This window comes from Haliotis rubra, unplaced genomic scaffold (genome assembly GCF_003918875.1).
Source record: "Haliotis rubra isolate DU_JTF1 unplaced genomic scaffold, ASM391887v1 Scf432, whole genome shotgun sequence".
Lineage (NCBI taxonomy): Eukaryota > Metazoa > Mollusca > Gastropoda > Lepetellida > Haliotidae > Haliotis > Haliotis rubra.
The window spans coordinates 193,890-338,068 of record NW_025767116.1 but is presented as its reverse complement, the minus strand read 5'-3'; positions in this window follow the sequence as shown (position 1 = coordinate 338,068).

The window sequence follows — 144,179 nt, the reverse complement described above, 5'->3', positions numbered from 1 at the left end:
GCCGTGAGGTAGGATACGCTCGTTAACAACTTCTTTGCAATTCATAAAGGCATTCATAGGAGTATGGCGATGGATTTGTCGCTGCTATGTATGACCCGTCATGCTGGTTCAACACATTTCTGTGTATATATATATTTCCGTGCTCATTACGTTTGTGACAGAAAATAGACCAAGCTGAGAATGACAAACGTTAAGATTGTAATTATCCATTGCTGTCATAGATGGGGTTTTTCTGCCGTGTCAGCAACATTCCACAACCTTTAACGCAGACTATAAATACTCAGATTTAGCCAAGTAATCCCGTGACTTGTATTATGATCAACGTTCCACGGTCGGTTACAATAACACACAATCAGTTATACACACTGACAGAGATCAAGGCTTTTCTCGGCCCTCTGGGATTTCAGTTAATTAATATGTTGTTTCTTAATAGCTTTTAAGCTCAAATGGAGAACATTCATCGGCATCTCAATATTTATCTTCAATTCCAAACATTTAAATAAACTGACGATCAAAAGAAACTATACCGATGGTTTTAGCGAAAATAGTCATATTAATTGCATTGCTATAATGCAAGATACATAACAACTATTAAACTAAACAAATTGCTTGACACAAGTAGCATAAAATGCAACTATTAGCTTAATGACGACGTGAAAATGACTTAAATGGAAAAACACTGATTTTGGGAGAAAATTGTGATGCACGTGCAGTTCATGGTATTAAGCATAGCACATGCGAAGTTCAGCATGCAGTCAACAGGAAAACACTTTGGGAGATGGCAAGATTGACAACTGTGCAAAGAGAAAGAGCCATTGGAATGGCCAGCTTGGTGCAAGTTACGCTCATGTTGCAAGAGTGATGGGTTGTACGAAAACCACAATCACCAGACTAATGCAACGTTACAGGCAAACTGGCAGTACAGCAGACTTACCGGGAGTGGAAGACCACGTGTGACCACGCCCAATGAAGAGGGATTCTCCACCTGAGAAACCGATTCCTCACAGTGACGGAATCGGCAGCAACAGCACTGGGACATCCCATCAGCCGTCACACAGTACGTCGTCGATTACATCAGGATGGTATCAGAGCATATCGTCCAATGAGAGGAATGTTCTTGAACCGGCAACATCGACGTCAACGCCTACAGTGGGCACGTCAAGTTCGACGCTGGCAGATTCGGAATTGGCAGCGTGTGATTTTCACAGATGAAAGTCGGTTTCAACCGTTCCGGCAGAATACGTGTGTATCGTCGTTTAGGTGAAAGAGCAGCACAGTGTTGTATCCAGGAGACTGTACCATTTGGTGGCGGGAGTGTGATGATATGGGGTGTCATTTGTGGAAATGAGAAATGACAGACCTGGTTATCATTGACGGAAATTTGAATGCTCAACGTTACATCAACCTAGTGTTACGTCCAGTTGTGATAAACCGCCTCCGTGGTGTAGTGGTTAGAGCGTCCGCCCGTCGAGCGGAAGGTCGCGCGTTCGATCCCCGACCGCGTCATACCAAAAGACGTTAAAATATGGTACTTGTTGGTCCCTGTCTGGCGCTCAGGTATTAATGGGTACAACAAGGACTGGTCGGCTCGGAGTCAGTATAATGTGTCTGAGTGGGGTATTCATGCTTCACTGCGGCATGGCATCTCAGTTGGCTAGCACTATAAAACCAGCTTCAGTCTGGGCTAGTACAAGCAGCCGCACATACACATACACACGCATGCACGTCGTCATATGAGCGAAATATTCTCAAGCACGACGTAAAACCCAATTTCACCTCACCTCACCTCCAGTTGTGATACCCTTCCTACAACGTCATCAGGGTACCTAGTTTCAGCATGACAACGAAAGACCTCATGTGGCTCGGGTTGTTCGTCAGTTTCTTGGTGCAAACAATGTTAACGTTTTGCCATGGCCACCCTGTTTACCAGATTTGTCACCTATCGAGCATTTGTAGGACCACATTGATAAATAAATCCGTCGTAGACCCAATCCTCCAAGAAATCGCAACCAGCTAGTACAGGCATTGAGAGAGGAATGGAGAGCAATTCCCAATGACGTCATTAGACGTCGGACGTCGTCAGTACGTCGTCGAGTGCATGCCTTCATAAACGCACATGGTGGACATACTCGATATTGAATTTGCTTACCTGGTGTGTGACATTTACTTCAGTTATTGTGTGTTGAATGATGTGAACTTTTACTTGACAATTAAGTTTTTACAACAACTCACTTGTGATGAGCGTAGTGGCCAAATCTTACCAGTAATTTTATTTTTCGTAACTGATAATATTGACAAATGTTTGTGCTCCAAGAATAAACTGATTCTATTAAGCTCGTGTTTGTACTTTTTCGAAAATTTGAAAATAATTATTGGTATAGTTTCTTTTCATCATCAGTTTATATGAAACAGATATTTGTTTCTGACGCGCTATGTTTAAAGATACAAATGGGCGCAAATATCACTTTGAAATCAGGCGCATAAAAAGCATATTTTGTATTTGACATACTTTACACAACCAGTGTCCAGTTAGACTCCTCTTACGACAAGCTCTAGGACACTGTCTTCCTTCCAATTCTACCTTGAACCAAATCGGTATCTGGAAGCGACCTATTTTCTCGTTTATCTCGGGTATACAACACCGGACAAAAACGAAACGTCGGAAATATATATGAGAAGAGATTTTGTCACTGAGAGTTAAAAAACCTTGGCTCCTTCACCACCATTAGGGGCAGTTGTGTTTGAGTCAATGAAACAATAAGTTATACACACAAGCGTTAAAGTTTGCTGTGTGAGGTCATTTATTTAGAGTCCATTGTCGGAACGGACCACGAGGGATCGGAAAAAGCAACAACGTCTTGTCTTGTAGTTACCAAGGGCCATTCTCTTGAAATAAAGGCGATCCTAAGATCGGGTATGCTATTACACGAACTCGCCCATTGTTCTCAGCTATTTTCAGAGAAAAGATTTGGTTGACAATTAAAGTAAATACAATTTAACATAGAACACAGACATCTGGAACCATTGGCCATTTTATCGCTCAGTTGTGAGCTAATAAAACAAAATGCTGTGTTCTGTTATGGTTTTAGGAGATAGTTTCGATATATTAGTGGACAGAAATTGGTGCACCGATATTAGAGTTACAATTTTCCCAATGTGTTACTTAGCCCGAATTGTGTCTTCATTCATTAATGTTTGTTTTCTGGTTTAACGCGACACATAGCAACGGTCCAACTGTATGACGGTTGTCTGTAAATAAATCGGGTTTGGATATGAATCAAGTGATTGACGTCATGAGCATCGTCCGACGCAATTGGGATGTCATGGCATGCATCAACAAAACATGTGAGTCTGATCATGTTTGTTGCCTCAACGACAGGCCTGGTTTCCTGAAGAACAATTCTAACCCGGATCCAACTTGAAAATATTAATTCAGAATGTCACAGACCATTGGTAATCAGATCCGTGTCTCTTGTGAAAAGAAAAACGTCATAACAGAATGATAATTATACATCAGAACACTCGACACATTCAACTGCAGAGATAGAAATACGTTTTCTTTGTGAGAGATGATTTATTCAGCGAACGAGTCAGTATCGTGTTTTGTCGTGATGAATGGCACCTCGACATTAACACCAAGGTGAGTCCGTACACGTGTAATGCTCGTAATGCCAACGAGGACGCTATTATGTCCCTTCCAAGCTCAGCTCAGAAACACAATACTCACATTATTCCCGAGTGTATACAATACACGAAGGCTTTGTCCCAAGCCGTATTACTTAAGCTAATATACGGACAGCATAGACAGGGCCCCATTTAGGGTGTGCATTTTACATAAGGCTTTACGATTCTTGGTCTAGTGGGGGTTTCATGTGTCTTCGTCACACATTAACTTTACTTCCTGAACGTCATGACCATTCCCAAGTCAATACATTTATGACCTTCAATATTTGATACCAACATGGGTATTGTTGAAAAGCAATTAATTATCGGTTATATTTCAGACAGTTGCACAGATACAACACTCATCATCAATAAACAGAATGATGTGAATAATATATAACCGGCATGTGACAGACTGCTATCAATATGCATCAGATTGCAAACAAGATAAGAAATGTTATTCGTCGCTGACGGAAGCGTGGCTTTGTGATTTGACAACAATGGACAGCTACGGATATTCAAGCTGAGGTGCACACCCAAAGTGGCTGGCCCTTGATAATGCTAAATTGATGACATTATCACATGGCATATTCGTAGTTCACAAATTGATCATGCGGTTTTCAATGTCACGGTAATTCTACAGTATACTTGTTGTGTTCATCGGGTCAACCAGGGCTGTGCTTTTATGTTGATTCTTTGTTTGCCTGTCTGTTTGTTTAACCTCGCTCTCAGCAACATTCCATCTTTATGACGGATGTCAGTAATTAATCATGTCTGGACCAGATGATCCAGTGATTGACAACATGAGGTAGTCGGGTTATCCAGCTCACTGACTTGATTGATGCGTGCCATCTTTTCCTTAATGAGCAGATCAGTTCCCATGTTGTCAAGGACTGGATCAACTGGTCCTGACTCCATTATGTACAGATAACCGTTACATAGCTGGAATATTGCTGAGTGCGGCGTTAAACAACCAACCAACCATTCGTTCGGATTCAATCCGCCTCAAGCAATCAAGTTTTATCACGCCAGTTAAGTTGACATGAACGCATGTAGTGATGCGGACGTTCACTACTTTGGTGAAGCTCATGAGTACGGTTACAGTGGTGAGAAACTTGCACATGCACCACGTACAGGGAGGTAAACCCACGTTCACAACTTCCTGGCCTGCCACAGGAACAAAACTATCTCAGCGAATTGCAGCTATTGTACATATTGATTATCATAAAATAAAATATCTGTTCATATTCACCAAAGAACGGTATTGCGAAACATATTAGTTCTCTGTTTCTTGTATATGAACCCTTGGAGTAAGTACCATATTTGATTTGAACAGATTTCAGTTGAGAACTAAAACGACATATCCTCAGATTCCGATTCTCTAAACAAACCTCAAATTGTTACTTTGATTTCCGAAGTCGTGAAACTATTCTCAAAGACATAGCTTAATGTATAAATACTGCATACCAGATGAAGCAGAAACAACGAAACAAAAACATTATGTCAGACTTGTAATTAAACTCAGTCAAGTGACGGAATAAATCAATATTTCGTAAAATATGTATTAGTTTTGAAAACAAACTTTCGCAGTTTCTAGTCTCAGTATAATTCCCATGGTAAGTTTCTTGATAGACTGTATTGTATCACGTCCATTTGCGTTACATCAACTCTGTGTTTTATAACTCTACAATTATATTCATATGGTTAATTCTTATACTCTGCTGTTCGTATTGGCCCGTTCTGGTACGATAACATTTGTTTCAACCTTATATATTTCATATAATATATAGCAGGGGACTGAAGTACAATTTCAAACAATAAAACTCAGTTTTGAATCCAGTATCACATAACAGGTTTATCAGCCACGAGTAAGTACTCTTTATGTGCACTGAAGTTCGTCGTGGTTTGTTCAATTATCTCGGTCTCAAAATACAATAACTTCAATCCATTTGTGCATGACGTTTGGTATTTTGCCCCCTGTAATACCGATGGGAATGGATAATGGTATAAACAGCACTGCCGCAGACTGTTCCGAAGGCACAGAGGTTCTCCAATCAATGCCTCCTGCTTAGGTCAATGTATCTACATTACAGGAAGCAGAGCCCATGCTTTGACCTCGATGGACAAAACAGCATGGGGTATATTCTGTAATCAGATAGGTAAGTTTAAGGAATCTCTGTGGATGCATTCCGTGTCTAGTCTGAAACATCAGAAACTATATACCTTTGTCCGTTTTGATCTTCACCTTGAGCCAGAGGACCTTTGTAATGGTATTGTTACAAGTCCAACTGGGAACATCAACAGAAATTGTCAACGTGGAGTAGAAATAAACATGAAGCTTCTGAGTGATCGAGTCTACCCACCATTCGTAATCGATCTTCGCGTTTATCATAGCAGATGGCCACAGTTCATTCCGCAGACCAAATCGTTGACGCAGTGATCGAAATCATTTGAACGTCAGCTATCCATACGTCTGGGTTTACTAACATAATAGCTTGGCCATTGTATCAGACTGAGAGCCTTGCTCAAACATAGCCCGGATCAAACACTACAACACACTCTTTGGACAGATTCGTGTGGAAGTCTTCTCAAATCAGCCGCCATCTTTGACGGATTGACGTCAACCGGAAGTTAGCCTTCTCGCCCTTGTCTCTTAAAAAAATGAAATGAGATCTGATGTCAATAAAATGTGATGGCAGATTAGAGTTGCCACCCAGTTATATCAAGCGACATGTATGTATTCAGCTGTGTGACGGCACTTGGTATAAATAAGTAAGACATTTTTTGACTGTTCCAATTTAGAATCTGCACCATATCCATTACGGTCCAATCCTTTTTTGATGAGATTTTCAAGTTGTAACATGACCATATGGTGCTTAAATCTTATATTTTGACACACTTACTGCGGGACATTAACCGATACAGTTGTCACTTGTCATGATAGAATTCATTTTTCATATCTTTAATGAGTACTTCGCGATATGTTAAACATTTTAGGTCGCCCAAATTGATAATTGTGTGAAGTTGAGTGAAAATATAGACATTGTAATGCGTACACACCTGTTACTTATCACATTTTACAATAACGATAAGTAAAGCACCAACGATCATAACTGTTAGTGAGTGAGAGGGGTGTGATTGTGCTTTTAACGGTATTGAAGTAATGACATGACGTGTTGGAGGAAAAAGCCGGAACTGATGCAGATCGTCGACCCTTACCACATTATGGAAATCCAGGTATGGTGCTGACAAAGCTGGATAAATAATCAAGGTGAACCAGGTTTCTGAACCCCTAACATAGGTTCCTGTCGCACACAAGGGACGCAACTCTAAACAGCGAATGGTGCCCGGTAAGTCCTGAAGATGTGAATCTGTATTTGTCAAGAGTCTTTTGCAATGGCTTTTTATACTTATGATGCTTGAAAAATGGAAACTAGCTATTAAGACAATGAAATGTGCAAAGTTGACGGGGTTCATGAGAAGTTTTTCTTACACGCCTGAGGGAAAGCAGTGGTCCATATAACCTTTAGTAGGTAAATGCAGAGGGTCATTTCAGATGCTACGTTACTCTTGGTAGATGAAATGCGACATTTTGTCTCTTATCATGACCTTTCGATAATGATTCTGAGAATATCAACTCTATCACTAAACATAACAGCGATTAATTCATCATTTTCCTTTTTATTAGCATTATTCCAGCAGTTCTGGTCTATTTTGTCTATGTTTCACATACCTTGATATGCAAAGCTCTTCCTTCGAACAGTTTAAAGAGCGTCATCTAACTGTTGATTAAAATATATTTTATACATTTTACAGCAAGCACGTGGAGAACATTCAAACGTTAACTCTTCAGTTTCAAAAATGATTTCAGTTGCAATTATCAGTTCTGACTTGCACCATACGAGTTTGTAGGTCAGAGGGGCAGGATACGCTCACCTTTCCGCCGACGTCTCTCATCATGACGAGTTGATGACCTGTTAACACATATTTTAATATACAGCCGATCTGTTTAAGAGTGCTTGAATATGATTTCTAAAACGTAAATATGACAGAAATCCGGAAGAGATTCCACGCATCGGTGAAAAGAAATGATGTTCAGTGTGATTCCATACTTTAACTTGTACCATATGTCCCCAAGGCTGTAATTAACTGTGTTTTTTAACACACATTTAAATATACAGCAGAGTTTGGTTAAGAGAGCTTCTATTACGGATTCTAAAACGTAAATATGGCAGAAACGCGTATGAAATTTCACGCATCGGTGAAAATAATTATGTTTAATGTAATTCCACATTTTCATTTGAACCATGTAGTGGTGTGAAGATTCATCGATACGCATCGATACATCGATCCATTGGCCGCCGATACAGTGAATCGATACAAAGTTTTACATTGTCGTATATCCCGATACGATACTTCAAATGGGCAACGATACATCGATGTTTAACTTGGAATATTGCCAAATCGCGATATCTGTCAAAAAATAAGACTCACTTTTGTTTGATGATTAAAATATTTGCTTACTTATTTTCCCTTCATAAGTAAATGTTGTCTCGGAACTTCTTGCGTCAAGAACTGTGTCAGACTTAGCGCTCACATGTTATTATCATTCACAAAGTCCGGGTATAAACTTAATTATCTCGTTTCCGAATGAACATTGAAAAGCGCTGGCGGAATTTGACGAAATACTTTAAAATGGTTTTGTTTTGATATTCGGATGTTTTATAGTTGGTGTTAGAATTAAATATTTTATTATCGTGATGCGTATCGTATCATCACCCTTATATCGGGATTCGTATCATATCGCAGCTTCAGTGCACGATACTTTGGCAATATATCGTCGTGACTAAAATTTTAACATCGTGGTGTATCGTATCGCGGGTTGTATGCAAATACCGGCACTAGTACTATGTTCCCAAGGCTGTTGCCACCACTTGGACAGGATGCGCTCAGTGTTTAATAATAATAACAATGATAAAACACTTTTATAGTGCCTAATGTCCAACCAGTGCTGCTCAGTGGGGCCTTGACATAAAGGCAGCTGAAAGAAACTACAAGGCAACAGAGATTAATTTAAAATAGTAAGCGTCTTGAAACAGATGTGTTTTTAAGAGTGTCTTGAACAGAGGGTTGCTGCAGATCTGAGGCTTACGGGAAGTGTGTTCCAAAGAGCAGAAGCAGCAGCAGAGGAAGCTCTGCATCCCATGATGTCTTGGTGACTGGATCAGATAACTGACATATGTGTTCTGATCACAATGATCTTGCGGGCTGGTATATGGTTATGATATCTTAAGGTATTGTTGTGAGCTGGTGTCATTCAAGGTTATGTAAGTGATGAAGAGGATGTTGACAATACTTGGTTGCTTTATTGGAAGCCAGTGGAGGGACATGATTGTGTTATGCGATCCTGACGTTTGGTTCTTGCGATGAGTCTAGCAGCTGTGTTGTGTATTTGTTGTAGATGGGTGTTTCTCTAACACTTGGTACTGTCACTGATTAATTGTGAGTTAGAAACATAACATTGTCAGACACAAACAACGCACTCAGTGGGTGGTTTCTAAAGCCAGTTTGTTAACTGGGCAAGACATCTGCCAAAGTCACGCATCAGTCTCTGTACTATCATTTCTGACTCAAAAAACTTAAGACGTTTTCTCTTGACTGAATTGTAAAGGCCCATACAAATCCCGGCAAAGACAGATATAGTTTGGTCCATCGAATGCACCACATTTTTCTCTCTCAGATATTAACTGCAATCCCTAACAGGATCACGAGAATTCTCTATATAATAAGCGAATAGTATTTCAGACAAAGGGAATTCATACTACGTGGATTATAAACACTTCAAAGGATTTACTGATGTTTTGCAGTCTCAGAAAAGAACCACGTTTTACCATGTCAGTTTGATTGTTCAGCTTTGCAACTATCACACAAAATAACTTAAGAACAAAACTACATTCCTTGATGAGACTCGTGGGGCATTTCAGTACACGTGGTAGACTTAATTTATTCTTTATCTTCAAAAGTTAGAAACAATTTATCAAAAAGGAAACTAAAATGTCATGCGTTTTTACTTAATAAAATATGTCAAATGGTCGACATTTAAATCCTGCTGCATTAACTCTCATATAACTCATCCACAAAAAAATCTCCCAAAACTTTTGTAATCATGTAAGAAAGAAAGAAATATAAAAACCTGACATTTATTATTCCTTCAATTCCAGTACAAGCATGAAAAGTGTCGTCAAAATAACACTTTAAAGTTTGCCAACTCAACATTTTGTAAAGTTTGTATAGGAATATTCAGAACTGGCAGTTGCAAAAAAATTTCCAATATGCAGCGACTGCACTTTCACTAAATTTGGAAATTTGGAGTATGACGTTTTGGGAAGAAGTTGACATCTCCCGTGCAGGATGTCGCACAATGCTTGGAAGTCATACCATAGTCTCGAAAAGACGACCTTAAAAGGTAACGATCGTGAAGAGTTCCTGATTCATTCACCTGAAGTGGATGAGTTTACTTTTACGCCGTACTCAGCAATATCCCAGCTATATGGCAGTGGCCTGTAAATGATCGAGTCTGGACCACACAATGCGTTAGTTGCCACTTACAACAAGCATGTGTTACTGAAGATCAATTCTAACCTGGACCTTCACTGGTACCTGAGATAGAAATGAAAGAGACCATTATCTACATGTATGTACATCATGACCTATCGTCATCATCATCTATGCACATCATTATCATTATAATCTACATACATTATCATATGTATCAACGTATAGTATTCCCAGACATTATTGCGAAAGTTGTTTCAGCAAATATCTAACACACTTATATAACCTGTAGAAGTTTTACTTAAATGAATATGTTGAGATATGATTCTTTTACAGTCTGAGTGTCTTTCCAGTACTTTGAGTGACCTCATTGTCCTGCAATACACGACTGAATGCGATTATGTACAGTACCGACCAAAGTTTGGAGGAAATGTGTGACAGCGTATCCGATTAATCGAGCACTTCTTTCTTCATATCTTCAATATTTCTAAGTCGTTCTTTAGTCCCCACACATTCTCAATGGGGTTCAGATCTTACCTGTAGCTGGGCCAGTCTGAAACTTGACCATTTTCGTCCGACAATCATTGTTTTGTGAAGCCCGCAGTGTGTTTTAGGGCGTTATCATGCTGGAAAATCTACTTATCTTCACACAGTGTTCGGGCCGTTAGAAGGAGGTGATCATCTAAGATGTCAGCATATCGTTCCTTCGTCAAATTTCCAGTGAAAATACACAACGGCGTCGCTCCACGTAATGATATCCCACCCCACATGTTAACTTTCGAGCTATGTTTTGGGCATTGGTAGATAGGTTTCATGGTATCGTTTGTCCACATTTTCACACAGTTTGGAAAAAGCCAGACTGAAGTTTCATCGGAAAGGAAAACATTGTCCCAATCTTGATTATCGTGAGTCCTTCACCAGTTTAAACTGGTGCTACACCGTCTGCTACACCAGGGGAGATAACTCTTGATGTAGTAAGGTTCATTCCTAAGCCTACAAGAGTTGCCTCCCATAGTGTGTACCCTACTACATAATGTAACACTTATTTTAAAAATCTGTTATCAGTATTAGGAAACAAAGATTCTCAATAAATTCTTTGAAAACTGTATCACCATCATCATCTATGTACATTCTCAACCAACACTATCTATCATCATCATCATCACCCATGCAGATTATTATTTGTCGTCATCATCATTTATGTTTCTCACCATCTATGTACGTCATTATATATCATCATTATCATCATCGTCATCATCACCATTATCGTTATCATCTCCATCGCCATGAACATCACCATCTATTGTCATCATCATCTGTCGTCATCACCATCTATGTGCATCATTATCTGTCATCACCACTACTGCCATATCCAAGACTGTGAAGCCAACAAATCCGTTCAACATCACCGCAAGGTTCCGTTTCCAGCCTGCCACAAGAGATCACATTGAGGAGTAAATACGTTACAATGTTCTACTTAGAGATGTCGTTTATTTTACAAATATCATTTGAACTGCTGACACGACCCTTATAACTCTGGAGCGCGCCATTCTTCCGCAGCAGGTGTCGGGCTCATCGGTATCCTCCCATTACCCCTACTTCCCATTACCCCTACAGCTAATAACAACAAAGTTCACGGTCCAATGCACTGCTAATCCCCTTCCTGTTACCTGTTACCTGGACAATGGACTAGCCCAAACACATGAACACCAGATTTAATGTTTTAATTTATGGATTTAATTACACAAATAAATGAATATAATAGACAGATATCTTCCTGGTCGTGACATGTATATGAGCAGCAGGTCATAAAAACCCTTTTTAATGTTAATTTTTGTCTTTTAAACAAGTCTCTATCCCAATTTGAGGAGATGGCCCACAGCGTCAAGGAACTGCATAGGTGTTTTCAGCCCAAGATTGTGCTGCTCCTTGAGGCAACACAAACGGTGCTCCATCTCTCTGTACACTCTCTTTCTGCTTCTCTGTGCTGCTCCAAAGTCTATCTGGGAAATTTTCGCTCTCCAAGCGTGTTCAACTTTCCTGATCACCTCCACAAATCGGTAGATGTTGGGGTGTCGATGTGGGAGTCCCCGGTTCAGGCGGTTGTGGAATCCCTCTAGGTTGTTGTTTGTCCTTCGACCTGTTTTTGAGTGATGGTTCCACAGTGGCAGACGGAACATTGCGTCGTCGTCGACCCAGGTAGTCACCATGTAATCGTTGAAGGTGTCCGCTCTTGGTACATCGGGAGCGTCGTCCATGGCGTCAACCCACGTGTCCTGGATATTTCCAGATCTCTGTAAGCAACAGCAAGTCCCAGACCATGGACCTTCCTCCAAATGGCCTGACAGTAGTGGAAGAAGCAACCCTTTACTTCAGCAGTCGGAAACTCTCTCTCTATAGCATGAATTGCGAAGACCAGCCATGTTGATGTCATGTTAGTTTGTTTCCAACATTTATATACTATGCTAAGTCATCTCAAATTACTTGTCTCATCTCAGTGTCAATTTCAACATTTACTTCATTTCATCTTAAGAAACTTTCTTTAACCAAGAACATCTTAATCCTTTCTAAGTTGTATACACAACACTTTAATCGCTTCCATGGGTAAGTTCATTATTCCAGACAGGTAAATGCCGTGTGTTGTTTTAACTAATTGTAGGGGTACTGGGATGTAGGGGTAATGGGATACAACCGGTTCATCACATATTATACAGCTTCATTCGGCTTCTACTTCAAAATCTCTTGCATTAATTCTTATGTAGCTCATCCACAAAAACTTCTGAAACCCTATTGTCATCATGAAATATATAAAGAAAGAAATTCAATAAAGCTGACATTTTTATTCCTTTAATTCCAGTGCCAGCAAGGGAATTGTCGTCTAAACGACACTTTTAAGTGAGCCGAATCAACATTGTATAAAGTTTATAAGCTGAGAGTTTTATCGGGATTCACAGCTGAATTTCTTTTTTTGGTCCATTGTGCTTTTGACTTAAGACACAGTTGCATCACTATCACAAATGTCTATGGAAGTTTACAGTGTGTGAAGTAATGGACATCTTCATAGACACGAGGGGCGGAGGGGTAGCCTAATGGTTAAAGTGATATGCCGAAACCCGGGTTCGATTCCCCACTCACTCAATCATAGACACGTGGAGGACATTTCAAAATATGGGAAAGGGATGTCCAATGCGGTTCCCTGTTTTGGGAAGAGCCATAATTTCATGCAATTTTTCAAATGAACATTTGGCTTGCCTTCGAATGCATTTGTGATGGTGACAGCCGCGAGGCATGATACCTCCACCGTTTCATGAACAACTTATGGTCCCTGTTTCATTGCAATTCATAATGCATGTATTTGATAAATCATTAGGCCTTTGCAAGAGATTTCATAGATTTTATGGAGATGATTTTGTCGCTGCTATTTATGACAAAGATCGCAGTGTTGTTCTGTAACACTATTAATGACCAGTCATGCAAGTTCAACACGTTTCTAAGACAGTTCTATGTATACGTATATCTGTGGTCGTTACGTAACGGTTTGTGTAATGGTAAATATTATGGCCACTTTGAGAATTACACAACTTAAGATCGTATTTATCCATTGTTGCTATAGGTGTTTATTTTGTGCCATGTCAGCAACATTCTTCTGCCTTTATCGCAGACTATAAATCAGATTTAGCCAAGTACTCCAGTGATTGACATCAGGATCAACGTACCCCACGGTCGGTTACGATAACACACAATCAGTTATACACACTCACCAAGAGATCGAGTCTTTTCTCTGCCCTCTGGGATTTCAGTAAATTAATATTCTATTTCTTAATAGCTTTTAAGCTCAAACGTTTTGTAGAACATTCATCTGCATCTCAATATTTATGTTCAATTTCGATCATTTAAATATATGAAACAGATATTTGTTTAAAGATACAAATGGGTGCAAATATCACTTTGAAATAATATAATCATGTTAATTCTGTATTAGAAATAATTTAGTATCGACCGACCCTTTTAGACAGCCAGTGTCCAGTTAGACGCCTCTTACTACAAGCTCTGAAACACTGTTTCTTCCTACAGTGAGCACGTCTTTAGATATGCCTCTCTGGCTAGGTCATTGGCACCAAACCTACCTTGAACAATATCGGTATCTGCGGGTGACCCATTTTCTCAAAACGTCTGAAAATATATATGAGAAGAGATTTTGTCACTGAGAGTTAAAAACCTTGGCTCCTTCACCACCGTTGGGGGCAATTGTGTTTGACTCAATGAAGCAATAAGTTATGCACACAAGCGTTAAAGTTTGCTGTGTGAGGCCATTTATTTACAGTCCGTTGTCGGAACGGACCACGAGGGATCGGAAAAGCAATAACGTCTTGTCCTATAGTTACCAAGGGCCATTGTTTGCAATAAAAGCGATCCCAAGATCGGGTATGCTATTACACGAACTCGCCCATTGTTAGCTATTTTCGGAGAAAAGATTTGGTTGACAATCAAAGTAAATACAATTAAACATAGAACACAGACATCAGGAACCATTGGCCATTTTATCACTCAGGCGTGGGCTCCTAAATACAAATGTTGTGTTGTGTTATGGTTTTGAGAAGATAGTTCCGATGCATTGGTGGACAGAATTTGGAGAACCGATGGTATTAGAGTTAAATGTTTACAAAATTGTGTCTTCGCTCATGATGAATGTTTGCACTCTTGTTTAACGCCACATACAGCAACGGTCCAGCTACATGACAGGGGTATATAAACAAATCCAGTCTGAACCTTACAATCCACTGATTGATGGCATGAGCATCATTCAAAGGAATTTGGACTTGACATGCATCAACGAAGCATGTGAGCCTGTGAGTCTGTTTGTTGGCAAGGTTTCCTGAAGACCAATTCTAACCCGGATCATATTAATTCAGAATGTCATCGTGTGACAGATATAGGTAATCAGATCCGTGTCTCTTGTGAAAGGAACAACGTCAAAACACAACACTCAACACATTGAACTGCAGAGATAGAAATACGTTTTCTATGTGCTAGATGATTTATTCAGCAAACGAGCCGGTATCGTGATATGTTGTGCCCGCTTTGTATCGTACCTAATATAGAAAATGAATATCACTTTTGCCTGGAATGCCCTTTTTATGGGAAATTAAGAAATGATATCCTCCCTAAATATTATCACATATATCCATCTGAAGTGAAATTAGCTCAGTTGTTTACATCAAAGAATACTTATATTATAAATTGTCTTGCAAAATATATATTCCTCTCTCTCTCTCTCTCTCTCTCTCTCTCTCTCTCTCTCTCTCTCTCTCTCTCTCTCTCTCTCTCTCTCTCTCTCTCTCTCTCTCTCTCTCTCTCTCTCTCTCTCTCTCTCTCTCTCTCTCTCTCCGTTTTCTTTGTGAGAGATGATTTATTCAGCGAACGAGTCAGTATCGTGTTTTGTCGTGATGAATGGCACCTCGACATTAACACACAGGTGAGTCCGTACACGTTTAGTGGTCGTAATCCCAACGAGGACGCTATTATGTTCCTCCCAAGCTCAGCTCAGAAACACAATACTCACATTATTCCCGAGTGTATACAATACACGAAGGCTTTGTCCCAAGCCGTATTACTTTAGCTAATATACGGACAGCATAGACACGGCCCCATTTAGGGTGTGCATTTTACATAAGGCTTTACGATTCTTGGTCTAGTGGGGGTATCATGTGTCTTCGTCACACATTAACTTTACTTCCTAAACGTCATTACCCTCCCAAGTCAATACATTTATGACCGTCAATATTTGATACCAACATGGGTATTGTTGAAAAGCAATTAATTATCGGTTATATTTCAGACAGTTGCACAGATACAACATTCATCATCAATAAACAGAATGATGTGAATAATAGATAACCGGCAAGTGACAGACAGCTATTAATATGCATCAGATTGCAAACAAGATAAGAAATGTCATTCGTCGCTGACGGAAGCGTGGCTTTGTGATTTGACAACAATGGACAGCTACGGATATTCAAGCTGAGATGCACACCAAAAGTGGCTGGTATTTGAAAGGTCTAGATTGATGACAATATCACATGCCATATCGAAGTTCTTCATTTGATCATGCAGTTTTCAGTGTCACGGTAATTCTACAGTGCACTTGTCGTTGTGTCCATTTGGTGACAAATGCACTTAGATCAAGGCTTTGCTTTGATGTGGAGTCTATGTTTGTTTGTCTCTCTGTTTGTTTGTCTAACTTCGCTCTCAGCAATATTCAACCTTTATGACGGCGGTTTGTAAATAAAAATGTCTGGATCAGATGATCCAGCGATTGACATCATGAGCACTGATCTGATCATTAAGAATACGAATCACTCCTGACCGCCCGACTACCACTTTCGACAGGCCTTGGGTGCTGTAGACCAGTCACAGTTCATGATGTGGTTGGTTGGTTGTTGTTTAGCGCTACACTCAGCAATACTCCAGCTATATGGTGGCAGTTTGTAAATAAACGAGTCTGGACCAGACAATCCAGTGATCAACAGCCTCAGCATCAATCTACGCAATTGGATACGATGACATGTGCGAGTCTGTCCACCCGATCCCGTTAGCCGCCTCTTACGACAAGCATGGGTTACTGAAGACCAATTCTAATCCGGATCTTCCCTGGTCTCTTGATGTGGAGTGAAGGAGTGGAATGTTATGTGTCGGGTGAGATGTATTGGGTATGAAGATTTTTGAAGTTGTGGTTGCAAACATGTGTCTGTTTCGTTGTTGGTTTTTAATGAGTGGAGAGGAATTGGTCTTGAGACGGGGTTTGGACTAATACAGAGTCTGGCGTGAAGATTATGGAATCTGAGATTTTCAATAATCATACTTAATTATAATTTTGCATATAATGAAAGGCATTGCCTGTTTTGTAAATTAAATGGTATCTTTGTTGTTGAAGATGAATGGCATGTGTTTTATATCTGTGATGCATATTCTCATATCAGAAATAAGTACATATCAAAATATTTTAGTAAATGTCCATCAATTATTAATTTTATATCAATATTACAGAGTAAAAATGTTAATATTATTAAGGATGTATGTCTATTTTTATACTTTGTTGACAAGAAACACAAATCTAAATGAAATATATATGTGCTCTACTTATCATCAATTTATGTACATGTATTTTGGGCCGGAGGCCTGTTACTGAAATAAAAGTTCTGTTCTGTTCTGTTCTATAATTATTTTATACGTTATGGCCTCGTAAAGATCGGATAACACTTCCATCGTGGTAAGAGTCAGGTGAACTTTCTAATCCGACTGCCAACGTCGAGGTTTAAAGTCTTCGCTGCGAATTGGCCATTCGAACAAATCATTCAAAAGCAATGTTGGCAAACAAGGTAAGCATATCCCACTCTACCGGTAGCACGATGAAGGTCCGGGTTAGAATTGGTCTTCAGTAACCCATGCTTGTCGTAAAAGGCGACTAACGGGATCGGGTGGTCAGGCTCGCTGACGTGTTTGACAAATGCTATCGGTTCCCAATTGCGCAGATCGATGCTCATGCTGTTGATCACTGGATTGTCTAGTCCAGACTCGATTATTTACAGACCGCCGCCATATAGCTGGAATATTGCTGGATGCGGCGTAAAACTAAACTCACCCACTCACTCTACCGGTAGCAATCACACAAAATTATGTGTTTGTTGCCCGACGCGGAGACAGCAATAGTCCTTCCATTCGATGGCTGCCTGTAACTGATGGAATCCAGACCATACAACTCCGTTACAAACATTATGAGCAATGTCCATCGCTGTCAACCAGCTCACAAACTTGCTGGTCACTGGATTGTCTGGTGCAGACTCGATTATTTACAGACAGCCGCCATATAGCTGGAATATTGCTGAGTGCGGCGTTAAACAACAAACCAGCTCAAACATACTGAATACGAGCTGAACACCACCAGAGACACAATGTAATGACCTTGTACCTACCAGTCCTTGTTTTGTCTCCTCAAAGGCGAGTGCGAGGCTACAAGTACAATCTTTCAGCGCCGCTGTGTGACGTGGCCGGAATTGAACCACGGACCTTGCGCTGTCCAGGCACTTGCACTATTCCTACGTCTGCGGAAGCGGTCTGATATTTAGAACAATTGTGATAATGCATTCTAGGCACGAACCCCGATCAACAGCAACTAAGAGTGTGCACTGTCGAATGTATTTACATGAACACAGAATGGCATTTGGCGCTTCTATTTTCCGTTCTGGAACGTCACGTCTTGTTCGTCACAAGATTACCTGTCTGTAGACAATAATCTCTGGAGAGAACCATTCGAATAATGCTCAAAGTGCATGAGGAGCTGCTGTTCGTGAAGGATAAGACATTCTCCAAGGTTTTGGTTGCGATTTCAGGGCTGTTTCTGTAAAACCGCGTTTAAAACTCTAGGTTATACTTGAAAGGTCCCTGCCTTCCTAAGAAGAGTTTTATCCGTCTTATCAACCGTTGGAACAAATGTATCCTTAATCCTCCTGTAAGGTAAACAGCACGTTATTTAGGAGTGAAATCAAGTAGGCCTAACAGCAGTACACAGTATAATATAAGGGTAACGCTATTTTTCAGGGCATTATCATTTGCAGAAGCCCGAGGTCTTTCATTAACTGCCCCACTAAGGAGGGCAGTTGAAAAGTCCTCGGGCTTCTGCAAATGATAATGCCCTGTAAAAGAGCGTTTCCCTTATTATAGGTAAAATGGGGAATTTTTAATAAAATAAAAACAAACAACAGTATCGGTTTTGAAGCATTTACTGCTAACAACAAACGGCGGAGGTCAATGGCCCACTTTTTAAAAATATGGAAACGTCACAGAACAAAACTGATGACGTCACTATTGAGCGTGACGACATTCAACCTTGGCCTTTGGCTATACTACCAGCCGCCATGTTTTTCAGTGCTCAACAGCGGTAGAGTTCCAGTCAATGTTTTCATTGTTGCATGTTGTAATTTATGGCAAGAAAGTGCATAGTGGTACCGGGGTGTGACGAATGTAAGTCGGAAATATCGTCAATATTGAACCAAAGTTCAAACGAGCCGTAGGACATGGCGACGTGTCGGTGAAGTGAGACATGGCATCATGGGTGATTGAACATCAGGAGCTGAGCTCCTTATGACGGTGATAATGGCCCGTCGTCAAGCAATATGGGCGCATAATCAAGTTACACTGGCCCCCTCATTTCTGAAAACATACGGGCGTTTTAATGCTAATCTATGCATTTTAGCTATTAAGGGAGATAATACAATGAATCGACGTCACTGTTCTGAATACATTGAGGTGCGAAAACCGGTACAATCACTTGTCGAGAACCACATGACGTTTTAAGCTTAGTTCCCACGGAGAGCAGTAATTGATAATACGAATGCAAGGGCATGTTTTGTATCCAAAATATTGTGTCAGCTGTCATGACAAGGAAAGTGAGTGTATATGGTTTTACTACGCTTTTAGCAATATTCCAGCAATATCACGGCGGGGAACGTCAGAAAAGGCCTTCACATATTGCACCAACTTGGGGAATCAACCCTGGTCTTCGGCGTGACGAGCGAACGCTTTAACCACCAGGCTACCCCACCGCCCGACAAGCTCTCCCCGTACTAAGCTGGTTCCCGGCTCCCTTTTTTGCGAAGGGGCCCTTTTTACTTCCGGTAAAAGTTTTCCGGTGACAAACGTATATTCAAGAACTAGTTCTGGTTCCAAATTGCGCGAACGCCAAATATGGCTTTACTAGACCGGACCAAGTGTACGTTGTTTGTCACTGGGAGTACTGAGGTCTCGCGAAGTGTCGTGACCTACTTCCGGTCCTATTGACATTTCCTGTCATAGTTCACTATTGGTTGTAAAGTGTTACCATCGATTATCCTGCAGGGGCGGTGGGGTAGTCTAGTGGTTAAAGCGTTCGCTCCGAAGACCCGCGTCGATTCCCCCACATGGGTAAAATGTCTGAAGACCATTTCTGGAGTCCCCCGTAGTTATATTGCTGGAATATTACTAAAAGCGGTGTAGAACTAAACTCACTGACTCGTCCTTTCAACATGCGTTGAGGTCTCACTGGGGTCACACAGTCACTTTTTGCCTTGATGACTCAACACAGGTCAGCTGATTTTTATGCCATCAAAACCTATCGTTCGCTGGTAATTCAACGTGCCCTGCAGTGTCTTCTGAACACGAGAAGGAGCTGATTAACCTGTTGTCTTGCTTTTTTACACCTGTGTTTATACACGTATACTAAAACGCACGATCAACTTGAACTCGAAATGAATGACAGGAAAACAACACATTATCCTGCTTGACAATCATATGCCTCAATACCCAAAACAAATGCATTTTCGGTTGTGTGGCCGTTTTGGCTTCCATTACTGATTGTTTATTTAAACGAGCAATATCTGTTCACGTGTGTGACCTCTTTGTAACGGAAGAATGGCCATGGCATTTTGCAAAAAGACGGTTTCTTCTGTACTCTTAGAAAAAGTACGGGAACCTGATCTTCCAATTTTGATAGGAAGTATCAACAAACTTTTCAAAGACAGATGTCTTATGAACGCACCGCCATTTCTTTTTATCACCAGGTCTTTTTTTTTCGTAAGCCCGATAGGTTGCAAAGCATTATAATTTACATAGTATTGAGGGCTTTCCCAACTATAATAGCAAAAATCATGTGTAAGCCCGGGCTTTTTTTAATGGTAGCTACGCCCCTGATCACCGCCCCTAAAACACAACGCATGGGATGCACGTGCACAACGCAGTAGCCCGTGCATGGGGTGTCATTCTGGATTTGACGGTTTTCAAGAAGGTTGATAAATCACTGTAGACCATTAATTTTGACACTCATCTTGCATCCAAGAGTTGTTAGTGTTTGTTTCCAGCCGTTTTGGTTTTTTGTTGTATTTTTGTTGGTGGAAATGAAAAATCGTACACATGCTAATTTCAAGAGCGATTACTGTACAAACAACTATTGTAATGAAGAAGTGCAAGTGGTGATGCACTCTCAAAACATCCAGTATTATCATTTCAACATTGGTTGACTCCAATATATCTCCCATAGTTTTCAATGGTAAATTTAAAATTAAGTTCCCCTACTTTTTAAGAGTATATATGCTCGTTAAGAAGCAGCTTGACAATGCAAATTCATTTCATTCATCTGAATCAGACTTTTCTAAATTCTGATGTTGCAAATTGTTGCAAGATTCTTAAACCTTCTCATACAAGTAGATGATACTCTATAAAAACGTATATATCATCCAAAATAACGAGAGATACTACTTTCTAGTCCAAGCTGAAGGATAATAGTGAGTGCGTATGGTTTTACGAGGACTTGCGGAATATTCAAGCAATATTACGGCGGAGGTCACACATTTTACCCATGTGGGGAACCGAACATGGGTCTTCCGCGTGACGAGCGAACGCTTTAACCACTAGGCTACAGCACCACCTCGAAGAACGGACGAAGGCATGGGAACGATATGTTTCAGAAACAAGTGTTTTAAATATCGTGACGGAACAGTTTCTCATCTTTATGAGAGCACGCTATTTGGTGCTGTGGTTTGCAAAACGACCAAATAATTGGGCAGTTGCATAGGCATGCTAGAAACTGGGTACTCACAATGCTGCAGGCCATCTTTGGTATCAGCCAAAGTGTGATCAGCAAAGGATTTAATAGACGCAAAACGTCTGGATCATCCACCCAGCTACATGCAGATGATCGACGGCGTTCCACCACAAGCACAGTATTGATATAGTCTTGATATGTCTGTAGCATAATCGGTCTGGACTTAATCCTCATGGACAATAATGCACAACCTACGTTGATGCCTACTTTGAACGAGCTGCAGATCGCCTTGCCATACGCCCTGTCCTTCCGTCATCTCCGAAGGAAGTCGGCACAGCTCTTTCTGAAGAGTGGAACAACTGGTAATCATCATAGAGAACATTTGAAAAGCCAACGTTGCCAGCCTCTGATCTCATCGTGATTCATTTGCGCGCTAATTAGAGTTTCGTGTTTGGTCTTGGCATTTTTATGGAGTTCCTTTGACGTTTCAACAACACACATAGCCAGGCAGAAAACACGTACCTTTAAGCAAATTGAAAATGTGGCGGATCCCACTGGTGGACCAGAACCGTTTTCGCGTATGTCTCTTCAGCGATATTTTCACATAAATTTCACTGGTCTTTTTGGAATGTTTCGGCAGATAACCTATACTGGTTCCCCTATTGAACTTCATAATTCTCTGAAAGGTAGACACGATACAAAACTTACAGTGCATAAAGGTGCAGCCGACGGTGATAAAAATGTACTGTTTCAGGGAAATGTCAAACAATAGTCAAACTATAACGAGAAGAAGACTTTAAATATATTTCTCATTGCCATTTATTTTTACTTAACGGAATTACAAAACAAGCAGTTAAACACAGCGCGGTTGTTATTTCACAACCGTTAATGTGGGCTCAATATGTTTGCGTGACAATATTTGTCACCTGAAGCTGGGTCGTTAACAAACATGCCTCGCTAGTCTTGACGCCTATAATAACAATCAGAAAGTACCGTGCGATTGTGGTGTTGAGAGAGTACACACGACTGCCTTCCGTCTTGTTAGAAGAGTCCGAGCATATGTTTTATATAGATACCACATTGAGATTACAATCCATATTTGCATTGCGATTTAAATGAATTTATATCAACACATGTAAGACTGGGATATTATTTGAAACAATCGCAACTCAAAAAGTTGTTTTAGAAACATTTTTCGCGGAATCATAGTTAGGAAAAAGGTTTACTCGTAAAAGAGGTACTGTGATCAAATACTACGTTATTGAAATTAGGGCAATTCTGTTTTATAACTGTTTTATAGATTTGTCAATGAACATAACCGTGCAATTTACTGGTGTAGATGTGTCCCCGGCACCCCTTGTTTGTTGTATAACACGATATTCAGCTTGTCGTAATCAGTCACGACCAGAGATCGATATTATGAACAATTTTACGCTGACATGCAATTATCCATGTTATCAAGCCTGGCCATCGAACACATTATTATTATCGCAGAATGAGAGATCCTTATTTTCAATGGCCTCGATTATCGTGGTGATATGTATCACGAATTAGACCGGGATTAACACAAACGAGGTTAAAAACACACACTATCACCTCACACAAACACACATGGGCGGGCGCACACACACACACACACAAACATATCACACATACGCATCACACAAACACACATGGGCGGGCGCACATACACACGAATCACACAAACATATCACACAAACACACATGGGCGGGCGCACATACACACGAATCACACAAACACATCACACAAACACAGCACAAGATAGAAATGCAGTTACTTGCGCTCCCTACACTCCGTGGTGTCATGTAGGGATAGCCACAGATCCACTGCTAGATTCCATCATAGTTATAGTCTGTTTGCAGTGAAAATGTACCGATGAATTTCAATTCAACCAAAAATGTAAATCAAATAAAGTGAAATTAAGATTGCGAATCCTCATAATTTTACCTTGCCATTTGAACGTTTAAATCTGAGAATTTAATTCAACTTAGGATAAAAGTTGTTTAACAAACGGTCATAGTTTCAAATCGTTATTATTGGTTTCTATTACACGGGAGTGTGCACATTAAATGAAACACCAAGAACAAGAGAGTTGGTCTAAGTTAACGCTCATCACGTACCGCACGTGCATTTGTTTCACTGTTCCAACTACTGCGCTTACCCCTTTGTAGTACAAACCAGTAATAGCGATTTGAAACTATGATCGTTTGTTAAACAACTTTTATCTTAAGTTGAAAAAATTCTGAATTTGAAATGTTCAAATGGCAAGGTAAAATTATGAGGATTAGCAAGCTTAATTTCACTTCTTTTGATTTACATTTTGTTGAAAGTGAAATTCATCGGTACGTTTTCACTGCAAACAGACTATAACAATGGCCAATGAACGGCGAAATCGGGTAATGGACATTCTTCTGTGCAGATTCATTTCGACATAGACTCAATGACAATTGCGCAACACAATCTTCTACAATTATCACACAAGCGTAATATCAATAACAATCTTCACTTGTTTGATGTCCTGTCACAAGGATAATGAAAGTGGATTGAAATGATGGGCAATATTAATTAATTGATGGAAGATGGCTTTGTGTTCCAACACATGAATGCTTCAACGAGGTTTGCTGCTAGCGTGTAATAATGCACCTACTCTGTCACAATATGACATGCTTGTAACGCAAGTTTGCTTTGATGTGCGTTACTATCTTTGATAGCAAATCTTACGATCCTTTAAAACCAGTCAGAACATGACGCACGAAAGCAAAAACGGCCCCAAAAATGTAGAGCTATATTGAAGTGGTCTTTGCTATGATGGGTGGTAATTCTATGATTAGGGAAATAGTCCTACAGCTAGAGAGATAGTGTTTGCAACAAACATTGATCTAATCCTTTGCCTTTCTTTCCCTTATCTATGGCAATTATTCATTCTATAGCAACGTTTCTTTGCTTGACCACTCATATCACTAGCTATGCTTTTAACAGGCATTGTAGAGCTCGGTAAATGTGCCCCATCCCTTTGAAGCCAAGTCGACAGGTTGGAGGGCCTCGTTAGCATCTTCAATTACAGCTATAGTCACCGTGTTATGCTCACAGGAAAACCTTTTAACGCCTCTTCTACACCCCAAGACAATTTCAATTGCAGATTCGCCAAATTCAGCTGACAACACTTCAAACGGAAAAGACATGGTGAATATCGAACTAGTAGTACTGTACAATGTGGAACTTGCTACGTTCCATTTCCTTCAAACAATCACCACGACACTTTGTCATTCTGTCAGAATTGAGCCATGCTTTCTGAACAGATCACTTTTTAATGATGACGCAGATTTTCTCATAAACTTGAAGGAAAACAACACTCCAAGGAACATAAAAATATCTCGTTTGTGCCAAAGCTATCTTTGAAACGAAAATCAAATATTTCCTCTGGAATCATCCAGAGAGTGACATTACGTCGAGAGTCTTTAATATAAATCATGCTTGTTTTCAAAGTCATCTTCGGGTTGTGGCAAGCATCATAAACTACGCCATCTTCTTTGTAGTGAAGATATTGTGGACGGATTCGGACGATGTCTGCATGTAGATGATGTTGATATGAGACACAAGATAAGCAGACGAAATAACTGCTGGAATCATCAGTAGACGGATTGGTGCTACATGAATACATTGAACCGCAGGTGCGTGTGGAGACCTTGATATCTCCCCATTAAGAACGTGATGGTAGAAAGATCTCTGTTCATTTTGACCTAAGTTTAGGTCGACGCAATGGCTTTTTGGCCAAGTTTCCAGCCTCAAAGCTCCCCTTTGAACAGGTTCCATTATATCGACACAGGCTCAACTTGTTGGTCTTGATGGGAATGTAGTCAGTGTCTACGAATGAGTGTATTGGGACACGGTCACTTGCATAAGACGTGCTGGGCATGCGTGACTTTGATGTTGACGCCGTGAACAATAAATAAAGATATACAGCGTTAACCAGTTGGTCCTGTCTGAACCATTTCAAGTGAAATTACAATACATTTCCTTTTACAATACTTATGGATCGAAATATTTTGGGTCGTTTCAAACTACATTACTTGACCCAATGGCTTTCAAAAGTTGTAAATATGTCATATTATCCCTTGAAAAATTGATCAGAATGCTGAATTATCATGTAAACTTGCCCTAATTGTAATGAGAGTAGATGTGAATTGTGAATGTGAGAATATTCACAATATACATTGTATATATACATTACAGCATCATGTAAAATAGCAGAGTACAACGAATCGTGACTCAAGCACATGCAGTGTTGCTCGTGATATCAAACACTGCTTTGCTGTGTCATGATCACCTATATGACTCCTTATATGTATGACCATCTATATGAATGAACTACCTACGTGACACCAACATGACGTACACCTGAGCCATATGAAAGTGCGAGATTATTTATTTTCGAAATAACAGTACTTCATTGTAAAGTTTTATAAAATAAGAAATCTATTCTGAAAATAGGAAATACACGCTTACATGTACTTGAAGCAATCTCTTCAGTTTTCCGTTGTAATTCAAAATGTGAGCATATTTATGCACGTCGCCGAATTAAGATGTATGCGTATTGGTCTGGAGCATGATACTCTTGGATTTGGATTTGTAAATGTGAACAGCACACGTTGATTGTTGACATAGCTTAACATAATATTACTTTTGTACGTAACGCTTACATAATGACACCATTTCCTGAACATTACTGTCAACGCGTTGTGTGTATGCTGCAGTGAGGAATTATTGGAAACGAAGTTCATTGTTACAAACTGAGACATTCAGACCTATTCCATGGCTGGCCCCAGTCAGACTAGGTTTTGAAGATAAGTGGGTTCCGGAATACAAGGAAACATGTATGTAACATTTGATTATGCAAAATTCTTCTAAAAGGTTTTGCAGGAAAAAGCTCTGCAGGAAAACGTTCTGCCAAAAACTTCTGCAGAAATGCATTTTCAGAGCCAATTTGCGAGCTTATAAACACGTAAACACACTTGCACATTTTCTTGATTCATCCCTTTCCAATAATAAATATATGTGTATGCAGCTTGCTTCCTTCTGCGCGTCAAGTACGGACGTGCTTGCCATCCCTAAGTTGACTTAGTGTATTTAGTGTAGTTTTTGCATTTGGAAAACGCTTTTAAAACGTATTTGAAAGGTAGTATTTGGCCCTACCTCCTTCAATATAGACAAGTTTGTTCGGGTTGCAAAATCCATGTGTCCAGAGCAATAGTCATGTATATAAGATTTTTAAACTAGTGCGTGACTTTGCCCATTTCATTGTTCACGTAAGGAGTGGTGGTGGACTAAGATATCAGAATCCATGCCTGGGAACTGGATTTTATTCCTCACATGGGGACAATGAGCGCAGTCCGCTCGCGTTTCTAAACCAAGGCGAACACACGAAATTCCACATTTCAGACAGTTGGACACAAACAAATTTCAGACCGATTATGTGACGGTGTTCTGAAGTTCTTGTTCCATTTCTGCTGTAATGTGCTAGTAGAGTTTATCAGTATGCATTGTGTAAAATGTTTTCAAAAGGTTCATGTCTATTGTGTAGTATTTAAGAGCAGATCTCCCCAATATAACCATATTCACATAGTCACATGTGGCAAAATTAATATCAATATCAGTTCATCAATACTCATTGTATACAATCCAAACGAAGAAAGAAGTCCTCAGCTGTATTTCTTTCCAATTAACTTCTCCATGTAATAGAATCGACGTAAGACAGCATGCTTGCTAAAGAAATTTCCTTTCCGTTCAACTATCTGCAATTCTTGTTGAAATGTCCAGCTTTTCTTACGTTTAAAGAAACTTCAATGACGTCATCAACGGTTGCTGTTCAATATGGAGCGAATGCTGAAACCAGTGTGTGAAAGATACACAATTTATCTGAAACTGTTCGTCTGCTTTCCAGTAGAAAAGGTAGTTCCCTTTTTTGCTCACTGGGTCATTAATGGCACAACAATTGAACGCTTCGTGCCCTTTTCTTCAAACCCAATCACTCTTTCTGCTTGTATCACTCCTCATATCAATCTACTTCTGAAAACGTGAACTTTTTTTCTGTTCCAGTTTGACTTCTTTGGAAGCAAATCGCCGTAGGCACGCCAGTTGAAGATAACCGCTGGCCCCCTGAAGCACCATCATTGACTTATTCGACACTACGTGCAGGAAATAAACGCTTCAGAGTCGAGATGTAGACGTTAGTGATCGTTTGTCTTTTCCAAGAAGCTTGTACACAGAAATGTATTTCTACTGGGTTGTTTGTGGAACAATAGTATTGTAAAGACACTAGATCAGGATCACGATTTGTTGGTGACCAGGAGCTTGAGCGTAAACCCACAATGACAATTGAAGCTTTGGTATACGTTTAATTACTGTACAAGCACACCAGTGTTAACGTCAAAACGCTGAACAGAATAGTCGTGCACTTCATTTTTACACAGTTAGATGAAATACGTACTGGCGGTTCAATGAATAATTATCCCCGGAACAATCTCAAATAGAATTCTAAAGAACTTCGTTCAAGATGGATCTTCCAAGCATTTAAAAAGTGTTGTTTTTACGTGATCATGAAATTGGGAGTTACAATCAAAGTATTTTATCCGTGGCAATAAATTCTGCAGGAGCGAAAAAATATTACAACTCGTTTTCTTCAATCGTCATTGCCATTCAAATAAGCACGTTCGGAAATGGCAATGGACGTGAAGAGGCTGAACGTAGAAACGGGATTAAAATCTGGAGGTTGTAATTTGTTTGCTTTTTCTAGTGGAGCTCATAAACATGAATTTGACATATTTTATACAAATATCCATCAAAAATGGGAAGACACTATGTTTTTTGATTGAAATGAAAGTTTCCTGTTTATTCTTATTTTGTCATGTTAGTTAGCAATATATATTTATAGCAGTTTCAATGAAAGTAAATGAGTGTTACGAGCAGTCACCATGAAGATGTGAAAATTGGAATAGATAAAGATAATTCAAATTCTCTTATTACAGTGAGTTCAGTTCTGCACCTTTTAAAATTCTAGTGGTTGGAGAGACACCAACACTTGACTTTGTACCAATGTAAGAATCTAACACGGCCCAAAGAAGCAACGCTTCAACCAACAGACCATCATTTAACATGATTCATAATATATTCATGGTGTTCCCCGAAGTGATATTGCTAAAAGCAGCGTAAAACCATATTCACTCACTCTTATGTTTCCTCTTTCCTCCATCCTCAATTTCTATTCCTTGTTATCTTTCCCAATTCCTTTCTTATTAAACTTTTATTTTTACTATTACCCTTCTTCCACTTCTTTACCCGCGGTTTCTCCTTTTCTTCCGTCTGCTTATTTTCCGTCTTTTCAATCTTCGTGTCCTTCTTCAGACATTCAGTGTGTGACCCCATTTCTGGTGGCCGCTCCTACCCCTCCCCCTGATATTGCTGAAATATTGCTAAAGCGGCGTAAAACCAAACTCACTCACTCACTCATCAGACATTCATGTGGTACATTATGACACTGACTTGTCATATTCACCTCTGACGTTGACAGCACTAAGGATTCAGCTTTGTGCATAACTTCTTCTTTTCCTTATTATCCGTTTCAGGTTTCCTTTCTTCTTTATCGCCCTCTTATATTTCAAGGGGATGGCGGGGCAGCCTGGTGGTACCATCCGTTCGTCACACGGAAGACCCGGGTTAGTTTCTCCTCATGGGTACAATGTGTCAAGCCCATTTCTGGTATCCCCCTCAGTGATATTGCTGGAATACTGCGAAAAGCAACGTAAAGCCAATATCACACTCACTATTATCCTTCAAGTATGACTAGAAAGTAATATCTCTCATTATTTTGGAAATTATAGGGTTTTTTGTTTCGAGTATCATCAACTTGTTTGGCAGGATATCAGAATCTTGCAACAATTTGGTCTGTTTTAGATCCGTAAAATGGGTCTGCATCGTCAAGCTGCTTCTTAATGAACATACCGTCACCTTGCAAAATTCTTTATTCCGTTACAAAAGTGTCACACACGTGAACATATATTGCTCTTTTAAACAATCAGTAGCTATTATAATTGGCGGGGGACACTAGAAATGAGCTTCACACATTCTACCCATGTGAGGAATTGTACCCGGGTCTTCGGAGTGACTAGGAAATGCTTTAATACACTACGATGTAACAGAACAGTTTCACATCTTTATTTGAGAGCACACCATGCTCTGCTGTGGCTTGCAACACGGGACAACCAAACATTTGGTAAATTGAATAGGCATGTTCGAAACTGGGTACTCACAATGTTGCAGACCATCTTAAGTATCAGTTAAAATGTGATCAGCAAGGGTTTTAATGGACACACGATATCTGGATCATCCACCCAGCTACATGCAGATGATCGACAACATTCCACCACAGGCATGCACCACCGCCTCAGAAATGATATTCTTGTTATGTCCATACCGTAATCGGACGGGACCTAATCCTCATGGACGATAAATCACAGCCTCATCACGCCATGGTTGTTGATGCCTACTTTCAACGAACTACAGATCGCAATTCTATGATGTCCTGTTCTTAAGTCATCTGTGAAGAGGTCAGCAAAGTTCTTACTGAAGAGTGGAACAACTGGTAATCATTCTCGAGCTTCTTTGAGAAGACAAAGGTGTCAGCATCTGGTCTCATCGTGATTCATAAGCGAAATTATAAAAGTTGCTTGTTTTAATGTTCCTTTGACGTTTCAACAAGAAACCTAGCCAGGCAGCAAACACTTACCTTTAAGCAAATTGACGGATCCCACTTGTAGAGCAGAACCATTTTCGCGAATACCTGGTGTCTTACGCGATATTTTTTCACACACATTTATTTCACTGCTTTTTGGAATGTTTCGGCAGATAACCCAAACTGATTCCCCTCTTGATTTGCGTTTCATCATTCTCTGAAAGGTAGACAAGGTTCAAAACGTGCAGTGCGTAAACGTGTAGCAATCAGTGATAAAAAGGCACCTTGTCAATCAAATGTGAAAACTAAGTCAAGCTATAACCAGAAGCAGACTTTAAATTCATTTCTCAACACCACTTATATTTACTAAACAGAATTACAAAATACGCAGTTAAAGACAGTGTGATCGTTATTTCACAACCGTTAATGTGGGCTCAATATGTTTGCGTGACAATATTTGTCACCTGAAGCTGGGTCGTTAACAAACATGCCTCGCTAGTCTTGACGCCTATAATAACAATCAGAAAGTACCGTGCGATTGTGGTGTTGAGAGAGTACACACGACTACCTTCCGTCTTGTTAGAAGAGACCGAGCATATATATCACATAGATACCACATTAAGAATACAATTTTGCACAATGCATATTTACATTCCGTTTTAAATGAATTTATACCAACACATGGAAGACTGGGATATTATTTACAAAAACAATGTGTCGTTTCAATGTTTTAAGGGCCAAGGCATTTTGCAACTCAAAAATGTGTTTGAGAAACATTTTTTTGCGATATGCTAATTAGGAAAAGGTTATACTCGCAAAAATGCATTGTGTTCAGATACCATGTAATTGAAATTAGGGCAATTCTGTTTTATGGCTTTCTCAATAAATATATCCGTGCATTGTATTGGTGTAGATATGTCTCCGGTACCCTTTGTTGTTTAACATGATATTAAACAGATTTGTAGTAAACAGTGACGACCAGTGATCGTTTTTATGAACAATGTTACGTTGACATGCAATTATCCATGTTATCGAGCCTGACCATCCAATCCTATATTACTGGTGTTGTCAATATTATTATTATCGCAGAATGGGAGATCTTCAAACTCAACTTGCCCAATTATTGGGGTGATGTGTATCGCGTATGAGATAGGAATTAACACGAAGTTGCAAAGACACCCACTCTGTCCACACACACACACGCATGGGCGGGCGCGCATACATACACATCACACAAACACATCACAAGGTAGAAGTTAATATAGTTACCTGCTGGCGTTTATTCTATCCCTACACTGAGTCTAGCTGGTGAGCTTTAGCGATCGGCACAGATCCACTGCTAGATTTCATCATAGTTAACAATGGCCAATGAACGGCGGAATCGGGTAATGGACATTCTTCTGTGCAGATTCATTTCGACATAGACTCAATGACAATTGCGCAACACAATCTTCTACAATTATCACACAAGCGTAATATCAACAACAATCTTCACTTGTTTGATGTCCTGTCACAAGGATAATGAAAGTGGATTGAAATGATGGGCAATATTAATGAATTGATGGAAGATGGCTTTGTGTTCCAACACATGAATGCTTCAACGAGGTTTGCTGCTAGCGTGTAATAATGCACCTACTCTGTCACAATATGACATGCTTGTAACACAAGTTTGCTTTGATGTGCGTTACTATCTTTGATAGCAAATCTTACGATCCTTTAAAACCAGTCAGAACATGACGCACGAAAGCAAAAACGGCCCCAAAAATGTAGAGCTATATTGAAGTGGTCTTTGCTATGATGGGTGGTAATTCTATGATTAGGGAAATAGTCCTACAGCTAGAGAGATAGTGTTTGCAACAAACATTGATCTAATCCTTTGCCATTTTTTCCTTATCTATGGCAATTATTCATTCTATAGCAACGTTACTTTGCTTGACCACTCATATCACTAGCTAAGCTTTTAACAGGCATTGTAGAGCTCGGTAAATGTGCCCCATCCCTTTGAAGCCAAGTCGACAGGTTGTAGGGCCTCGTTAGCATCTTCAATTACAGCTATAGTCACCGTGTTATGCTCACAGGGAAACCTTTTAACGCCTCTTCTACACCCCAAGACAATTTCAATTGCAGATTCGCCGAATTCAGCTGACAAACACTTCAAACGGAAAAGACATGGTGAATATCGAACTAGTAGTACTGTACAACGTGGAACTTGCTACGTTCAATTTCCTTCAAACAATCACCACGACACTTTGTCATTCTGTCAAAATTGAGCCATGCTTTCTGAACAGATCACTTTTTAATGATGACGCAGATTTTCTCATAAACTTGAAAGAATACAACACTCCAAGGAACATAAAAATATATCGTTTGTACCAAAGCCATCTTTGAAAAGAAAATCAAATATTTCCTCTGGAATCATCCAGAGAGTGACATTACGTCGAGAGTCTTTAATATAAATCATGCTTGCTTTCAAAGACATCTTCGGGTTGTGGCAAGCATCATAAACTACAGCATCTTCTTTGTAGTCAGGATATTGTGGACGGACTCGGACAATGTCTGCATGTAGATGATGTTGATATGAGACACAAGATAAGCAGATGAAATAACTGCTGGAATCACCAGTAGACGGATTGGTGCTAGATGAATACATTGAACCGCAGGGGCGTGTGGAGACCTTGATATCTCCCCATTAAAAATGTGATGGTAGAAAGATCTCGGTTCATTTTGACCTAAGTTTAGGTCGACGCACTGGCTTCTTGGCCAAGTTTCCAGCCTCAAAGCTCCCCTTTGAACAGGTTCCAATATATCGACACAGGCTCAACTTGTTGGTCTTGATGGGAATGTAGTCAGTGTCTACGAATGAGTGTACCGGGACACGGTCACTTGCATAAGACGTGCTGGGCATGCGTGACTTTGATGTTGACGCCGTGTACAATGAATAAAGATATACAGAGTTAACCAGTTGGTCCTGTCTGAACCATTTCCAGTGAAATTGCAATGCATTTCCTTTTACAATATTTATGGATCGAAATATTTTTAGTCAATTCAAACTACATTACTTGACCCAATGGCTTTCAAAAGTTGTAAAGATGTCATATTATCCCTTGAAAAATTGATCAGAATGCTGAATTATCATGTAGTCATGATTCAGCGTTGGCCTTAACTGGCCCTAATTTTAATGAGATTAGATGTGTATTGTGAATGTGAGACTGCATCATGTAACATAGCAGAGTACAACGAATCGTGACTCAAGCACATGCAGTGTTGCTCATGATATCAAACACTGCTTTGCCGTGTCATGATCACCTATATGACTCCTTATATGTATGACCATCTATATGAATGAACTACCTAGGTGACACCAACATGACGTACACCTGAACCATATGAAAGTGCGAGATTATTGATTTTCGTCTTTCAACGAAATAACAGTACTTCATTATACAGTTTTATAAAATAAGAAATCTATTCTGAAAATCGGAAATACACGCTTACATGTACTTGAAGCAATCTCTTCAGTTTTCCGTTGTAATTCACAATGTGAGCATATTTATGCACGTCGCCGAATTAAGATGTATGCGTATTGGTCTGGAGCATGATACTCTTGGATTTGGATTGTTAAATGTGAACAGCACACGTTGATTGTTGACATAACTTAACATAATATTACTTTTGTACGTAACGCTTAAATAATGACACCATTTCCTAAACATTACTGTCAACACGTTGTGTGTATGCTTCAGTGAGGAATTGTTGGAAACGAAGTTCATTGTTACAAACTGAGACATTCAGAACTATTCCATGGCTGGCCCCAGTCAGGCTAGGCTTTGAAGATAAGTGGGTTCCGGAATACAAGTAAACATATATGTAACATTTGATTATGCAAAATTCTGCTAAAAGGTTTTGCAGGAAAAAATTCTGCCAAAAACTTTCTGCAGAAATGCATTTTCAGAGCCAATTTGCGAGCTTATAAACACGTAAACACACTTCCACATTATTTGTTTGGATTCATCCCTTTCCAGTAATAAATAAATGTCTATGCAGCTTGCTTCCTTCTGCGCGTCAAGTACGGATGTACTTGCCATTCCTAAGTTGACTTATTTGAAAAACATATTTGAAAGGTAGTATTTGGCCCTACCAAAATTGTTTCAGGTTGCAAAATCCATGTGTCCAGAGCAATAGTCATGTATATAAGATTTTATAACTGGTGCGTGACTTTACCCATTTCATAGTTGACCAAAGGAATGGTGGTGGGTTAAGATATCAGAATCCATGCCTGCGAACCAGGTTTGATTATTCACATGGGGACAACGAGCGCAGTCCACTCGCGTTTCTAAACCAAGGCGAACACACGAAATTCCACATTCAGATGGACATACGTTCTCATGCACACCCCCACACAAACAAATTTCACACCGATTGTGTCACAGTGTTTTCAAGTTCTGGTTCCATTGCTGCTGTAATGTGCAAGTTGAGTTTGTCAGTATGCATGGTGTAAGATGTTTTCAAAAGGTCCTGTGTAGTATTTAAGAGCAGATCTCCCCCATTATAACCATATTCACATAGTCATATGTGGCAAAATTAATTTCCGTATCAGTTCATCAATACTCATTTTATACAATCCAAACGAAGAAAAAAGTCCTCAGCTGTATTTTTTTCCAATTAACTTCTCCATGTAATAGAATCGACGTAAGACAGCATGCTTGCTAAAGAAATTTCCTTTCCGTTCAACTATCTGCAATCCTTCCTGAAATTTCCAGCTTTTTCTTATGTTTAAAGAAACTTCAATGACGTCATCAACGGTTGCTGTTCAATATGGAGCGAATGCTGAAACCCGCCTGTAAAAGATACACAATTTATTTGAAACTGTTCGTCTGCTTTCCAGTAGAAAAGGTAGTTCTGTTTTTTTGCTCACTGGGTCATTAATCGCACAACTATTGAACGCGTTGTGCCCTTTTTGTCAAACCCAAACACTCTTTCTGCTTGTATCACTCCGCATATTAATCTACTTCTGAAAATGTGAACTTTTTTTCTGTCCCAGTTTGACTTCTTTGGAAGCAAATCGTGGTAGGCACGCCAGTTGAAGATAACCGCTGGCCCCCTGAAGCACCATCATTGACTTGTTCGACACTACGTGCAGGAAATAAACGCTTCAGAGTCGAGATCTAGACGTTAGTGATCGTTTGTCTTTTCCGAGGAGTTTGTACACACAAATGTATTTCTGCTGGGTTGTTTGTTGAACAATAGTATTGTAAAGACACTAGATCCTTATCACGATTTGTTGGAGACCAGGAGCTTGAGCGTAAACCCACAGGGACAATTGAAAAGCTGTGGTATACGTTTAATTGCTGTACAAGCGCAACAACGTTAATGTCAAAACGCTGAACAGAATAGTCGTGCACTTCATTTTTACACAGTTAGATGAAATACGTACAGGTGGTTCAATGAATAATTATCCCCGAACAATCTCAAATAGAATTCTAAAGAACTTCGTTCAAGATGGATCTTCCAACCATTTAAAAAGTGTTGTTTTTACGTGATCATGAAATTGGGAGTTACAATCAAAGTATTTTATCCGTGGCAATAAATTCTGCAGGAGCGAAAAAATATTACAACTCGTTTTCTTCAATCGTCATTGCCATTCACATAAGCACGTTGGGAAATGGCAATGAACGTGAAGAGGCTGAACGTAGAAAAGGGATTAAAATCTGGAGGTTGTAATTTGTTTGCTTTTTCTAATGGGACTCATAATTTTGACAAATTTTTACAAATATCCACCCATAAAGGGAAGATAGTATGCTATTTGTTTCAAATAAAGGTTTCGTGTTTATTCTTATTTTGTCATGTTTTAGTTAGCAATATACATTTATAGCAGTGCCAATGAAACCAAATACAATCGTGTTACAAGCGTTCACCATGAAGATGTGAAAATGGAATAGTTGGAGTATTGGAATCCTCTTATTACAGTGAGTACAGCTCTACGCCTTTTTATATTCTAGTGGTAATGTGACGAGGGGCGCCAGAACTGAACCGTGTAACAATATATGAATCGGACACTGCCCTAAGATACAACACTTTAACCAACATAACATCATTTAATGTGATTCATAGGATACAAACAATATGTATATCCTTCTGATTAGGCTTCTGTACTTTTCGTTTCTTCTTTTCCATATTTTCCTTTTCAGGTTTTCTTTCATCTTTATCATCCTCTTATAGTTTCCTTTTCCCTCCTTCCTCTTTTTCTTTCCTTGTTATCCTTCTCTATTCCCTTCTCATTAAACTTTTACTTCTGTTTACTATTTTCGTTCTTACTCTTCTTTTCCTGATTTTTTCTTCTCTTCCGTCTGCTTTTTTCCTTCTCCTTTACCATCTTCGTGTCCTTTTTCAGACATTCAATGCGTAAGCCCATTTCTGGTATCCCCCGCTGTGATGTGTGATATTGCTGGTATATTGCTAAAAGCGGCGTAAAACTAAACTCACTCACTCAGTCGTCAGACATTCATGTGGTACTTTATGATGCTGACCTGACAGAATCACCTGTGATGTTGACGACACTAAAGACATCAGATTTGTGCACAACTTCCTAAAGCACTCGTTGTACACCTATTATATTTTAGGAGCGTATTAGTACCTGACAGTTAGAGCTGTCTGTTCAAGATGCATTTACATATACTTGTTAATCAGTTTGAACACGTCCATCTCTAGTTAATCAAGGAAGCATTAATAGGGATGAAGAACACAATTTATCACAATCAGTTTGTCAGAAAACTCAGATATGTTGATAGAGAGAAATCATTATAGCCGGTTTAGGTTTAAGTTATGTCTTTTCTTGACAGCGTCATGGACAGCTTCGGCGTCAGCAACTGCATTATAAACGTCGTACTCATTCATCTCCATCATTCATGATGATGTTTTTGTAATTGCGAACAATTTGATTCAATTTGAAAATAGGTACCTGTCGGGGTTCAAATTCTGAAATGCCTGCGATGAGTGGCGCAGTTCATTAAAGCTACAGAGTGGAAAGAGAAGAAAACGTGCTTGGTGCTTCAATATGTGTACCCAGCATTCCGGGTTTACAGCGTGCTTTATTCATTGACTGATTCACAAGTAGTTGATGGTTATGTTATGCCGTCGAGTGAATCATCGTGTCTCGACCAGACAGATCAGTGACTAAAATTATGAGCAACGATCCACCATGGTTACACAATCAGCCTAGGCCTTCTTGTCTTTATATTCCACAGGTTTGTATACAAATGTGAAGGTTCCTCAGTCAACAGTGATTCCACAGAGCCGCTAATACCGCTAGTTTACATCAAAGGCGAGAGGGAAACCTGCGAGAGTTCAAACCAGTGAGAGTTCAAATTACATCTCAGAAACAATACTGCTTCTCCACTAAGATTGTGAAACAAGTGTCAACGCCAGGAATATGTATTCACGTGTTATGGATAAACGCAATGAATACAAAACCGTTGACTATTGAAAATACTCTGTACTCATGGCCTACCTCCTCAAAGTCTATGCACATGTTAATAAAACCTGAATATATCACAGTTGTACCGATCAGAACTGTATAACTACAATTGCTATGAATAATACAAGTACTATTCTTTATGAATTGTGTAAGTACTGTTTCTATGAATTGTATTACTACTTTTTCTCCTGGTGTATTTTGATGGTGCTCTTCCATTTTGCAGATTTTACCCATTAAATTTAAACGTTATCAGCGTGTGGACTAACTTGTCATAATTATTAATGTAGGATGTCACTGAAAAAGTCGGTTCCTTTCCGAACATTTGAGAATGCATTTACTGTCCCAACTTGCATTTACAAGAATATGTATGAAAGCGGCAGAAACTCGATTAACTAACTAACTGGTTTTAGTCGCTTCACGTGTAGATGCCTGCTCAAAAGGTAAGTTATATCAGCAACAGTGTCATGTTACAATGTCCCCTACGTAATCGTTTCTGTACCAGCAACAACAAGTGAGCCAAGAACATTGGACAGTACTGACATATGGGCAAAGTTGAGGCCGTCGTACCTTCTAAATGTTGTGTTGGATCGCCACTGACAACTCACTTACGGCATTTACATGTCACATTTCATCTGTACTACATTTATTAATTCTGGATATTATTTTAACCTTAAATCCAATTCCATTCTTTCTCTGAAACGGCAGTGATGAGTTTCAAGAACAAATAAGAAAACATGCAACTTTCTGGATAACAACAAACTTCTTGTTTATTGTCTTTATTTGAAGTAGTTATCCATAGGTCAAAGCCAATAAATAAGAAGTTGTTATCCATACACTAAAGCCAGTAAACAAGAACATGTTATCCATACGCTAAATCCAATAAACAAGAACCAATAAACAAGAACCTGTTATCCATACGCTAAATCCAATAAACAAGAACCTGTTATCCATACCCTAAGCCAATAAACAAAAACCTGTTATCCATACGCTAAAGCCAATAAACAAGACCCTGTTATCCATACGCTAACGCCAATAAACAAGAACTTGTCATCCATTCTTGTTTATTTCCTTGTTTACTACCCCCAGCTTCAAGAATGCCAGTCAACAAATAAATTTTAACTATAAACAAAACTCAATAAAACAAATGTGGAAAATTGTTGAACAATTAGTCTTGGCCACAGTCATGGCAAATATGTTCTGTCGCGTTCTGGACGTTCAGCGGTTGCTACGTATTGTTCAGCACGAGACGTCAGCTTCAGCATGTGGATATCTCCTTGCCATGTTCCCCTTTTACACTGTTGAACCCACTCTCTATTGAAATCAGACTCGCTCGCTCGGATACAGAAGCGTCATTCGATCTCATTTGCATATCACATCTTGATATTCTCCGATATTCTGTCCGAAAAAGACGTTTTATATTGACTATTTTTTCTGTAATTGTTATGTTAAGTACAATACCAACGCACAACCATTGACTACCTGATGTAAATTTAAGATTTACGATAAATCAAGCATGGGTGTACACACTTAAATCGTATGGTCGATCGAGTTTTAAATATTCGTTTATTCCAGTTAGCATGCCAACTCGGACAGGAGAAGATAACTCTCCGTGATCGATGAGTTTCCGCGTTCCAATTAATCCCCGGAAATGCCTCTTTACCGTGTTTAGAGTAGTGGTGTAGCATGTAAAGTCGTGATGGAATCAGTTACACGGAGCATATTTCACAATAAAGACAAATCTAATACCCCAAAAGGCATTTTCCCACAAAAATACAGGTTTGTTGAGCAGGTCTGTGTTTATTTTATCTCTTAGAAATTGGAAACTTTTCAAGTTAGCAATCCAGTGTTTCGTGAAATGTTAAGAGCACGCTGTAGGCATTATGTCTATGAAGAATGGAATATTCAGCAGTAAGTTTCTCTTTGATTCCCAGCGTATTGTTGATCACAAGAATCGAAAATGGAAGACAAAAATGTGGCAATTTCAAATATTTCTGAAGGCTAACAATGTGCACAACAGATAAAGAGAAAATTGTTCTTTGTTTTTATTGCCTATATGTATCAATTACTGAAGTTCAATATTCAATTTTTCAATGTAAGTAGCCAAAAACTTAAATTGAACAATAAAGTTTCAACATAACATTCACGAGTGTATTATCATTTAAATTCAAAGTTAGACTAGAAACATATATATAAACACTAGACACATGACATTTATAAGATATACCACTTGCTGTTAACCAACTCATCAATAATCACTTACTGTTTAAACATCTATCAGTCAATTCAGGTCGAAGATACGTGACCTTTCTGTACAGAGCAAAAGGTTGTCACGTCGATAACGTGATCTCGCGAGATCTCTGCCTGGTTCAACTAAGTCATCTCGTCATGCCATAAATCAAGACGATTCCCAAAGGACACTGAGAGAACTTCGCGTTTCCAATAGGTTGATAGGAATCTACGTCCGAGGGATGAATGGTTCGTGTTGGCCTGTTTATAAGAGTATCCCACCCGGAAGTCTTCGATCCACGATCCGAAAAGACAGGAACTAGTCACGGTAACCAAATATGATCAATTCTAAAATGGCTGGTGGCGAGATCAAAGACACAGACTACTCATTATGACAACAGTTTCTTGAAAAGTCGCTTTGATCCCAATGGACTGTAAACTGACCCACACTTTGTGGAAGTAAATGAAGTGTACTTAGCGGTTTAAACGATTGTGACAGTTAACGAATGTGGTTTCAATCAACACAGAAACACAGCAATTGGGGAGAAATAACCACTTTCCTCGACCTTTGTTGCAGCGACTGTATATTGTGAATTTGTTTCACTGTTAGAGATCGAACGTCCAACTGGTATATTCTTGTCGTACCACTTCACGAGATTTGTATATAAATATTGCCAGATTATATTTCCAACAACCTGAGCATAATTATTCATTTCTGATACTATCGGAATTGTAGAATAAACTATAGTCTACGTTTTTTTTAGAGTTCTACAATTATGGAAGTGAGGTTTTCATGAACAACAGTTAAACACCATTGTGCCCAAGCTGAAGGGACCGTAGATACTTCGAGTAATCCGAGGTTCGGCACAACCAAATGATAGCTAGTATTTCATTTGCAGGGACCAAGCTATAAGTTCGACAGCAGTGTAAGTTCGACTGAACCAAATGATAACTAGTATTATATACGCAGGGACCAATCTTTTAGTTCGACAGGACCGTAAGTTCGACACAACGGTGTTTGTAAAGAGTTTTCTTTCAACCTGGCTTTCGTAATAGAAGTATATTCAAGTGAACAGATGTTTCTGAATCCCGTGTGTTGTGTAAACATACCAACTGGAAGGAAAGCGATCTCTGAGATACGACTGTCCACGTTAGTGCACTTAAGCATGAGGTACGACAATGGGGGCGTACACATTATTTACACCGTTAGAACACGAAGACGTGGGAGCTAAGTAAACATCAAGGGGCACATGCACTCTCCGGACAGTGTTGTGTTCAGGATGACATTAGTTTATGGCCTGGTACGAGATAACCTTATCCTGGAGCAATAATTACCGCATTATCGACTTAGAGAAAGTCTTGCCTGTATCAGTGTTGGTCTGGTCACCGATCTGTCCACCCACGCAGTCCAGTCACTGAAGGTAGGGCTACTTGTAGCCTTGCTCGTTCAGTCTAGTGGAAGTCCAGACTATGACCAAGGCTGATGTGGCGTCAAACATGGTCTCTACATAATTGGGGTTAGCAGATATTGCCGGGTCGCCCTAGATATGACGGGGGATATCTGAGTGACCTCAATCGGTCAGTATAACTCATTAATCTTGCCCGCCCTATTTTGGAGTATTGGCCGAAGACGCGAGGAAAAACATATTCCAAAAATACATTATTAATTAATGAGATCACTTAATACTTGACACTAAGGTTGTTATAATTGTGTTTGTTAAGAAATTATCAATGCCACAATGGGTAAATGACATCTCAATGCCAGGAACAAAGTTAAAATCTGGTGTTTTGTGATAACCAATGGTCGAACGATTTTATCACTATAGTGAGTGAGTTTAGTTTTACGCCGCACTCAGCAATATTCCAGCTATATGGCGGTCGTCACTATAACGAAAGGAACTGATTCACACATCCCAAAGCTAAACGGTCTTCATTCTTACGATGTTAAAAGAGATGTAAGTTGAATTTATTTAAGGTTTTGTTTGTTTGACGCAATATTCTAGGCAGTATTTTCCCTGAAGGTTGGTGAATAGATAATGGTCGGAAGTGTCACATCTGTCACTCTGATACCGTGCCATTAATCACGCTTATAAGAGATTTGACGATGGGTTCAAGGTATTTGTCACTGAAGAAAAGTAACATAATGGGTTAGATGAGTCAGTAAGTTGGATTGTACGCCGCTTTCAGCAGTTTTCCAGCAGTATCACGGCGGGGAACATCAGATATGAACCCATGTGGGAAATCAAACTCGGACCTTTGGTGTCACAGGTGAACGCTTTAACCACTAGGCTACACACCGCCATTGATGGATGACATGTTCCAGATCTCCAAATTTCGCCATGACGTCAAACCGGAAGTTCAGCAATCAGCATAGAGTAAGACTCGCGGGTATTTCAAAACTGACATGCCGACAAGCTCTCGCCATAGTCTCGACAATTCATACGCAGGATGGTCCAGGACGCGTCGGAGGGACATTCATTGTTAGCCCATTCCAATGTAAAGGTCAGTGGTTTTCAGCAGTGGTTTTATTATAAATGGCAGTGTCATCAAACAGTCCGGTGTATTTCTTTCCCCCGTTATTATTCATTTTAGAGTACCAGAGCATAAAGATTCCTCAATTTTGCCATTAAAGTTATTGAGCTTCCTGTATCTGCAATTCAAACCCACAGATAGCTGACGATTTCTGATAATAATAAAACACAATGGCACGGTTTCATAGAGAGTTTATTGGCTCCCTTTTGATATTCTGTGATGATAATGATAAAATATTCATTCTTTATGTGCGGATGACTGGAGCAATCCTTACCGCGATTTCTAGCTGATTTCATCCAATATTTTACTGACGGGACAGGTTTCGTCACAACCGCCACGTACGCTAAATCAAACGGCTCGATTCGATTAAAACTCAAGAAGCAATTCCCAAATCACACTGTGTAGTATTAAGTTTAAGGTTTGGTGCTTTATTATCGTGAACCGGCTAACATTTAATCCACTTTTTAATAACTACATGGTGTGAGTGCGATTTGGAAAAGGGCATAAAAGCAAAATTGATTTACTCCTTTTGATGTAAATGCGGCATGATGTGTACGCGTCTTTTAACATATCGGTTTCGTATTTATTCAATACACTAGTTGGTTAATATCTATGCTTTGGTTAATTGTATTTCCCGAGACTTAAATGGTTTCAGTTGTTGAAGTAATCAGAATAATTAAAAGGAAACAGTAAAATATCTGATAAATATTAATTGTCTAAGATTAATCAGGATATTATCACTTTAGCGATTGCCTCTTCCGATGTTTTTGGCGTTTACTATCGATCATATTCACTGCCATATAAAACGTGCACAATCCTGGTTCGTTTTAAAGTTCCGGATCTAATTTCTCTTGACGACCGAAATGGCCCAACCAGGACGTTCGTTCAGAAACGTTGTTTGTTTTTAGACCTCTCAGAACCGAACCGAGTGCAGATGCAGCAAAAAGCCAATCATAATTATATTGACTTCTTTTCCAACGGACCGACCCTCTAACGAAGTTCAAAACACCGACATAACCATCTAATTTAATTTACACGCTCCCATTTCGTCAACGGTACGCATGTTTCTTGTGACCAGCTAACGGCCATTTCTTTGACTGAGCTATTTTGCATTGATCGTGGATTGCAGTTCTCTACGGTCATATCATTCCCCCCTGATTGGTTTGCTCACCATGTAGGCTAGGAACCGTATATTACCGATGCGAAAAAGTCTTTTGAAGTATCGCATGGTATTTTAATAACGAAACAATAAGTTAATCTGAAGTATAATCTCACTGTATGCTTTCATTTAAATATTGGCTGCGATGATTAAAGCCAAATGCTGCCTTAGATGCGGCAAGGGATTCTCGAAAATTATTTCATGCTAAATTCCATTTCCTATTGTCAGGAAAGAGTTATGAAATCATTGCTGGCACACGGGTTGTGTCTGAAATGGATTACTCTGTCACTGAAATTGATTACACTGTTGCTAAGATTTACAGCTCTGGTTTTTTTGTAAACTACAACACAGACCCTGTAATTTACAAGATAAACATTGTCATTGAGCATCTGCATCAGCATCATGCAAAATGGTAGAATGTCATTGTCAAGGTGTTGTCACAACGTGAAGGAATGAACAATGGCGATATGCGCGTCTTGGCTATTAAAACACATACACGGATACTCTGTCTTGAAGCCCGCCTTCTGGACGAGTAACGGAACATACGTTTTGTCCTCTGAATAATATCAAAGAAACAGACTGGATAAAAAATGGCTGCCAGTTATTGCATTGTGTGTTCATGGAATATGTGTGTGCATGGAATGTGTGTGTGTGTGTGTGTGTGTGTGTATGTATGGATAGTGTGTGGACATGGCGTGTGTACATGGGTTGTGTGTGTACAGTGGTTGTGTATACATGGATAGTGTATGTGCATGGAGTGTGTGCGTACATGGAGCGTGTGTGTGTGCATGGAATGTGTATGTACATGGAGTGTGTATGTGCATGGAGTGTGTATGTGCATGGAGTGTGTATGTGCATGCGTATGTGCATGAGTGTGTGCATGGAGTGTGTATGTGCATGGAGTGTGTGTGTGCATGGACATGGAGTGTGTGCATGGAGTGTGTATGTGCATGGAGCGTGTGTGTACATGGAGTGTGTATGTGTACATGGTACATAGAGTGTGTATGTGCATGGAGTGTGTGTGTACATGGAGAGTGTATGTGCATGGAGTGTGTATGTACATGGAGTGTGTATGTACATGGGGAGCGTATGTACATGGAGCGTGTATGTGCATGGAAAGTGTGTGTGTGCATGGAAAGTGTGTGTGTACATGGGGAGAGTGTGTGTACATGGAGTGTGTATGTGCATGGAGCGTGTGTGTACATGGAGTGTGTATGTACATTGAGTGTGTGTGTACATGGAGGAGTGTGTGTACATGGATGTGTGTGTGCATGGAGAGTGTATGTACATGGAGAGTGTATGTACATGGAGTGTGTGTGTACATGGAATGTGTGTGCACATGGATAGCGTATGTACATGGAGAGTGTATGTACATGGAGTGTGTATGTACATGGAGTGTGTATGTACATGGAGTGTATGTGCATGTACATGGAGTTTGTGTCTACATGGAGCGTGTGTGTATGTACATGGAAAGTGTATGTACATGGAGCGTACATGTGTATGTACATGGAGTGTGTGTGTACATGGAGTGTGTATGTACATGGATAGCGTATGTACATGAAGTGTGTATGTACATGGAGAGTGTATGTGCATGGAGTGTGTATGTACATGGAGTGTGTATGTACATGGAGGGTGTGTGCACATGGAGTGTATGTGTATCTACATGGAGTGTGTATGTACATGGAGTGTGTATGTACATGGAGTGTGTATGTACATGGGGAGCGTATGTACATGGAGCGTGTATGTGCATGGAAAGTGTGTGTGTGTGCATGGAAAGTGTGTGTGTACATGGGGAGAGTGTGTACATGGAATGTGCGTGTGCATGGAATGTGTATGTACATGGAGAGTGTGTGTGTACATGGAGTGTGTATGTGCATGGAGCGTGTGTGTACATGGAGTGTGTATGTACATTGAGTGTGTGTGTACATGGAGAGTGTGTGTACATGGATAGCGTATGTACATGGAGAGTGTATGTACATGGAGTGTGTATGTACATATAGAGAGTGTGTACATGGAGCGTGTGTGTACATGGAGCCTGGAAGTGTATGTACATGGAGTGTGTATGTACATGGAATGTGTGTGCACATGGATAGCGTATGTACATGGAGAGTGCATGTACATGGAGTATGTATGTACATTGAGTGTGTATGTACATGGAGAGTGTATGTGCATGGAGTGGGTGTGTACATGGAGCGTGTGTGTACATGGAAAGCGTATGTACATGGAGCGTGTATGTACGTGGAGTGTGTGTGTGTGTGTACATGGAGTGTGTATGTACATGGATAGTGTATGTACATGAAGTGTGTATGTACATGGAGAGCGTATGTGCATTGAGTGTGTGTGTACATGGAGTGTGTGTGTACATGGAGAGCGTATGTGCATTGAGTGTGTGTGTACATGGAATGTGTATGTACATGGAGGGTGTGTGCACATGGAGTGTATGTGTATCTACATGGAGTGTGTATGTACATGGAATGTGTGTACATGGAGGCGTGTATGTGCATAGAGTGTGTATATACATGGAGGTGTATGTACACACCAGGAGGTGTATGTACATGGAGTGTATATGTGCATGGAAAGTGTGTGTGTATATGGGGAGAGTGTGTACATGGAATGTGTGTGTGCATGGAATGTGTATGTATATGGAGAGAGTGTGTGTACATGGAGTGTGTATGTACATGGAGCGTGTGTGTACATGGAGTGTGTATGTACATGGAGCGTGTGTGTTCATGGAGAGTGTATGTACATTGAAGGTGTGTGTGTACATGGAATGTGTATGTGCATGGGGCGTGTGTGTGTATGGAGTGTGTGTACATGGAGTGTGTATGTACATGGGGTGTGTATGTACATTGAGTGTGTGTGTACATGGAGAGTGTGTGTACATGGATAGCGTATGTACATGGAGAGTGTATGTACATGGAGCGTGTATGTACATGGAGAGTGTATGTACATGGAGTGTGTATGTACAGGGAATGTGTGTGTACATGGATAGCGTATGTACATGGAGAGATGTGTGTACATGGAGTGTGCATGTACATGGAGAGTGTATGTACATGGAGTGTGTATGTGCATGGAAAGTGTGTGTGCATGGAAAGTGTGTGTGTACATGGGGAGAGTGTGTACATGGAATGTGTGTGTGCATAGAATGTGTATGTACATGGAGAGTGTGTGTGTACATGGAGTGTGTATGTGCATGGAGCGTGTGTGTACATGGAGTGTGTATGTACATTGAGTGTGTGTGTACATTGAGAGTGTGTGTACATGGATAGCGTATGTACATGGAGAGTGTATGTACATGGAGTGTGTATGTACATGGGGAGAGTGTATGTACATGGAGCGTGTATGTACAGGGAATATGTGTGTGTACATGGATAGCGTATGTACATGGAGAGTGTATGTACATGGAGTGTGTATGTACATGGAGTGTGTATGTACATGGAGATTGTATGTGCATGGAGTGTGTGTCTACATGGAGTGTGTGTGTACATGGAAAGTGTATGTGCATGGAGCGTGTATGTACATGGAGTGTGTGTGTGTACATGGAATGTGTATGTACATGGATAGTGTATGTACATTGAGTGTGTATGTACATGGAGAGTGTATGTACATGGAGTGTGTGTGTACATGGAGGTGTGTATGTACATGGAGTGTGTGTGCACATGGAGTGTGTGTATCTACCGTGCATGGAGTGTGTATGTACATGGAATGTGTGTACATGGAGAGCGTATGCACATGGAGTGTGTATGTGCATGGAGTGTATGTACATGGAGATCGTATATACATGGAGAGTGTATGTACCTGGAGTGTGTGTGTACATGGAGAGGGTATGTACATGGAGAGCGTATGTACATGGAGCGTGTATGTACATATGGAGAGTGTGTACATGGAGCGTGTGTGTACATGGAGAGTGTATGTACATGGAGCGTATATGTACATGGAGAGTGTATGTACATGGAAGGTATACATGGAAGATGTATATGTACATGGAGAGTGTATGTACATGGAGTGTGTATGTACATGGAGTGTATGTACATGGAGTGTGTATGTACATGGAGAGGGTATGTACATGGAGAGGGTATGTACATGGAAGTGTATGTACATGGAGTGTGTATGTACATGGAGTGTATGTACATGGATGTGTATGTACATGGAGAGAGTATGTACATGGAGTGTGTATGTACATGGAGAGTGTATGTACATGGAGTGTGTATGTACATGGAGAGTGTGTGTACATGGATAGTGTGTGTGCATGGAATGTGTGTACAAACTTTGGGTAATTAAGTGGATGTGTGTGTACATTGATAGTGTGTGTGCATGGAATGTGGGTACAAACTTTGGGTAACTAAGTGGATGTGTGTGTACATGTGATCCAAGGTATTGGATTGTGTATGTACTCTCACCTCCAGGTTTTTTAAATTTGTGTTTTAATACTCCTCTAAGTACTGGGGTGTGTACACATAAACCTCCAGGTCTTGGAATGTGTAGACCTGAACCTCCAGGTTTTTGGATGTGTGTACATTTACTTCAAGGTCTTGGATTGTGGGACAATGCACCTCCGGATCTTTGACTGTGAACATGTACCCCTGGGTTAGGATTTTCCTTAAACAAAGATTCAGTGAGTGCATGAAGCTCGGGGCTACGTTCAGAACGACCCCGGCTGTCCATTGAAGGTCATTAAGAAAGTGCGGTAATTACTTGCAATCTTTTCTGTCAGTGATGTATCTTTTAGTTCCGAAGACATTTAGAAATGTTACAATCAGACGGGATGGTCATCAGCACCTATCCTCGAAGGTAATATCAGACAATCAGACAGGATGTTTTTCTGGCAAGTGTCCACCGAGGTATCATCAGACTGAATGTTCTTCTTGTACCTATCCACGGGGTATCGAAAGAGAAAATGCTCTTTAGGCACCTGTACACCGAGGTATCACCAGACAGAATGCTCTTCTGGAACCTGTTCACCGAGGTATCAACACAGGATGTTCTTCTGGCACCTGTCCACAGAAGTACCGTAAGACAGCATCGGCATACCAGATACTTTACGTTGATGAAACATCTGTTACCAACATGAAATAGATTGTGTGCAAATACTTATGATTTAGTCAGGTATGCTTATGATTTAGTCCGGAAGAATATATACAACTGTAATAAAGATTTGGGGAGGTTTCCTCCCACGTTGTCGCTGCGCCCCCAACAACTTTTAATACATCTTCCTGCCTCCAATATTACATGACTCACATCAAAGCAATACGCGGGTCTGGCCGAACAATGACATGCCGAACTGCAAACAATGACATGAAAAGGTAATAAACCTGATGTATATATTTTCCTCGTGCTTGTATGAAATAAATGCTGCTTATTGATTGGTAGACGTGTCAAACATGCAAGTCCAGAAATCGAAACGTCGGGGTCGTTATGACCAATTCAATTCATCACAAAAACCCGACAGCAATTCAGAAAATATGTTTTCGTGGAAATGATACGCATCCACATAGACTATTGGTTCGTCCCATTTGTTTTTTTCCTACCCTTGTCAGGGTCCACTGATGGTAATAAAGTAATAAAGTATTACTCAAGTAATAAAGCTAATAAAAAATGTTGTTACGTTTTTAAAATATGTTTTAGGTAAGTTATTTTTTAATATTTCGATGGGGCTTAATACATTTCTTTCTAATTCCAAACTTTTGCCTTGATAGACGACAAATCAAGGTTTCTATGAAAGTATTTTAGAAAATCTACGTTACTGTGTCTCCGGGGCAGTGGGATAGCCTAAATGTTCAAACGTCCCCTAGTCACGCTGAAGACCTGGGTTCAATTCCCCAAATGTGAAGAATGTGTTCGATTAGCCAAATTGGTATATAGTCAGTTTCTGGTGTCCCCCGTCGTGATATTGCTGGGATATCGCTAAAAGCGAGGTAAACAATACTCACTCACACACTGTGTCCCCACCCTAAAATCAAGACGCATGCCACAAGCAAAGACCACATGTGTGAGAGCAGGTACCCATGGTGACTGGAGCATGTGTGAGAGTAGGTACCCATGGTGACTGGAGCATGTGTGAGAGTAGGTACCCATGGTGACTGGAGCATGTGTGAGAGTAGGTACCCATGGTGACTGGAGCATGTGTGAGAGTAGGTACCCATGGTGACTGGAGCATGTGTGAGAGGAGGTACCCATGGTGACTGGAGCATGTGTGAGGTAGGTGACTGGAGCATGTGGTACCCATGGTGACTGGAGCATGTGTGAGAGTAGGTACCCATGGTGACTGGAGCCCATGGTGACTGGATGTGTGGAGATGTGTGAGGTACCCATGGTGACTGTGTGAGCCCATGGTGACTGGAGCATGTGTGAGAGGAGGTACCCATGGTGACTGGAGCATGTGTGAGAGTAGGTACCCATGGTGACTGGAGCATGTGTGAGAGGAGGTACCCATGGTGCCTGGAGTATGGTATTCAAGTGGGCAAGCACTATAACTGAAAACGAAAAAACCTGTGCCCAGTCACAGGACATCTGTGCTGTAAACTAACGTTAGTGGCAGAAAGAACAAGCACCCTCGCTTAATAAGTAATGGGGGAATGGTTAGTGGAAGTCATGACGAATCATTACATCGTTCCAGGACTGGACGGGCGATCAATGTATCGTTAGTGCAATCTTTGACTGTAACTGTATAGAGGATATTATATGAGTGTCCATGTCATATTAAGTTTACGACACGAGTGCCTAAATGTCGTAAACATAGTATGATATGGGCACGAATATAATATTCTGTTTATTACCGAAGTCATCAAATTGAGGAAAATTAACCCCAATCTACTTTCAATTCTAATTGAACTTAGTATGTAACACGAGTTCTGATTGGTCAATGCTATAAATTTCCGACCATATAATCAGCATATACGGTCGCAATTTGAAAACCGATTCACCAAACCTTTGAATGTATCCCTACACTATTGGGGTGTTTCACTGAATGACTGACTGAGTTTGGTTTTACGCCGCTTTAAGCAATATTCCAGTAATATCACGGCGGGCGACACCAGAAATGGGCTTCACTCATTGTACCCATGTGGGGATTCGAACCCGGGTCTTCGGCGTGACGAGCCAACGCTTTAACCACTAGACTACCCCACCGCCCCAGGGGTGTTTCAGGGTATTGTCATTTGCAGAAGCCCTAGGTCAATTAACTCCCCTATCCAGCTAAAATGGGTGGAATATGTGTTAAAAAATGACAAAACAGTATCATAAATTAAATTTTAAGTTCAAACAACTTACTCGCAAGGGGCTGTTGACCCAACACTGTTAGATCATAGAACAATATTATGGCGTCATTATGGAGCGTGACGTCACCTGCCGTAGTTGAGGAATCAGCGGGCCGCTCATTTCTGATAACTAGAGGACGGTTTCATCATAATTCCGTCCATTTTACACTATGATCTGATTCATGATTGTCAGATTTAGTCAGTGTGCACATAATAAGCGTGATGAACTTTGAAGAGGGAACTACTTTTTCTGGCGATGGTCTAAGTTCAAGGAGTGATTATTATGATTAACCTTTGACCTATAGGAACTTTGACCTGGTTTAAATATAGTGAATGTTTTTCACGAAAAACAGCGTAAAACGAGTTGAATAAGAATGGGGATAACTGTACTGCGGCTATATAACCACCGGTATACGTCCCCAATTCATCAAACACAATACAGTTATCCCCTAAATATATGCTGGCTACTCGCCGTCGGCGCATGTAGAACGCAACGTCACAGAAGAAACGTGACGTCATAGCCTTGTTCGTGACGTCACGTCACCAAGACAAAGGGATATTTGGGCCTAGGGCATCGTATGAAAAATATGAACCCCGATATATTCAATTATTACATGACGGGTAGATTTCCGCCCTTCTGATTGGCTTCGCCTCGGTGAATATGACATGTCCAAGGTCGATAAATCATTGGATCAACCTCACTAGAAGTCACAAATTGTATATTATTGTGCTGGAAAAGACGTATTTATCACCAAATTGAACGGTGTATCATCACGCATCATGATGCAGAGGCAAACGCCGTGTCATCATGCATTTGTAGAAGGGCTTCCTCAAGAACTGCATTGCATATTCTGGCAATAATTATTCTTCCATCTTAAAATCTATATATAGTTAGAATGAGTGCATTTTATTTCAGCTTCATCTGGGCACATCTTGGTAATCATCAAGCCCGACCATTTTTCATAAAATACAACGTCAGTACAATACAACGATGATACCTAAGCGATGTCATTCGAAGGGGAACCTTATCTTGAGACCCTTTTCATAGATACAGGTTGAATAAAAGGTCGCAATCGTTATACATGTTTACGACATCTTAATATCTACAGTATATTTTACATATTTGTAAAATATGATTTGTAAGATGAATGAATTTAAACCTGTCTGGCGTGTAAACGACGTGGAGCTAATTACTGGAGCAGACCCATATATCGCGTTTCTTTGCAGTTGGATCGAAAAGGGTGTCTTTATCTACAGCCGCATGGCGGAAATATATTATCGGAGTTCAATACTGAATCATGTGTTGAGGGAAGTCAAGGTGTTTGCTGATTGCAGAGATTGATACGTTTAGAAGACCACCCTATTTGAGACAGGCTTTGGCTTGTCTACTTTGGTGCACAGCTAACCGAAGAGCTTTGTCCTATTCATATAATTATACCCATTATAAAAAGACGTATATGGCATTTCACGAACCTCACATAGATAACAATAATACCTTCCGGTATACAAGTATATCGTGTCTTACGGACATGGTTTGTCTGCTAAATTGGTAAATGCTTTCTGCTTTAAATGATCCCGCCATTAATTGCTGCTACAGTAAGTTACACTCTCTACCCATTCAGCCTTTGATGTGAAAGAAGCATCTCTGTTGCCAGATGTATTTTCAAACAAGAAGACAAAGTCATCAATATCCCCCGCAATGGCAAAATATTCTTCATGAATATGTCTATGAGTTATGATTATGTCAAATGTTTTGGTGTGTATATAGCAAAGTGGAAGGAGAGTACTGAAAGGTTTCAAAGTTCTGCTCCAGAAAGGAGCACTGCCACCAAATTCAGTTGAAGCCAAAATTGTTGCCATGGAAGCAAAAAAAACATTTTATACAGAAATCCCAAACTACCAAAAGGCACCAGTTCACCACTAGACCTACCTATGTTTGAAATTTGGTGATGAAACAGTGGACAGTTTTGGGGTTCTGCTCCGGAAAACAGCACTACCACCAATTTCAGTCAAAGTGAAACTTGTTGCCATGGAAACGCCAAAAATAATTTATTCAGAAATCCAAAACTACGAAAAGGCACCAGTTCACCACCAGATCTATCTATGTGCCAAGTTTGGTGAAGAAACATTGAACGTTTTTAGAGTTCTGCTCCGGAAAGGACAAATGTGCACGGACGCACGCACGGACGGACGGAAGGAGTCCATTTTAATACCCCCGCAAAACGCGTTGAGTAGGATAATAAAGTGTCAAGTTGCATGTATTTTGAACATAGAGCTTCAATGACTTGGAGCAGAATCCTAGCTATCCATCCTATAACTATGACGTGGAATATATTTTTGATATCTCAAAAAGCTGTAGGTGTCTTTTATTTATTAAAAAGATTGCCGTAACATTTATCCCAAAGAAAGTTTGTCCATTTCACCAACACAAAGGCAGAAGAGACACTGCATCAAAGAAAGTTTGACAAAAACGTCAGTAGTAACCAACCAAACCAAGAAATCTTATTAATATATATTTGTTTGTTGCAACTGGGACGTTTGCAATAACTTCTATCTTAACTCTGGTTGGTTGTGCCTGACCTTGACTACCAACATGACCTCAGAACATCTGTATATTAGGAAATTCATGCTGTGAGATTGTACATGTCATTAAAAGACCATGGGTCCTCTTCGAATCAACATCCTACCCTTTTCAATGGCGTATAATGTCGACGACGTCGATATCTATATATTGTAGGCATGAAACAGCGTTCGAAATACCTGCCTGCCCGACCTCCCGGGACGGGTTATTTTCAACACGAACTGCCAGATTCTTAAATTCACCTGTCCGACGGTCGGGTTAAAATCTAGACATGTATATGAAGATATTTTGTGGGCAGGTAAGTTTTGGTCAGGGCTGGCAAGTTTGGGAGTTTCATGAAATGACGATGTAGTCCATCTGGAGTGAAAACTGCAGAATGTTGAGTGGGGTAATGTAATGGGGATGTTGATCTACATTACAACCAGGCTCATCTGATAACAACAGGGGAATGTCGCAATTTAAAACTGACAACTGCCTCAGTTGTTCTCGAGTAGGGTGATCTAATTTCACAACAAACTCGTTTAACAACCCGCGGACAAATCTCTACACTTCATATTCTAACTGTAAAACTTCAAAACTGCATTCAATCCATGAAGATTCAACAGGAGAGTCTGTTGCTCTGACATTACATTTGGTTGGAAATGATATGAGTGAGTGAGTGAGTTAGTTTAGTTTTACGCCTCACTCAGCAGTATACCAGCTTTATGGCGGCGATTTGTAAATAATCGTGTCTGGACCAGACAATCGAGAAATCAACAGCATGAGCATCGATCTATGCAACTGGGATACGATGGCATGTGTCAACCAAGTCAGCGAGCCTGACTGCCCGATCCCGTTAGTCGCCTCTCACGACAAGCATGGGTTACTGAAGTTACCGAAGTTACCAAATCTTTACGGGTCTGAATATGATATGACAGTCTATTCTTTTATCTTATTCAAATGACAGAACTCTCTTAGTTTTTGTGTCCTACATTTTCCACTGATTTTCTTACTAATCACATGAGTACCATTGTATCTTGGCCTTTCGAGCGTAGAAAATTTTCACAGTTGACACAAATTTTATAGTGCAATATTTTTAAACTCTCCCTTGCCACGTTCCTTGCAACTGTAGGAGGATACCTCAGTAGTTTATTTAAAGTGTATTAAGTACACATCTGTTTGAAAATTAACCGATTGCTCATTCCAATGGAACCCTAAACATGTGACCAAAGACTAACTCAAAGGATTTGAACCCTAACAATTCATGAACTGATGCCCAAGCTGCAAACAGCAGCAAATGAATGCGTTCATCCCACTCCTTCGCAGCTTTGAAGCAGTGAAACCTGGTAAAAAGAGTTCCACCTGGTGACATTTCTCAAATGAACCGTGTTATACAAGGTGAGAAGCACTATATTTGACATATCGAATTCATACATGACCTGCCCATACAACCCTGCATGGAATTCAACCCTTGAACAGTACTTTGAACGGGTCAGTAGTGGTGAAAACAGATCAAAGCCTTAATGATAACTGGAGCAGTAATTTCCCTCAATCGAATGGCTTCTGGGAATGTGGTTGAAGCGTTCGTGATAGTCAACGAATACTGATTACCAGACTTATTTTCGGCAAGGTCCCAAAACAATCAACACTGGCCTGACTAACGGACCTTCCAGCGCTGGTATGGGATTCAATGAACAAGGGGAATCCTTCGATTAGCCGTTCCTACCACGTGACTTGCATGACAAGTCATACAAAACTGTAACACGTCATGACACAAATTAGGCTGGTAGAATTGAGAAAGTCTTATCACAAGGTTCCAAACCAACATTACAGACACTACTGGTATCATAGTAACTCATCGCTTGTCTAAATCTCAAGGGAATCACAATCTCGTAAAAATTAATTCCACTCATTTTATCTCTAACTTCTGGCGGAATGCATTTTCTCAACAAAACAAACCCTTGCAGAATAAACTAAAGTGGAACCTGTGTAGCCATATCGAAAAAAAGGTGAATGTTTTGGTCGTTCATCAAGTAATGTATTTTCAAAATAACCTCTTTTTACCTGGTCATAATTTAAACTATCATCAACTGAAAGGTTTGGATCCTGAAAGGTTCCTCCTTGTAGATGTTCCTGGAAATATGCCATTACCACAAAGAAGGGACAGTGAGCCAACGAGTGAGTGAGTGTGGTTTTACGCTACTGGTAGCAGTATTCAAGGAACATCACGGCAATGATGAAAAATGGGATTCACACATTGTACCCATGTTGGGAATCGAACCCGGGTCTTCAGCGTGACGAGCGGACGCTTTAACCACTAGGTTACCTCATCAGTGAGCCAACGAAGTGACAGGAGTAACAAGCAAACAGACCTGGGAGTAAGTGAGTGAGTGTGGTCTTACTTGTAGCAGTATCCAGCAACACCACGACAGGGGTACAACAAAAGTGGGTTTTACACAGTGTAACCAGATCCTATAGTTAATGTCAGTACTCTCTTGACGTTCAGAGTATTACCACTGTTGACTGGCGTAAAATAAGTATGTTTCCGTTCTTGAATCCAGAATTGTGTCGACATCATGTCGCTCTGTTTATACATTTAAGTGCAACCAGCATTCAAGAAACATTTACACAGATACAACCTGCCGTGTTCATGGAAACAATAGGGGCAGATAACTCTAATTATATAACAACTTATTTTCTAGACTGCACTGAATGGCTTATACTAGTACATGTGTTGCGACTGACAATCACTAAAATATATTTGAAACAAGTAAATAACTTGCACCTATTTTTCAATCTTGTTAAGGATTAATTTGTTCGTTCGTAAGTGTCCGACCTTTTGATGGTTTGGATTTTGTAGACGAAAAAAGAAGGAATAACAAGATGCCAATTATCTCACGAAGCATCACGTACACAGACAAATTCATGGGAAGGTTTTTGCGCTGTTTCAATAACTTTGTTTCAATAGATAATTGCAGATTGGATCTGTTTATCCACTAAATGCCTTTATGTAATGATTGGTAATGAAGCGTGCCAAATTACATTATATTCATTTGTACATGAAACTTTATTACAGAATTGTCCGAAAGAGTTAAATGTTTCCCGTGCTTTAAAATGTGTGCAATTGACATGCCTTTGCATGCGTTTGTATCATGGGACAGTGAAAGTGTTTCAAAAACACATTGCTAAGGATGAAGTCGTACAATCGATAGTTCTTTGGCAGATATTACTTATGAATATGGAAAGGATCTTGTCGCGATTTTAATTGACAACATATGACTGGATGCTCGTTACAAGACAGCTACCTCCGGAAACTCCTTTTACAAGTATCTCATCCAGAGGTCATTAATAAAAGTAGACTGAAGTTGTCCCCCAAGTGACGGTCTTTTGGCGTCATAATCACCAGAAGGTGCCACGATGTCGGTAGAGAGCGCCGTTGCGTGATCCGGGCCCCAAGGGACGTGCTGGCGCTACCTGAAGCAGGACGTATATTCACAACGCACACTCTGCAGCTAAGCTGATGTTAAATTCAATTAGGTTTTTTTCCTTCAATCTATCTCCATTAAACACACGGTGAGTTGATCTCGAAGCGTGTTTCAGCCAAGATTGCCAGGTATTTAATGTGTTATTGGAAAACAATATTCCTGCTGGAAAAAATCAGTCAGGTTACCGTGATTGGTCTTCCCGCCCTCGAGTTGAGCTGCCGGTGGTCACGGTGACTTAAAGAGTGTGCGATGGCTGTAGTGTTACGGTGCATGTAGTCTTGGCTCCTTGTCCTTGAGATACAGGTAGTCACGGTAACGTAATGAGTTAAAGAAGGTATTAAGGTCACAGTGCATGTAGTCGTGGATTGATGTTCTTATGTAGAGATATTGCAGAACACGTTCACTCAGTGAGTGTTGATGTCAGAAGGGTTACGGAGGTGCCTGTAGTTCTGGCTTCCTGTCCTTGAGTAAAGATACAGGGTGGCGGTTAAATGGTGGTCACAATAGCTTTATGAGCGTGAGAAGGTATCAAGCTCACAGTGTCGCTAAGCACCATTGGGTTGAGAAACCGGTGGTCACAATGACCTTGTGACTTTCAGAAGGTTCAAGGTCACATTGGCAGACGTCGCTAAGCACCCATGGGTTGTCAAACTAGGGGTCACAATGACCTTGTGAGTTTCAGATGGTTCAAGGTCACATTGGCTGAAGTTGTCGCTAACCACCCTTGGGTTGACAAACTGGAGGTCACAATGACCTTGTGATTTTCATGAAGGTTCGAGGTCACATTGGCTGAAGTTGTCGCTTACCACCCTTGGGTTGACAAACTGGAGGTCACAATGACCTTGTGATTTTCAGAAGGTTCAAGGTCACATTGGCTGAAGTTGTCGCTTACCACCCTTGGGTTGACAGACCGGAGGTCACAATGATCTTGTGAGTTTCAGAATGTATCAAAGTTACGGTAGCTGTACGTCCCACCCGTCGCCCTTTGGTCGAAAATGGTCAAGAGTGACTTTATGAGCGTGACAATATATCAAGATAGGAGTGACTGTATTCCTGGATACCCGATATTGCGTTGTCACAATGACATAGTGAGTGTCAGAAAGCTTCATAGTCAGAGTAGCCATACTCGTTGATCCCTGCCCTTCACCGTGACGCACTGAGCGTGAGAGGGTTGTAACTTTAGACTGGCTTTGGTCATGGCTCCCCGCCTTGGAGTGCAGATTCTGATGTCAGTTCACCGTCTCAGAAGTCCTCCTCTGTGAGCAGATTCTGGGGATCACGGGTTCTGATGATGGGGGTAAGTTGTGTCAGCTCATCGTCTCAGAAGTCCACCACTTTGTGCAGATTCTGGTGATCACGATGATGCTGCGCACAGAAGGCAGTTGGATTATGCCTGCTGTGGGGATGGCGGCGCCATGCGACTCCAGCACGTTACGTTACTGCAGAATGTCTAGACAGCTAATCGGATTTCTGATGTAACAAATCAAATTTCCCACGTAGAAAGTATGCATGTAACCTATCACAGCAATAGAGGGGAGAAATAAGTCGCAGAATGTGTGCAGGTGACGTGCTGTTATGCTCTCTATCCGGAATTGCAAATAAAAATTGCACAAAACTCGCGAAAAATATTATCAAATATTCCTCACTTCCAAAATTACCAATTATTTTGTGTGTAGCAGAGGCCTATGTCGTTTACGCAGTCAATATCTTAATCTAGGCAATAAGTCTAAGACTGGCAATGCCCACGTAAGCTTGGCATTTACAGCTATACAAAGTTCATACAGTAAGCTGAGCATCTCGAAAAATGTAATAAACTGTTATCATAAACAGTCTTCTGTCTGCACGATTAGGTTGTGAGGATGTGGTGGAGACACGATGTTTCGAGTCTGTCCCAATGCGTATGTGTGTGTGTGTGTCTGTCTGTGTGCGTCTGTGCCTCTCTGTGTGTGTGCGTGTGTGTGTGTGCGTGCGTGCGTGCGTGCGTGCGTGCGTGCGTGTGTGTGTGTGTGTTTAGGGGAGAGAGTCCTATAGTTTCCGCCTGTAAATGTGGTATGGAAGAATGTCTTGGATCTGTGTGCACGATGTGCACATGTGTATTGATTGACAACGTTTCTGTTTGTGTATTGTTTATTGTGTATTGTCAGTGTGTTGGGTAGTCATGCTTTGGTTTATGTCTGTAGTGTAACGTGTAATGTATGTCTGTGTAACTTGTGCAAATACGTTTGGGTCTGTCTGCCAGATGTTTGTCTTCGCGCGTATACGTGAGCATGTGTAGTGGATAACTATTTCAGTTAACACTTTCTGTGTGTGCATTGTGAGGATGTTAAATAACAATGTTTTGGGCCTATGTATCCATAGCAATAATTTACCTGCATGATGCATGTACTCGAGACATGCCCAAGTTTACCTTCACCAGGTATGTTTACCTTCACAAGCCATGTTTAAGTTCACAAAGTCAAGTCTACCGTCACAAGCCATGTTTACCCTCACAAGCTATTTGACCCGTGAATATCCGGGTTAGAATTGGTCTTCAGTAACCCATGCTTGTCGTAAGAGGTGACTAAAGGGGTCGGGTGGTCAGGCTCGCTGACTTGTTGACAAATGTCATCGGTTCCCTATTGCGTAGACTCTATTATTTACTCCGTCATATAGCTGGAATATTGCTGAGTGCGGCGTTAATCAACAAGCCAATCACAAGCTATGTTTACTACCCGTGAAGGTCCGGGTTAGCATATTGGCCTTCAGTAACCCATGCTTGTCGTAAGAGGCGACTAAGGGGATCGGGTGGTCAGGCTCGCTGACTTGGGTGACACATGTCATCGGTTCCCAATTGCGTAGATCGAGGCCAGACTCGATTATTTACAGACAGCCGCCATATAGCTGTATGTTTACCTTCACAAGCCACGTTTACCTTCACAAGTCATGTTTACCTTCACAAGTCACGTTTACCTTCACAATTTATGTTTACCTTCACAAGTCACGTTTACCTTAACAATTTGTGTTTACCTTCACAAGTGACGTTTAACTTCACAAGCCATGTTTACCTTCACAAGTCACGTTTACCTTCACAAGCCACGTTTACCTTCACAAGCCATGTTTACCTTCACAAGTCATGTTTACCTTCACAAGCCACGTTTACCTTCATAATTTATGTTTACCTTCACAAGTCACGTTTACCTTCACAAGCCATGTTTACCTTCACAAGCCACGTTAACTTCACAATTCATGTTTACCTTCACAAGCCAAGTTTACCATCACAAGCCTTGTTTACATTCTCAAACCATGAGTACCTTCACAAGCCATATTGAAGAGCAAGAGGCATATCTCACTACAGGAGAGCTGTTGACCTGCATGAAACAAGTTTACTTGAGTGAAACATATTTACTTTTATCATCATGTTATATTACATCATATATGTTTAAATGTGAATCATGTGTATAGTTTCTGCATATGTACCCTCTATAGCTGTTTACCTGAGACATGTTCCTGCGTGAGTTATTCGCAATCCATGTTAACATGCTCCTCACACGACGTCCCCGACCCTACTCAACGTAAGCTCCCTACAGCGTTCCTGCCTCACGGCCCTGTTGACAATGACACGGAGACTATTACATGCTCCGAGCAGCTGGCAAGGCGATAACACTGATTCCGTCCACCACAGAAACAGGTCATTGGGTTATGGAGTGTCAGAAGAATGTTATTAATCGATTACGGCTGGATCATTAGATAAAACGACCATCGACGAAAATGGAGGTCATGTGCTTGTCACAAGCGCCATTGTCAAAATTATCACGTCGTCGACATGATATGACTACAGAGTTACCTCCCTTAGTATTTAGTAAACTGGTTTCACTGAGCATTGTTCCAGCTAACCTAGCGCTTTAAAGCAACCGGCGATGAAGAAAAAGGATTGTACTATATCCTGATGTAAATGAAGATGCCCGTCAATTACTTGGAAGTTTATTTTGAAAGATAAAAATCTGTTGTGATGTTTGAATTTCAAGGAGTTGAATAACCTTGAAGTAGTCCGCTCTTTCGGCATTCGTTCCCGTTTACCTACAATGCCATGGTTAGTACCGCCTACTCGAACCAAAGAGAAGTAGGCCATCGCCTGTCATATGTAGACAGGAGCCTAGTCAGTCAGTGGAGTAGCCCAGTGGTTAAAGCATTCGCTCGTCACGTCACCCGGGTTCGATTCCCCACATGGGTGCAATGTGTGAAGCCCATTTCAGGTGTCCCACGCCGTGATATTGCTAAATATTGCTTAAAACCGTACTTAGTAGGTCACCCACTAAAAGCTTTAGATTTGGTCTCAGTGGTAGAGCTGATAATCCTTATATTAGCCTACATTTGTAAATAGATATTTCTACACTTCTGTCTGTCAGATACAAGTATAGAAACAACTGTATGATAAATGGTATGTGACAGGCATGAGTGCATTAATCCATTTTTCACACTCGCTAAAGCAAGGCTTACCGATTTGTCATTCTATATATGAATATACGCGTAGGAGGGAAGTTCTTGATTAATACTGTAATCTGCTGAACTTGACCCTCTGTATATATACAGAGCATTGTCAGACATTGTTAATATATCTATATATGTATCTATCTATACATAAGTGGAAGCCCTCTAACCGGCATTCGGTGGGACCGGCAAAATATGTATATGTTTACCTTTACAGTGAGTGAGTGAGTGACTTTAGTTTTACGCCGCACTCAGCAATATTCCAGCTATATGGCGGCGGTCTGTAAATAATCGAGTCTGGACCAGACAATCCAGTGATCAACAGCATGAGCATCGATCTGCGCAATTGGGAACCGATGACATGTATCAACCAAGTCAGCGAGCCTGACCACCCGATCCCGTTAGTCGCCTTTTACGACAAGCATAGTCGCCTTTTGTGTCAAGCATGGGTTGCTGAAGACCTATTCTACCCCGGATCTTCACGGATCTTACCTTTACAAGTCATGTATACCTTCACAAGTCACGTTTACCTTCACAATTTATGTTTACCTTCACAAGTCATGTATACCTTCACAACCATGCATACTTTCACAGGCTGTGCTGTTTGATAAGAATGTTGCATGCATACTGTCCAATGCACCTACTTGCTATCGTCAATGAATGACTTCACCCGATCCAACACAGCGAATATGAACTGATACAGTTATTCAAATTCTGAACATGCTGTTTCGATACTATACACAGAAGAATAAAATATTGAAACAATTTTATAGTTGATAATAATAATTATTATTTGCTGGGATGAAACAACCTTTAAATGGGTTGGAACTGTATGGGGTGATACGATCTGGGTGAAACAGCCTGGGGTGAAACTGTGCTGGGGTGAAACAGCCTGGGGTGAACGTGTAGGCGGTGAAATAACCCGTTCCCTAACCTGCATGCGACCAGGGCCCTGTTCCTCAAAGCGATCGTAGCGCTACGACTGTCGTAACTCCCATACTTTAACATAGACTTACGACAGTCGTAGCGCTTATATGGTCTATGGTGCTCCTGGGATGATTCAAATTATCTACTTCAGTTTTGATTACCGGTATGAGATATGTATGCATGTGCGTGCGTGCGTCCGTCCGTGCGTATGTATGTATGCATGTATGTATTGTCTGTTGTCACGAATACACAGGCGCATTAATACATAGCTAAGCGGCGTAACACTTTATATCTTACATGATCCGTATACCGTTCTGTTTCCGCGGTAACCATTGATATGTGCAATGATATTTGATCCAGTATTTAAGTGTTAAGCATGGGGAGACAATTAGCCTGTGGCGCTGTGAATGACAGATTGCACTTCTATCGGCATTTAATGAATACGAGTCGTACAAACTGCTACCGTAAGATCAGTGTTGTAATCTCGATTGTTTCACGTAGCCGTCGACGTCGTGGTGCATGAGTATTTATGGATCCTGGGTAGTCTGTCATACAGACTCTGAAGCAAATCTATCCAAGAAAGCCCACGCAAGTCTAGAAAATGTGGCAAGTCTAGATTTCCACTCTGAAAATGAAGAAAGTCTCAGGTCTCCATTTCATTATATTTTATTTTCTTTATTATGAGCTTTTTCTCGGTAAAATATTTTTATTTCAGAGACAAGTTGTTAGTCTAGATCCTGGGCAATGTAGCAAGCCAAATTTTATATTTTTATGAACATTGTGGTGCGACTAATAGCAGGACACGCTCACCCTTTGGCGAACACCCGGTGTCATGACTAATTTATATTATTGCATTATTGCATATATATATATATATATATATATATATATATATATATATAGATATGTGGTGGCGCGTGGTCCTGTGCACAGAGCTCAGGTCACGAATCAGTTGAAGTTAAGCAACGTCGAGCTCGGACTGTGCTTTGACTTCCTATACGCTATGAACCATGTGATATTGCTTCAAGTTGTAATACCACCTTCTACCTTCACACTCTTTCATTCATGGCAGATTCAAAATCGTGTTTACGGGGTACAGACTGAATGTCACCACTTTTTCAAGAACACCCATGTAGAGACGGTACAATAGTCTTGTAAATGAAGCGACCGCTCGTCACGCCGAAGACCCAGGTTCGGCTCAATATCACGTGTGAAGCTCATTTTGGTTGACTCCTGCAGTGATAACGCTCGCATTTTGTCAAATACGACATAGAACCGTATTCACCCATTACTGAAGTCTCTTGAACCAGATGTGAGCTCGAGGACAAGAAGGACGACTTCAACTTTCCTGTAGTCAGCTCTCCCTTCGCACTGAACAACATTCCAGCAGCTCAAATCATTGGGCATTTCAGAAGATAGGAATAATCGAACATGACTCCCTTGCAAATATTTAAAGGTACGAAACGGAGTCTGAAAAGATTATATATTGTTTATATGTAGGGTGTTTTACAGTACATTTAAGAGCCGTTAGTATGGCGTTTGCTTTTTCTGTAAAAATAGAGCTGTTATCCGGACGGGTATTCTAGAAGATATTGTTCTTGATCCAGTGATAGTGGCACAAGCAAATGCGCCACCATCCTTGGATTCATCTGCAAAAATGATTTATACGTATTATATTTACTTTTTAATTGATTAAATTCTTGTTTATATTCAAGTTCATTAGCTTCTGATTTTTCTAAATGTCGTCAGTGTCAGGTCAACTTGATGAAAGCATGCGGGAGACATATATATTATCCAGCTCAATGCCAGGAGCAGAAATGAAAGGTTTGACTTTAATTCCTGTCTGGAGGCGGAATAACAGAGGACTTCTTGTTGTACAGATCATCATATAGGAGATTAAAGAAACATACCAGTATAATATTCTGGAGGAAAAGGGTCTCCAAAACAAACATGTACGTTCATTCATAAAAGTCTGAACCGTACTTGATAAGCCCAAAGATTTAATTTATACTTGTGGGTTCAACCCAAACGGGAAATGGAAAATAAGACGGCGCTGTGAAAATGACGATCAACTGCACAATACTACTTACGTATGACACTTTCAGCATTATTTCTTCTTCCCCCTATTGTATAACCAACCCAATGTGCGTTATGGCTCCTGCTTCTATCCTGACTCCCGTATTAGGAGTAATGTGTAGTCAAGTTTCTTATCAGTATTCCAGTGTGTCGCATTTTATCACCTGTCGACCAGGTATAATTATCTTACGTTTTATGCCTGAAATATCCAACAATATTGTTTTGTTCTCTGGTTCATTATTTTCGGGACTGCAGTCTTTCAGTACAAGGACGATTAGGTCTCAAGACTTATTGCTTTATTGTATCTTCAAGTGCCTTATAGGAGCACGAAGGATCAAAATCTCTTCCGTTCTAAACTGCTTTACCACAGTCATTAAGTGCTGTTTTCTGGGCAATTTCATTAGGCTTAATCACAACAGCTCGCGTTGCATTTAAGCTCAACATGCCGCGACAAGCACTTGTTTCATTATTCAACACCATGTTGTAGCACTTTATTAGCGGATTGTTGTAGGAAGGTGAAAGTAACACGAAGTTTGATTGGCAGTTGGCAGTTGTAATCTGATCTATTTGGAAAAGACATGGAATGCGGCCTTTGTCAGAGTGCTAAGGATCAGTCTAATGTGGGATTTGATGTCTAATTAGGAATAACCGAGAGATGGGATTTATCCATGCAGAGTAAAGTAACATAAGCACACTGAAGGTGGCACTGTACTTCTTTTATGGAGAAATGGATGTCATTGATTGTATAAGAATTCCCTATGATCAAGATATACTGGACAGTTAGAGATCATGGAATAGTCTGAGGGACATCGTTTATGAAGTATTGGGCCCAGTCTTAACTACAAATAATATCCCGAAACAAAGTCTTTCTCTTCATTTTATTTGTAAGGAGTTGGTAATGGGTGTGTGAAATATTCATGTGCTTGAAATTGTTAGTGTGTTGTCTTCATGTTGAATTAAATCAAACTCAAACAATATAATTGGCATATTCCGTTACCGTCATGGTCTTGTTAACTGGTAGCTGCTGAGGGTGAAAGCAGCTAAACAGGAAACATCTAATCGGAAAACAGAGACTGGTTAGCTGTAGAGTCGTCAGAAAGTGGTTGAGAGACTGATGTCAGTGCTGACAGAGTGTTACCTGAGGGTTGACAGGTCCCTGGTAGAAAGGATGACAGAGTATTGAGCACAGACAAAGTTGACAGAATGTGTTGACATGAAGTGATGACAGAAAGCGTTGACAGATAGTGCTGACAGAGCCTTGCTAAACCTGACAAAATGCTAAAAGAAAGCGTTGACAAATGATTCTGAAAGGAAGGGTTGACACAATGTGTTGAGAGAACGCGGGAAAATAGTTGAAACTGACAGGAATGGTTGACAGGGTTATGCTTGTAGAAAGACCTGACAGAGTGTACTGACAGAGGCACTGACAGAATACTAACAGAAGTGCAGACATAGCTCATACAGAAAGTTTAGAATTTATTAAGTGAAATAAGTTAAGGCTTCGATCTACCCAACTGCATGTAGTTTCCATAGTTCACCTCTGCCCTACTTCCCCATACAGAAATCCCAACACGTGCCCCCTATAGCATCGTCCCAACAGCTGCAGCAGCTGATACAACAAGGAAATAAAAGTATTTTCATCCGGAAATAACTTTGAGGTATTTTATTTAATTTACCATCATTCAAAGAATATGAACACAATGCAATAACAATAATTATTAACAACGAACATAAACAAAGACCCTATCGATTGAAAGGAATTCTGAGTGTTGAATAAAAACGTGTATTGTATCAATTGCCTTCGATTCATTCCTGAAGGTTGATTCCACCAAATTGATGATGGTAACATATTTTATTCAGCACACAACAACATTTATTTATTGTAGAAATGTTTACAGATTCAACAAATAAAAAATAAAATAATCCACGTCTTTCATCCCAGTGTTTTGTCATAATCACAACACCAATTATTGCAACTGTAACAGATTTACTTCTGAGGTAGTATTTACTAGGAATCATCTTGCCTGGCGTTATCACGCCCCTTGTTTGATTTGACGTTGATATTTGACCACACGAAATTCGTTTTCAAAACCAAAACAAGCATGCGTTTATTGCTCTGTTCCCATGAGTAAAGCAGTCTCGAATTTACACGACGTGTGGCGTCATTCTGATCAGGTTTTCTGATGGATTGTCTTCCTCAGCTTGTCAAGAATTCAAAAGTCTTCATTCAACGACATTAGACCGAAGAGCCCGTGTGCTGTGACATCATGCGATGGTGCTGTCCTTTGTTGAATAAGGCACATTCATTCGGGTATAATTGCTATGGGTATTTACTGAATTACTGGGGCAGCTTAATGTTTAAAGCGTCCGCTTGTAACGCTGAAGACCCGAGTTCGAGTCCCCACATGGATACAATGTGTTAAGCCCATTTCTAGTGTCCCCCGCAGTGATACTGCTGGAATATTGCTAAAAGCGACGTAAAATTCACTCACTCCTGATCTACTTTATCATGAAAAACACATTTCAGGCCTTTGTTTATCTTATCAGTATGAATAAAACGTTCATTAATAATTGAAATACAAATGACGCGCGTATTATTTATAGATGGTTATTTAAAAAGTATTAATAAAGTATGAGCAAAATGAGCATTGTTGAATTCAAGGCGTTTTCACTAAAACTATTATTACATGATGCGAATATGAGGCCTACAGGTCGTGACAAGGCTGTGTGGGTGTAGTGCCTCCATCTGGATTGACATAACTCCTCAATAAGGGCGTGGTTTATAAATATGGGTGCGTTTCATCAAAAGGTTGTTGTCTGTCCACATATGCGCTCCACAAACGGCTTTGCTCGAATTTGGAAAATATTCCTCAAAATATAAAGCTTGTTTGTTTGCAATCAGCACCATTCCAGCTATATAGCTGTGTCTAAATAATCGAGTCTAGACCAGACAATCCAGTGATCAACAACATGAGCATCGAAATCCGCAACTGGGATACAATGACATGTGTCAACCAAAGGAAGCCAGGCTGACCCCCACAAGCATGGGTTCCTGAAGATCAATTCTCACCCTGTTCAACACGGGTTTCAAACTACGGAGTCTTTGTTAAGTCATTTCTTGCATCAGCATCCATTCAAAGTACCACAGTGACCTATGTCAGAAATATTTTGCACAGCCTCCATCACTTCGGGTCTCCCTCCCACAAGAAGCTGACACACAGTGACGAAACTGCAAAACAGTCCAACTCACTGTGTTGTTTGATAAACAATCCGGAATTTTCGATCGTATGAATCCATTTGAACCAACCTCATTTTGATGTATGTAACCACGTTATATATGATTCTACGTTTGTTAAATACATACGACCATGCACCTGTTCACATCCCTTGCGTTGACGTCACCTGGATCTCTTTCACGTACACAATAAGACATTGGAAGCCGGACTAGAGGCTCGTTTACTCTGCTCTTCGGAAACTGGTAATAGATGTATCATTGGACATGTTGTTACTTTATAGAACTTTTTAAAGCTGATTGCAGCATTTTGGACACCACATACGTGAATTTTAAGGTGCTGTGATGTTTCTTGTTGATTTTGTTGTTCTTTATATGTTGATGTTTTTGTTCATTTCTTTTTGACTATTTATTGTTTTCGCATTTTGCTCGTTTTAACAGTTGCCGTTTTACTTGTTCAAATCGTTTTACACACTGTGTTGTCTGGGTTCTTGAATCAAATATATAACAAAACTTCTGTATACAATACCAGACAGCCCATGTTATAAATGATATTTGACATCAATACTTTCTATTAAAAACTGCCTATAAGTATCGTATTAAGGTCAAATGTTTCCGTTTCAATTCCTTTTCAGCGATTCTCCTCCCATTACCTGTGTTGAAAGAGATATTGTGGCAAGCTGGTAATGAAACAACGCTCTTACTTTCACGCATGTACCACATGCTATATATGACCCTGCTCCACAACAGCTCATTGGATTCTTTGAAGAAGCTCAAAATCAATGGCAGATAAAAATAGACGAGACACTTCAAGAAACCATACACGGTAAACAGGGAAATGGAATATGTTGAAAAATTGAATTCCTGGATAAAAACGGTAGAATTTATTCGTGTAGATAATAACGTCGGTGATTGGACGTGAACGGTTAAGTGAGATAGTAGGGTTTAGACCTGATTTCCGAATAGGACTTTTTACCAAAGTAAGGGTTCAGGAGTTTGTGTCATAAATATATAGGTGTCTATGTTTGTGTGGCGTCCACGGTGTTTGAGGCAACGCTGAAATAGCAGTAGTATTAGCGGGTTTATGTTGTCTGTGTCAATTACCAAAATCAGATCAGTTTCCTTCAGGGATAATGCAAAATACGGGAGAGTTCATCAAATACAGGCTATTTTACAATATGTTATACTGCAAAATATAGAAAATAGTGACCAATTTTCCTTGGGGATATTGCAAATATACAGGATGTTTTGCAATTCGGGGAGACTGGCAAATACAGTTCCCTGTCGAATGAACACAAATGCATACAACCATTATTATTAAAAACATGCTTTTCGTTATGGGACATCATTGGATATACGTGTGTGAGTGAGTATGGTTTTAAGCCTCTTTTAGCATTATTCCAGAAATTTCAGTGGAACATCAAAAATGGCCTTCACACCTGGCACCTATGTTGGGAGTAGAATCTTGGTCTTTGGCATGAAGAGCGAACACTTAAACCACGAGGCTAACCCATCGCCCAACAAATACTCACATATTTACTCTTTGGAACACTTTCTAAACAGAGGCCATTTTGGATATTTCTAACTACATAAACAGGCCACTTGAGTGGGTATAATCAGTGAGTGAGTGAGTTTAGTTTTACGCCGCATCCAGCAATATTCCAGCTATATGGCGGCGGTCTGTAAATAATCGAGTCTGGACCAGACAATCCAGTGATCAACAGCATGAGCATCGATCTGCCTAATTGGGAACCGATGACATGTGTCAACCAAGTCAGCGAGCCTGACCACCCGATCCCGTTAGTCGCCTCTTACGACAAGCATAGTCGCCTTTTGTGTCAAGCATGGGTTGCTGAAGACCTATTCTACCCCGGATCTTCACGGGTCAGAGGGTATAATCAAATACAGTCCAGTTTACGCCAGATATATGACGGAATACATGTTAGTTTACCTAATATTTTACCACATACACGGATGTTTGCTCATGAAAACATAACTAAATACAAACCAGTTTACTCGAAGGAACATCGTCGAATGCTGGCCATTTACGCATGGGGATAAGGCTAAATACGGGACATGTTACCCTAGGGAATACTGCCAAACACAAGCCAGTTTACTCTGGCGGAATATTGCCAAAGTAAAGCTGGTTCACTCATGTGAGTATTACAAAATACAATACAATTTACTGTGTGGAAAATTGTCATATTTTCTTTTCCATACTCTCTTTTGCATTTGCGGTGGAGAGAGATCGATCTCGCTATAAGATATATAATAGAGAAATAAGTGCTTAAGCCCGCTATCAAATTATCTCGTTGTTGACGAACCCCACTTGTCTTGAATACGTTTGGTTCAAACCTTATCTATGAAAGATCACAGCAGATCTAGAGAAGCACTTTAGATGAATCAAACGAGATGATTCTTTTTTTTAAAAATGTGTGATATTGATACATCTACAAGAGAGGATTTGAACTATTAAATTTGTCGAATTTTATACCTTGTTGACCAAAAATAATAATCTTAGGTTTAATACCTGAATTGTGCCTGAGGTTTTGTCCTCTGTTCGAGATTGCAGTGTTTCAATAAGACGAGGATTGGGTCGTCTTGCTTTATTGTATCTTCAAGTGCCTTGTACCGCAAGATCAAAGTCTCTTCCGTTCTAAACTGCTTACCACAGTCATTAAGTGCTGTTTTCTGGGCAATTTCATTAGGCTTAATCACAACGGCTCGCGTTGCATTTAAACCCAACATGCCGCGACAAGCACTTGTTTCATTATTCAACACCATGTTGTAGCACTTTATTGGAGGATTGTTGTATGGAAGGTGAAAGTAACACGAAGTATGATTGGCAGTTGTCAGTTGTAATCTGATCTATTTGGAAAAGACATGGAATGCGGCTTTTATGAGTGTGCTAAGGATCAGTCCAATGTGGGATTTGATGTCTAATTAGGACATGTTGGACAGCAGAATTAATTATACATGCTAAGTAACCGAGAGATGGGATTTAACAATGCAGAAGGAACGCAACATACACGCGCTGAAGGTGATACTTTATTTCTTTTCTGACGGAAAGGTTGTAATTGATATTATAAAGAATTCTCTATGATCAAGACATACTGGACAAAAACGTTAGGGGTAATAAATATTCATGTAGATATTTTTAAGCATCTGCGGGCGAAAAATAATATCACCAAACAAATCCATGATCTCAAACATCTTTCGTACAGTATATAAAACTGCAATGGCTGGGTCACATCAAGTTCAACATGGATGGCTACAAAATGCGAAAGCAGCTAAATGCCTATTCTGCAAACAAGGAGTAGTGAGTCGTGTCCCCTGCTGTCAATGCGTTGACAGAGCTCTGAGAGAAGGCTAGCAGACAGTCCGGACCGGATGTGATAACAAAGTTGCTGATAGAGAATGCAGATAGTAAGCACCGAAAGAAAGCGTTGACAGAGTGTGCTTATAGAAAGTGTTCACGGGATGTGCTTAAGTGTTCATTGATGTGCTTAAAGAAAGTGTTCACGGGATGTGATTAAAGTGTTCACGAATGTGCTTAAAGAAAGTGTTCATAATGCGCTAAAGACAGTGTTCACAGGATAGCTAAAGAATGTGTTCACATAATGTGCTTAAAGAATGTGTTCACCTAATGTGCTTAAAGAAAGTGTTCATATGATGTGCTTATGGAAAGTGCACACAGGATGTGCTTAAAGAAAGTGTTCACAGGATGTGCTTATAGAAAGTGTTCACAGGGAGTGTTTGCAGAGTTAAGTTGACAGAGGCATGACAGAGCTGCAGCAAGTGGTCAAAGCAACTGAATGAGAATAGCTGTTCTGAAAACAAAGAATGGTGAGTCATCTCGACAAAGAAAGTGCTGACAGAACATAGACAGTGTTCACAGAAGGATGACAGAGTGTTGTCTGTGCGTTAACAGTGCGTGGCAGAGGGTTGACGGAGCACTGGCAGAAAGCTGTCCGAACGCGTTGACACAATATTGACACAATATTCAATGAATTGCAGTTAGAGAATGCTGATAATGAACGCAGATTTTAACAGAATGTGTTGACATAATGTGCTGACAGATACTGTTGGCATGGGGAGCTGTCAGAAATTGTTTACAGGGAGTAGTTACAAAATGAGCCAAGAGGACAGAAGGAGAGGACAGAAAGTTTGGAAAGCTCAACGCTCAAGTGAAACGCGGTTAACGCTTCAGTCTCTCCTACTATATGGATTTAACAGTTTGACGCTGCTTCGCCTACACAGAAAACACATCCTCTCATCGGCATCGGTCGAATACTTACAGCAACAGATACAATAACGAAAAATAAGTGTTTATCAGCTGGAAACGTATTTCATTAAATATCCAATCATTCAAAGGCTATGACCACAATGCAATAACAATTGATATCGCATATAAACCCCATTTCAACCATATCAGTTGAAAGAAAACATGAGTGCTGCAGATAGAAGTGTATTGTATCAATTGCCTTCGATCCATTCCTCAAGGTTGATTCCGCCAAATTGATTGCGGTAATTGCTTTTCAACATATTTTATTTAGCACATGACAACAGCTTTGTTTATTGTGCAAATATTTACAAAGGAAACAAATAGACCAGTTCCCGTCTTTCATCCCAGGGTTTTGTCATTATCATAACATCAATTATTCCAATGGTAACATATGTTCGTCTGGGGTATTACTTTACTTGGAATCACCTTACCGATTCACGTGAAACAAAACCTGCGGTATCACGCCCCTTGTTTGAATTATTCGCTGTACGTTGATGTTTAGCCATACGACATTTGTCAAATGTTATCGAAACAAATCAAGCATGTTTTTATTTCTATGTCGTTTGAACTTACATGACGTGTAGTGTCATTGTGACCAGGAATTTAGACGCATCGTCTTCCTGAGGTTGTCAAGAAATCAACGACATTAAACTGCAAAGAAATTAAACATGACGTCGCTATGACGCTGTCCTTTTATGATTAGGGCAAGTTAATTTCAGATCAGTTATTCATCTTTCAATATGAACACATTGATTATTGATATTAAAATCTTGAATCGCTTCATTTATAGATGACCGTTTATGAATTACTAATACAGTATGAGCAAACTCAGCTTGTATTTCAGTTAATGGCTTCTTCATTAAAATTACCATCATGCTAGTATCAGATTTGCAGGTGGTGATAAGGCTTTGGGCTGTGTAGGCGTGGTTCCTCCATCTTGACGGACATGGCTGCTTGGAAAGGCATCGTTTTTAACGTGGATGAGGTTCCTCAAAAGTACGTTGACACTCCACATATGCGTGTATGATTGTGTTTGAAAATATTAATTGAAATATTCCAGAATAGTTTAAGAGCATCCGTTCCGAGTAGTATTGTATCATAGTAACATCATGAATTTGCTTATGTGAGAAAGGATCTGAACGACCTCAACACTTTCGATGTCCCTCACACATCAACCAGACACGGCATTACGTAACTGCAAAACAGTTCAGCATACGGCTAAAATCAAGTCACCCACTCTCTGATAATCAATCCGTACATGTTGGTCGTATACCTTGTTTCACAGCGACTTCTCTATGGTGCCTATAACCGTTTGTAATGATGATGATTATGATAATACGTTTGTAAAACAAATACCACCATGTACCCATGAACATCTCTTGTGTTGACAACTAGATATCTTCTGCGTCCAAAACAAGTAACGGGCGGCAGGTACGAGAGGCCTGTCTGTACGAATCCCCAAATCTTAGTCTGCAAACACAATCGTTTGTAGTTCTAACAAATACTAACATCTACACTACTCTTCTTAAACTTCTAAATGACATGTCACTGGTGAAAGCTGTTGCTTTTAAGATTTTTTAAGATACGCGACAGTCTACCTGAAAGGACACTGACGTCGTTAATTTATAAGCTCCTTTGATGTTTTTGTTCTGTGGTTTATATGTATGCTAGATTCATTTCTTTTCTTGACTTTTTGCTGTTTTCGTATTTTGTACGTCTTTCGCTTTCAGCAGTTGCAGTTTTAATTTTTTATCGTCTAAATTACCACACATTTTTTTCACACTTTTTATAAACAGAAAACAACTCATGTACTCCTGGATATAACACCAGACAGCTGACGTTACCTAAAGAAATAATATTTCTAAATCAATATATATCTGTTTAAAACTGCCTCGAAAGTATCGCATAGAAGTCAATTGTTTTCGTGTCATTTCTTCTTTTTTTTAGCGTTTTCGATTATAAGTGTTGAAATAGACAACACTATATAAACGTGAACGGATTATTGGCTCAGCTCCACAACAGCTAATTTGAGGCTTTACGAAAGCGCAAAATCAATGACAGTAAATATCATGACAAAAAGAGAGGGGACACTTCAAAAAACCATATACAGGAAACAAGGAAATGAAATATGTTGAAAAAATTGAACTCCAAGGTACATTTTAGCTTATGGGTCATATTGTCAGTGATTGCATTCATTTAGATAATATCTTCGGTGATTAGACGTGAATGGTTTAATGAGATATTTGGGATTGGAGCGAGAAATAGACATTTCCAAATACGTGTATGCCGTTGTTTCTGTTGTATGGTTTGTATGTCTGAATACTTAGTAGTTGAAATAGCTAAAATAGCAATGGTAGTAGCGGGTGTATTACCAAATACAGATGGGTTTCCTCATGGGGATAGACCGTCTCCGTGGTTTAGTGGTAAGAGCGTCCGCCCGGAGTGCGGAAGGTCGCGGATTCGATCCCCGACTGCGTCATACGAAAAGACGTTAAAATATGGTACTTGTTGGTCCCTGCCTGGCGCTCGGCATTAATGGGTCGGCTGGGAGTCAGTATAATGTGTCTGAGTGGGGTATTCATGCTTCACTGCGGCATGGTATCACAGTGGGCTAGCACTATAAAACCAGCTTTAGTCTGGGCTAGTACAAGCAGCCGCACATACACATACACACGCATGCACGTCGTCATATGAGCGAAATATTCTCAAGCACGACGTTAAACCCAATTCCACCACCACATCATGGGGATAATGCTAAATACGGGACAGTTCACCAAATACAGGTTACACTTGGTGATACTTTAAAATACAGACTACTTTTCCGTTCAGGATATTGCAATGTGCAGGATATTTTGCCCTTGGGTATACTGGCAAATACAGTCAACCTTCCTCGAAGGGACACACACACATACAACCCATAGTCTTTTACTTTTCCTTAATTGACATTACCAGATATCGTGAGTGACAGAGTTTGCTTTTACGCCGCTTTTAGCAATATTCCAGCAATATCACGGCGGGGAACACCAGAAATGGGCTTCACTTTGGCTACCCCCCTGTCCGAGAAAGGCTTGCAAATTTACTCTATGAAACAATATCAAATAGAGCTCTTTTTAACCTTTGTGATATTTAAACAAAAACATACACGCCCGTCTACATTGCGTAATTCCCAAAGTTTTCTCCTTTATTGCCAATACGCGTCAGTTTACTCAAGGGGAATGTCCCCAAAGAGAGGCCAGAGGGTCATTAAAATAGTTTACTCAGTGGACTATTGCTGTAGTCAGATCTTTTCTTCTTGTAAGTTAAGACTGCTATCAAATTATCTCATGGTGGAAGATCCCACTTGTCATGAGTGCGTTGATTCAACCTCATCTGCGAAAGGTAATTTTTGTGAGAGAAGCTCTTTAGAGTACTCGGGCGGGATTATTGTTTCCTAAATCGGTGATAATGATATATCTACAAAAGAGAATTTGAAGCGGCTGACCAAGAACACAAAACTAAAACAAGGCATGGGACTTAGCTCAAAAAATCTTTAGTAGTGTCGACAGTGCTGGCGTTTATGTTTCTAATATGTCCAGTTCTGACATTTTAGAAACTGACTTCTTTGAACTATTCACCGTATTTCACATTGATATTTAACCACACGAAAGTTCTCAGATGTCATGGAAACAAATTCAGCATTCTATGCTCCTATGATTAAAGCAATCTCGAATTAACATGGCGTGTAGCGTCATTGTGACCAGGTTCATAGGCGCACCGCCTTCCTGAGACTTTCAGGAATGCACCAGTCTTAATTCAACGATATTAAACTTAAAAGCAGGCGTGCCATGACATCACGCGATAACTCTGTCCTTTGTTCATTAGGGCAACATGATGCATGATACAGGATTTACAGAATTACTTTTAAATTATCATAAAACACATTTCAGGCCATGTGTTTATCTTTTGTCAACAAAACACTTATTTATTCTTGAAATTAAAATCCTGAATCGCAACATACATATTCAAGACATTCACATGATGTTAATATCAAACCTGCAGGTCAGGACGAGTACATGGACGTCGTTCCTTCATGTGGTTCCTCAATAAGGCCGTGTTTATATATAGAGATATATATAGATATATTATATATAATTATTATATGTATGTATGTATATATATATATATATATTATACATGTGTATATATATATATATATATATATTCCATATGGCATATATATATATATATATATATATATATATATATATATATATATATATATATATATATGGAGGTGGTTCCACCAAATGGCATTGTCTGTCCATATATCCATAAGTACCCCAAAACGGCTGTTAGAATTTGCAACATATTAGTAAAAATAATCAGAGAACGGAGTCTTTGTTAAGACATTTTCTGTAGTATCATCCATTCAATGTAGTAACATGAATTAGCTTCATTTGCAGATAAAAATTTATGAATTATTACTAAAGGATGAGCAAACTCAGTTTGTGTTTCAATTCAGGGCACTTTCATTGCACTTGCCATCATACTAGTATCAGACTTGCCGGTCGTGATAAGGCTGTGGGCTGTGTAGGCGTGGTTCCTCCATCGTTTTTTAATATGGATGTGTTTCCTCAACATGAGGTTGTCACTTCACATATGCGTTCCACAAAGGTTTGGGTCTGAATTTGGAAAATATTAGTTGAAATATTCCAGAATTCGTAACATGAACTTGCTCATGTGAGAAATATTCTGCACGACACACCGTTACGAAACTGCAAAACAGTTCAACGTGACGTTAAACTCACGATAATCGCTAACATCTGAGGGTGATGGTGTAAATCCAACTTGGGTCCATGCAGGTAGCAAAGTACTGTAAATCCCCATGGACTTTAGGATGGTGATCTGCCTTCAATTGTTGGCGATCTCTAGCCCGTTTTTATATTGTGCTGTTTAGAAAATATTATTTTATTGTTACTTAATTGTTTCAGATTTAAATCTGTGATAGTTAATTGTTTTAAATTCAAATCTGTGATGAGCAACCATGAGTGTTGTTTAGAACATGATTCTGCGTTTGTAAATACGATCGTGCACTCATTCATATCTCTTGGGTTGACAACATCCAGATATCTTTCCCGTCCACAACTAGACATGGACGGCTTGTACGAGAGACCTGTCACTTCGATTCCCTAAAACCTCGTCTGCAAACATAAAAGTTTGTAATTGTAAAACAAATAACGTCTGCTCTACTCTTTTGAAGCCACTAAAAAGAAATATCAGTGGTGATAGCTCCTTGGATATTCTGGTTTTTTTGCTAATTTTTTTTGCATAGTCATTACATTTCAAAAGATTTTATTGTTTACGTAATTTGTTCACCTTTTGTCCTTAGCAGTTTCAGTTTTAACTGTTCTTATCGTTTTTCACTGCCACACTGTTTTTTTGTGGGTTCTTGCTCTAAATGTGTAGAAAAACTCACATACTTCGACTGCCCACGTTAGAAGAACAACAAATATGTTCAAATCAATATGTTCAAATCAATACATTACCAGTAAAAATATGTGCTTCCGAAGTATCGTAAAAAGGTCAAATGTTTTAATTCCTCTTTAGCGTTTCCCATTATCCGTGTTGAAATAGATACTTGGGTAAATTGATGATGAAACAAAGTTCTTGCCTTCACGCATGTATCACATGCTATATAAACGTGAAAGCATACAGTGACCCTGCCCCACAACAGTTAAAGGGAGGCTTTAAAAAGGCGAAAAATCAATGGCAGTAATACCGTGATAAAAATAGACAAGAAACTTCAAGAACCCATACACGGAAACCAAGAATAGTGAATATTTTGAAAAACCTGAATGACAGAATTTCTACAGTAGATTGTATTTGTATAGATTCGGTGGCTGGACGTGAATGGTTCAGTGAGATTGCGGGGTTTAGGGCCGATATCAGATATGTCTAAACAGGATTTGTTTTTCAAAGTAGGGGTTTATGCGTTTCCGTCTGTGGTATAACTGTGGCCTGTATTGGCTTGTATTGTATAGTATTGGAGGCAATTACAAAAATAGCAGTGGTATTCGCGGACTAACGTCGTCCGGGTCAATTAACAAACACAGATGGGTTTCTCTTGATGATACTGCCAAATACGGGATAGTTCACAATATGCATGTTATTTTACAGTAGGGGATACTGCAAAATACAGACCACTGTTCCCTTAGTCTGCAATATACAAAATATTTTGCAATATACTGGATAATAATCCACATTAATTGAGGATGGGGGTTAATCACTTGCTGCTCATATTGTTTACCTTACTGGGATATATTACTAAACGCCCACAAATTGACTACATGGAACATAACCAATGGTATTTGAACCTTAGTGATACTATTGGGTTCATCAAATACAGTTTTTTAGGTGTGAAAATTTCAGACCATGTTTCCATTTTCTCCATTTACATGAGGTTATATCACCAAAAATATACCTGTTCACTCTGGGGGAAATTCACTCTTCAAAAAAAGAAACACATTAGCTATTTTTAGAAGAATTTATTGTATTAATTTAAGAGCAATTATTTCATGTAAATCCAATTGTAAGAATGTGAATTTCACGTCTATAGAGTTCGCCAACACAACAGCAGCCTTTCTTGATGTGTTTCTGTTTACTTGGGTGGACAAGATGGCTTCAAAGAAAGTATGGGCACCCTTGGCTGCAATTACTGCTCGGCACCGACTGGTCGCTCTTGTGGAATTCTTCCTCACTCTTCCTGCAGTACGATGGCCAGTTGTGGAAGTGTCTGAGGCATGTTTTGACGTTCACATACACGTCGATCGAGTTGATCCCAAAGGTGTTCTATCGGGTTTAGATCTGGTGATCGGGAAGCTATGGCAAGACATTGACGTTAGAATTGGCAAGGTAGCAGACCGTGACGCAGGCTGTATGTGAAGTAGCGTTGTCATGCTGGAACAACTCCCTCTATTGGTCCATAATCGGAAGCATGTCAAATTTCCCCGAACCACCACTAAATCAGATCTTTGTGTGCTGGATAATACATCCCACACCATAACACGGTCTCCACCGAATCTGTCGACCTGTCGAATGCAATTAGGGGCAAACAAAACGTTCATTTCTCCGACGGTCTTCCACCTCGCCGGTGAAGAAGAAATCGTGATTCATCACTGACCCAGACTCGCATCCAGTTTCTAAGGTACCACTTCCGGACTCTACAACACCACCGCAAGCGACTATCCCATGCCTCTTGCGACCAGCAGAGGATGCCAGGAACGGAATCTAAATGAATATGATCTCATTCCTATTGTTCGTTTTTTTCTTGTAGTTTTATTCAGGAAGAAAGGCATGTTGGCTCTGTTCATAATCCTTCATATCGCTTTCTCGAAACATTATTTAGTATTATCCATGTTATCTAGAAAGACTGGTCAATGCAATTTATGTACATAGGCTAAATTGAAAATAAGAACGCTATTGATTTCAGCTAATTTTACTTAGCCACAGGAGACAGCAAGCAGTTTAAACATTGATTCCAGAAGTCAAGTCAATTGTGGTATCAATATCCTGGTTGAAGTAGATAATGATGTACTGGTCTCCTGCTTGCATTTTCGCAAAAACAAAATTGAAAGTTTATATTCCTTCCTGAAGCTTGTCTCCTTGTATGACAATATAATCATACTACGTGAATGTTAAATTCTAAATCGTGCAGCTCGAGCTGACGGTACCCTAATGAAGTCAAACTATGTGTGGTATTTGGTCTTTTGGTTGGTGACAAAATGACAAGATGACGCGATTTATGTATGTTATTGTTCTGAGTCGTCTTTTCCAACACTGTCACAATTACGAAGGAAAAGGGTATTAGGTTATGTCCTTGGTTGAAATAAACTTAAATGAACAAAAGGAGGAGAACATGATGGGGGTACGGATCACCAGCACTGTATCCATTTCACTGATCAACAGCTTTACATTTATCCTCTCACCCTCTACTGCAACCTTCTTCCTTCTTGAGTGGCATTTAGAAGCTGGTCTGATGAACAGGAACGATTTTGTTATGGATAGAAAACTTTACTGTTTTGGTAGACAACGCCTCAAGGATCTTCTTTCTTTCTTGAAGCTGGTTTGCCGGTGCCTTGTGATGTATGCTGAATTGATCTGGAACACACCATCTGTGTTGGCTTGCTTCTTTAGTATCTTTCAAAAGAAAGAGGGCTAAGTCTTAGGACGTCTTGCTTTGATGTGCCTCATACCACTGTATAAAAATCTCTGGTTATTAAGCCGTCATTAGGCTTAATCACAACAGCACGTTCATACCGCGACAAGAGCTTTTTTCATTATTCAACACCATGTTGTAGCACTTTATTGTAGGATCGTTGTCAGAAAGGTGAAAGTAACACGATGTTTGATTGGCGGTTGTCAGTTGTAATCTGATCTATAGGGAAGAGACACGGAATGCTTCCTTTGTCAGAGTACTACGGGCCGATCCAATGTAATCTTTTATGCCTAATCAGGACATGTTGGATGGCAGGATTAATGATATTTAAATAACCAAGATATGGGCTACATCCAAGCAGAAGCAACGCAACATACCCATGATGAAGTTGGTACTTCTTTTCTATTTATGACGGAAAGGCTGTCATTAATTTTATAAGAAATCCATACTGGACAAACAAGTTAGGGATCATGAATATTTTGAGGGGTACTTTTTTATGAAATTTTGGGCCCAGTCTTCGCAACTAAAAATAATACCCCGAAACCAACGCATGATCCCAATATTTTATTCTACATAAACATAAGGAGTCAGTAATGCGGGAATGGTAAAATATTTAACTGAAATTGGCATATTCCGTTGACTCTATTATGGTTGATTTTAAAGTTGGATGGTTGGTTGTTCCACGCCGCACTCAGCAATATTCCAGCTATATGGCGGCGGTCTGTAAATAATCATGTCTGGAACAGACAATCCAGTGATCAACATCATGAGCATCGATCTACGCAATTGGGATACGATGTCAACCAAGCCAGCGAGCCTGACCACCCGATCCAGTTAGTCGCCTCATACAACAAACATGGGTTACTGATGACCAATTCTAACCTGCTTAGCTATAGGATAACTGCAAAAAAGTGAATGTAGCTGAACAGGAAATACTATTTTGAAAACGTGGTGAATCGTGTCGACAAAGGGTCAACAGAAAGTGCAGACTGAATATTGACAGAACGCTAACAGAGTGATGACCGAGAGTGCTGAGAGAGAATTGACACATTTTTGACAGAAAGTCCTATGGTGTTGACAGAGTGCAGACATTGGGCGCGCACAGAAAGCGTTAACAAAGGGCTCGTAAAAAGTACTGACATTGACTAAGACGAGAGAAGAGTGATGCACATGTGACAGAAAATGCTCCTAGAGTGCTGTCAGTTCACAGTAGGTGACAGGAAGGGCTGACACAAGTACTTACAGGAAGAGCTGACAGGGTGCACGGACAGAAAGTATTGAAACTGTGAGTACTCACAGAACGTGCTGAAAAAGTGTTGACAGAAAACTATTGACGCGCTACAATGAATTAAAACACAGTTAACAGTTTCGTCTGTCCAAATATGTGTTTCTTGGTTTATCAATCGTCCTACCCCACCTACATAGGGAACAAAACATGTCTTCTCTGCAGCGTTGTCCTAACAGCTACATCACCAGAAACTAGAAGAAAAAATATGTACATTCACACCAGGATATACCGCCCCTGGATATACCGCCTTACTAGATATACCGCCTTACTGGATATACCGCCTTACTGGATATACCGCCTTACTGGATATACTGCCTTACTGGATATACTGCCTTACTGGATATACCGCCTTACTGGATATACTGCCTTACTAGATATACTGCCTTACTGGATATACTGCCTTACTGGATATACTGCCTTACTGGATATACCGCCTTACTAGATATACCGCCATGGATTTCCTCGCTATATAATTCCCTGGATATAACACCAAACTTGATATACCGCCACCGCCAATCTTTTTGAGAACAAATGTGCCAACTCCCTGGATTAAGCCAAGTTTGATCACCAAATCCATTGCATATTGGTGTAATGCAAGAGTTTATCCTTTTCTTTTCGAAATCAGAACAATAGACTGAGTATATTTCGAATAAAGTATTTTCTAAAAACATGTACATGGTTTCATGTTTGCAGATAGAATGTAAAACATGGAAATAACGTTGATGTATTTCGTTTAATATCCATCATTCAAAGGCTAGGAACACAATGATATAACATTTAATAACAAACATAATAAAAGACCATATCGACTGAAAGGAAACCAAAGTATGAATTGCCTTCGATCCACTGATCAAGGTTGCTTCCATGGCGGTACAAAAGTAATTGGTTTTCAACATATTTTATTTAGCACAGGACAATAACTTTGTTTGCCTGTTCACGCGAAACTAATTATCCTTTTATTCGAATTATTCACTGGTTTTGATGTTAATATTTGACCACCAGAAAATTGTCAAATGTTATGGAAACAAATCAAGCATGTGTTTATTGCTATGCTACCAATCTCGAACTTACATGTCGTGTAGCTTCATTGTGTCCAGGTATCCGGAAGCATCGCCTCCCTAGGACTGTCACTAATTCAAAAGTGTTAATTCAACTGCTATGACATCACACGATGATGCTGTCACACGTTGATTAGGACAACTTAATAAGGCTTCATTGCCATAGGGACTTAATGAATTACTTCACCATAAAATGATTCCTTTCAATATGAATGAAACATTTATTTATATCTTTCAATATGAATGAAACATCGATACACAGTGGTTTATGAAATATTGATAAAGTATGAGAAAAGCCGAATGTATTTCAGTTCAAAATATTTTAATCAACCGCCTCCGTGGTGTAGTGGTTAGAGCGTCCGCCCGGAGAGCGGAAGGTCGCGGGTTCGATCCCCGACCGCGTCATACCAAAAGACGTTAAAAATATTGTACTTGTTGGTCCCTGTCTGGCGCTCGGCATTAATGGCTACAAGGACTGGTCGGCTCAGAGTCAGTATAATGGGTCTGAGTGGGGTATTCATGCTTCACTGCGGCATGGTATCTCAGTGGGCTAGCACTATAAAACCAGCTTAACTCTGGACTAGTACAAGCGGCCGCACATACACATACACACGCATGCACGTCATCATATGAGCGAAATATTCTCAAGCACAACGTTAAACCCAATTTCACCTCACCTCACCTATTTAAATTAAAACTACCATCGCCTGATTCAAGAGTTGTGACAAGGCGGTAGCTGTGACGTTGTGACAAGGCGGTCGCTCAGCCTGGACGTGGTTCCTTCATGGAGAGCGGTTCCTCAAATGATTGTTCTCTCACCACATATTTGTTCCACAAACGGCTTGTTTGAATTTGGAAATTATTACTCAAAAGATCCAGGGAAAGGAGACTTTGTTAAGGCATTTCTTGTAGTAGTATCCGTTCAGTAGTGACGTATTATAGTGACATCATGAATACGTATATGTCAGAAATATTCTGACGACCTCTACCATATTGGGTGTCGATCTCACACGATACTCAAACGCGTGGTTACATGGCTGCACAGCAGTTCAGCTGAGCGTTAATCTCAACTCACCCACTCTATGATAATCAATTCGGGTTTGAAGTTGACTTTATTTGAACCGACCTCATTGATGTGCCTGTAACCGTATGTAATGCTGTAAAATATATCCTACGTCTGTGGGGCGGTGGGGTAGCCTAATGGGTAAAGCGTCGGTTCGTTACGCTGACGACCCGGGTTCGAATCCCCACATGGGCACAATGTGTGAAGCCCATTTATGGTGTCCCCTGTCGTGATATTGCTGGAATATTGCTAAAAGCGGCGTAAAACCCAACTCACTCACTCACTCACTCCTACGACTGTAAACAAATACGATCATGCTCTCATTAACATCTAACTTCTTTGACAGGCATTTAGAAGTTGGAGTAGTAAGGAAGGATAACAATATATGGGTGAATAAAGCAATACAGAAGTTGTTTATCCACATATTGTTATCCTTCCCTATCTCTTGTGTAGATTACTTCATCTGGATCTGCGTCTACAAGCAGGCATTGGTGTCTTGTATGAGAGGCCTGTCTACCAAAATCTACCCTGCTATTCTGAAACTGGGGACAGTGTAGCCTAGTGCTTAAAGCATTGGCCCGTCACTCCGAAAACCTTCCATTCCCCACATGGGTACACCGTGTGAAGACCAGTTCTGGTGTCCCCCGCTGGGATATTGTTGGAATATTGGTAAAAGCTGTGAGAAAAAACATACTCGCTCACTCACTCACTCACTCGTTCACTCTTCTGAAACTAGTAAAAAGATACGTAAGGGACGATAGTTTCTACTTTTAAAATAATTTAGGATCTTTTTAGGATACGTGACACATCTGAGCATGGGCAGCTGGTGCGAGAGGCATATATCGACGACTCCCTAAAACATCTTCTAAAAAAACAATCGTGTGTAGTTTTAACAAATATTTAAGTCCAATCTTCTCTTTTAAAACCTGAAAACGATATATCAGGGATGAAAGTTGCTGCGTTTTAGATTTTTTTATGGCAACATGAAACGTGGCACCACAAAGACGTCCTTAAGCTCCTTCGATGTTCCTTTCATTGTTTGTATGTATTTTTTTATATTCTTTTGTCTGGATTTGTAATTGTTTTCGGGATTTTTTAAATAGCAGTGGCAGTATTTACTGGTTCTGTTTGGTTATCATTGCAACACAGTTTCTTTATATATATAACTCACGTATTCCGGTGTATAATAACAGACAGCCAAAGTTCCCACCCCCAAAACTAATAGATTTCATTTTTAAAAAGCGCCTCGAAAGTAAGGTCAAATGTTTCCGTTTGAACTCCTTTTTAGCGCTTCCCGCAGTCTGTGTTGAAACAGATAGGGCAAACTGATAATGATACAATGTTCTTGTCTTCGCGCATGCACCATATGCTATATAACTGTGAATATATACAGTAGCCCTACTCAAGACAAGCTAATTGGAGGCTCTAGAAAAGCCCAACATCAGTTACAGAACATACTCATGTATTGTGATAGAAATAGACGAGACACTTCAAGAAACCATATATAGAAAACACGAAAATGATAGTGTTCAAAAAATTGAATTCCTAGATATAAACGGTATATGTTATTGACGTGGATCATATTGTCAGTGATTGGACGTGAACGGTTTAGGGAGATAGCCAAATTCAGATATTTTGTACATAGGATGTTGTGTGAAGTAGGGGTTTACTCCATTCTGTCTTCAGTGTAACGGTTTCTATCTTTGTGTGGCTTGTAAGGTATTTCAGGCAACGCTGAAATAGCAATGGTATTATCAGGTTTATGTTATCCGGGCCAATTAACGAACACAGATGATTTTCCTCTTGGGGAAAAGGCCAAACACAGAATAATTAACAAAATACAGGTTATTTTACATTCAGTGATACAGACCACATTATCGTTTAGGATTTTGCAATATACAGGATATTTTGCACAAGGTTGTACTGGCAATATACTAGTAGTCTACATTACTCGAGGGGATACTACCAAATGCAACTCGTATTGTTTACTTTACTCTAGGGATATTACCAAATACTCGCCTATTCACACCATGAAGCATTACCAAATACCTGCCATTTTAACCATGGTGATATTGACAGAATTAAATCACTTCACACCAAAAGTGTGGTTTATGGGTCATATTAATGGAGTTGGCTGACCTAGAACACAAAACTGATGAAAAGAAGTTTAGTTTAGATTTCTTTCAGATGTCGATAGTGTTCACGATTATGTTTCTATAATGTCCAGTTTATTTATAGTACCGTCGGATGCAGCACACATTGATGTGTCATCATTTATGTTTGAAAAGAATCTTTCCAACAGACGTCATATGGACATCCAAGGGAACATTCCATAGACATTTCAACATGGCTGTAGCACATGCAGTGTCATTTATCAATTCATCGTATTTCTAATGTTCAAATGAATTAATGTGCTGACACATTGATAGAACGTTGTCAGTGTTGACAGAGCTGACAGATTGCTGAGAGAGTGTATTGAGAGCGGCCGACGATTGACAGAGCACAGACAGAAGGCTGAAATACAATGTTCAAAAGGTAATCACACAGTGTGTACTGAAAGTGTGGACAATGAGGACAATGTGAGCTGACACAGTTGACAGAATGTGTTGACATAAAGTGATTTCAGAAAGTGTTGACAAGAAGTGCTGCTGACAGAATTGGCACTGTGTTGACAGAAAGTGTCAAATTATTGACATAATGTGCTGACAAAATAGTGCCGAGAGGGTGTTGACAAAATAGTGCCGAGAGGGTGTTGAAAGCGCTGATAGAATGAGTGACGCGGTGTTGACAGAAAGTACTTACAGAAAGAACTGACGGAAGGTGTTCACATAGTTCTTATGGAGTGAGTTTAGTTTTACGTCGCACTCAGCAATATTCTAGCCATATGGCGGCGGTCTATAAATAATCGAGTCTGGACCAGTCAATCCAGTGATCAACGGCATGAGCATCGATCTGCGCAATTGGGAACCGATGACATGTGTCAACCAAGCCAGCGAGCCTGACCACCCGATCCCGTTAGTAGCCTCTTACGACACGCATGGGTTACTGAAGGTTCATTCTAACCCGGACCTTCACGGGGAGTTCTTATGGAAAGTTTAGAATGCTCAGTTAAACACGGTTAACGTTTTGATCTATCCAAGTTTTTCCAAAGCGTTTGTTATCAACCCGTCCCGCTTCCCCAACAGTGCGAACACAACACAGTCTCTCTGCAGCATCGTCCTCACAACTACACACACAAAATGTGTTGGAAATAGCGTTGAGGTATTTCATTTTGTATCCCATTATTCAAAGACTATGGACACAATCAAATAACAACTAATAACGAATATAATGAAAAAACACTATATCCATTGAAAGGAAACCTGAGTGCTGCATAAAGAAGTCTGTCGTATCAAATAACTTCGATCCATTCTTCAAGGTTGATTCAGCCAAATTGATATCGTTAATTGGTTTTCAACATATTTTATTTAGCACATGGTAACAGCTTTGTTTATTGTGCAAATATTTACAAAGGAAACAATAAACCAGTCCCCGTCTTTCATCCCAGAGTTTTGTCATTATCACAACATCAATTATTCCAATGGTAACATATTTTCGTCTCGGGTATTATATTACTTGGAATCGCTTTACCTATTCACTTGAAACAAAACTGACTTGTTTGAATTTCTGTGCTGTACGTTGATGTTTGACCACACGAAATTCAGAGGTACAGATAAGCTGCGTATCTGCGTAAATTACGCAAATATTTATGTGAAAACTCAATTCCTTTTAAGACTATTGATAACAAGTACGCTTGAATTTTGTAAATACTCAATAAATGTGATCATACATGCGTACACACACAAATGTGAAATCTTAGCTTGCGTACCGGTGGATAAATAGAATAACTGTGGTATAACGAGACATTCTGTTTCAGGACATGAACTTGGCAACTTGCAGTCTTTCTTATCGTTTCTCATATTACAGATCAAATATAAATAACAAACACTAACATTTAAACTTTATTGTATTTTTAAAATTAATGGAAATAGCAAAATACCCAATTGAGGTTGAGTGAGATGAGTACAATATATTTAGTTACTCAAAGGAAAATTAGGATGCCCAATTGGGATGAGCACAAGTGAGTACATAACTCAAAAAGTTATCTGTAGCTCTGGAAATGTATCAAATGTTTTATGATCTCACGAATAAAGCAATCTTGAACTTACAGACCAAGTTTTCAGACCCATCGTCTTCTTGAGACTGTCAATAATTCAAATTTAACGATTTTAAACTGAAAAGCAAGCATGCCATAACATCGCGCGATTACACTGTCCTGTGTTGGTTATGGCAAATTAAGACAGGTGTCATAGCTAAACGTACTTACTGAATCACTTTCTACTATAGATATTTTATTTTGCTGCAACAACAACCACCTGCTCAATCACATGGTTTTATAGGCCAAACGCCATATATTTGTAATGAACATAAAGGGTTTGAAACCCAGTTTTAGTATGTATACAGCAGTATTAAAAGATGTGTTTTAAATTGAAAAATATATTTATTTGACAAATATCGATATGGATTCATTTAATAGAAAATGGAATGTAATATAACCAGCGTTGTCACTGTTATGACTTTATCTTACAATAATGTAGTACTTGCGTTTCATTGTGATTCGATCACTGGATTGTCTGGTCCAGACTCGATTATTTACAGACCGCCGCCATATAGCTGGGATATTGCTGAGTGCGGCGTAAAACTAAACTCACTCACTCACTCACTCATTGTGATTCCACGATCTTGATGGTTGTATTCGCCAGAAGTGAATAAACAAAACTTATAAAATAAATAATTAGAAAAAAGAATTACTGTATTAAAAACATATTCCAGGTCACATGTGTATCTCTCAATATGAAAGAAACATCTATTAATTAGTAAAATTAAAATCTCGAATCCCTTCATCCATAGTATGAGTAAAGCAAGAATGAATTTCAGTTCAAGAAATTTTCAATAATACTTCCATCACGTAATGCAAGTGTAAAACTGACTGGTCATGGGCGTGGTTCCTCCGCAAAGGATGGTTTTTAGTTAAAAATGTGTGTGTACCTCATCAAAACGGCGATGTCACTCCACATATGCAGTCCACTAGCTGCTGTACTATTCAAAATATTACAGAACAGGGTATTTGTAAAGACATCTAAAGTGACTTACATGATTTAATTACCACAAACGTGTGGATAATGTTGTGGATTCTGTGACATTATCAACATTTAAAGTTTCTCTTGGAATATTTGTTTCTTGCTGGGACTGATTGTTTCATTGTTGTGCGCAGCCATATCCACACTTGGTGATTCGAGAAAAATGCATGTGTGCTGTTTGCTTACCTGTTCATTGTTATTTACCATGCTTGCCTGTTCAGCAGGTCAATATGTAGTGTGAAATAGACCAGAAGCGGCAGTCGAGGTGGAAACAAAATAAAATAAAATGAACATTTTCCCTACCAATAAGACTGCAAAAAACAATTTTGGAGTGCTAAATGCCAGCTTCATGAAAACTAATTCAGTTTCAAGTTATAAGACCAATTTTATAAGGGATTTACTATTTGACCAAAAACCTGATATTATGACGTTAACAGAAACATAGTTAAGAGGTGATTCCACCGACCAAGTGACGGTAGAAAGCATAACACCACATGGATTTAAACCCATACCGCAAGGACGGGAAAGCGTGGCGGCGGTGCTGCTATTCTTTACAAGGACACTTTGAAATTCTCTAAACTAGTTTCTTCACAAACCTTCCTATCTTTTGAAAGTCTTATCATTAGACTTGAGAGTGACAGTCAGACATTGCTGGTGTCTGCAATGTATAGGAAGCCCGGAAAAGACTTCCTTATTGAGTTTGCCTGTTTTCTGGAATTCCTTGATAACGTTCATCTCCCAGATACAGATAGATTTTTGTGTATTCTTTCTTCTCATGGGCTCGTTCAGCAAGTAAGTCTCTGTTCCGACACATGTTCGATGAGATATTCTGCATCGATCAGTCAGTTCAATCTGATCATATTGCTATCCTTGCTAGAGCAAGCGTTTCTATACCCAGAAGTACAGGGATGGAACTATCGCTCCAGAAATGGGACCGTCTTCCTGTTCTGAAGTCAGCTATTTCCACAACACTTGAAGGGTATTCTGAGCTTAGTGTTGAAGCATTTGTCGTCGTTATGATAGTGAAGTCCATAAAGTCATTGATGACCTTGTTCCGATATCCAAACATATTGTAACAGTTCACTCAAAACAACCTTGGTACAATGACGAAATCCAGGCAGCAAAACACTATCGTCAACGGTTGGAGAGGCGGATGAGATCGTCTGATCTGGAAGTCTTTAAAGAGATGTATTCTGCCCAGCGTAATGCTGTCAGTGCCCTTATATACGAGGCAAAGAAAACATTCTTCAATGGCGCAACTGAACATTCTAATGGCCAAACGGATCTTTATCAGTTGTGTGACAACTATGACTCTAAACTCGAAAGGATGAATACATTCTCCAAGTATTCCACTGAAAAGATTGAAATACTTCGTTCACGTGTGGAAAGTAGAACTGTGAGACCTGTTACCACCATCCCCACAAGTAGCGTTCCTGGAAATACATCACTGTCCTCATTTACCCAGACTCATGAGAACGAAACAAGGAAGCGTATCTCTCAGTGTCCAAACACTGTATATGTGGATGGTTGTAGCTCCAGGGAATCATATATCACTGTCCTCATATACCATGATTCATGAGACCGAAACAAGGAAACGTATCTCTTTGTGACTAAACACTGTATATGTGCATGGTTGTAGCTCCGAGGAATCATATATCACTGTCCTCATGTACCCAGATTCATGAGAACGAAACAAGGAAACGTATCTCTCAGTGACTAAACACTGTATATGTGCATGGTTGTAGCTCCGAGGAATCATATATCACTGTCCACATTTACCCAGATTCATGAGAACGAAACAAGGAAACGTATCTCTCAGTGTCCAAACACTGTATATGTGGATGGTTGTAGCTCCAAAATGACAGAGCTCAAGTATGGTGTTCCTCAAGGTTCTGTACTGAGACCTATACCTTTCACGATGTACACTTCTCCACTTGGAGATATTGTTAGAGCACAGAGTTTCTGCTTTCATCTATACGCATATATATCATTCAAGCCGAAGGATAATGCCTAGACCAATAATGATTTCTCCGGGATTGCAGAGTGCACAGAAGACACCAAGACTTGGATGACCAGGGATTTCTTAAAGCTGAATGAGGAAAAGACTGAGATGCTTTTGATTACATCAAAAGCCATGAGACCAAAGGGGTCTGCGAAAAGGCTTACAAATCCGAACCATACGACAATTTATCAACAACAAAACTACATCTATGATTGTTCAAGCCTGTGTAATCTCTCATCTGGTTTATTGCAACTCCCTTCTCGGGCTGCCAAATCATTACTGCTACTGTTAGACTAAGCGTATTCCCAGGACGGTTCATTGCTCACAAGCGCTTTTGGGCGGTTAATTATACTGGAAACGAGAGCTATACAAGTGTTTATTTATCATTATTATTCTTTTCATATAAGTATTGGAGGCAACGTTGATTGGACGTGAACGGTTTAGGAAGATAGCGGCGTTTAGGGTCAAATTAAGATATTTTGTACATAGGATTTTGTACGAAGTAGACGTTTACTCCATTCTGTCTTCAGTGTAACGGTTCCTATCTTTGTGTGGCTTGTAAGGTATTTCAGGCAACGCTGAAATAGCAATGGTATTATCAGGTTTATGTTATCCGGGCCAATTAACGAACGCAGACGAGTTTTCTCTTAGGGAAAAGGCCAAACATGGGATAGTTCACGAAATGCATGTTATTTTACACTAGGGGATACTGCAAAATACAGTCCACATTACCCGAGGGGACACTACCACGTGCTACGTATATTGTGTACTTTAGTATAGGGGATATTATCAAAACATTTGAAATTCACTCGGTGGAGCATTACAAAAAAAAGGTCATTTTAACCCTTGAGTTATTTCCATCTACAGTTTTGGGCCAGACAGGGATATAACTAAATACAGGCCAGTTTTATTTAAGAATGCACCTATTACACTGGGAGAATAGGCTTAATACCGTTAGGTTTACACTTGGAAAGGGACGGGAGAACATGATGCAGCACCATATTTTCTTTTTCACTTATCAACGCTTTTTTCTTTCTTCCTCCTAGTCCATCCTTCTTCCGTCCAACCAAATCAACATTTCATGTATGTTATCGCTTCTCCTTGAATCCCCAATCCTGTATTTGGAGTTATTTGTGTCGAATTTTACACCTTGCCGACAAAGTATAATAATTATTAGGTTTCATGCCTGAATGATCAAATCATTTGGTTTTCTCCTGTGTTTCATTATTTTCGAGATTGCAATGTTAGAGTAGAAGGAGGACTGAGTCTTTGGACTCTTGCTTTGATGTATGTTTAAGTGCCTCACAACACGATATTAAAATCTCTCCCGATGTGAACTATTTACCACTGTAATTAAGCGCTGTTTTCTGGGCAATTTCATTAGGCATAATCACAACAGCTCGCGTTACATTTAAAAAGGACATGCCGCGACAAGCGGTAGTTTCATTATTCAACACCATGTTGTAGCACTTTATTGGAGGATTGTTGTAGGGAAGGTGAAAGTAACGCGAAGTTTGATTGGCAGTTGTCAGTTGTAATCTGATGTTTTTTGGAAAAAGACATGGAATGCGGCCTTTGTTAGAGTACTACAGTCTGGTACAAAGTGAGATTTAATTCCTAATTAGGAACATGTTGGATAGCAGATTTAATTATACACTTTTAAATAACCGAGGGATGAGATTTATCCATGCAGAAGCAATGAGCTATACGCACGCTGAAGGTGGTACTCTATTTCTGTTATGGCAGAAAATTTGTCATTGGTTTTGTAACGAATTCCCTATGAGCAAGATCCCCTGCACCTACAAAGTTAGTAATCCTGCAACTGTGGGCCTCTTCGTCACTAAACATGATATCCCAAAATAAATTCATGTTCTCATTCGTTTTTTCACGCCTGTGTAAGCAGTTGGCAATGGATGTGTCAAATATTTATGTTTTTGAAAATATCCCATATATAACATATGTTACATTTGACCACTTTCACTGTGCAATCACAGAAAATAGTTGTAACCACAAACAGTCGCCAGAAGTGCTGACAGAACATTCATAGAACACTGATATTTAACATGGAGTGCCAGAGATCTGACAGAACATTGACCGAAGGCTGATGTGCACTGTTCACAAAACGCTTTGACACAGTGTGTACTAGAAGTATTGACTCAAGTCAAGTCCTGGTGCAGAATGAGGACATTGTGAGCTGTGTTCACATGAAGTGATGTCAGAAGATGTTGGCAAGGAGTGCTGCTGACAAAGTGCTGACAGAGTTGGCACTATGCTGACAGAAAGTGTTGAAAAATGTAATGTTGGATTTGTCTGACAGAATGTATTGACACAGTTCTGACAGAAAGAACTGGTAGTTAGCACGGACAAAATGTAGTGACAGACTACGACTGACGGAAGGTGCTGACATAATTCTGACAAAACGTTTAGAACGCTCTGCACACAAGTAAAAGGCAGCTAACGTTTTCAACTAACCCAGTAAAACAAGGATCTAGTTTTAGTTATCAACCTGTTCTATTGCCGCTGTAAAGAGAACACAACACAATCTCTCTGCAGCTTCGTCCTCACAACTACAAATTGTTATCAGATAGAAATTACGTTGAGGTACTATTATTTCATTTAATATCCCATCATTCAGTGACTATGAACACAAGGAAATAACCATTAATAGCGAATAAAATCAAAGACCATATCGGTTGAAAGGAAACATGAGTGCTGCATAAGAAGTCTATTGTATCAATTGCCTTCGATCCATTCCTCAAGGTTGATTCCGCCCAACTGATTGAGGCAATTGCTTTCCAACATATTTTATTTAGCACATGCCAACAACTTTGTTTATTGTGCAAATATTTACAAAGAAAACAAATAAACCAGTCCCCGTCTTTCATTTTTTGAGTTCTGTCATTATCAAAACAACAATTATTCTAATGGTAACAGATTTTCGTCTGGGGTATTATTTTACTTGGAATCACTTTACCTATCCACGTGAAACAAAACTGACGTTGTCACGTCCCCTTGTTTGAATTATTTGCTGTATTTGACGTTCATCCACCATACATTTGTCAAATGTTATCGAAACAAATTAAGTATGTGTTTATTGCCGTGCTGAGTAAAGCAATCTTGAACTTACAGGGCGTGTAGCGTCACTGTGACATGTTTCATTGTTGACGTCTTCTTAAGACTGTCAATAATTCAAAAGTCTTAATTCAACGATATTAAACTACAAAATAGGTATGATTCTATGACAGGTACAAAATGATGTTATGATGTCGATGTGACTTTGAATCTTAACTCACTCACTATGATGTCAAGCAATGATGCTAAACTTTGTTGATTACGGCAACTGAATACATGTTCCATTGCCAAAGGGACTTACTTAATTACTTTGTTATAAAAATCACATTTTAAGATCATGTATTGCAATATTTCCATATTAATGAAACACTTATTTATAATTGAAATTAAAATGGTCATCTGCTTCATTCATAGATGTCCGTTGATGAATTATTAAAAATATATTTCAATTCAAGGCATAATTACCACCAGATGGTGTGAGTATCAAACCTTCAGGTCGTGACAAGGTTGTCGGGTACAGGGTATGGGAGTTGTTCCTCCATATGGACAGACATTGCTCCTTAGTTTGGCCATTGTTTTTAAATATGGGTGTGTTTCCTGAAAGTATGTTGACTCTCAACATTGTGAAGGTCCGGGTTAGAATATTGATCTTCAGTAACTCATGCTTGTCGTAAGAGGCGACTAACGGAATCGGGTGGTCAGGCTCGCTGACTTGGTTGACATACGTCATCGTATCCCAATTAAGCAGATCGATGTCCATGCTGTTGATCACTGGATTGTATGGTTCAGACTCGATTATTTACAGACCGCCGCCATATAGCTGGAATATTGCTGAGAACAAAACTCACTCACTCACTTCACATTCTGTCAAATGATAATGATCAACAGACGCTTTTCCTTGTCAAATGCCCTTTTATATTCTTCCTATATTCGCAAATCTGATTCCTCATTATCCTATAATTCCTCACAAGAAACTTAAATTTCGAGGTTCATTTCAACGGTATTTTTGCCTGTGGACTGCGCCTACGTAGTTCCTCTCCATGATCCTCAGCACTGCATAGCAACTACAATTGGCGAGTACTTGTGAGAAACGTGGTAATTTATAAAGAATTAAGTAGGCACGGTAATTGAAAACACGTTTTTGTTAATCCTATTTTCATTTTTTACCTATAATCTTATATCTACAAAACGTAACAGCATTCTTTCTAATCTAACACGCGAATTCAAAAGAGCATAAATCCGTGTAATCAGCTAATAAGTAATAATACAAAACATGTTTTGTACATTTCACACTTCAACTGCGTTTTGTTCTTTTGACTCAATTTGATGAGCCTTTGCAGTTCTTACAAAACACGAAAATGACTTAGTTTCCTCGTCGTGTTAACCATAAGACGTTTACAAGAAGACGATGGTGACCAATCTGCTGTTTGATTACAGTCCAAGGAGGCCTTCAATCTACTTCCGCTAATTTTTAATATATTTTTTGGGACAAATACCAAATTAAATTCAGCAATGGCTGTGAAGTGATAAATTGCAAATGAAATGTTTTAAGACTTCAGTTTTATAGAAGAGCATCCAGGTGAGAATCACATTTGTGCTTTGTAAAGTTCTCACATAAGACATGTGTGCAAAACGTGTTCTCGGCGCTCTAACTTTAATCGCCCTATATTGAGTAAATCAAGATGCCATGTGCTTGCGATAAGCTCTCAAATATGTTTTAAGTTTTATCCTCCAAAAAACCTGCAACAAACACAGCGCATAATCATGGCAATCATGTCCGCATGCCAAGCTGTTATATCCGTTATAGTGGAGGGTCATAACCGCCATAAATAGCGGAGTGTCACAACTGTCACAGATAGCTGTCTGGCATATCCACCATAGATAGCTGTCTGGCATATCCGCCATAGATAGCTGTCTGGCATATCCGCCATAGATAGCTGTCTGTCATAAATGACAGAAATAGCTATCGTATCCGCCATGAAAGGTTAGAAAAACAGGCACGTAAACGTGTCATATCCATTATGGCATCTGTTTCGAAAAGGTGTCAGACTTTTTGTCACATACATCATGAATAGCTTCCATATATTTCAAAACATCACTTCGGAGGGAAAGGAAATTGTTTTAAAGTATATATAAAAAACTGTGTTGTCTCACGGTTATCGTATGTAAACACTACGTGACCATGACTTCTTGAAGTAAGCATGTAAGTGTAATCGTCTTGCACATGTTATTCCATTCATGGTATGTTGAAACCATGGTACAGTTGAAGCCAGTTATCTGGAATGTGCTGATATATCCGGTCCGACAGCCTCACGGAAGGAATATTATTCATTTGTCTAATGCAAAAATACACAGAGCTTTCTTGAACCTTGATCTTTGCCACAACTTTTACCTTTTTCGGAAAACAAAACGTTATTTTCGAATTTGGAGGTGAGGTGAGGTGAAATTGGGTTTTACGTCGTACTTGAGAATATATCGCTCATATGACGACGTTCGAATTTTGAATTTGCAGCAATCAACAATAATGAGTTCATAGATTGCCAGTCAAAACTAGATAGGTTTTTTTAAACAGGATTTTATATGAAGCCAATATGAATCCAAGTTTATTCCAATCTGTCTGTAGTATAAAGGGTTCTATCTTCGTGTGTCTTGTACAGCATTTGAGGCAACGCTGACATAGCAATGGTATTGGCGGGTAAATGTTGACCGAGCCAACTGACAAACACAGATGAGTTTTCTCTTGGTGATGCTGCCAAATACGGGATACTTCACAAAATGCATGTTATTTTACAGTAGGGGATACTGCAAAATACAAACCACTGTTCCTTTTGTTGTACTGCAATAAATAGAATATTTTGTACAAGGGGATACTGGCAACATTAGTCCACTTTACTTGAGGGGGCGTAACCACATGCAACTCATATTGTCTACTTTACTTTGAACTATATATGTATTACTTAATACTCACAAATTAACTCCAGGGAACATACCTCCTGAGAGGGTACACAAGTCCCAAAACATTCAAAGTCTATTTAAATCTATCTACTCTTTTTAATCGTAGAAAATGTGACACTGTCTTTTTTAATGTATGGATAGATGTGTCTAAATTGCTAATAGCTGAAGGGATGGTGTAAATCCAGCTAGGATCCATGAAGGAAGAAAATGTACTGTAAGTCCCCATGGTCCCTTCAGTTGTTGGCAATCTATAGCCTGTTCTACATTGTCTTGTCATTTCTAGATAAAATGTTTTAGATTTAATTACTAGTTTTAAATGGATATCTGTGATACACTAGTAGTTTACCGTTCTTCATCAACAGACTTTTAATTTCTAATTTTATTGATCTATAATATAATTATTAATTTTCTCATGACGATATGGCTGAAATATTGCTGATGTGACGATAAATATTTACTCACTCACTTACCAGGGAACATAACCATGGACCATATTAACCTTTGTGATATTTCAAACATATTCATTCAACATATTTCCATCCAGTTCAGTCCAAGAGTTATAACAAAATACAGGGCTCTTTTCTCTGGGGAATATTAAAGAATGCAGGACTGTTTAACTCCTGGTGTTTCGTCAAAATACGGGCCAGTGTACATTTCGAATCGCTACCAAATACAGTTCATTACCAAGCATAAAACAGTTTACTTACGAGAATATTGCCAAATTTAACTACGGTTATCGTGCCTATCTTTAAAAGATAAATGAAGACATTGTTAAGTCTGCTATTAAATTATCTCATTGTTAAAGGACCACACTTGTCATGATTACATTGGTTCAACCTGATCTATGAAGGGTAATCGTTGTGAGTGAAGATTAGCACTTTACAATTACGAACGCGAAGATTGTCTTTTGTAAATCGTGGATATTGATAGATCAACAAGAAAACACTGAAGCAATGCACACCAAGAGTTTGGATTCGGCTGACCTACAATGTAGAACGCAACACTGATGAAAGAAGGGGGACTTAGCTGACGATTATGTTCCGAAAATGAACAGCTGAAGCACAAGACTCGGCAGTACTGGTGGATGTCGCACACATTGATGTGTCAACATTAATGTTTGAAGAGAATCTCTCCAACAAACATTATTTGGACATTCCACAGAACAAAGTCACACAGAAATTTCAACACATACAGTGTCTCAGTGTCATCGTATTTTTTATATTTTTAACTAGAGTTATTTTATTAATTCCATATCTTGTCAGGTAAAAAGTTAAAAGTTAACACCGTCGACAGCTCCCTCTTTGTGACGCCTCTCGTAGGTCGCCACCTTTGATTTGTAATTTTGTACCTTAGCGACAAGCGTAATTGTAAAAGCTGCTGGAATTATAAGTTGCTACATGAGTCCGTCAGCTCCGAGAGCTGTCCGCACAATTATTTGCCATGTAAATAATGGATATTACGAAAAAAAGGATTAAATTACAAAAGTTCCTAATCAGTTAAATAAATAGAACCCCGTTAAACAAGGATAAACGAGGGGACTTAACAAGGCCTGTTTGAGCTGGCTGGTACTTGTTCGATGGCCTGCAAGGTGTGTCTATGCGATCTTGTTAATGCCTCGTACACAGAAAAGCTTCCACAGTACTCTAGTGTGAGTGAGTGAATTTAGTTTACGCTGTTTTTAGCAATATTCCAGCAATATCATGGCGGGGAACACCGGAAATGGGCTTCACACATTGCACCCATGTCGGGAATTGAACCCAGGTCTTCGGCGTGATGAGCGAACGCTTTAACCACTAGGCTACCCTACCGCCCAAACACTGAAAATACAGCTCGAGGTAAGAGGGAAGGGTGAAAGGAAGATATGGCTTGTAGGTTAGAAAAAATATTCCCCTTTTGCTCGTGAGGCGAGCTTCTTTCGGGAACTAAAACTTCACACCACCAATCTTAGGTCTCCTGGATTTCAAACATCCTCATCAGGCTGCTGTTGGATAAGTGTTAAAGTGACTTAACTTCCTAACCTTAACAGTGACTTGCGATCTTCTTTCACAACGGCACCAATATCTTCAGTCTATACTCTCATCCATGAACATACATCTGCACATCGGATTCTCACAAATAACTATTTTTGTTTTCCTTTTCTTTTGCTGACTCTTACCTAAACAGACAGCTTTTAAAGTACGATGAAGATATCAACGGCACTGTAGGAAGATCAATTCCTGGAAAACCTGTTGATTTGAGTGTCCGCATAATCATACTACACCGTATATGAAAATTTCTGGAGAACCTTTGACTAGACCCTGGAATGCCCATATAACAGCATTTGATAGGTCCGCTGCAAACATAAACTTCGTTACTGCCGTGCCTTGTGTTTCATAAACAGGACATTTTAGAAACATTGCAGTCTACTAATCCTAAGCAAAGTCATACTTCCTTTATCAGTTTTGCATTCGAGGTTAAGAGATTCCATTTTCATCAAGAGAAAGAGATTATCATAGAGTACACTACGTCAACGTCTTTGTTTAGGATCTATCGATATCCTCGAAATTGAATATGCAAAAAAATATCAAGTTTGCCTAAGTTCCTTAGCATGGACCACCACGAGCAATCTACTCATGTCAAGTAGATTCCTTCAACAATTTATTCAACAACTTATTTCTCCATTTACAATGAGTAGGATATGACCACGGAAAATGGTCTTTGGCGAATGTCCTAGCTGGCTTCTATTCCATTTTGAGACCACATATACGATTTGCTTAGGTTTCTGTTTAGGATGTAAACACGTTTGTTAAAGTATCTAGGTCACACCATGTAGAAGATCTGCAACAAAACGTGGAACTATTCTGTATCTGATATGAGACTGCAAACTGATTAATATTGCCTAGATCTAAAGTATGATATATACGATTAAGATATGGATTACCCGTGAAGATCGGGGTTAGAACTGGACTTCTGTAGCCCATGCTTGTCTTAAGAGGCGACTAACGGGATCGGGTAGTCAAGCTCTCTGACTTGGTTAATATATGTGACCCTATCCCTTTGCGTTGAACACACATGCTGTTGAACACTGAGTTGTCGGATCCAGAATAGATTACATACAGACCGCCGCCATAAATCTGGTATATTGCCAAATGCGGCTTTGAACAGGAAACCAACCAACAACCACGATATGGATTGTTGAAAAGACTACCGGCAATTCTCGAACAAGGTTGTGCAATGGTCAGACAAGACTGTTTGCGAGCTAACAGTGCATGTACATTGCGCAGACCCTACTTCTCTGTCTTTGAGGACGTCCTTTAATGTCAGCAACTTCCCCGAGAAACATCGATGTTTAAGTTTGATGATGGTCATGGGATCTCGTCACGCGATACTTGCTGTAATGTCCATGTGAGGTTTGTCTATATGATCACTTACTGTTTCGCAACATGTCATGCATATACTACCCAAAAGAAGTTAAAGAACATCCGATTGGTTCATATTACTTTATTCGAGCTATCGTGTCATTGCTTATAAATTACAGTAGTTCTTTGACTTCTTTTGAATTGTATATAACGGTATTTTCTGACCAAATCAATTTCATTTGTACGAGAAATGGGTTGGAACCGCTGTTTTGGCATGTTTGAGATGTCACCGAGTCTTTCAGATAGCATTTAGAAAACTGTTTGATATTTCCCAAAATGTGGCTCTTGAATAATGTAGAAGTGCATACAAGAAGCTCGATAATCAATGGCCAGGTCCAATGGAATATAAAGATAAAAGACACTCATGCCGGAGAACATGATGGAATTTGTCTTCAAAACGCATTCATTGAGAATGGTTTCAATGTGTTTGTGAGTGAAGGCGTTTTACGTGATTCAGGGAGCATCTGAAAGTAACATATACCTATGTCAAATGTTTCAGGCAGCGTACGCCATTGAGGTAAAATGTTTCAGAAAGTATACTAAACCGAGGTGAAACATTGTCAGAAAGTGAAATGTTGCATTTATTAGCGTGAAGCAAAATTCAAAATGTTCAAAAGGGAAATCAACATATTGCTTATTGTTTAAAATAATCAGCAGTTTTCTGAAAATGACATATAATGAACACAAGGACGAGGAGCGAATGAGTTTGGTTGCTGCTACTATCAGAGTATTGTAGTTACATAACAGAATGTCATCTTAGTACGTGAGGAAAGCAAAGTGAGGCAGTTAACTAGACAGTGAATGTTTTCAGTGCCATATGAACATGACCCGTACATTTGTTCTGACTGCGCTCTTGACAGAATGTTTCTTCACAGCGTTGTGTGTCAAGTGGAGAATATTATCCACCATACAACAACTAGAACCAGGACCGAATCCCAACTAATGTCGATCTGTGGTTATGCGCCAGTTAAATAAGCAATGATGCATCTTCTCATGATTGTTACGAGAACCCCTACAACTGAGACGCAAACACAAGCTGAAACGAACACAGCCTACAGACGGATGGCATTCCACAATGAACCTTTCTTGCCTAGTCAGACATGCGCACTAAGCGAATGCATATCGAAGAGGAAATGTGTCTCTATATCGAACGGGCAGTGACTACCACAGAACTTTGTCTCTATGGACAGCTATGTTCCGAAGATGTCACCTGCCAATTTCCGGCCCAACATGCACGCTTTGTTCACATCGACCATCATTCTCTCTTCATAAATATCTTATGCGGATTTTTAAGGAAATTTGGATCTTTGATACTCGGGCCTATTTCCCATCTGATTCTTCCCCGTTTATATCTGCGCATCCATTTCAGCCTGTTGGCTAATCAAATATTCCACGATGGTATCAATTTTTGTCTATTTCCCGGTCCCGGCAGGCCACTCGTGACGGCGATTGTGGTCGCCCTGCTGTGGGAGTTTGCTTGGACAGGGTTAAACAGAGCGCCTCATGTGTTTTTGCCTCCTTCCCTTTTCTGTGAAGTGAGATAAGTCTTGGAGGCTGATTCCTTGTACTTCTGAGGGCCTCAGACACGTTACAATGCGTTCTGGCTCCAAGAAAGCACACACAATTTCGATGTGTGATTTTTTGTATTCCTTCAACCTTTACTGATGGGCGTTATTAAGATTACGAAGTCCGTTTAGAGATAAAACTTGAACCATGGATTTGGTATAAAAGGCTGAGTGATTTGATTGTACTGCTGTGTAACCATGATCATTTTTGGTCAAAGGAACGTTCACCTGTAAATTGCAAACTTCAGCCTGCTTTGAAGTGTAATATGGCCACGATAGTTTCAACCCGCTGGTAGAAATTGTGGTCGCCCTGCCGTGTATACTAAGCATTTTGTTGGTGTTTTTGTCTAATGATTTTTCTGTAAGGCGTGCTGAGTCTTACTCTGATTTCAGGACTAATCAGGACTTTTAAGGGATAGATTCGTTACAAAATATATACGTAATATATTTGTGTCCTCTTTCTTTCAACTGATGGTCATAATTTTGGGTCCGTTGGGAGATAGACGTTTGATTTACTGTTAAATGCTCGGAAATGTTATCGGCATCATCTTTGAACAAATACATCTTAACTTGACCTTACTCGATAGAAAATGTATAATTCATAAGTCTGATTGGATTACCTCAAAGTGTAGTGCAGACAGCAAGTACCCATGTTAACCCAAAGGGGGACAGAAAAATGTGTATCGGGTTGTCATCCTATCACAAAAATCCCAACGAGTGATGCTACTTTAGGTATCGTCACTGACGACTATGCTGAGAGTATAGAAGCACAAGACCTTTATATTCCCTAAATACCGAGCATCATGCAGAGTAACAAGAAGTATCATCGTTTAACGTATACTCATGGAAACAAATAAGGGAACACATGAAAGTACAAATGTTCCTTTATTTATTTCAAAATTTCACCCACAGTGCAATAATACCTTGTGAAGAAATCTGGAAAAGAATAAAGGATCACTTGTACTTTCATGTGTTCCCTTATTTGTTTCCATGAGTATATTTTGGTATGGAACATCCAGAAGACCGAAGGACTAACTTTCCGATCTCTGTATAGAGACTGTATCCACCAAACCATGGTATTATATCATTCACCGTAACTCGTCGGAAATCACTCTAAATAATTCCAGAAATTAGGAACCGTGTTTTCCAAAGCTCGTTTAATTAGTTTAGTATGCTTGATTCAAATTAATACTCCTTACAGCGATTTCAACTGTAAAGGCAAACTCATCCATTGCCACATGAACAAGTTTAGGAAGAATCAGATCACAAGGAATATATTGTCCTCCGGCAATATGTTTGGTATGTAACAGAGACCAAATGGAAGCAGACTTCATCTAAATGAACAATAAATTCTAAAGGCTAATCACCTAGTAGCCATGAAATGTATACATCTATAATCACCTAACTGTCGTCAGTTATAAGCTGCTTCCCCCACAGTAAATCCTCATCATATTGTACAATGACTGTGGCTTTTTCGTTTTGACGCCTTCCATCTTCACATAACCACAGGGGAGACTCATTGGTCTGACAATCTAGGGTTTTAAGCAGGGTGTTCCTTGGTACTAACAAAACTACCAATATGTGGTGACCTAAGGTACAGGTCTTCTTGTCTATATTAATACTTAGAAAGTGAACCTACCCGGAACCAAACACCGACGCTTTGTGTATTAGATTATGAAAGTAATCCTATCAACATTATGTGTGTCTCCGATACCCGTTTTTCCTATTTGGCTAACCTTTCACCTGCTTCTGATGGTACTTCGTGTCACATGACGGGAATCGCGACTCTTGGGTGCTGCTCAATAGACGTTTAGGATCGCCAGGTTCATTAACATTGCTTTAGTTAATGTCATGGCATTCTTCACCACCCTTTCATATTACTATTATTAATCTGTCTGTCATGACAGATTAAGATAAGTTATATGGAAGCATTGGAGGGTGCTTTATTTCTTTTTGAGTTGATGAAATGAGATTAATGTCATAGGTGAATCTTTCCAAAATTACAAAGGAGATTCAGGTTGTGTCGCTATGAATCGATTGGCAGAAATTCTATGACATTTGAACCAAACAATTTTTTTGGCGTATATTTTTTCATAAACAAAACATAGGTCATGTCCACTGACGGATTACTGTGTCCAGATAGTCCTCCTGAGACAGTACGTAAGTCCCGAAACTTTCAACAGAAAGTTTAAAACTTACCAGGATTTTAAGCGTAGTAATTTTGTGATTTTTATTTTGGCTAAATCTGGCTACAATCGCCAGCGGCTGAAGGGATGATGTAAATCCAGCAAGGGTCCATGTAGGTAGCAAAGATGATGTACGTCCCCATGGTCCCTAGTATGGTGATCTACCTTCAGTTGTTGGCGATCTATAGCCCGTGTTTTATATTGTGTCGTCTTTCATATTTTAGTTTTACATCCCTCTTTTATATTATATTCTTATCTGTGTTATGTTCATGCATTTTACAGGCAATCTATGATATCGAAGAGGAAACACTTTTTTATGGAAGCCTCTTCATCATACCAGCTTCTATAGGCCAGTTAAAGAAGAAATGTATGATATCAGTATTGTTGACGAAAATACTAAAAAAGCTAACTTCAATATTATTTCCCATTTATGGAGTCCTAATGTTCAACCCAATGAACAGACATTGTGGCGCGGATTAACACAACACTTACGCGCATAGGTCATTGCAGTAAGTTTTGAATAATGAGTATATATGTATACAGTGTATTCGTGTTGTTTAGTGAACACCCGTATATTGGTTATACCTACTTGGGTTGTCAGTCCAGATTTGAAGAGGGCATCATAAGACGATGTCGTATTTGCCATACTATATATACTCATGAATACCTGTTAAAAGGTGAGGATCCTCCGTTTTGCATCCCTTGTGATGAAAGAACCACGGTTAGGCATGTCCTGGTTCACTGTATTGATTTTTCCATCACAAGGGATAATATATCAATGTTAAAACAGTTAAGGACCTTTTTAATGTAAATTATCATTTAATCATTGAATTTTATTGAATTTGTAAAAGAAATAGAATTACTAGATAAATTTTGACACATTGCTTGTAAATAGATAAATACTTTATTATTGGTAGCTTAGATTAGTAACTGAGATTGTTAGTGGCGGTACTCTCAAAGGGGGTTGACGTATTGTAAAATTATTGTCCTCCTGAGAGGGTATGTAAGTCCCAAAACTTTCAAAGTCAATTTAAACTTACCAGGATTTTTTTAAACGTAGCATTTTTGTGATTTCAATTTTGGTTGAAATTTCCTGCCATCAGAAGGGACTGAAGGAATGGTATAAATCCAACTAGGGTCCATGCAGGTAGCAAATGTACAGTAAGTCCCCATGGTCCCTAGTATGGTGATCTGCCTTCAGTTGTTGGCGATCAATAGCATGGTTTTATATTGTATCGTTCTCTACAGTTAAACTGTATATCTGTGATACGCTAGTTGTTTTACTGTCCTTCGTTGACAGGTGTTTATAATTTATTTTTAATCATTATAAATCTATAATTTGTTGTAGTCACGATATGGCTGAAATATTGCCGATGTGACTTAAAATCCTAACTCACTCAATCACCGCATTTGTTTACATCCGTGAATTGTTAATGTTGCAAATTAAACATTCAAGAATAACGTTTTATTTAGAAAGGTCAACCTTGCGACAAGGTTCAAGGTCCACGGTATATGTACAAGGAAGCTCTGTGTATTTTTGCAGTTTTGAGAAAAGCGCGTAAATGAGGAATATTCCTTCAGTGTGGCTATCGGACATTTCAGATAATTGGCTTCGATTGTACAATGGTTTCAACATACCAATGAGATAACATGTGCGAGACGATTACACTTGCATACCTCATTACTTGCAGAGTACTTACGTGGTCGAAGTCATGGTCACCTGATGTTCAAATACAATATCAGTGAATTAACACAGTTACGTTTTTATTATTTTCCTGTCCCTCCGCGATGATATAGCAGCTATTCATGATATATGTGATAGGCTTATTCGAAACATGTGATAGCTATTCATGATGGATTTGACACCTTTTCGCGGCGGATACGACAGTGAGTTATTTATTGCGGTTATGGCAACTTGACTTGGCGGACACGAGTGCAGTGTTATCAGAATATGTATGGGAGCTATTCCCAGCTCATGTCAGCTTGACTCAATATGTGGTGATGCAGAGGTAGAACAGCCTGACAAATGAGAGCGCCAAGAACAGGTTGTAAGCACACGGCTCAGCGCAAAACTTCAGTGGACGTTCCAAATCACAAATATCACAGCATGTGGACGCCTAATTCTAGATTCTCACACGGATGCCGTTCTAAAAAGAGAAATATACTTAAGACTTGAAATATTTCTTTAGCAGTTTGCGGCTCCATAGGCATTGCTGAATATAATTTGGTATTTTTTCTAAAAAAGAAACAACTGGGCGGAAGTTAATAGAAGACCTCCTTGAACTGCAATCAAACAGCAGGCTGGTAACCATAGTGTCTCAGCGAGGGACTTGCAGTTGCAAACACCTAGTCTCTTGTAAACCTCTCATGGTTAACAAGAGGAGGAAATTAAGTCATTTTCCAGTTTCGAAAGAACTGCAAATCAATAGAGGCTCATCACATTGTGTCACACTAACAAAACGCTGTTGAAGTGGGGAATGTATAAAACGTGTTTTGTATTATTTCTTATTGGCTGATTACAAGGAATTATGCTCTTTGGAATTGCATGTGACAGAATACCACTACGTCTTGTAAGTACCAGGTAAAAAATGTGAAAACTAGGATTAACAAAAACATTTCAATTACCGTGCTTACTAATTTTTCATAAATTCACCCGTTTCTCACAAGAACTCTCCAAATGTAATTATTATGTTCAAGCAGTGTTGACGATCTAGGAGAGAGTGTATCTGACTGATCATGAAGAGGAACTGCATTGGTGCAGTTCACAGGCAGGCGTGCTCCGTTGAAATGAACATTGAACTCTGTTCTTGTGAGGAATTGTCGGAAAATGAGGAATCGAGTAGGCGAATGAAAGAAGGAATGAGTGAGTGACACGATTTCTAGTCACATAGGCAGTATTTCAGTCATATAGTGACTAAAACAAGTTATACATTCATGACACATAAACCAAGAATATAAAAAGAGGTTGACGGTCTACATTAAAAACAACCAGAATATCACAGATACAGATGTAAAACAAGCATGTAAATCTAACACTATAATAAACACAACATATAAAACAAGCTACAGATCGTCATCAACTGAAGGTAGATCGCCACACATAGGACAATGTTTCCTGCATGGACCCAAACTGGATTTACACCATCACATCAGTCGCTGACGATTGCTCTCACTGTGGTAATATATTGTTATTCTTCCTTACTAATCCAACTTCTGAATGCCTCTCAAAAGACTTAGGTCACACTTACATAAAATAGAATTGTAGCTGTAATGTGAAGCCCATTTCTAGGGTCCCCCGCAGTGATATTGCTGGAATGTTGCTAAAAGCGGCATTATAAAACCATACTCACTCATTCATTGTAGCTGTAAAATTGCTGACTCTGAGGGAAATTACTATAATTGATATATAGGCAACACGTGAAGCAATACAGATATAAAAGAAGGGATAAGTGAACCGGCTGGGTGGTACAGCCATGTCAAAATGTCTGGAGAACTAGTCCCTGGAATGTATATAAAAACTGTAGGATAGGTGCCCTGCAAACATAAACGTTGTCAAATCAATGTGTGCTGCATCCGCCGGTACTGCCGAGCCTTGTGTTTCAACTCTTACTGTTACTAAAGTGAACATTTAAGAAACATTAACATCAAAACTGTCGACATCTGAAAGAAATCCTAAGCTACATTCCACTTCTTTTACCAGTTTTTTTTTGTTCTATGTTAGCCAATTCGATTTTCATCGAGCAAAAAGAAACTTCATAGAGTACACTGCTTCAAATTCCCTTTTCATGATCTATCAATAGCCCCGCTTTAAGAACAAATGCAAATTCACCACCTCGAGTAGGCTGCAGTAGTGCATGGTTGGTTTCAATCCACAATGAGAACAACTTTATAACGAGAGATAATCTTAGGCGAATGTCTATTCGGCATATTCAAGAGAAGAATGGTAAACTGGCCTCCATTCCCACATTTTGACCACAAACAGGATTAGATTAGTTTTGTTTTTTTGGATCTGAACTCATTTCTATACAGTCAAGGCTACACAACGCAGGTCTGCAACAAAATGTTGGACCAGTATTTATAAAACTTCTCTATTTCTGAATATAGCCTATTTCGTTAGTATACTATATAAGATTAGGAAAAAATCAGTTAAAGAAGATTCTCGAATCTGTTTTACCTTCATCTGCGAAGAAGATGGTCAGGAACGACTGTTGCGTGCTAATATTGCTTGTGAATTGCACACCCTACGTCTGTGACTAAGCACCTTTTAATGGACTCTTAATAATGTTAGTATTATGCATACATGTGGGGACATGTCATTGTTCTTTGCAGTGTGTATAGAAAACCCGTGAAGGGCCGGGTTAGAATATTAATTATTGATCTTCAGTAACCCATGCTTGTCGTAAGAGGCGACTACCGGGATCAGGCTGTCAGGCTCACTGACTTGGTTGACACATGTCATCGGTTCCCAATCGCGCAGATCGATGCCCATGATGTTGATCTCTGGACTGTCTGGTCAAGACTCGATTATTTACAGATCACATCGTAGAGTATGAAATGGAAAGTTGTATGTACGACTTCTACCGGGACAGAATCCTAATATTATTATTGTCATGAACGAAAAAAAAGGCTACAGAGTGAAACCATTTCAATATGATCCTTTTTGCCAGGTCGGGCATGCTCAGTGAACGAGTCCCCAAGACATTGCCATTTAGAGCTGTCTATGAAATTGATCTATTGGTAGAAAGCTTTCTCCCGACAATGATACCTGTCAATTTCCGGTCAAACATGCAGGCGTGGTTTTCATTAGCCATCATTCACTCTTCATAAATATCTTATACGGGTTTGGGGGGAAAGTTTGTAGCTTTGATACACGGGCCTATTTCCAGCCTGAAACCGCCTCGGCTTACATCTGCTCATCCAATTCAACCTCTTTTTAAATCAAATATGGACATGATGGCATAACTTTTTGTCTATTTTCCGGTCACAGCAGGTCGCCCCGTTGTGGGTTATACAAAGGACAAGGGTAAACAGAGCGCCGCGTGAGTTTTTGCCTATTTGCTCTTTCTCTCAAGTGAGTCTTAGAGGCTGATTCCTTGGACTTCTTGGGGCTCAAATTCGTTTCAGTGCTACTCAGTCTGAATAAAAACTCAACACTGTTTGCTTTTTCCCTTGTTCTTACAACTGAGCGGCGTTATATGTTTTTTTCTAGAGCCCATTTGGAGATAAGACTTGAAGAATTAATATTATTATTATTCGATAGTTATATAGCGCACATATATCCACGCACTAGTGCATGCTCAAGGCGCTGGTATTTTTCCCTCGATCATTGGATGTCAATCTCAAATGGCGTATTATCAATCTCAGCTCCCTGGCTTTCCCATCCTTACGAGGTACGTAATAGACACTCTTGAATGTTTAATTTACACCTAAAGGCTTAGTTATGTTATTTTGCACTAAGGTGTTACCAGCGATATATTTTGACAAAATATAAAGATTTACAATCTCAGATATTAAGGTACTGACCGACTAACGGGATCGGGTGGTCAGGCTCGCTGACTTGGTTGACACATGCCATCGGTTCCCAATTGCTAAGATCGATGCACATGCTGTTGATCACTGGATTGTCTGGTCCAGACTCGATTATTTACAGACTGCCGCCATATAGCTGGAATATTGCTGAGTACGGCGTGAAACTCAATTCACTTACTCACTCTACTTCATTGTGATAATGATTAGCCATGTATGACAGGTATTATCGACATGAATGACGGTTATGAAAGAAAACTATTAAATCTTATTGGAGACATATATGAGGCCTATTCATGGTGGATGTTTGTGATGTGAGAGTTTTTCAAAGCGAACCTTTTTCGAAGTAGATGGAAATTAGGCACTGTATGTAAAATTATGTAACAGATTTGTCAGCGGATACGGAACCTTGTTCATAACATATATGAGGGTTTTTCAAAATCCAGCTCTATTCTTGATTTGCTCAATATACGTTGATTAACATAGAGGAGAGACTGTCAACTGAGGACACCAAGAACCTTCTTCAGCAAACACGCATGACTTATCTGACAAACATCAGTCTTCTTTCCAGTCTCCAATTTGAAACAACTGAGCGGAAGTTAACCAAGGACCGCTTTGAACTACAACCAAGCAGCATGCTGAGACTTGTGGATGCAAACGCCTTTTTCTTGTAAAACTCTCAGGTCTAACAAAAGGAGGAAATTAAGTCATTTTCTAGTCTTATAAGAAACGTAGTCAAGCAATTCGATACAGACTCGTCCAATTGTGTCACTGGAAGAAAGCGCAATTGACGCAAATATATCAGATATGCTCTCTAGTGTATTGTATCGGCTAGTTACATGGCAATATGTTATTTGGAATTCGTCATTGTCTAGTCTTGTAAGAAACGTAGTCAAGCAATTCGATACAGACTCGTCCAATTGTGTCACTGGAAGAAAGCGCAATTGACGCAAATATATCAGATATGCTCTCTAGTGTATTGTATCGGCTAGTTACATGGCAATATGTTATTTGGAATTCGTCATTTTCTAGTCTTGTAAGAAACGTAGTCAAGCAATTCGATACAGACTCGTCCAATTGTGTCACTGTAAGAAAGCGCAATTGACGCAAATATATAAGATATGCTCTCTAGTGTATTGTGTCGGCTAGTTACATGGCATTATGTTATTTGGAAATCGTATGTTCAATAGAACGGATTTTAGTTTTGTAAATATAAGATAGCCAGTAAAAGGGTGAAACTTGGCTATTTCTTTTCACCTGTTTCTTACCTGGACACACAAAATGCATATTGTGCTTCATCCGATGCTCACGCAGTCCTAACCATTCGAATCGATTTTACAAGGCATGTGTCTGTCGATCATGAGTGAGTGAGTGAGTTAAGATATATAGTCACATCTGCAATATTTCAGCCATGCTGTGACTAAAACAATATATACTTTAACAATAAATAAAAATATTTGGTAAATTCTGTCAACAAAGGACAGTGAGTGGGTTAAAAGTACAGTCTCTTTGGCAATATTTCAGCCATATCGTGACTTAAAAAGGGCATTTATAAATAATTTATATCTTAAAATCTGTCTGCGAAGGACAGTATAAGAACTACAGTATCACAGTTAGAGATTTATCTAGCATGTGACTTAAAAGTATATACTATTTGGGACACTACAATATAAAAACAGGCTATAGATTACCAGCAACTAAAGGTAGATCACCATACTAGGGACCACGGGGACTTACAGTGCCTTTGCCAAAGGACAGTAAAACAACTGGGTTATCACAGATAAAAATTTAAACCAGCATGTAAGCATTAAAACATTTACTACAATACAGGACAATACAATATAAACACGGATGCCCCTGCTGACATTCATAAGACATATAAAGATCAATAATTGAACAAACTTCACGAACAAGTTCAATAAACATCTATGCAACTATGAGATGCACACCTTTCGATTCCCAATGAAACACATGTATAAGCTTAATCAATTCTGTTGAGCAGTTTTTGTGGAGAAGTGGATAGACTTAATCCCCTATTTCACTATCATCAGAGAGAAATTCAACAAAATTTATCTAAGTTCAAATGTCTCTAAACATACAAAAAACTATAAAATACAAAAACAAAATATGAGATGCACACCTTTAGAGTCTCTATAAAAGACATATGTAAGCTAAATGAGTTTTGTGCAGTGGTGTTTGAGAAGAAGTGAATAAAGTACACCCCCTGTTGTATGGGACGAACAGGATGAATAGAACCAAATTCAACTAAGTTCAAACATCTGTAGAAGTGACAAAATTAAGAAATTGAATGAACAAGGTATGAGATGCACACCTTTAGAGTCCCAATGAAACACACGTAGAAGCTCAATCAATTCTGTTGAGCAGCTTTTGTGGAGAAGTGGATAGACTTCATCCCCTATAACACTATATTCAGAGAGAAATTCAACAAAGTATATGTAAGTTCAAACGGCATTAAATTAGAAAATAAATCAAATACAAAATCAAAATATGAGATGCACGCCTTTAGAGTCCCTATAAAGCACATGTGTAATCTAAATGAATTCCATAAAGTAGTTTTTGAGGAGAAGTGGATAACGTACACCCCGCTGTTGGATTGAACGAACAGGCTGAATAGAACAAAATTCAACCATGATCAAACATCTGTAAAAGTGACAAAATTAAGAAATTGCATAACAAATTATGAAATGCACACCCTTAGAGTCCCTACGAAAGACATGTAGAAGTTCATTCAATTCTGTTGAGCAGTTTTTGTGTAGAAGTGGATAGACTTCATCCATGGGCTGATGTACCCTCGATGTTTCTTTACATAAACAAACATCGAGGGTACATCAGCCAATGGGCCCCGAGGGACCAGTGAACAACGTATTTATCTAACCGAACACGTCAATGGTAATTTTGATCTGTTTGAAGCACGGGTATCGGATCATAATATGGAGTAGCAGACGACAAGGAAAACAAATATACAGTTATCTCCCTTCCATCGATTTGCATTCGCAAAACGTCGGTAATTTCCGTACATCATACGTCATTCAATGTTATTCGAGATAAAGAATTACTACTACGAAGTACCAAATGAGTTCGGCATTCCCAGCGGGGTACACAGAAAATGTTACTCGCTTGTAAGCGGGGTACATTGAAAATAATAGAAGAGCGCTCAGCCAAACAGAAAACGACATTTGTGTGAGAGAGCAAGATAAACGTCCATAAACACACACACATAGAGACACACACACACACACACAACCGCATTTCGGGATATACGTCAAACGTATCATGAACGCGAGTTTAAGCCGGTTTCAAGTGAAACCAATGACATATGAGTCCCACTTGACAAGACTGCCTCCGTGGTGTAGTGGTTAGAGCGTCCGCCCGGAGAGCGGAAGGTCGCGGGTTTGATCTCCGACCGCGTCATAACAAAGGACGTTAAAATATGGTACTTGTTGGTCCCTGCCTGGCGCTCGGCATTAATGGGTACAACAAGGAATGGTCGGCTCGGAGTCAGTATAATGTGTCTGAGTGGGGTATTCATGCTTCACTGCGGCATGGTATCTAAGTGGGCTCGCACTACAAAACTAGCTTCAGTCTGGTCTAGTACAAGCAGCCGCACATACACATACACATACACATACACACGCATACACGTCATCATATGAGCGAAATATTCTCAGGTACGACGTAAAACCCAATTTCACCTCACCTCACCCACTTGACAAATAATATGTAGGTCGTACTAGAGGGTACGTTATTCTGTAAGCCAATATACCACAATAATAAAAATTATATTACTCTATGCTAATCACTCATTATAACCAGAATACTTCATAGAGAACATAATCTTAACTCAGTTTAATGCACCTAAACTTTACCTGTATATTTACTGAATACCATTTTAATCAGCTTCCAATATATCAATAAAGTCTTTTGAAATTTCGACAGGTTTATGTTGCTTGAATCTATATTATTAGACATAAATGAAGAAAATACGATGTTCTAATATATAAGCTGATGGGCTTTATATAATTACATTTTGAGTTAAGTAAAAGATGAGATGCCTAACATCGGTCACGCACCAGTATTGATTCTCAGACATCCTATAGACTGCTTCTGGTAAATACAGTGTACACAGGAAGACGCCCATGTAGCATTGTTTTACACATTCCTTCAAGAATCTTCCACAAATTCGTTCTATCTACCATTCATCACAAAAAACTCACCTGTACCTGTCAATGGTCCCAATGTGGGATTTCATTAATATTGTTGGCTTCAGCCAGATACTGCTTAAACATCGGGCAGAGCTAAATAATTACATTTGTAGTAATCTTGTGATTAACAGATGAATTTATGGCGGATTAAGAAAGCAATGTAATTGAAATAATGTTTTTGCGTTTCTCCTTCCCAAATGTCAGTTTATGTTTACAAAACTTCAAGGTATTCTTTTCCATCCAAAACACGAATCCCAAACACAATAATCCCACATAATCACCAAATAGAAAATAGTCAAGATCGGGTTTTATGCATTTTACACTTCATCTGCGCTTTGTTCGTATGACACAATTTGATGAGCCTCTATTGATTTCCTTGATTACGTTTCTTACAAAACTAGAAAATGACTTAATTTCCTCCTCTTGTTAGACATGAGAGTTTTACAAGAAAATGGGTGTTTGCAACCACAAGTCCCTCGCTGAGGCATTTTGGTGGCCATCATGCGTTTTGATTGCAGTTGAACGAGAACTTCCATTAACTTCCGCCCAGTTGTTTCTAATTGGCAAAAATACCAAATTAAATTCAACAATGCCTATGGGGCGGCAAATTGGTAATGAAATATTTCAAGTCTTAAATATATGTGTTTTTTAGAATGGCATCCGTGTGAGAGTCTAAAATAAGCGCGATCAACTTGTGACAGTAATGAATAGAATGAACACTTATGTTTCTCAACCACGCCATGTCTTTTCCACATTTGAATCAGGGTATTTTAAACAAATGAAGAATATAGCTATCATATCCTTTCTGAATAGCTTTGGTGTTTGTTTTCGTATCTGAAATCTTGTCACAAACCCAGTGCATAACTGTCATATTTGTTGTAAATAACTGTCACATGCGTTATGAAAAAATGTAAATGCTGTCATGATAGCGGGCATATCCGCCATTAAAAGCCATCATTTCCTTCATGAAGTATATGGTTGAGTCCAGTTTCAACTGATCTCGCTGATCTTGAAGAACTCGACTTGGCTGAGGCACATTTGTTCGGCTCTCTAATGAAAGGAAACCAGTTCTGTAAGCAGAGATGCACTCTTCAGTTCTTGAGCGAACTCGAGAGGGATTACTTTTTCTATTTATTGAAACAGGGTTACTGACAGATTAGGAAGAGGGAAGTTGAAGCACTGTACTCCGTGGGTTTGATTTTGCTCCATAAAATTGGAATCAGCTGACCTGGAATTCAAAACTGAAGATCAGCTTGGGATTTGTAGACAACTGTAGGCGGGGTCATCGTTTATGTTTCGGAAATATCAAATTTATTAACATTCAGAGTTAAAACACCAAGGTTTGGCAGCACCGTCTGATGCAGCAGATTTGTCGGTGTTTATGTTTGGAGGGAACCTATCCAACAGAAATCATATGGGCATTTGAGGGACCAATCTGATGTTCCATGGACATTTCGACACGGCTGTAACATCCACAACGTCATTTACCAATTCATATCATTGTATTTAATTATTATTTTTCGTTTGAATTTTAAACAAACTGATTTGGGTACTAATATGATTTGGACTGTAACTGATGGAGTATATAGCTAGATTAATTCATCACAGGGTGATGGTGTTGTCTGTTTATCAAAGGTTTGTGGCAGCGGATTATTTATGGATTCCTTGAGTTTTCTTTTCATAAGGACCTGATGTTGTTGTGGGGAGAGAATTTCGACTTTCGAATTAAATGTATGGGAACTTTTGTTGGTGGTCCGAGAGATTTGCAGTCTGCTTTTGCTTGTGAGGTTTTGTGTTCTTTTAAGCGGGTATCTATGGGACGCAAAGATTCAGCTATGTGGAAGTCACCACATTTTGTCGATTATTTGTGGGGATGCTTGTTGGAGGGTTGGTTACGGCCGTCAGCTTGAAGATGGTTCTGAGGTGTGGAGAGCTAGTAAAGGCTGCGTACGTCGTCTGTTTATTTTGTGAAAAGAGTTGCCAAAGCGGAGTAGACATATTCTGGATATTTTTAATGTTCTGTAGCGTCTCTAAACCGACTCTCTACCTCTACTGATTCTATTTCTCCTCTAAAGCTTCTTCATCAAGTTTCCGGTTAAGAAAAACAAACTTAAAACACTTCAAATCTCCCTGCAACTCTCTACATGAGACCTTATACTGCTGACACCGTAATCTGGTAATAACCGCAGATGCACAAGACGCGTTTTCCCGGTACTATGGAAGGTACAAACGTTCCTGTGTACGAGGGCAGTAAATGGAGGTCACATAGTAAACACCATAGTCTATCGACCAGTTTCCAGCCAACTCACATAAACTCCCTCTTTTATCCTTGTTTAACTGGATTGTATTTGTTCAATTGATTATTAACTTTTGTAATTTAATCATTCTTTTCGTAATATCCAATATTTACGAGGCAAATAATTCTGCATCCAGCAGTCCCAGATGGCTGACTCATGTTGCAAGTCGTAATTCTCGCAGCTTTTATCTACAATAGCTGTTGCTACTAAAATGCATGATTACAAGGGAAGATGGCGAACTCCGAAGGCTCCACCAAGGAGAACTGCCATCGGAATTAGCTTTTAACCCGATTTATACATTAAATGAGTTGCAACAGCTTGGGTAAACCCCACGAAAAGGTCTGAGTCTGGCGAACTGATTGAGGCAGAATTAAGTGGTAGATGGGATGTTTTTTGCCGTATTTATTGCGTTTTTACAAGTATAAAATACAAGCAGCTTTTTCAGTCAGTGAATCAATAATCGTGCACAAGCGACGTTAAGTATTTCATCTTTTACTTAGCTCACGATGTAAGTATGTAAAGACCAGCCTACATGTATTTATTAGGACATCGTTTTCCGTCATGTATGTTTCGATAATCGATTCATGGAACGTAAATATTTGAAAACGCTTCAAGAGACTTTATTACTAAATTGAAAACCTGATTCAGTTGATTTTCAAGAAATATACAGGTGCACGCCTTGGTGCGTTGACATGAGCTAATGCATACGGATGCTTGGTATATGTGACTTGTTTGTGAAGGGTGCTTGTTAGTGTTTTATGAATATATGTAAAGAGTAATAGAACTCATTTGTCTGGTATGTTTGCAAGGAGAAGATTACCAGCTGCGATGTACTTCAGAGTATTTAACCTGTGGGATTCATTTGAGGCGAGTTGGAGCGAGGTTCCACTTCGCGCTGACATTACTATTGGCATGCCCAATATACCAGGGCACTGGGGTAGCCTTGTGGTTAAAGCACAATGTTAGCGGTAGGACAAAAAGTTTTGCGTTCCTACAAGGCATAGCCCTTGGAATCTTGCGTGTGCATGCCTGAGCCACAAAGTGGCGAGGTCTCAAGAGGGCTCCGGGGCCATAGCACCCCATACAATGTTAACGTCATTTTATCATCATTCGCAACTCAGATTAGCCGCGAGAAATATTATTTTATGTTGTTGTTTCCTTGGGGAAAATACGGTTTTTTGGTTACCTGTTGTGTTTCACGAACCATCGGTTTACATGTTATCGTTATAATTTGAAGAAGGATCAACTTATGTTTCACCAATTCAACGTGTTTTACATTTTCTAAAAGAATTTGGGGAGGTGATGCACACAACACGTGACTCGGAAATCTCAGAACTGCGAATACTATACATGTATAAGGTATGAATTCGTGACGGATATAGTCATACCCGGTTCGGAGTTTTGCACGCCATCCAGCGATGTCGCTATTTATAAACCTGGGGCATTCCAAGTTTTCGGCAATATCACTATGTCAAAAAGGACGATGTTACATTTCACAAAATGGTTTGCGTGCAGAAAACGGAGGTAGAAAATATCGAATGTGAAACACGCACGTTTTTGCGTTAACGCGAACACAGCAGGCTGCATAGCGGTTCTGGCATACAATAATCAAGAAGTCACTAAACACAATGTCAATATCTGGTGTTACATCCGAGAACTGCAATAAAATCCGTCCTTTCTTCTTACGGACTTATGAGGTGTTGAATTTAACATACTACGGTACGTTCTTGATGGAAGGCTTGGTTTGTACATAGGCTTGGCGTATTCTGCGACCCATAATTTCCCAAACATCCTCAATGGAATCAAGACCTGGATTCCTGGCGGGGCAAGGTAGAGTTGCTGCCGCCTCTTGACGTATGAAATCTTCAAAAACACGTGCATGGTGCGGACTGGCATTGTCATCCATTAAGACTGGCCTTGTCTTCGTCGAAATGTGGATCATCAACCCTATCTGAGATGTTTAGTGATGCACCGTTATCCATTCAGAAGTTGTCTCATGTGAGAGGCACCCCCACGCCATCAATGAACCCGACCAAACGGTACTTGCTCCAAGATAATCCGTTTAGCATATGCAGTGTTTCTGCGGCGCCAAACACGTGCTCGGCCATCAGCCATGGACAAAAGAAACTGACTTTCGTCCGACCATCGGACGCTTCATCATTTACCTCAAATTCCAGTGACATGTGCTTGTCACAAAGCTAGTCGTTCTGCTTTAAGCCTTCGTGATAGCAACAAACTCCTGGTCGTCTGGCTCTATTCCCGGCCGATTTTAGAGGAGTCTGTTTGACAAACGATGATGTGAAAGCCACTCTGTTTTAACACTCGACATTACTCATGGTCAACCTGTACACTTAATCTCATTAGTTTGCTGATGTTTTCTGGCCATGGAGTGAGTGAGTTTAGTTTTGCGCCGCACTCAGCAATATTCCAGCTATATGGCGGCGGTCTGTAAATAATCGAGTCTGGACCAGACAATCCAGTGATCAACAGCATCTGGCCATGGATGACGACCACATCTCTTGCAAAAGCCCCCAGTGACATGCCTGCATTCCGCATGCCAATACTTACCATTTTTAACAGTGATCAGTTGAAGAGGCCTCATATTTGTTAATCAACAACGAAATCAATTGAATTTCTTGGTTATCGAACTGTAGGAACAGTTTTCCGACAGTTGATATTTGCTTTGTGACGAGTACACTGTTGCACGTGGTGCTCGCCTTTGATCGAAGCACGTGCATGTCTGAATTAATGTATGGAGCGCCTGAAGGGTGAAAACAATCATAAAAACAAACATGATTGTGATATGAATATAAATGGTTATATGTGGGTTGACAATCATAGGTGTTGCGATACTTTTTGCCATGTGTATACATATGTATTTCCTGGTGAATAACGGATTTACAGATGTGCGTATTATGTTCCTGATGACCGCATGTATTTTGTCTTCAATATTGTGTTCACTTTGATGGTAGAGTTCACTAAAATGAGTTTGAGAAAACGACCCCTACCGTATTAATATGCTCTGCAATTATCGGTATATAAATCAAGGGTGACAATTACCTTAGGAAATAACCGTGATCAGAAAAAACTCGTCAGATGTACACACTGTGTGATTTTTCAAAAGAGCCAATGACCCTCCTCTAGTATTACACCACGACAGTGATTGTAACGTCTGAGCTTCTTGTAGATTGGACAGTGTTAATTTATCAGTATCTGTGACTTCACTCCATCACTCTTCACTCCTGAAAGCAAACCTTTGACCAACACTGATTCTTCTTGAAACTCGGGGACATGACAAGGAGTGACTTTGGTTTTGTAATTAATACCACGCTGAGCAGTCTTTTCCAGCTTGGTAGACGAGAACAAATATCCCCATTAATTAAAATAACCTTTTTTCTCCTGAGAAAGTTTTACGGTGGGGATTGCAACAATATTGAAAAGCATGTGGGTCCTAATGTATTCACAGAAAGTTTCGAGTCACTGATACAAACATGCTTTGAAAGAGTTTTGTTGTTGTTACCTTTCGAGTGACAGAATATTGAACGCATCGTTATAGCCCGGATCTTCACCCCACATCTACCTTTATATGGATCCTAACATATATATTGCTTTCGATAATGATCGAATGGATGGAGTGTCTGTAGAGAGATTACAAAGTCAAATGAGCTGAATTTTTTTTCTTGTTGATACCCTCCTGAGAGGTCGAGTCAGGTCAATTCAAGTGAATGTTCATGTCAAAAAATGACTGTGGAACCATACATGTAGAAGGATTTATGCCCTGAGCGGCCACCCATGCAAGGAACCATGAGGAGACTGACTATGGATGATGTACAACTGATAAAATAATCGTCCCTAACTTTGTCCTTGAGTGACCACCACTCAATCTTTCATGATTCTTTCAAGAATTATCTCTTAATAGTCTTCTTAATATAAATACTTTTTCCCCACTTCATGTTGAAAGAATGAAAACAAAGAAATTGTGTGTACTTTCTCAGAGTTAGAACAAATTGTAACGGGTCTGATACACTCGGAAGTCCCAAGGAATCAACCTCCAAGACTCAACTCACTTCATGGAAAGGGAAGATAGACAAAAATACATGAGGCTCTGTGTTTACCCTTGTCCTTAGCAAACCCCACAGCAGGGCGACGATAATCACCATTGTGTCTTGCCGGGACTAGGAAATAGAAAACAATATACCATCGGGGTCATATTTTAATTAGACAACAGGCTGAAGTAGATGCACAGATATAATTCGGGGCGGATGCTGACTGGAAATAGACCCCAGTATCAAAGACCGAAAAAACGCATTAGATATTATGAAGAGTGAACGATGTCTAATGTAAACCCCACGTGCATATTTGACAGGAAATTGACAGGTGACATTATCGGAAGATAGCTTCCTTGCCAATAGATCAATTTCTGTGGTCCTGCTCGATAGAGAAACGCATTTCCACTTCTATATGGATTTACTCAACGCGCACGTCCGAGCAGGCAAGACGTGATTATTCTGGAATAGCATCCTGCTCTAGGCTTTTGTTTCGTTTCAGCTAAAATTGGCTTCTGCAGTTGGATGACTTCTCGTAACAATGCGGAGAAGATTCATAATTGTTTGTTCCACTGGCACATAACCACTGATTGATACCACTGAGATTCTATCCGGGATGTAGTAGTTCTACAGTAGATACAACTGTCCTTGTGACGCACTGCGCTGTTAACAAATATTGTGTAAACACGCCAACAAGATATTTTACTGCACACGTTCATAACAACACTCAGAAGATTCATTGGCTTGCTCACCCATCTTGACCTGACTTGTCAGACGCTTAGAAAATGCCTTAAAGTATTTACACTGTTTACCTCACCCTGTAGGAATTTCCCCATACACAGGGGGCGCTGGGGTAGCCTAGTGGTCACAGCGTTGGCTCTTCACGCCGAAGACCCGGGTTCGAATCCCCACATGGGTACAATGTGTGAAGCCCATTTCTGGTGTCCCCCGCTGTGATGTTGCTTGAATATTGCTAAAAGCGGCGTAAAACCAAACTCAGTCAGTCAGTCAGTCCCATACACAATCTGTGATAGAACTATTTTGTTTAAAATTGATATAAACCAAATTCACTCTCCCTCACTTACTTACTTTCACTTGACTATTGATTTTTCCACCACAAGAGATCGATATTAAGTGTCAAAACAGTGAATGTTCTCTTTAACTATGTCAATTATCATTTGATTATTGGGGTTTTTTAAGAAATAGAAGTGTTGTCAAAATTTTGAGTATGATGTTTTGTACATAGATACATTTGGCTATATTTGTCTACATATTACCAACATCTGAAGATGTAAATCCAACTAGGGTCGTTGCAGGAAGCATAAGTACTGTCCTCATGTTCCCTAGTATGGTGATCTACCTTCAGTAACTGTTGTTGGTGATGTATAGCCCGTTTATATATTGTATTGTCTTAAATAGTTACATTTTTTTTATTTACATACTTGTTTTACATTTTTATCTGTGATATTCTGGTTGTATTTTAGTTGTCTCTCGATGACAGGTTTTTATCATTTAACTTTATGCATAATGAATGTATAACTTGTTTTAGTCACGGCATGGCTGAAATGCTGCCGATGTGACTTTCAGTCGGAAAGGTGAACAAGAATTTTGTTACAAGACACATACATATGCTACCAAAAAGTGGACTGTCTGGTCCAGAATCAAACAGATAGCCGGGATAGCTGAAATATCGCTGAGTACGGCGTTAAACAACAGTTTATATTCCCACAGACATCGCATGACAAATGTTACAACAGTGGCATCAGCGAATTACGATTTAATGGGACTTGTGCAAGCTTGCTGGAACCTGGTATTTTCCCAAACGAAGACATATTGAGAAAAAGGGAGTGATTGAACAGACAGACCTCAGGTAGACATTACAGCAACTGTTTCGTGACGAGATCCCATGACCATAAACTAACTGAAATAACAGTGCGTCCCGGGACAGCTGCTGACAGAGTCCATTAAAGGACGTCCTAAAGGACTGTGAAGTACGGCCTGCACTTTACAAGCACTATTAGCACGCAACAGTCATGTTTGACCATTGTACAAACGTTTTCGTGGATGAAGGTTAAACATATTCGAGAATTACAGGTTCTTGTCAGGGATTTATGGCTTTATCTTCTAAAAGACACCAACGAAGCTAGACTTTATTAGATTTATATCAGACACAAATTGGTCTGCTCTTTGTTGCAAATGGCCTCTGTGGTGAGGTGTATACGCTGTGACATATGTGTTTAGATTCTAAACACAATCCTCTTGTTTACTTTTGGGAACAGTGCCAAATACAAGCTACCTTACTCATGGGGATATTACCAAATAGAGACCAATTAACTATAGTTATATTGCAAATCCTTAATAAACATTACCTTTCAGATCATTTCTTATTATGAAATTATCGTCATAAATAGTGAAATATGTGTTCGAGACAAGTTTCAACTTAACTCATCGTTGAAGAATTCCACTAGGCATGAGTCCATTGGTTCTACTCTCTCGTGAAAAGTCACCAATTTAGTCTGTAAGCGAATACGTACTACTAAGCACTTTATTTTTTTATTACTATTTTTTTTTTTTTTTTTTTTTTTTGGGGGGTCTTCATGATTTCACATCGGGTTTATCGATAGATCAAGAAGGGAGACCTTTGCAACAGGGTACTAACTCTACATGCATGTTTTTTGCTCCATAAAACTGGAATCGGGTGACCTAGAATTCAAAACAGATAAACGAAGTGGGACTTAGGAAAGGATTTCTCTGAGATGTCGACAGTACTGACGTTTATGTTTTCAAAATGTCCAGTTTATTGTCAGTAAGAGTTAAAACACGTGGCTCGGCAACACTGGCGGATGCAGCACACATTGATTTGCCAGCATTTACGTTTGGAGGAACATATCCAGCAGACGGTATATGGATATTCCCCGGATCAATCTAAACTTCAATAGAAATTTCGACATTATCGGTTCATCGACGTTTTGGCTGTGTATGAATCAGTGAATGTTTTAGTTAAAGTCAGCTGCTGTGCAGCTACAAGAAAAAGAATAATGTTTTATGTTATGCCAGGTAAAAGTGACATATATCCATTATGTACAATACACACCTTCCCGCACAATGGAAGGTCCAAGTTATCCTGAGTACGAGGTATCAACTAGGGCACCAGCCAGCTCAGACAAGACCTACATAATCTTTTTATATCATTGTTTGCAATTGAATTATACTTTTCATCCAATATTTACATGGCAAATGATTCCTTGTACTATTCTTCTATCTAACTGACTCAAGTTGCATTTCGAACTTCTCTCAGCATGTTCTACAATTCCTGTTGCCGTTCAAGTACACAATCACATGGGAATGTGACCACATTCCAGGGGCTCCAGACACTGCAGGGGATGTCATGCCTTAACCTGATTCATGCATTTGATGTGTTGAAAAGCTACGATAATCCCATTTATGTTTAGCAAAAGAGTGCCATGAGTTAATATTTCGACTGTTTTAAGAGTTTTCATTGGTATATTGGAAACTGATTAAGTTTATCTGTATACGTCTACATGTGAAGTTCTGGTGCATTGATTTAAAGTGTGCAGAGTCAGGATATGTGGAAGCTTTTCCATGGGGTCTGGTTTTGTTGTTGTTGTTGTTATCATCATCATATCACGTGCAGGGAGTACTCCTTCATGAGTATGAGCCATATGTTTGTTTCAGTAGTAATACAGCTGTACGTTGTTGTTTGTAAACAAATTGAGTCTGGACCTGACGATCCAGTGATTGTCACCATGCGATACATTGACAGAGCATGTGTTTATGAAACGAGATGATACGAGGTGCTAGCGAAATGTTACATACGCGCAACAAGACGAGTGGTGCGCACACGCACACACACACGTTTACTATATGACCATTGAAACTCTCGTGTAAAGGAAGTGTGCACCCAACCCCCTTCTTCAAGAAAGTGCAACACACGCACAACACACACCCTTCTCCAAAAGCTGCATCCGCCCCTGTGTTAAATGTATTGCTCTGTGTAAAATGAATGTCACGAATGTGTAATGAACACTTTCAACCCTATCTCAAAACATGTTAGGCATCTTTGTGGAAACGGATGCTCTATTTCTTCTGAAGAGGATCCGGTGAACCCAGGTTCTGTTCTCAAATTTACAATAATGTTAGGCCTTCGTGACGTTGTATGTGATATCCGAACTGTTTTGGCTATGAAATTATGAGACAAATACGTTTTATGTTGAACAAATGCAAGACGGTTTGGGTGGGGTATTTTAACCTTGCCCTTTAAATTGTTTGATCGGCATTCTAGAAGTCGATGAGTCACAAACTGGAGCATACAACTTTATGTATGACAGCTTCTTGTTTATTGCATAGAGCGACGTTTCGATGTAGATTCTTACACCGTTATCAATCTAAAAGCTGAAAGTCATGTGATCACATCACTTTAAACTTTTGGCTTGATATCGGTACAAGCAAAGGCATATTTGACGTAAATCTTGTATTCAGTATGAAGCAAAACAGAATTATTCCTTAAGTGAAGTGAGATTTCAAAAATAGGACAATGTTCAAGCCCTTTTTCAGCAAATAATAAATAAGGCAGCGTAACTAATCACCAGTGAATACAACAATTACCCGTTATCCGCTCCAATATGTTTCGTAAGATATTCTCCTGTGTGTTACAACTTGCATAAACGTGTATTTGAAAAAAAATAATAAAGTTTTTGAAATGCCTCATCTTTTATTTAAACCAAACTATGAAAGACGGACACGCTCCTGGCGAAATCATATTTCCTCTTTTGATACATTTATTCATTCCTTCATCCACCTATTTCTGCCTGAATATTTTCCTTCGTTATATAGCGATAATTAAAATACTTTAGTTCATATCATACATGATGTAAACTAGATTCCAGAGATTACACCGACATGCACTGTCCTTGCTTGTATTATCAAGTTGTTCATCCATTCTTTCACTCACATATTCGTCCATGTGCAATTTGTTTCGTTACATAATGATTCCTCAGATACCTTTAATGATTTGTACATTTTCTAAATTTATTCCTTTATTTTCAAATTCGTCTCAGCGTTATCCTATCATTCACAGCAAGAAAGTACGAATTTGAGGTCGACTTGAAAGGTGTTTCCTTTTCTCTGGCCCCCTGTAGTTCCTCACTAATATCTTTGGCTTCAGACAGATACACCTCTCCTAGATCGTCATCACAGCATAAATATCGGGAGGAACGGAGTAATTACATGTGTAATTTTCTTGTGAGAACCAGGTGAATTTATGACGGATACAAGTAGAAAAAGGGAACTAAATATTGTTTTTGTTAAATGTTACTTTTCACCTTTTTTTCAAATCATATCCGAAAGAGCATAAATCCTTGCAATCTAATACACAATTACCAAAAGCAAACTTCAACTTCAACTGTAACTTTTTAGTTCGTGTGACACGATTTCACGAGCCTCTATTGATTTGCTTGATTTAATTTCTTACAAGACTTATAATTCATTTTAATTTAACTTGTGAATTCCAAGGGGCGTAATAATTCCGTTTAATCAGCCAATAAAAATAGTAAAGAATATGTTTTATACATTTCACAGTTCCACAGCGTTTTGTTCTTTTGACTCAATTTGATGAGCCTCTATTGATTTTCAGTTCTTTCGAAACTAGAAAATGACTTAATTTCCTCCTTTTGTTAACCATGACAGGTTTACAAGAGACTAGGTGTTTGCAACTGCAAGTCCCTCGCTGAGACACTATGGTTACCAGCCTGCTGTTTGATAGCAGTTCAAGGAGGTCTTCCATTAACTTCCATCCAATTGTTTCTAACTGGCACCAAGAAAACTGAATAGTATAGTATTCAGCAATGCCTATGGAGTTACAAATTGTAAAAGAAATCTTTTAATGCTGAAGTATTTGTGTTTTTAATAATGGCATGCGTGTGAGAATCTAAAAGTAGACGGACGTTCGCTATTATTGAAAAGAACAATGATGTTTCTCATATATGGTATGAGTGTCTGTGTAGATAGGCTCTTTTACATTATAACCACATTGAGAAACTTCATATTCTTTGTGAGTCGTTCTCACATATGCAGTTTTAAGTTTCGCCACAATCCAGTTTATAACTGATCGGTAGACTGCGCTTTGGTATCTGAAATACATGCATTCATGTACGTAAAAGTAATTGCCCCCTGCGTTTTGTCATTTACAACGTATGTTGAAATAATTGTGCGATTGGACCCCGTTATCTAGAATGTACCGATGTCTCCGGTCCTTGCTTTCTTAAGATCCTTTATTCACAAACTTTGTACCTTTATTTCAACGTCAGAATTTAACACATTAACAGTTTACCAATATGATTATTAATGTCTTATCTGCAATTTAATATATAGTATATTTAAAAAAGAAGATATATGCAAGGCTATCCATGTAGAATTGTTGTCCGAACGTACATATGAAGTCCCTGATACCCACAGTCACTTATGTTAATCCAGATTTAATCCAGGGTTGTACATACATACATACATACATACATACATACATACATACATACATACATACATACATACATACATACATACATACATACATACATACATACATACATACATACATACATACATACGGGGCGGTGGGGTAGCCTAATGGTTAAAGCGTTGGCTCGTCACGCCGAAGACCCGGGTTCGATTCCCCACATGGGTACAATGTGTGAAACCCATTTCTGGTGTCCCCCGCCGTGATGTTGCTGGAATATTGCTAAAAGCGGCGTAAAACCAAACTCAGTCAGTCAGTCATCATACATACATACATACATACATACATACATACATACATACATACATACATACATACATACATACATACATACATACATACATACATACATACATACATACATACATACATACATACATACATACATACATACATACATCATGATATATGTATATGGCCGTGGTAAGACTTGCTAGCGATTGAAAATCAACCAACGCACGCACGCACACACACACACACACACACGTCATTATGATATGTTTATATGACCGTGATAAGACTTGTTAGCGATTTAAAATCAACCATCCTTTACTACTGACTCAATCAAATTCTATCCAGTCTTCCTAGTTATATATCTAATTGGACGTGCAGTCAAACGATGCAACCCCCTAACGCTCAACTCACTGCATAGAAAGGAGAAATAGGAAAAAACACATGAGTCTGTATGTTTTCCCTTGTCCTTAGCAAACCCCACAGCAGGGCGACCACAGTTGCCATCCGTGGCCTGTCGGGACCAGGAAATATACAGACATTGATATCATCGGGGCCATATTTGATTAGACAGCAGGCTGGAATAGATGCACAGATATAAACCGGGCGGATTCGGATTGGAAAAGGCCCGAGTATCAAGGACCGAAACTTAAAACAAAACAGCATAAGATATTTATGAAGAGTGAATGATGGCTGTTGTAAACCATGTTTGACCGGAAATTGACAGGTGACATTGCAGGAAGATAGTTTCCTTGCCAATAGATCAATTTCTGTGGGCTCATTGCTTCCTCGATATAGGAACGTATTTCTTCATGTCTTTGGGATGGATTTGCTTACTGCGCATGTCTGACAAAACAAAAAAAAGATTGTTTTGGAATGGCATCCTACACGAGGCTTTGTTTCGTTTCGGCTTACCTTAGCTTCTGCAGTTGCAAGAGTTCTCGTAACAATCCGGAGAAGATTCATGATTGCTTCTATAACTGGAACATGAAAAGTGATTGATACTATTGGGATTCTGTCCGGGGTGGAGCTGTTCAATGGGGTCTTCTTCTCACACCAACGTAGCAAACTGAAATCCTTGGTGACAGATATGTAACCAACCTCTCTCCCTCTCTCAGTCTTTCACCTACTCACTACCATTGCATGTGTTCTTCGTAATCTGGCCTTGAACATACACGATGGCAACTTCATTTAGCTATACAAATAATATTTGATTTTCCTTATTTTTCCTTAAGTCAATCAATTAAACATTTATCTTTCGTGAAGTAGATCTTCTCATACATTCTAGTACACTTTCTCAAACCTGTTACGTTCGTTTAGTACATTTGCAGATGCACCAGGAATCACATTACGATTCCAAGATTGGCTTAATACGCTCCCAACACTCAATACGTGAAGCCTTTCTCAAACTGGAGTCGACTTTGGTCACCTTCACTGCATTAAACGTGGTTGCATATCCTTTACCTTGACCCTAAACTTTGATCATCGAACTAATAATACATTTTTATATAATAGTACAGTGCCAGGTTTAAGGAAGTATCCTAACCATATAAACATTGAAGATAAATGGTATAAGCGAATATTCAAACACTTCGTGTCGGAAAAGTGAAATAGGTTTTGTTGCAAGATACCTGCATACCTGTGCCACTGATGTTAAGGAACACTCAAAAATATTGATACTGTCATAATCATGGCATGATTGATTGAATATAGTGACACTAAAGAATAGGGTATCCTGTAACTTATTTTCAACACTATTATTTTATTACAAGTATAGTAGCCGCAAAGGCCAGGGGCAGAATTGTACTTCAGCAACCCATATCAGTCTTAAGATGCGACTAACGGGATCGGGTGGTCAGGCTCTTGACTTGGCTGACACATGTCATCGTATCCCAATTGCGTAGATCGATGCTCATGTTGATCACTGGATTGTCTGGTCCTGACTCGATTATTTACAGACCGCCGCCATAGAGCTGGAATATTGCGGAGCGTGGCGTTAAACAACAAATAAGTATAGTATTTCCTGTACAATGACATACTGAGCAAAAGGGAGTAATTGAACTGGCAAGCCTCAGGTAAGAATTACAGTAATTGTTTCGTGACGAGATCCCATGACTATAAACAAGCTGAAATATCAGTGTCCCGAGACAGTTCCTGACAGTGTCCATTAAAGGACGACCGTAAGGACTTTGAAGTAAGCTCCCAACAGTCATGTATGACCATGGTATAGCGTTTGCCCGGATTAATTCAGGACATTCGAGAATTATGGGTTCAGAAATTTCATGCTTTTCGTAATCCTCTATACTATAACAATGTTGTAGATATATATTACATACAGATTATTCCATCCCTGTGTTGCAGATCGCCTCTCTGAGGAGATCGTTACGCTATGAAAAATGTGCTTAGATTCTAAACACGAACATTTGTTTACAGTACCAAATTTTACTGCAGGGTATGATGCCTAATTGAGTCGAGCTGACTGTAGTGATATTGCACATACTGAAGACACATTACCGTTAAGATAGTTTCTCCTTATAACATATACTCGTAGATAGAGGAGTAAAAGGTTGAGACCAGTTTCAATTTATCTCATTGTTGATGAACTCCACTTGGCATGAGTACGTTGGTTCGACTCTCTTCTGAAAGGTCATCAGTTCTGTAAGCAGATATGCACTCAGTACAACAGAGCAACCTCCAGCAGAAGGATTGTCTTCTTCAGTTCATACCATGTTAGTTGAAGACGAGAGAACAGTGTATTTTTACTCTGCTTTTCGCTCTGGTGACCTAAAATTCAAACAGATAAAAGAAGGAGACTTAGGTAAGGATTACCTTGATGTGTCGGCAGTCCTGAAGTTTATGCTTCTAGAAAGTCCTGTGTATTAACAGTATGGATGGGAACACATGGCTTGGCATCACGCATTGATTCGTGAGCGATCTTGTTGGCAGGGTACCTAACAAACAGACGTTATATGAATATTCGAAAGACCAGCCCAAAGTCCCAGAGGCATTACATGCTGCAGTGTCATTTCTCAATTCATCACATGTTTTGTTTAGAAGGTTTAGGTATAGGTGTAGGAATTGGTGTGTGGCGTTGTTATAGTCAGCAGCTTTACAGTTACAGGGAAAAGAATAATGTATGTTTTGTGATCCGGTAAAAGTGACATGTTTTAATCAACGTCAGTACCTTTGGTTTTTGGGTTGATGTAGTTGACATCAACGTTCTGTGTCCATAGACAAGGTGCAAAGACTTCGATTCCAGTGCACAAAACGACCTCACTGCCATGACTTTTGTAAGTCTATGTTAATTTATGGGAGCTACAATCACCTTTTTCACAGCAGCAGTCTTAAACGGTTTATGCTGTTTTAAGATGCAGTTTGAATGTCAAAACACGCCTCACGACCATAAACATATTCCTGCATAGCTGAGGAAAATATGTTCCCCTTTTCCCTTTCACATCCCAGGATAGTGGTGTAGCCAAGTGGTTAAAGTGTTCGCTCGTCACGCCGAAGACCCGGGGGTTTCCCACATGGGCACAATGTGTGAAGCCCATTTCTGGTGTCCCCCGTCGTTATATTGATAAAAGCAGCGTAAATCTTAACTCAATCACTCACTCCTTTCCATGACCTCACTACCTCCCCCAACGAACCTCAAACATTTCGCAATACTCTGTTACCATCCGCACTTGTGCTCTCGTTTTTTCAAAAAACGTCGTCCGCCCGGAGAGCGGAAGGTCGCGGGTTCGATTCCCGACCGCGTCATACCAAAAGACGTTAAAATATGGTACTTGTTGGTCCCTGCCTGGCGCTCGGCACTAATCGGTACAAGAAGGACTGGTCGGCTCGGAGTCAGTAGAATGTGTCTGAGTGGGGTATTCATGCTTCACTGCGGCATGGTATCTCAGTGGACTAGCACTATAAAACCAGCTTCAGTCTGGGCTAGTACAAGCAGCCGCACATACACATACACACGCATGCACATCGTCATATGAGCGAAACATTCTCAATCACGACGTTAAACCCAAATTCACCTCACCTCACCTCACCTCAAAAACGTCCGTGCTGACTCTTTCCCTAATTTCATACCGCCTCTTCAACATCTCTCCACTTCTTGTTCTCCTTAACTGATACACAAGACCTCAGCTACTGGTTGAAACAAAACAATCATTCACTTTTGAATCTTCCTGAAGCAAACACCCCTCCTCTCTGGTGCTGACTCGAGTCTGTTGACGAGAGTGCACGTACAGTGTTTTCCCGGCACAATGGAAGGCCAAAGCTTTTCTATTTGCGAGGTCATTAACTCAAGCCCACTTTAACCCCATCTTTTATCATTGTTTAACTGGGCTGTATTTTTTCAAGTGTGTAAGCATTTTCTTCTCCGTAATATCCAATACTTATAACGCAGATAATTCCATGTACAGTTCTGCAGTAACCAATGCTTGTCTTAAGAGGCGACTAACGGGATGGGGTGGTCAACTCGCTGACATGTCATCGTATCCCAATTGCGTACATCGATGTTCATGCTTTGGATCACTGGACTGTCTGATCCAGACCCGATTATTAACAGACCGCCGCCATAGAGCTGGAATATTGGTGAGTGCGGCGTAAACCTAAACTCTCTCTCTCGATCTCCAAGCTAAATGACGCAAGTTGCATGTCATAGCATTTGTTGTCATTAAAGTACAAAATTTTAAGGGAAGGTGGCGACAATCGAGAGGCTCCACAGAGGGAGAGCTATAGATGGTGTTATACTTTGACACAGTTCATGCATTTATTATGTTGCAAAGCTGCGATATTCCCATATTAAATAACACATTCATGTAAGGTAAACAGTTTTCACTGGTTTATTGGAAACTGATTATTTTGCCCCATTACCCCATATCCAAGTGCACTTCTGGTCCATTGACGTGAGCTAAGCTTGCATATGCAGGATTTGAGAAGAGTGCTTTGAGATTTATAAACACATGCAGAGAGTAATGGAATTCTTTCATCTACTATTTGAGCTTAGAGATTAGCCAACTAGCTGAAATTAACTACAGATTATTTACCCAATGGGATGTATGAGAGTTGAAATGGTGTTTATAGTCCTGATGTGTTTGTGACCAAGGAGTTGTAGCGCTTGTCTAGTATGGTGAACCTATTTAACCTGGATACCAGATTCAAACACAGGATTCTCCCTCCAAGTCTTTGTTTCATCCCCTTATGCCGAGCCTCACAAGGGATAAATATTTCAGCGTCAAAACTGTTAAGGATCTTTTTACTCATGTTAATTATCATTTAATCATTGACTTTTTAAAATATTATAGAATTGTTAGATACATTTTGATTACAATTGTGTAAATAGATAAATATTTCATTAGTAGTAGTTTAAATTAATAACTGATATTGTTAATTGGCTGTATCCTCAAAGGGGGTTAAAGTACCGCAAAATTATTGTCCCCCTGAGAGGGTAGGTAAGTCCCAAAACAATTCTAGTAAATTTAAACTAACTATGATTTTAACTGCAGAATATGTGTCATTTTAATGTCGTGGCTAGATTGTCAAGAATTGCTGACAGCTGAGGGGATGGTGGAAATCCAGCTGGGGTCCATGCAGGTAGCAAAGTACTGTAAGTCCCCTTGGTCCCTAGTATGGTGATCTACCTTCAGTTGTTGGCGATCTATAGCCGATTTTTATATTGTATTGTCATGTATAGTTAAAATGTTTTAGATTCTATTACTAGTTTTAAATTTATATCTGTGATATTCTAGTTGTTTTACTGTCCTTCGTTGGCTTTACCTATAATTATTATTAATATATAACTTGATATAGTCACGATATGGCTGAAATACTGCCGATGTGACGTAAAATCTTAACTCACTCACTCACTTATGCCGAGCGTCAGGCAGGTAACAAGAAGATCGTATGACGGACCCTTTGGATCGAATCCTAAACTTCCTCCCCTTAGACGATATGACTGAAATATTGCCGATGTGACTTTAACTCTTAACTCACTCACTCACTCACTCACTCACTCCTCTCTCTAGATAGACGCCCTATCCACTATACCAGAGAGGTGGTCTCAGAAGTAATTAATTTGTCACGTATTTCAACATTACGATCAGAAATATATTATGTAATTTCAATTTGTGGGTAGGAAACTCTATTATTTCTTCAAAGAAAGCGAGTGAGTGAGTTTAGTTCTACGCCACTTTTAGCAATATCACGGCTGGGGACACCAGATATGGGTTTCACATGTTTGGAATCGAACCCGGGTCTTCAGCGTGACGAGCGAACGCTTTAACTAGAAGGCTACCAGTGTCAGTAAAAGCTACAAAACACTTTCTACATCTATAGGTTTCCTAAAAACATCTGGAAAGTTTTACTCAATGAAACTATTGCTGGAATGACGTAACATAAACAATTGGAAATAAAGTAGATTCTAAAGAAGCGTGTACAGGACAAAATCACGCTTTTTACTTATGTTAATCGCAACGGAATTTGTTGATGTCGGTGTTAGAAAATATACACTCATTTTTCCCACATTACAAGTAGAGTGCCCCATATAAGTGTTCAAATGTTATGTCAATGTGAGACCTGTGTTTGCCGAGCTAATCAGGTCAGGGTTACCACATTAGATTATACAATTAATTTTGACTTCTCTCCTCACTAGTCCCAAAGCAAAAGATAAATTATAGGGAAATTAATTGCGTGGAAAATTGCGCTATAATTAAAACTGCAGGATAAAGTAACCATGTGTAAACCTCACCTCAATGAAAATACCAAATTGATATAATACTGTTGTACATATGACATCACTTTCGGTAAGCGACTTTTACAAAATGTCTTCATGGATAGAATATTTCCGTTGATTCAGGAAATAAATGTGGCATGTAAGTAATCAGAAATATTCAGAGACTCCAGTATATAATTCTTCTTTGCTTTCTGCTGTCATTGTAACCAAGAGAAATAATCAGAAATGGGAAGAAATACAGAACAGTCAATATTTTTGAAACTATCAACAGTGGTACAAACGCGTTAACGGTGCTCAGTCGCTTGCCGGAAGCTATAATAAATTGTGTTGAAAAGATTTAAATACGTCTGTTTTTGTTTCCCTAAGTTTTACTTTGATACGCTTCCCATTTGTATTCTAAAACTAAAGGGCAAGAGTATGCGGTGAATAGGCGAACGTGTCTTTTCCTAAACAGTAATTACCAAAACAAAGTCTAGGGGCTTCAGAACATTCCAGAATGATCATTGTTGATTTCATGAAAAATCTGGTGTTCTTTTTCAATCCTTCATTCACCAATTCCTGCCTGAACCATTTCGTTTGTTACATTATCATGATGGTGTTAAAATAGTGAATAATATACATGTCTGTAAACTATACTTCAGTGATTACTTAAACATTAACTCCTTGTGAAATCAATTTAATCAATCCTTTGGCAATTCTTTCAGCCACCATTTCGTTCGTAAAGTAATGATTTATTAGATGCCTTCAATAATCAGTTCATTATATATTTAAATTATGTCAATTCAAATTCGTTTTCCTAGTATTCACAGCAAGAAACTGATACTTTGAGTTCAATTTAAACGGTGTTTTCAAAGTGCACACTTTTGCCTGTCGTTGGCCCAAGTCAAGCTCCTCATTAATAACGTTAGCTTCAATCAGATAAAACCCCTACAAGATCGTCATCAGACATGGGGAGAACTAGGAATAATTACAATCGAAGTGTTCTTGTGAGAACCAGGTGAATGGATGACGAATTATGTAGGAAATGTAATAAAGATATTGTTCATTTTTCACCTTTTTACCTTATATTTACAAAAAGTAACAATATTCTTTTCAAATGAACAAGATCTCAAAGACCAGATGCCCGTGCAATCAGCTAACAAAACAGAACCAAGAACACACATTTCACACTTTAACAATGACTTTTTAGTTCGTATGACACAATTTGATGAGCCTCTATTGATTTGCTTGATTGCATTCCTTACAAAACAAGGTATTCTTTTTAATCCAACACGCGAATTCCATAATTTCGTGTAATCAGCTACTAAAAAGTAGTAAAGAACATGTTTTATGCATTTCACACTTCAACTGCATTTTGTTCTTAAGACACATTTTGATGAGTCTCTATTGATTTTCAGTTCTTTCGAAACTAGAAAATGACTTAATTTCCTCGTCTTGTTAACCATGAGAGGTTTACAAGAGACTAGGTGTTTGCAACTGCAAGTCCCTCGCTGAGACACATGTGACCTGCCTGCTGTTTGATTGCAGTACAAAGAGTTCTTCTATTAACTTCCGCCCAGTTGTTTCTAAGTGGCCAAAAAACTAAATAATATTCAGCAATGCCTATGGAGTTACAAGTTGTAAAAGAAATCTTTTAATGCTGAGGTATTTGTGTTTTTAGTAATAGGATTCGTGTGAGAATCTAAAATTAGACGGACGCTCACTGTGACTATTGTTATTTGGAAAGAACACGATTTTTCCTGAGGCATGGCATGTGTGTCTTTGAAGATAGGCTCTTCTTCATTATAATCACAATGTATTGGCCAAATTCTTATTCTCTCGAATATGTAGTTTTCATTGTCGGCGAGGAACCAGTCAAAATGCAGTGTATAACTGTCATACCCATCTCGAAAGGATGAGATATTCGTCGTCAAAGGCTGCCATGTCCTTCATCAATAGTCGTAATATTCGCCATGATCAACTTTCATTTCCGTTGACAACAGCTGTAATACCCGTTATGAATAACTGTATAATATGTCACGAATAGGTGAAATGTCATTTTGTGATTAACTGGCATATACGTTGTGAATTAATGCCATATGTGGAAAAATGTAGTCACGAGAACAAGAACGGAAATAAATTAATAAATCTACATTTTAATTGGTCAAAATTTTAACATCACTGACTGGTAGACACTTTTGAGGCATCTAATCTGCATGAAATCATGTATGTAAAAATAATTAAGGGTAATGTTGAAATAATTGTGCGTTTGAACCACGTTACAGAGAATGAACTTGTACCGATATCTCAGTTCCCGATCGCCCCCATATTGTTGGAATATTGCTGAGTGCGTCAGACAACTAAGACCTCGGCACTATATGAATAATATACGTTTATCTCGAACTCCAGATAATAAAATACAGATGTAAACAGATAATCGATGTCTGATCGGCATTTTAATATATTGGATTGCGATAAAATTGAGCAGGTGGGTATTGTTTTACACCGCTTTCCGCAATATTCCAGCAATATCACGGCGGTGGACGCCAGAAATGTACTTGTACCCAGGTGGGGAATCGAACCCGGGCCTTTGGCGTGACGAGCAAACGATTTAATCACCAGGCTACCCCACCGCCCCGGATTGCAATAAAAGAGAAAGGTTCTTCAGGATATGAAAGGACTATTTGTGTGGTTTTGAGATGTACATTTATAGTGCCTTATACAGCACTTACTTGTCTTCACATTTCCACTTAGATAGCAGAGTTTTGTAAAAAAGGCATATGTTAGCTTCAGAGTATGATCTTTACCGCATAAATATCCTCTGTAATCATCGGTGTATAAATCATGGGTGGCAGTACCCAATAACCTCAGACAATTACCGTGATCAGACCGGTCTAGGTTGGTATATATACTGTGTGATTTTTCAATAAAGCCAGTGACCCACAACTAGCATTACAGCCCGACGCCTCCTGCTTCTGCCCGTGATAGTAACGTCTATTGCTGTACAATAGACAGCGTCAAACATCAGCCCCTGTGACGTTGCTGTACTCCATCACCCTAGTTGATTCTATACTTCGAACATCAAATTAACGAAGCGATACGTCTTGGCAATGGATTTGAACACAGGATCCCCGATTTCTTCAACCCTAAGGGAAGGCGATTTTCAGCGCCGTAGTCGAATTATATTGAATGTAATACTTTCTTTTGTTCTTGATAATGCTCTACGGTGGGGTTTCGAAAACTAGGTGTGACAATGCGCTTCATGTCATGTTAGCCCAAACCATGACGATGCGAGTAAGAATTAGTCTTCAGTAACCAATGCTTATCGTAAGAGATGACTAACGGGATCGGGTGGTCAGGATGGCTGACTTGGTTGACACGTGTCATCGTATTCCAATCGCGTTGTCGATGCTCATGATGTTGATTCCTGGATTGTTTGGTCCTGACTCGATTATCTAAAGAATCCCACCATATTGTTCAGTGCGGCTTTAAACAACAAACGAACAAGTATATTGGTCCAAATAGTCTCTTCGATGATGGACGGCCTCTGTGGTCGAGTGGATAAAGCATCTATACCGTTGTCAGAAAGGCGAAGTTTCGATCCCGTGGCTGCATCATACCAGCACATTGTGTGATAGTTTTCCTAGTGAACAAACAGGTGTGAGATATTACATGTGTGTATTTACGTTTCTATCTATTTTGAATAAGTTCCATTGAATGTGCCTTTGGTCAAAATGACCGTGTTAACTGCTATGCGATAACACCATCCAACCTTTATTAAAAAATCCATATCTAATCTTTACTAAACACTCTCAAGCGTCTATTAATTCTTCCCAGTTTTCTCTCAAAATGGACTTCGTAATCTAACTAATGTCTCTCAGTTAACTTTGAAAGATGCAGAAAAAGAAATTATGTGTACTTTCTCAGAGCTAGAGCACACTGTAACGAGTCTGAGGCTCTCAGAAGTCCAAGGAATCAGCCTCCAAGACTCAACTCACTTCACAGAAAGGGGAAATAGGCAAAAACTACATGAGGCGCTGTGTTTACCCCCACAGCAGGGCGACCACAATCGCCATCTGTGGCCTGCCGGGTCCGGGAAATAGACAAAAAATGAAACGGTCGTGGGCATATTTGATTAGAAAATAAACTGAAATAGATTCGCTGATATAAACCGGGCGGATTTAGATTAGAAATAGCCCGTGTCTAAAAGACCCAAACTTCCCGGAAAAAAACGCATGAGATATTTATGAAGAGTGAACGATGGCTTCTGTAAACCACGCGTGCATGTTTGATCGGAAATTGACAGGTGACATTGCAGGAAGATAGCTTTCTTGCCAAGAGACCGCTATCTGTGTTCGCCATTGCCCGTTCAATAGAGCTGTGCCGTTCCACTACGGGATGGATCCCCTTACCGTGCATGTCTGCCTGGGCAAGAAGGGATTATTTTGGAATGGCATCCATCTCTTGGCTTTGTTCCTTTGGGCTAACCTTTGCTTCTGCAGTTATAGAAGTTCTTGTAACAATGATGAGAAGATGCATGATTGCTTATTCAACTGCCTCCTTACCTCTGATCGATACTGTTGGTATTCGGTCCGGGATGGATCCGGAGTAGCTATAAGGTAGATATTACTTTTACTACGCCGTTAACCCGATTTCTGGAAATAAGTCCATGACATGTTGAAATAATACTCAAAATATTCATTGTTTTGGAAACTCATTCAAAGTGACATAATAACCTACCCAGTCGCTCACTCACAAAACTGCTGATTATTGTTTTTAATTATCTTCAGGTCTTTGAATGGCATTTAGAAGTGATACACATAAGGAAGATTTTTATTTCGCATTATCTTAATTTCCATTTTTAAAATTACATAATTCTACTAAAATCTAATAAATAAAACATTTGACTTGATAATCCACGTTCTCATAATTCTTTGACTGCGGTTAGTTCACCGAAGACCTCTTTCTCAACCCCTTGATATCTGTGTAGTACATTGTAAGATTCTTCTGGAATCACTTTAAGGTTCAAAAGCGGCATAGAGTCAATACATCGAGACCATTTTCAAAGGCAAACGTTGCTTTTTGACAATTAATTTGGTCATGTACTTGACCTTGATATTGTCTTGATCATAACCCTTCATTATCTAGTTTCTTCTTTCGTATTATGCGTTACTGCAATTTTCACTCATATATATATTAATCAATGATGGCACGACAAATTAACTGCAGTTAATGTTGAAGAATTCCGTGTTCTGTAACTTATTTTGAGTTGTATATTTCACCTCAAGTATAGTCTTTCCCATAGAAGGACATATTGAGAAATTGATTGGTTTGGCAAGACACAGTTAAACATTACTGCAACTGTTTCGTGACGAGATCCCATGACCATAAACAAACTGAAATAACAGTGTGTCCCGGGACAGCTACTGACTGAGTCCATTAAAGGACGTCCTTAAGGACTGTGAAGTACAGCCTGCAATTTACAAACACTGTTAGCACGCAACAGTCGTGTATGACCATTGTACAGCCTTCTTCGCGAATGAAGGTTAAACCCATTCGCGAAATCTTATAAACAGGTTAAGTCGTAGATATTGTACAGTAACTTAAGCAACTGACAACATTACCCGTTATTTTACTTTGATATGACATTATCAACCATTATTGTAGTTTCATATTAGATACAGATTGGTCCTTCTTGTGGATCGCAATAGTGCAGTGGTATGATGTCTGCCTATCACGCTGGGTTCGATCCCCAGTGGAGGCACCTAGGTTCGGGTCCCGAGGTGGGCACATTTGCGCAGTATTCTTGGACAAGATACTTAGATCCACATTGTCTCAGTTGACCCAGTTGTAAAATGGGTACCCATGAGGATGTGCTGGCAATGTGAGTGTTTAGTTCATTGCGTCTAACAGGCAACACGGCTGTATGATCCCCAGGGAGTTGAAAGAGTATCGGAAAATACGATAGTGTCCTATGACCGGGGATAGTAATGTACGTAGCGCCGTGAGCAGGCAATGCGCCAGGATATGAGCGCCATATAAGCGGACTATTACTATTACTATTCTCTTTGCTGCAGGGGACGTTGGTGTAGCCCATATTCCAACAATATCACGGCGAGGAACACCCCTTTCACACATTGTACCCGTGTGGGGAATCGAACCCGGGTCTTCGGCGTGACCTGTGAGCGCTTTAACCACCGGGCTACCCACCAGGTTTATTTAGTTTACCGTCGAACAGTGAGTTGATCTTTTGATTTTGTGTGTGTGTGTGTGTGGTTACAAACCTCAACACATATCGATAATGGAAAATGAGGTTTTCCTTGCTGTGGCATGATAAGAAACCATTTGCTATTTCTCATTGTTGTTTATTTAATCCCATCACCCAAACCTCTTTTCTCTCATTCCAAGATAGCATTTCTAGTTTGTTTTGTTTCAACTACTGATCTTGTGAATTCGATTTGCAAAATTCTGAAACCAAATAATACTAAGAGCATTAAAAGCAAACAGAGACTAGTTTTAAGACTGGCATCAATCATTGCAAAATACATAAAAACATTATTCATCTATATTTGATTCATTCAAAAATCGAATTTTCTTAAATTGAGATGAAGGGAACGAAATATGTTTTTCTCTGTCACATTTAACACCGTCATAATCTACTAAAATCAGTTAATTGATTTGAACTAATCCATTTTAAAAAAGAATTCTCTATTCCTTCAATCTACTAACCTTCTAACGATACTATCCCTGATTCCAGTTAACTGAGTGATGTTCTAACATCGCGTTACACCTTATGAAGGGGATACCGAATCAAAATCGTAAGTGCACAGCTCTCTTAGCCTATCCGTCTAATTGCTTTTGAATTACGAAAGAAGCAATTTATTCTTCAGGATCGAAGTGTTCGGGGGTATTTGCAGACAAAGAAAAGAGTTATGTAAATCCCCTGTGAAGGAGCTTAACGTGCATTAAGTTGTTTCTCGGGTTCAAAGTTTGCGTGCTAATGTGGGTTACCAGGTTCCGATCAATCATAGGGCACCTAAAAACAACTCGCTTAGGACTCAAATCAAATTAATCCCAAAGGGGCTTGACCATCCTTGCATATGCACGCCTGATCTTGATAGCTACTTTCTAAGCGCTGTGAAACGAGGAGCATCTGCGGGATAACACGAAGCAATAAAAAACCGTCTTTGTGTTGTAATATATTGACGTGGATTAAAATAATAAAAGTTGCCTCGTTGCGGCGGGATGCAACATTCACTCGATGAGGATGATAATGATGATGATGATGATATCCACATATCAAGATGGGAAGTAATCCCGCCCTCCTGATAGATATACATGCTGAGCCAGCATCCACTGTCCCAAACGAGGTCCGGACCCCAGAGAACTGAAGCCGATGTAAACTGGCGCATGTATCCACTGTAAATGCAAAACTATGGAATACTGTAAGGGACATTCTCGCGATCTCGTCCTTTGGAAACATGGCTAAAAATGCCAAAAGTTCGAGAATGCGAGAACGCGAGATTTGGCCAAAATCTCGCATTCTCGTGTGTTTGGTACATAGCACTTTTTGTCAAAAGTCGAGATCGCGAGAATGCGACATTTGTACATGCTGTCAAATCTCGCATTCTCGCAATCTCGAGTTGTCAAATATGGCCACAAGAACACACAATCGCGAGAATGCGACATTTCATTTTCTCGCGATCTCGCATTCTCGCACTTTTGGCATTTTTAGCTTGTTTCCAAAGGTCGAGATCGCGAGAATGTCCCTAACAGTATTCCATACAAAACCGTGTACCCATGGAGAGTAACTCACATTCTACATTTAGGACCAACATCCTGTTAGTGTCGTGTTACAACGTAGACGACATCAGAGCAGCCATCCGCCAGGTTCCGTTCAGCACACATTCACGGATTGTTCTTATATGGTCGTTTACCATTACTTACAAAAAATGCCCATAACATTCCATTCCTACTGTTACTATATTTGCACCATTCCTATCATATCCAATCCACTGCCCAACATATCGTAGGTCCAATCTTGTCCCCACACTCCCCATCATAACCACTCCCCTACTATCATACCTCACTTACCGCCATACCTCCTTCCAGACGTATCACTTCCCCATTCTCCTCCTCCGCATCCAGTCAAACTACCCCGTGTCCCCAAATCCTACTCAATATATCGTAGGGGCGGTGGGATAGCCTAGTGGTTAAAGCGTTCGCTCGACACGCCGAAGACCCGGGTTCGATTCCCCACATGGGTACAATGTGTGAAGCCCATTTCTGGTGTTCCCCGCCGTGATATTGCTGGAATATTGCTAAAAGTGGCGTTAAACCAAACTCACTCACTCACTCACTCACTCAATATATCGTACTTCCAATCATATCATGTTCCCCACCCTAGGTGTTAGGTCACGTCATATCTCGTTTTTCTTCCTATTATATCACCCTTCCAAGTCATATCCCCACCCCACACCACCCACCCAACATTACGTGCTTCTCGTCCTACACTCATCCTCTCAAATCTAGAACGCCTCCGTGGTGTAGTGGTTAGAGCGTCCGCCCGGAGAGCGGAAGGTCGCGGGTTCGATCCCCGACAGCGTCATACCAAAAGACGTTAAAATCACGGTACTTGTTGATCCCTGCATGGCGCTCGGCATTAATGGGAACAACAAGGAATGGTCGGCTCGGAGTCAGTATAATGTGTCTGAGTGGGGTATTCATGCTTCACTGCGGCATGGTATCTCAGTGGGCTAGCACTATAAAACCAGCTTCAGTCTGGGCTAGTACAAGCAGCCGCACATACACATACACACGCATGCACGTCGTCATATGAGCGAAATATTCTCAAGCACGACGTTAACCCAATTTCACCTCACCTCACCCCACCTCACCTCACCTCACCCCACCCCACCCTCTCAAAATGTTCCTTTCCCATCATATCCATATTCTTCCCATCCCCATCCCAGTCCCCACCCCTATCTGTATTCCCTTCCTCTTGCACCCACCATCCCCATCGTAATCTGAAACTACACCATGCTTTCAGACATCAATAAACAATCTCTTCCTTCAGTTTAAACAGATCAGTTCAGACCAGATTCAATAACAAACAGCAGAGATTCCTTGTGACTGCAACCCATACTTCAAGACACCAAACACCACTCGAGACATTATTTTACCAAAAAGACACTAACGTAAAAAAACAATTTCCTGTTCATATTGGGGAAACTATTGATGGGCCCAGGACATAAATGGAATTAGAAATACCACGTCTAGATCACGGACACCAAAGTAGTAACGCGATGATTTCATTATTAAAAGAATATCTCCTCTGTGGTTTCATATTCCGTGAGAGAGAAAATGTAATGTCGGCGCAAGGCATTGCGATAAATGAGTATTGACATCCATCTGGCGTTATGATGATTTGCAGGTTAATGTAACGTTGACTTCTCATAGAGACGTCTCCATAGACCAAGGGCTGGCAGGAATGTCTCAGCACTTGCATTTGGGGTTAACCAAAACCAAATATTTCCCCATTGACTTTTATAGCAACGGGTTTTAAAATTAACTGAGCCAACAGCTGCATGTACAAGTGTGCATAGTCTGGTCTTAACGAAGCAACAACAATATAAAATGCACCAACTTTGCCTGATCCTTTTCCAAGTACAGAAAAGCCAAACAGACCAACACCAGTTCGGCACAAAAAGTCAGTACCTGTGGTCATATTTAGCATATGTCATCATGTAAAAAACACAAAATCAGCCAATCACAAACTGTCAAATGATTCAGTCTGAAATGTGCTTGTTAAATTACGGATTTTCAGATCTGGTGCAGTATAACCTTGGGGTTGACAGTATTTCTTTACTACTTTAGATGAGGTGGGGTGAAATTGGGTTTAATCGTTGTGCTTGAGAATATTTCGCTCATATGACGACGTGCATGCGGGTGTATCGCGGTTTGGTAGACTGTCAGTTTTACCTGGAAGTCATGGCGATGGCTACTTCATAGAAATGATCCCTAAAAGCATGATCACGTGTGCGGCTGCTTGTACCAGCTCCAGACTGAAGCTGGTTTTATAGTGCTAGCCCACTGAGATACAACGCCGCAGTGAAGCATGAATACCCCACTCAGACACATTATACTGACTCCGAGCCGACCAGTCCTTGTCGTACCCATTAATGCCGAACGCCAGACAGGGACCAACAAGCACCATATTTTAACGTCTTTTGGTATGACGCTGTCGGGGATCGAACCCGCGACCTTCCGCCTCCGGGCGGACGCTCTAACCACTACACCACGGAGGCGGTCTTACTACTTTGTATCCTTCCTTGACTGATAAAGTACCTTGTTTCTTTTCAACGATTGAGATAGCGTATCTGTTTTCGGATCTGCAGCCAGATCACCGCCTCTACAAACTTAAAGGCACTAT